This window comes from Heloderma suspectum, chromosome 4, assembly GCF_057233095.1.
Source record: "Heloderma suspectum isolate Gila_16-S chromosome 4, 16-S_ref, whole genome shotgun sequence".
Taxonomy (NCBI): domain Eukaryota; kingdom Metazoa; phylum Chordata; class Lepidosauria; order Squamata; family Helodermatidae; genus Heloderma; species Heloderma suspectum.
In genome coordinates this window covers 169,903,427-170,019,474 of record NC_139461.1, presented here as the reverse complement: position 1 = coordinate 170,019,474, position 116,048 = coordinate 169,903,427, and the positions used below count along the sequence as shown (strand labels likewise).

At 46.8% G+C, this 116,048-nt stretch overlaps 1 protein-coding gene and 2 non-coding genes across 5 annotated transcripts; 2 read left to right on the top strand and 1 right to left on the bottom strand.

The window, feature by feature from the left end:
- The first annotated feature begins 8,987 nt into the window (after window positions 1-8,987).
- SEC16B (SEC16 homolog B, endoplasmic reticulum export factor) lies at window positions 8,988-71,290 on the top strand. Of its 3 annotated transcripts, none has more exons than XR_014790396.1 (27): window positions 8,988-9,121; window positions 16,424-16,783; window positions 18,091-18,182; window positions 24,720-24,847; window positions 25,960-26,110; window positions 26,370-26,517; window positions 26,696-26,856; window positions 28,741-28,802; window positions 30,315-30,450; window positions 32,287-32,517; window positions 33,293-33,390; window positions 33,503-33,584; window positions 35,939-36,056; window positions 37,228-37,339; window positions 45,346-45,451; window positions 46,403-46,543; window positions 53,204-53,317; window positions 55,105-55,171; window positions 56,634-56,891; window positions 61,715-61,782; window positions 64,528-64,674; window positions 66,499-66,609; window positions 68,071-68,191; window positions 68,504-68,568; window positions 68,833-68,913; window positions 69,489-70,043; window positions 70,162-70,634. XR_014790396.1 is itself a non-coding variant. In XM_084851219.1 (26 exons), the coding sequence occupies exons 2-26, from the start codon at window positions 16,488-16,490 to the stop codon at window positions 69,564-69,566; spliced, it is 3,168 nt and encodes a 1,055-aa protein (XP_084707345.1). In that variant the 5' UTR covers window positions 8,988-9,121; window positions 16,424-16,487; the 3' UTR covers window positions 69,567-70,634. The 3 variants fall into 3 exon arrangements, 1 of the variants encoding a protein (XP_084707345.1); XR_014790397.1 differs by lacking the exon at window positions 8,988-9,121 and adding an exon at window positions 14,969-15,078 and having other exon boundaries at window positions 70,162-71,290; XM_084851219.1 differs by having other exon boundaries at window positions 24,727-24,847; window positions 55,102-55,171; window positions 69,489-70,634.
- On the top strand, window positions 58,876-59,196 carry LOC146347734 (Nuclear RNase P). Its single transcript, XR_014790884.1, has one exon.
- A 2,961-nt stretch (window positions 71,291-74,251) lies between the features above and the next one.
- On the bottom strand, window positions 74,252-74,537 carry LOC146347732 (Nuclear RNase P). The gene has a single exon (XR_014790885.1).
- Window positions 74,538-116,048: the final 41,511 nt, after the last annotated feature.

Here is a 116,048-nt window from a genome sequence, read left to right as displayed (position 1 = left end):
TACCTCAGCTGTTGCTCTCTCCACATTCCCATTCCACCCTGGGTGAGGAAATGGGGAGCCAGATGTGGCCTATAAACCTTCTGTTGTTGACTTCTATTGAGGAGCTGGGGGATCACCATGGCTGGTGCTCTTTGTAATAAGCCTCCTTACTTCCTATGCATTATTTCTTATACATTACTTCTTATAAGCCGCCTTACTTCCTCCTTCATGCCCACTGAGAAAACTAATCTTCACATGTGAGCTCTTGAATAACTGAGCTGTGCTGTGATATAAACAGAAGATGGGTCCCTTTGACTGAGGGCCAAACTAGATGTTACATGGAGTTCCATATTCTTTTCCTCCACACTTTTTTTAAGCAAAAAGGAGCCTTGGCCAGCTGCCCGAGTGAGTGGAAGAAAACTAGTTTGGGGAGGCTGCATTCATCCTTTTGCTTCACTTGTTTTTGAGCTCAAAGCTGCTGCCTACTTTTTCACATGCCTTTCCTCTGCTCAGTAACAGCTAAACATGTGTGCTGCCTCAGTGCTTAGATGGTATATTGCACCACAACATTTTTCAGCCAGTACTTTTAATCTCAAATAAAAACTAAGGTTGATTGGTGATGTTTTTATTAGCTTGACATCTGCACGATCTTTTTTAATAGCTACACTTACACGTCTGAGGTCCTCCTTCAGCTCTTTGCATTTTCAGAATTCCTGAAAATTATATTTCTGTGCCACTTGCATAAATAAACGAACAAGAAAAACTCAGGGAGATAGTATTTAAGTAAAGTGTCCTTAACATACTGGTGGAGAGAGTTAATCTTCCATGCTTTTAAATAGCAATTAAAGAAAATAAACATAGACAAAGGATATGAAAAAAATATAGGTGTTTTTTCTGTAAACGAAAAGTGACAAGTCAGCAGGGTAATTAATCCCTTTGGCACTTCCCATATATATCTGTGGTTCCACATCCTCATGGGCTTTGCCACCACGCCAGATGTGTTTATGGCGTTGGTGTTGGCTGCTTTGATGCATCTATTGGGACAGGAAAAGCAAGAGGTAAATTATGCAAATAAATAATCCCTGCCTCCAAATGCTGCAAAATACTCAACTCTTATAGCAGAAATGAATTTCAAAGATTAGCATATTTATGCACAATTTACATGCTTTGTCTCCATTGCAGATCTTGGGCCTTTCTGGTTGTAAAATCCTTAGGTCTCTGCTAATATGAAAATCTAGAGCTATCTGCAAAGATGTTTTCCTTACCATGAACAAGATGTTCACTGAAATTAAAAAAACAAACCAAAATATGTCGAAGCTTCTATAAACAAAAAATGTTGTGCAGGGCTTCCTTCCCACCCAACCACTATCAAATTCATTTCTGTTTTTAAGCCATCTTCTTAAACTACAATCTGAGATCTAGAAACGTGCTGTAATAAAAAGGCAACATTTCTGTATGCCAAATTCTTCAGTTCTGTCAATATATACAGCACTACGTATTTTATAACTGCTACAATGGTGTTTAGTTTGTAAAAGCTAAACTTCTTTCTATCTTCATAAGCTGCCAAGAATCTAAAGTTTGGGCCATTTTTTACCAGCAGCAATGAAGCCACGCATGAACTGTACATGGGGGAGGGGGTTTATTTGTATTTTAAACCAAGCTTAAAGCATAAAGAAATCCTGTAAATAATTCATCCTCTTGAATTATGGATGTTCTAGTGTCATGGTCCTTTGGCTTTACTTTGTAGTCCAAAGGAACCTTTTTATTTACAGAACCCGTGACAGAATGGGTAGAAAATGCTTTGTTTTCTGGTCTGTTCAATTAACTGAAGTGTGCCTTTTCATGAAAGATTCAGAGAAAAGAATGAGAGTTGTCCCTCAGGGTGTTGTGAACTTTTCTGTAGGAGAACTATGAATCATCTACATGAATACAGGCTGGTATGAAGCCATTGGAACTCTACCCCTTGGCACCCACTGAAGGTCTGTCCAGGGCCATCCATGCAGCAGAATGTGGTGGCAGAACCTTGAGATGGTAGGGTGAGCTGTATTTCTTCAGGTGAAATTCCCTCTGTTAAGGAGATTTTTCTCTATAGCTGAACTAGGGATGTCGGAGAAATCTGTTTGAGGGTGGACTTTGATACAAGCATGGCTAAGTATGGATTCAGCCCAGTGCCTGCTGCGATGCATTCATGGATCATCCAGAACCACAGACAGTGTTTTCATAATGTCCATTATTCACATGCCAATTTAAGCAGATTTGATCGATTGGTTGGTAAATATATCTTTAATCAGCCAAGATTTCTTAAAGCAGATGACAGCCCTAGAAACAAGCCATTACTTCCGTAAAGATGTCTGAGGAAGGAGTCCATATTTGTGAAATCATTGCTTGGATCTTTCTCTTCCTTTGTCCTGGACTCACGCCTGGAGTGTAAAAACAGCAGGAATGCTACAAAATGCCTCTCTAAATTGTGATTGCAGAGAAACCACCTCAGTAAGAAGTCCAGTGTACAGTCAGGTAGCATTTGTTGCTGCAGGCTTGACATGGATAGCTAGACTCCCAGAGTGCTTCAGTACTACCAGGAAGCCACACCTGGAAATGGTGCTGTTGCAAAGGCTAAAGGCCGTTTCTCACATAGGAGAACAAGTGCAAATGTATTATGAAGTGAAACAAAAACAACTACCTGGGAGAGAAAGAGCAGTTATTTTTAGAGTCCATGTTCCAGAGGGGTAATCCTATTAGTATCTTGTAGGAAAAACAAAAAAGCCTTCAAGGCACCATAAAGGCTAACAAAGATATTGAGGCATAAACTTCCATGGATCAGAACATCAAATGAAGTGGCATCACACAAATGTTCATACTGGGACTGTGAGGGAGAAGTGTGAAATAAAAATGAAATAAGTACTCATCAGGCCTGAACAGAAAAAGAATCCATCTACCTGGTAAATATCCGTAACCTACTTCTAAATGTGGGAGCCAATAGAAAGCCAATATATGCCTTATATTGAGGCAGAAGATTGGCCCATCTAGCGCAATATTGCCTACATGGACTGATGGTGGCTCTCTAGGGTTTCAGACAGGAATTGTTCCCAGCCCTATCTAGACATGGTGGGGAATGGGGATCGAACCTGGGAACTCTGGCACGTGCTCTACCACTGAGCTATGGAGCTCCCCCAATGGAGATTTCTCCTAAATGTCAGAATTTAATGTGCAGTCAACAGTTACTCAGTCAAGAGTTATAGCAAAAAGGATAATAATTCTAGCAATTATAGGTTTCATTTAAAAGGTACTTTAGAGTTAGCTGAAAACTGAAATCCTAGGGTGATTCCAGGCGGAAGTCGCTGAGTGCTACCAGTCAAATGACATTGTGCAGCTATCCTGTCTTCACCTCCTTAGTGGATTTTTTTGTGGAAATAAAAAAGATGGAAGAAGCAGTGGGAAATCACAGGAGGGTTTCAAGTGGCCCATCGTTGTCTGGATCCCCATAATATGCCATGAATGAGGTAGGGCGATTGCACGATCAACCCCAAGCTGAAAACAGCTGATGAGATTATGGCATTACATTGAGCTACTCCAGCCACTGCTGATCAATCCACAGTTATTCAGTTCAGGTTTCACACTCCTTTTTGCTTTTCTTGATAGCTGTACTGTTACCTGGGGGGGGGGGGGTGTTTCCTCGAATGATTTACTCTGAGCTGCCTCCTGTTGAGGTCATTAGGGATACCTGACGTTGTGGCCATCCAGCAGCTGCCCCGGAGCATATCAGGGAAAAACCGGATTTGCTGAGACTGCTTAAAGTCCGATTCTTTTCCTTAAGTTGGGTTCTTGCCAGTATAGTTTCTGCGTGCCCCAAACCCACATTTAGCTTGGGTATGCAAACCCTGTCAGGTCCTTAAGGTGACCAAGGTGAGCTTTTGTATGGGCAGAAGATGGGGGCTTTCTTTCTCCAGCTACTGCTACTGAGCTGGACTCGTGTGTGTGTGTGTGTGTGTGTGTGTCTGTCTGTCTGTCTGTCTGTCCATCCTGCCTTTCTTGATCAATCTGCAATCACTGTGTAGGCCACACAAATCTTGCTTTGACACAGCAGGTCTCTTGAGGATGTGAAGCTTGCAGTCCTTATTAGGTGGGAGATGAAGGGGGCCAGAAGGCAGGGAATCGCATCCAGCAGGAGGCATTGCTGGATCCAAGTGAGAGGAGAGCCCATGGACAGTGTGTAGTCTGGCTTGTGTGTGTGTTTGGAGGGCCTGATCGTCTCGCTTGTTGCAGAGCAAAACCCTCCGGGTTGGGGGACAAAGGGGAAAGGAGCAGGGCAGCCAGGGCTGCTGCTGAATTTGGTGGGTGGATTGAAGCTCCTTTCACTTGTCGGCTTAATCCTGGTGGGGAGGGGGCAATCCCCAACTTAGGGCACTTCAGTGAGGGAACAAAAGGGGTTGTGCTTGAATTCACCTGCCCACCACCTGAAGCAGAAGGACACCCCTCTGCTGGGGGGTGGGGGAAGATGTGCACAAGTCATGGCTGTGCGGGGGGAGGGGGAAGGAGCCACCACTACCGTGCCAGGCCCTGTGTGTAACAAGAGTGTGAGCTGCTGCACTGGGGTTGGGAAGAGGAGTGCAAGCCGCTGCCACCCTCACCCTCTTCCCAGTTCCCGCGTCCTACCTGCCAGTAGCCTCCACCCAACTTCCCCTCAGAGCGAAGCAGAGACCTTTGCCAGAGTGAGGCATTGGTGAGGAGATGGCTCTGGAGACTGCCTGTGGTGGTCTTCAGGGCTACCTGCCTGCCAATGCCTCAGTCTCATGAAGGACCCCTCTGAGAAAGGGGTGGAGCAGCTGCTGCCGCCCGCCCTAGGCCTCACTCTGAGCAAGGCATCAGGTAGACGGCACTCGGGGAGCCTCTGGGCACTCGCTTGCTGCGGCAGCCCACTTATGCCTTACTCAGAGTGAGGCGGGAGGCGGGGGTGGCAGCCCGACTCCGAGGAACCATAATGGCCTGCTTTCCTGCTGCAGCATTTGCCACAGGAGGAGAGTGGCCAGCAGGACGATCTCGAGCAGCCTCCTGCCCTATGCCTCACCTTGCATGGCATATGGCAGCAGTGGTATCAGGACCCACAGCCCTCCCGGCAGCAGAGCATGTAGGATCCGCCACCCTTCCAGATCTGCTGCCTGAGGCAGGGGATTCACTCTGCCTCATGGGAGGGCCGGCCCTGTTGAATTTAGGTAATGGTTTCTCTTTCTCGTCTTGTTTTTCTCCCTAAAAAGAAGGTGCCATTTGACCACCTGGAATCCTTGCTACTTAACTGTGTGGGGAAAGGCTGCAGTAAGTGGTTGTGGCTTCCATCTGATGGAGGAGAGATTTTTAAGGGCTTGGCTCTGTTACTGTACTAAATAAATATTTTAATCTTCAGAAGTGTGATTAGCCATCAGCTCCCACTGAGTGAAATGGAGACGGCTATTCAAGATGTTCAGGAAATGGCACCCAATTAAAAATCAATGGATTTTTTTTCCTCCAAAAAGGAATATGTATGCTTTAAATGAGGGGCCGCAGTGGCTTGAGGGGCCGCGGTGGCTTAGTGGTTAAGACGCTGAACTGCAGACAGGAAGGTCGGCAGGTCAGCAATTCGAGACCTGAGTGCCGCGTGACGGAGTGAGCTCCCGTCTTCAGTCCCAGCTCCTGCCAACCTAGCAGTTCGCAAGCAAGAAATTGCAAGTAGATAAATAGGTACCGCCTCGGCGGGAAAGGTAACAGTGTTCCGTGCACCTCGCTGTTCAGTCATGCTGGCCACACAACCACGGAAGCGTCTTCGGACAGCGCTGGCTCTTCAGCTTAGAAACGGGATGAGCACCGCACCCTAGAGTCGGACACGACTGGTTGGGGACACCTTTACCTTTATGCTTTAAATATCATTCTGGAATACAAAAATCCAAAGGAAAGAGAGACCTTACAGTAAAGTTTGCACTGGTTCTTTAATTTAAACAGTATTATTCAGAAAGGCCATGATGAAGGGTTTGTGTGTGTGTGTGTGTTTTGCAGTTTAGAGAGTATTGGTATCACCACCTCAGTGAGTGGTAGCTGCGGGAGGAAGCTAGCCTGTGTTGACACAGAACCAGTTACAGTGCATGTAAATGGAACATGTGCACTTGTCCCCATGTACCGAGAACTTTTAATACATTTAGGGCGCAAATTCTCCTTGGTACATGCTGGGAGAAGAAGAGAGTTATCACAGGCTTTTTCATGCCGTCACCATTCATCAGTTCTCTCAGTAAAATGCACATTCTGTACTCCACCCCTATCCTATGGGTTCACAAGGGCTTCAACAGAAAGTGATTGTGGGCAGCATAAACATCAGTGACCTTTGGTTGTTCACACTGCTTTACTTCTGCTTTTCTCACAACATGGCCTGGTTCAGACAACTGTGTGGAGAAGGCACATATTCCAGGGTGCACTGTGGATGTTGCTGCACATGTTTGCAAATGACACACCATTGTGTGTGTTTGCCTGTGGTATGTACAAAAGGCACACACAGGAACATGTAGGAGAGCCACAGAGGTGCGCGCACGCACACACACATGCTACATGTATACAAGTGTTCCCCCCACGTGACCATTTCACCTTCTCTCTCTCTCACTCACACACATACACACACACTAAGCATAACACAAAAGAAGCATCGGGCTGGATGTGATGGCATGCCAGCTTGTGCATACTGGAGCAAGGAGGGTCCATCAGTTACCCTGGTGCTCTGGCAGGTGACATCATTGCTCCTACTCCAAAAAGAATCCTGTTCCCTTGCATCCCTCCTCCACTACACCAGTGGTTTAGAACAAGTGTTTCAAAGCACACATAGAACATTCCATTACGGAGCAATCCTATGGTCCCTGGGCAAGTGTCCCAGGGACCATAGGATTGTTCAGATTCCCCCTTCTGAGATCAGAAACAGCGCTCTGACCTTGGAAGGGGGAGTTGGAGATCCAACCCTCTTCCCCCGCCTTCTCTCAGCTGGCTCAGAAGAAGAAAGGGGATGTTCCCGTAGGGGGGGAGGAGACGAGAGAGGCCAGGATAGACATTCTCCTGAGCCTCTCCCAGCTTCCTTTCCTCCCCCTCTGAAGTGCCCTTGCTAGATGGGCTAAAAAGCCCATCTAGCAAAATCTGCAGGGTGGGAGGACAGGGAAGCAAAGATCGCCTCCACTGCTTTGCCTGCCCTCTGTTCAAGTTCAGGGGCTTCCACTCACTGAGGATGCAATCGATAGGACTACGCCCTTAGCCACCAATAATTCATATCTTACACTGCAATTTTATACATGTCTATTCTGAAGTAAGTCCCACTGAATTTGAATTTGATAGGGATTGCTCCTAGGTAAATTGGTATAAGGCTGAGGCCTTAATGTTAGATCTGTAGGACAATGTCTAAAAACAACATGTATCCACTTTTTGAAGAGATCAAGAGTGAAAACAGTAGGACTGTAGGAAATTCTTATATCATTTTTATTTACACAAAGGATAAACTATACCTTTAACCCTTGCTAATTTTAACAGAATCTCATTCTTTTCTATTGCACAGTCAAATGTGCACATCTGGTTACCTTCTGACAAAATTTCACCTCGAAAGCTTTGTAAAATATTTATTGTCAAACATTTTACATACAGAAATCTTGCCAAGACAAAATGTATGCAGGGTTTGGTTAAAACTGACTACACACAAAACTGTGTGATTGCTGCAGGTCTGCCACCTATTTTTCCAACTCTTGAGGTATAGTCCTTTCCAGAAATCATGCTCAGCATTAATAATCAGATAAGGTAAGAATTCACCCTTTTTGGTGGCATGGCTCAAGGACTAATACAACCCAATTCGGACTGCTCTCTATTGGACTCCCCCCCCCCCCCGCCTCTCAGGCTTTTGACATCCAAGTTGGGAAGCACAAGAAAGCAGAAACTCACCAGGCTCCCAATTAAATAAGCAGGACTCAAAACTGTTTCATCTTTTAGATATTGACAAATACAGTCTCATTATCTCAGCCATTCTTACAACAACCAAGCAATGTAGGCCAGTATTAGAATCAACCCCATATTACAGGTGAAAGGCTGAAGCGAAGGGATAGTGATGGCCAGAAGTCAATCCACCCAATGAATTCATGGTCAAGATGACGTTTAAATGAGGGACATCTCATTTCCCAGCTAACTCTTTTAGCTGCTTCTATGCTAGTTTAATATAAACTGCAAATGTTAGTCAACCTAGTTCAGATTGGGACTGCACAGGCTGTTATGAGAAAATCATCATGCTACACTGCTGTAGTTGAACACAGTGGAACTTGCTTCCGAGTAAACATGCATCGGATTGCACGGCATGACTCCTGTTTTACTGAGAGGAATTAAGAGGCGGAGACAGTGGAGGCTGGTGGCTCTGATTTCGGTGGGGCTGTGCATAAATCTGGGTTTCAGTCAGAAGCAGCCAGAACTCTAAAGGAGCTAAGCAACGTCCTGACCTTATTTTGGGGATAGGGTTCAGCACCTTGGATATCTCCTTTAGAGTTCTGGTTGGTTCTGACTGAAACACAGGATGGATTCCCAGGCCCCCCCCCCCCCATTGGAGCCACCAGCCGCCACTGGGCTGAGAGTACCACCCCACTACATTTCAGGAGATCTGCGACCCTACATATATTTCGGTACAAGAGTGCAAAAGAATGCATAGCTCTTCAAAGGCCCTGAATTATTCTTGCTCTTCTTGTACATATAGGGGAATTCTCTCACGCCAGACAACTCTGCAAAGTGATCTTCCCAACATAACTGCATTTTGCGCAGTTGTTGTATGAAACGCTCTTTAAAGTGACATTTATCTTGCTTCTTTGTTGCCTAAGACAAGACCGGGGGGAGGGAGGGGGTATTAAAATGCACAGGCTCCCAAGAATCATCTTCCTCCCGCACGAAATGACCTTCTTTATATGGCGATGTCAGCCCAAACGTCTCCCCCTTCCCTCACTCTCAGCATGGTTAACAAAGAGTTCCGGCGAGGAACAAGAATGGCAACTCGGAGGTTCCGACTCGCTGACGTGGCAGAGGGTGCCCGTAGAAGCGGCTATGCTAATGAGCAGCGCTTGTTGCCAGGATGGGATGGAGGAGCATCAGCAAAGGCTTTGATTTAGTGATAGGCGGTGTAAGTAACCCTTTAAAAAAGTTTTAATGGAGGAAAGTAGTGCGCATTTAAAAGGTGGAATAAGACAAACGGGATACGTGGCTGGTGGGTCCAAATTAGGAAAGAGGAAAATGCATAAAATAAAACTTTTTATTGCATAAAACTTTAGGAAACTTGACCGTTCTTTTTTTGGGGGGGGGAACCCCTGGTTTTAATAATCCCTATTTAATAATCGGTTCTTCTAGACGGATTTGCATTTTGTTTCAGCTGCATCCGAAGGAATTAACGCTTGGCGAAATTATATAAAACTCCGCTGTACATTTTTCAAGTCAAGTTCGCTTGTGATCGATGGGTGGATTTGTTAAGCCCAGCCGTGGTCTAAAGGGGAGGCTGGTGGGGGGCGTATAAACAAACACCAATCCTTTAAAGGGTTAAATTAAGGTGAACAAAGATGAAAACCGCGAAATGCAATGTAAACGCCTATCGGGGGAAAAACATGCCGGGAGAGGAGATGGGACTTTCAGCCCTGGAGCGCACCCAGGCTGTGATGGTAGTGCCAAGCGCTACGCGTTGCTTTGTCAGAATTTCCAGTTTCATTCAAGGAAGAGGATCCTGTATTACTGCCTCCCCCAACCGGGCGCCCTCCGGATGTGTTGGGACTAGAACTCCCACCACCCCCAGTCAGCAGGGGTGGTTGGGGATGCTGGGACTTGTAGTCCAACGTATCTGGAGGGCGCCAGGTTGGGGGAGGCTGCTGCATTAGAAAGTGGATTGCTTGCGTGCTTAGTCTGAATGTCTTTTTCCGCACTTGTATAACCTACTAATTGGGTATTTGAACATCAAGCGCAAACTGAAATAGAGAAGCCCCCCCGCCCCGCCCCCCCCGCCTGACCCTGCGGCTCTTGGGTCCTGGAAGAGCTGAGCACAACTGCCCTGGCTTGAAAGGAAAGGCTTCTCTCTCTCAGCATCCTACAGTGTCCTTTGAGTATTAGGGAGAAATCCTTTGCATGTTTAGACAGAAAGAAATCCTACATCTCCCAGCATCCCCCAGCCAGCCATGTAGGACTTCTTTCTGTCTAAACATGCATAGGATTGAGCCCTTACTTGACTAGAGAGCTGGACAAGTCCAGGGGCGAAGGAGATGAGTTGGGGAGCCACTATTTCTCTGCCCCAGTGCTTCTCTCCCTTTTCTGGCATCTGCAGTTTGAGGATATTAATACTGGACAACCTTCCAGGGCAGTTGTAAAGATTGCTATGGTAAAGATACAACCTTGCCTGCACATTCTAGTTTTACCTTTAATTTTTTGGGACGGGCAGCGTGTGGCCCGTGGGGCAAATTTGTATAGCTCTTGCTCCAAACTACTCCGCTCTAATTATCAGAACAAACAACAAAAACAAACAAACCAAACGTTTTGGGCCCACAGGGATGTTTGAAGATGTGATGGGGGAGAAAAACATCTGTAATGCAACCCTGAGTGCTGGACAGTTTTCCCAAACCTGTATTGGGACTTTTGAATTCAAGTCTAAAGTGATGCTTGTTGTTGTTCAGTCGTTCAGTCATGTCCGACTCTTTGTGACCCCATGGACCATAGCACGCCAGGCCTCCCTGTCCTGCGCTCTCTCCTGGAGTGTGCTCAAGTTCATATTCATTGCATCGGTGATGCTATCTAGCCATCTCATCCTCTGCTGTCCCCTTCTCCTTTTGCCTTCAGTCTTTCCCAGCATCAGGGTCTTTTCCAGAGAGTTTTCTCTTCGCATTAGGTGGCCAAAATATTTCAGCTTCAGTATCTGTCCTTCCAATGAGCACTCAGGGTTGATTTCCTTTAGGATGGACTGATTGGACCTCCTTGCAGTCCAGGGGACTCGTAAGAGTCTTCTCCAGCACCACAGTTCGAAAGCATCAATTGTTCGGCGCTCAGCCTTCCTTATAGTCCAGCTCTCATAGCCATACATGACTACTGGGAAAACCATAGCTTTGATTAGACGGACCTTTGTCGGCAAGGTGATGTCTCTGCTTCTTACTATGCTGTCTAGGTTGGCCATAGCTTTCCCCTCAAGGAGCAAGCGTCTTTTAATGTCATGGCTACAGTCACTGTCTGCGGTGATCTTGGAGCCCAAGAAAATAAAATCTGTCACTGCTTCCATTTCTTCCCCTTCTATATGCCAGGAAGTGATGGGGCCAGATGCCATGATCTTCGTTTTTTTAATGTTGAGTTTCAAAGCAGCTTTTGCACTCTCCTCTTTCACCCTCAACAAGAGGCTCTTTAGATCCTCTTTGCTTTCTGCCATTAGGGTGGTATCGTCTGCATAGAGGAGGTTGTTGATAATTCTCCCAGCAATCTTAATTCCGACCTGTGATTCATCCAACCCGGCATTTCTCATGATGTACTCTGCATATAAGTTAAATAAGCAGGGTGACAATATGCAGCCTTGTCGTACTCCTTTCCCAATTTTGAACCACTTGGTTGTTCCATGTCTGGTTCTTACTGTTGCTTCTTGACCCTCGTACAGGTTTCTCAGGAGACAGGTAAGGTGGTCTGGTACTCCCATCACTTTCAGAATTTGCCAGAGTTTGTTGTGATCCACACAATCAAAGGCTTTAGCGCAGTCAATGAAGCAGAAATAGACGTTTTTCTGGAATTCTCTTGCTTTCTCCATGATGCAGCGAATGTTGGCGATTTGATCTCTAGTTCCTCTGCCTCTTCGAAACCCAGCTTGTACTTCCGGTAGTTCTCGGTTCGCATACTGCTGAAGTGTAGCTTGTAGGATTTTGAGCATCACCTTGCTGGCATGTGAAATGAGCACAATTGTGCGGTAGTTTGAACACTCTTTGGCGTTGCCCTTCTTTGGAATTGGAATGTAAACTGACCTTTTCCAGTCTTGCGGCCATTGTTGAGTGTTCCAAATTTGTTGGCATATTGAATGCAGCACTTTAACAGCATCATCTTTTAGGATTTTAAATAGCTCAGCTGGAAGACTGTCATCTCCGCTAGCTTTGTTGTTAGTAATGCTTCCTAAGGCCCACTTGACTTCACTCTCTAGGATGACCGGCTCAAGTTCAGCGACCGCACTATCATGGCTATCAGGGACATTCAGGTCTTTCCTGTATAGTTCTTCTGTGTATTCTTTCCACCTCTTCTTAATCTCATCTGCATCTGTTAAGTCCCTGCCTTCTTTGTCCTTTATCATGCCCGTCTTTGCACAAAACGTTCCCTTGAGATCTCCAATTTTCTTGAAGAGATCTCTAGTCTTTCCCATTCTGTTGTTTTCCTCGATTTCTTTGCATTGTTCATTTAAGAAGGCCTTCTTGTCTCTCCTTGCTATTCTCTGGAACTCTGCATTCAGTTGGATATATCTTCCCCTTTCTCCCTTGCTTTTCGCTTCCCTTCTTTCCTCAGCTACTTGTAAAGCCTCATCAGTCAGCCTCTTGGCTTTCTTGCATTTCTTTTTCTTTGGGATGGATTTAGTTGCTGCCTCCTGAACAATGTTACTGACCTCCGTCCATAGTTCCTCAGGCACTCTGTCTATCAGGTCTAATCCCTGAAATCTATTTGTCACCTCCACTGTATATTCATCAGGGATATGATTGAGGTCATACCTGAATGGTTTAGTGGTTTTCCCGACATTCTTCAATTTAAGCCGAAATTTTGCAACAAGAAGCTCATGATCTGAGCCACAGTCAGCTCCAGGTCTTGTTTTTACTGACTGTATAGAGCTTCTCCATCTTTGGCTGCAAAGGACATAATCAATCTGATTTCGATATTGACCATCTGGTGATGTCCATGTGATGTCCTTGTGCTGTTGGAAAAGAGTGTTTGCTATGATCAGCGTGTTCTCTTGGCAAAACTCTATTAGCCTTTGTCCTGCTTCATTTTGTACACCAAGGCCATGCTTGCCTGTTATTCTGGTGATTTCTTGACTTCCTACTTTAGCATTCCAATCCCCTATGATGAAGAGGACATCTTTTTTTGGTGTTAGTTCTAGAAGGTGTTGTAGGTCTTCATAGAACCGATCAACCTCAGCTTCTTTGGCATCAGTGGTTGGGGCATAGACTTGAATGACTGTGATGTTGAATGGTTTGCCTTGGATTCGTACTGAGATCATTCTATCGTTTTTAAGATTGTACCCCAGTACTGCTTTTCCCACCCTTTTGTTGACTATGAGTGCCACTCCATTTCTTCTAAGGGATTCTTGCCCACAGTAGTAGATATGATGGTCACCTGAATTAAATTCGCCCATGCCTGTCCATTTTAGTTCGCTGATTCCCAAGATGTCGATGTTCAATCTTGCCATCTCATGTTTGACCACCTCCAGCTGACCTTGATTCATTGATCTGACATTCCAGGTTCCTAAACAATATTGTTCTTTACAGCATCGGATTTTCTTTTCACCACCAGACACATCCACAGCTGAGTGTCCTTTCGGCTTTGGCCCAGCCGCTTCACTCTTTCTGGCGCTACTTGGAAATACCCTCTGCTCTTCCCCAGTAGTATATTGGACACCTTCCGACCTGAAGGGCTCATCTTCCGGCGTCATATCTTTTAGCCTTGTGATACGTTCCATGGGGTTTTCTTGGCAGGAATACTGGAGTGGGTTGCCATTTCCTTCTCCAGTGGACCACATTTTGTCAGAACTCTCTGCCATGACCTGTCCGTCTTGGGTGGCCCTGCACGGCATAGCTTATGGCTTCACTGAGTTACGCAAGCCCCTTCGCCACAACAAGGCAGTGATCCATGAAGGGGATGGATCAAAGTGATGCACATTGGGGCAAAAAATCCCAACTTCAAGTATAACCTGATGGGATCTTTGCTAGTCATCACCGACCAAGGAAGAGATCTTGCAGTTGTGGTGGACAGCTCGATGAAAATGTCAATGCAGTGTGCGGTCACTGTAAAAAAAAGGCAAACTCCATGTTAGGCATCATTAGAAAAGGGACTGAGAATAAAACTGACAATATCATACTGCCCTTATATAAATCTATGGTGTGACCACACTTGGAATACTGTGTACAGTTGTTGTTTATTTGTTCAGTCGCTTCCGACTAAAAAAAGGTATTGTAGAGCTGGAAAAAGGGCAGAAAAGGGCAACTAAAATGATCAAGGGGCTGGAGCATCTCCCCTGTGAGGGAAGGTTACAACAGCTGCGATTGTTTAGCTTGGAAAAAAGGAGGGTAAGGGGAGACATGATAGAGGTGTACAAAATTATGCATGGTGTGGAGAAAGTGGATAGGGAGGCATTTTTCTCCCTCTCTCAAAATACTAGAACCCAGAGTCATCCTATGAAGCTGATTGGTGGGAGATTCAGAACAGAGAACAGGAAGTACTTCTTCACACAGCACATAGTTAAACTATGGAACTCGCTACCACAGGATATAATGATGGCCACCAATTTGGATGGCTTTAAAAGGGGGTTAGACACATTTTTGGAGGAGAAGGCTATCAATGGCTACTAGTCCTGATGTCTATGTGCTACCTCCAGTATCAGAGGCAGTATGCCTATGTGCACCAGTTGCTGGGGAACATGGGCAGGAGGGCGCTTTTCCACTAGTTTCCTGCTTGTGGTTTCCTGTGGTTGGCCACCGTGTGAACAGAATGCTGGACTAGATGGACCCTTGGTCTGATCCAGCATCAGGGCTCTTCTTATGTTCTTATCCCAGACTGCCTGTGTTTTAACATTCTGGAAAGTCTTTGATTGTTCAGGGTTCCTTGCCACACCCCTATTAAGGATTCACTCCCCTGTTTACAAACAGCCGCAAGCAAGCAGGCAGGCGAGGTGCTCTTTGCCCCTGCTCAGTCAGTGTTCCGGCTTGGGCCAGGACTTTGGCACAGGAAAACGCCGGGAGCGATGACCCAGAGGAGGCTGAGAATCAGTCATGTGTCAACTGATGTGGCAGGTGGACTTTGACAGCTGCCTCTGGGGACGTGTAGAGCGGAGGCCAGGCTGAGACAGCTGAAGCTGGTGGTCTCATTTGTAAACAGGTGTGTGCATGCGCGCGTGTGTGCATGTGTGTGCGTGGACACACATGCTGATGGGAATATTGTTTGTCCTGGATTAATCCTGGAGTATCTGAGGGTGTAATTGAAACCCATTGTATTTGGTCTAAGATTGGGGTGAAATGGATTTAACATATGCACATTGTAAAGTTCTGTACTGGACAGGTTTGGAGGAGACAAATCTAATCAACAGCATTTGTCAGTACCAGATGTTAGGATATCTCACTGCTGGATTGTGAAAGATGGCAGAGGGTATGTGATTAAAAAAAAAATGGGCTAAGAAGGGCAGGAAGACCTCAGATGGTTTTACAACATGGCCTTTGGGTATTTTTGCAGGTGTGTTTTCAGAACAGTGATATAGTAGTAAAAAGATCAAGCTGTGAACCAGAAACTGCTGGACATATAGAGGGCTGTTATAAGCTATTGAGATAATGTATGTGACGTGCTCTGAGCAAGTAGGAAAACTGCTGTATTATTATTATTTACTAATGTTGAGATCAATCATGATGAAAGCTTTCTGTATCTCTGTACCAAAAAAAAAACCTCTGTGCCCAAAACGTTAACAACGTGAAGTGTGTGTGCATGCACACACACATTATGTTGATTTATGCACATTTTAATGCATTTATTCGAAATTTGAGTCTTTGAAGACTTTGGAATGTTGGAACAAAAAGTGAGGCGGTAGGAAGAGAGGTCTGTGGAAAGTGGACAGGAAAAATTGCTTGCAGGCCTGCTCTTCTGTTGGCAAAACGACCCCTGCCCCCACTGATGAGTGATGGTGACTGTGGCCAATGGGCAGCAGGTTCTGGTGGGCAGTGCCACTTCCAAGCTGCTAGAATGTGTTACGCCCACCTTCCTGGTAGGAGGCCCGAAGGAACCATTTGGACAATTTGAAGTTGACCCAAGAAAAGGGAAAGAAGCTCAGTGTTTTTGGAGCTTGGGTCTCCCCCCGCTCCGCTCTTGCTTTTGGGAGGATGCTGCTGTGTTGCGGCTAGTGCTGCCTGCCAATGTGCCAGCTTGCCCTTAGCCTGCTCAATTTGTATATGTGGACAGATATTACCAAACATCTAAGTTTCTAGTCCTCTGTCTTCCAAAGGCAACTGGAGCTACCTTGTCAGGAGTCTCTAAAGAAATGACAAGTAAACAGGCAAGACATAAGAGGGGTGTCCTCCCCTTTATACAGGAGCCCTTTGCAAGGCACTTCCTGCATGCTTGAAAGCACATCTCCACAGCCATAAGGGGTAGAAACCTTAGGATTTTGTGGATCTTATTTTGAAGTTGGCCTACTTTCATTGCAACACCTGCCTTGCGGCTACTCTTACGTTTGCAGGACGCTGAAGCAATTGTGCTACTAAGGAAAACAAAACGAAAACAGGCCCTCCAGCAAGCCCCAGATGGAACCTTGGGTTCCATCACGGCAGCCCCAGCCACGAGGGAGGTATACAGCCTGGGCGGAAGGCTGTGACAGGGGCCCATGGAGGGAAGTCTCCCGTGGCCCTCCACCTCCTCACTCCAGGCACAGCAATGAGCGGATGTACCACCAGGAACCCCGGGCAGGGCCTCAGCCTTGGCCAGAGGCTCGAGCAGAATACTACCATCCCACCTACCACCCCAGTCTCCAGGACTACAGGAGGCCAAGCTCCAGGGCAGGGTATTACGAAAGCGGCTACCCCAACTGGTCATACTCAAGGTAAGGTTGGTATGAAGACAGTAATACTCAGGAGGGCGGGGGAGTTGTTTAGGGAGAGCAGCAGGACACCTTCTTCAATATACCTTCTCAGCTGTTCTCTCTCTCACCCAGAGGGCCCCAAGCATTTGTTTATCACGTTTCACATTTGTATCCCTCCAAGGAGCTCAAGACCGCTTGGCTTGGGTGACTCCATATTGTCCTCACCAGAATGCTATGAGGAAGATTAGGTTGAGAGATAGCGACAGGCCCCAATATCTTTTCTGCTATTGTGAGGAAAGCAGCTTGGGGGGGGATTTTTAATGGGAAAATGGCCCACAGAGAAAAGATCCAACACTCCCTTTCCTGCTCCGTTACTCCAATCAAATTTGGAGTTCCCTAGGCTGCATTAAAGTAAAAACAAGCAATTTCAGGAGACGCACATTGGCCTGATTCAGCCATAATGGGAAAATATTCCTGCCATATGATTGAGCTTTGGGTTCTTCCCCCTACTCTCTTCTCCTCTTTCGAGTCTGTGAGGAGGAAGGAGTGTTCACTTCCAATTTTAAACAAACCACAGTTCTCCTGATGCTTAGGGAACTATAGTTTGCTGAAACTATAGTTTCAGGTAAAGCCAAGATCTGAATCCCAGTTTGATCCTGATTTCCCACTATGGTTAGTGGTTATCACTAACCGTAGGTTAAACAGTTCACTGAGTTTGGATCTCATGGGAAACTGTGGTCAGTTTAAAAACGGAAATGAATGCTTCCAGGCATCTTGTGGACATGAAAGAAGAGGAGCGGAGAGCACGCAAACCTGAGGCTTGCTACAGCTCATTCACGTAGTAGAAACTGCAGTTTCCAGCTGCATCTGTGTCTCCCATATCAACTTTAGTGTTACCGTGACACAGCTTCTTCACTCTGTACCTCGTTTCTGCCCTTCTTTCTCATCCAGTTTGTCCCCCATTCTCACACTAGTGTTGTCACAATTTATCCTGGTTAATTATGGAGTGTCCAGCCCAGCCATTCACGGCATTAGTGAGACAAAACACGTAGGATTTCAAGGGGCATTTGTTATTATAACCACAGTATAGTCATAGCTTTCTATTCATATTTTAAATTATTAAATAGAGAGCTGCAAGAAAAGGTCATTTTAATGACCAAAGGCTCATTAGAACCCATTATTACCCTACATAGCAGTATCTGGAACTATATCTGACACACCTATTTCTTGCTTCTTTATTGTCACAAAACAAGAGTAATTTAGAGAGCTGCCCCAAACAGATATGTCCACCTTCCCTTCTGCTCACTCCTTTTTGGGTTATACTTCAGGCAAGGTTATGAAGATCTGTATCAGAGCTCTGCGGAAGATTATGCATATGGAAGCTACCAGAGATACCCGCAAGTGCAGCAGAGTGAAAGAGGTATTGCATTTTCCATAGGGAAACACCCCCCACCCCCATCAAGATGTTTTTTGTGATTGGCTTGAAGAGTTATCGTGGACCTTGAGTATTTGGTGTGCACTTGAATATGCCTTTCTTTCTGGAGAACCACCCCGAAGTCATTCTTGTTCCTGTTCCTACTTATTCTTCTTAGCTTTATGTAGTAAGGGGACCAAGAATGCTGTGTGGTTTGGTTTACCATTGTCTTGGTTGTTATGTTGAATGGCCCTCCTCAGAAGGAGAGAGCTGGTTCAGGCCTGTGAAACTGCAACATTTACATATTTGTTAACTTTTTGAAATAAAATTCAAGATTTGCGACAACAACAAAAGGCTGTCTCAAATCTGTAATTTTCCTGTCAGGCAGTGTGTCACCAGATTGTTGTTGTTTATTCATTCAGTCGCTTCCAACTCTTCCTGACTTCATGGACCAGCCCACGCCAGAGCTTCCTGTCGGCCGTCGCCACCCCCAGCTCCCCCAAGGTCGAGTCCGTCACCTCCAGAATATCATCCATCCATCTTGCCCTTGGTCGGCCCCTCTTCCTTTTGCCTTCCACTTTCCCTAGCATCAGCATGTTCTCCAGGGTATCCTGTCTTCTCATTATGTGGCCAAAATACTTCAGTTTTGCCTTTAATATCATTCCCTCAAGTGTGCAGTCTGGCTTTACTTCCTGGAGTATGGACTGGTTTGATCTTCTTGCAGTCCAAGGCACTCTCAGAATTTTCCTCCAGCACCACAGTTCAAAAGCATCTATCTTCCTTCGCTCAGCCTTCCTTATGGTCCAGCTCTCGCAGCCATAGGTTACTACGGGGAATACCATTGCTTTCACTATGCGGACCTTTGTTATCAGTGTGATGTCTCTGCTCTAAACTATTTTATCAAGATTTGTCATTGCTATCCTCCCAAGAAGTAAACGACTTCTGATTTCCTGCTGCAGTCAGCGTCTGCAGTAATCTTTGTGCCTAGAAATACAAAGTCTATCACTGCCTCCACGTTTTTTCCCTCTATTTGCCAGTTATCAATCAAGCTGGTTGCCATAATCTTGGTTTTTTTGAGGTTTAACTGCAACCCAGCTTTTGCACTTTCTTCTTTCACTCATCATAAGATTCCTCAGCTCCTCCTTGCTTTCAGCCATCAAAGTGGTATCATCTGCATACCTGAGATTGTTAATATTTCTTCCAGCGATTTTAACTCCAGCCTTGGCTTCATCAAGCCCAGCATGTCGTATGATGTGTTCTGCGTACAGGTTGAATAGGTAGGGTGAGAGTTTCGTGGTCTGTTCTTACTGTTGCTACTTGGTCATTATACAGATTCCTCAGGAGGCAGACAAGATGACTTGGTATCCCCATACCACCAAGAACTTGCCACAATTTGTTATGATCCACACAGTCAAAGGCTTTAGAACAGTCAATAAAACAGAAGTAAATGTTTTTCTGAAACTCCCTGGCTTTCTCCATTATCCAGCGGATATTGACAATTTGGTCTCTAGTTCCTCTGCCTTTCCTAACCCAGCTTGTACATCTGGCAATTCTTGTTCCATGAATTGCTGGAGTCTACCTTGCAAGATCTTGAGCATTACCTTACTGGCATGTGAAATAAGTGCCACTGTTTGATAGTTGGAACATTCTTTGGTGCTTCCCTTTTTTGGAATGGGGATATAAGTTGATTTTTTCCAATCTGTTGGCCATTCTTGTGTTTTCCAAATTTGCTGGCATATGGCATGCATCACCTTGACAGCATCATCTTGCAAGATTTTAAACAGTTCAGCTGGGATACCGTCGTCTTCTGCTGCCTTGTTATTAGCAATGCTTCTTAAGGCCCATTCAACCTCACTCTTCAGGATATCTGGCTGTAACTCACTGACCACATCATCAAATCTATCCCCGATATTATTATCCTTCCTGTACAGATCTTCCGTATATTCTTGCCACCTTTTCTTGATCTCTTCTGCTTCTGTTAGGTCCTTGCCATCTTTGTTTTTGATCATACCCATTTTTGCCTGGAATTTACCTCCGATGTTTCTAATTTTCTGGAAGAGGTCTCTTGTCCTTCCTATTCTATTATCTTCTTCTGCTTCCGCACATTGCTTGTTTAAAAATAATTCCTTATCTCTTCTGGCTAACCTCTGGAATTTTGCATTTAATTGGGCATATCTCCCCCTTTCATTGTTGCCTTTTGCTTTCCTTCTTTCTTGGGCAACTTCTAGTGTCTCAGCAGACAGCCATCTTGCCTTCTTGGTTTTCTTTTTCTTTGGGATGTTTTTTGTTGCCGGCTCCTGAACAATGTTGCGAACTTCTGTCCACAGTTCTTCCGGGACCCTATCTACTAAATCTAGTCCCTTAAATCTATTCTTCACCTCCACTGCATATTCATTAGGAATATTAGTGAGCTCATATCTAACTGCTCTGTGGGTCTTCCCTATTCTCTTTAGTCTGATTCTAAATTGTGCAATAAGAAGTTTCTGATCTGAACTACAATCAGCTCCAGGTCTTGTTTTTACTGACTGCATAGATGTCTGCCACCTTTGGCTACAAAGGATGTAGTCAATCTGATTTCGGTGTTGACCATCTGGTGAAGTCCATGTATAAAGTCATCTTTTAGGTTGTTGGAAGAGAGTGTTTGTTATGCACAGTGAGTTGTCTTGGCAAAATTCTATCAGCCTATGTCCTGCTTCATTTTGTTCTCCCAGATCATGCTTGCCTTTAATTCCAGGTGTCATCTGACTACTCACCTTACCATTTCAGTCTCCTGTAATGAAAATAACATCTCTTTTTGGCATATTATCCAGTAGGTGCTGCAGATGCTCATAGAACTGCTTCTTCAGCATCTGTGGTTGGGGCGTATATTTGGATCACTGTGATGTTAAATGGCTTACCCTGAATTCGAATTGAGATCATTCTCTCATTTTTTGGATTGTATCCAAGCACTGCTTCAGCCACTTTATTATTAATTATGAAGGCGACTCCATTTCTTCTGTGGTCCTCTTGTCCACAGTAGTAGATCTGGTGGCCATCCGATGGGAAGTGGCCCTTTCCAGTACATTTCAGTCCACTGACAACCAAAATGTCTATATTTAATCTTGACATCTCCCCAATAACCACATCCAATTTGCCCTGGCTCATAGATCTTACATTCCAGGTTCCTATGGTGTGTTGATCTTTAGAACATCGGATTCGTCGTTCACCACCAGCACTGTCGGCCACTAGCCGTGCTTTCGGCTTTGAGCTAGCTGCGTCATCACATCTGGGGCTAGTTGAACTTATCCTCTGTTCCTCCCCAGTAGCATTTTGACCATCTTCCAACCTGGGAGTCCCATCTTCCGATGGTATACCGACATATCTCTGGTTGTACCGATCCATTTAGTTTTCACGGCAAGAATACTGGGGTGGGTTGCTCTTACCTTCCCCAGGGATTGTATTTAGTCTGACCTCTCTGCCATGACCTTCCCGTCTTGGGTGTCCCTTCACGGTTTACCTCATGGCGTCATTGAAGTGCTCAAGCTCCAGCACCACGACAAGGTAATGATCTCTTTTGCTGGAGGTCACCAGATTACTGATGTGGTATCCTTGTCTTAGAGCCTCAGAATTCTTAGTTTTTTGTTGAGAGCTGGTATATGGAGTCAGAAATGCTGCCTCACTTAGGTGGCCTCATCTGCAGGCTGTAAAAGTCTCAGATTTCTTTCTCTCCTTTTTTTTTTTTTTACATCTCCTCCACATTCTTTTGGGGTGGCAGGGGGCGGGGTGGGGAGGGCGGGGGGAGAAAGGAACAGAACTTTTGGCTCAGCCCTATTCAGAACTCTTGTATGAAGTTCCAACCTTTATTTCCTTCTGCACCTCTTCCTTTCTCTCATAGCAGCCTCATAAGCCACTTTATCTCAAGAAAGTGTCTAGGAGCAACCTGGCTTCCCACATCAGGCACCTACAGCACCAGGCAGTTCCCCTCACACCTAACCTAGTTTAAAGAGAATTGTGGACCAAACTATGTGTTACGTTAAATGTGTAATCACGTTTAATGCACCTTTAAAAATAAATAGCTGCCACAGGGGGCTTGATCAAGATTGGGGCCATGTTGCACAGAGAGGAGTTTCTTTTCACCCTTTCTGCAGTTCTGACAGAAATCACTCCCTAAGGTTGATACTATTGGCTGAGGGTGGGAAGCTGCTACAATACCAGTTTCCTCCCATGGCAAATTGCTGTTTTGGTGAGGGAGGGGGATTTTCTTCATGACCAGTGTGTGTGAGTGTGTGGGGGAAAGGGTTAAACTCCTTCCATGGTCCCAGTCTTGATCAGGAACCTCTCCTCCCCTGGCTGCTATTTTAAAAAAATAATGGAGATGTTCAGTGCTATCACACATTTCACACAACATGTTGTTTGATTATTTATTTATTTAAAACATTTGTATCCGGCCCTATATCATTAAGATCTCAGGGTAGCGTACAGATAAAATCAATTTAAGCAGTATAAAACAATAAATTATGTAAACAGCTAAAAGCATATTAAACAGGCTAATACCAATTAGAAAATCTAAAACAGTAAGGGCACAAACCTATGGCTGCTGGTCAGTGGCTAGACGGCCATAGGATAGGTTGGTTCCATGCTGTGAGGTTCGTTCCCCGAGAACTGACCTTCCCCGCTCTTGTGCTGCCTCACAGACAGCTTGGAACGTTCCCACGCTCCACGCCCTGAAGAGGAGCGCTGAGCAGTGAAAACGGGGTGGGCCGGGCAGGGAGGGCAGATGTGCTGTTCCGCCGTTTCCTATGCATTGTCCGGCATCTGTCCCCCCCCCGCTCCGACTTCCTGAATGCAGGGTGGCTGAAGCGCAGAGGGGACAATCCCCTCCGTGCTGTTCCTGTCCTGCCTTGGATAGGTGGTCGCCTCTGAGTTTGGAGGCAGCCGCCTATCCTGATAAGATTGTGCCTTAAAACAGTTAAAACAGTGTGCAACTGTAGGGAATTTAATTAACCCTCAAAGGCTTTGTTGAAAAGCCATGTTTTAACTTGGCACCGAAATGAACCCAACGTCTGCACCAATTGGGCTTCCAAGGGGAGGGTGTTCCACAACCGGGGTGCCACTCCAGAGAAGGCCCCCTATGATTTCCCCTTAAACTACTATTCCATGATTCTACTCCCTACTCCCCACCACTTGCTCTCTTGAAACCCCCACCCCCCAAATCAGTGGAGGCTGGTGGCTCTGGAGCCACCAGCCTCCACTGCCCCAAGTCCAGCACTTACTCTTCCATGCCATGCTCCCAGTGGCACTGCCAGAGGAGGGAAGGAGCCCTGAGAAGGAAGGAGTTCCCTCCCTCCACACTTAGCTGCGAAAGGGCGTGGGGCAGGGGATAAGGGAACCCATGACCAGAACTCTCCTTTGCACTTGACAGCAGGAGTGGAACCCACCGACCTCTCGCCAGTCATCTCCAGCACATTCTGCCAATCGCACCTTTGCCTGAAACTTGCTGACCTCACTAAGCTACCGAACTGCACTTAAACTGTGGTATATCTGAATATGAGAGTGCTGAAGTCCTTGTACCTCACACAGGGCACACACACTGGCCCTTGATTTTTAATGCACTTATTTATCTGTTACACTCTTAGACCACTCAGTAACCAAAGTTCTCTGGGTGGTGCACAAGTAAATACTGTAAATTAAAAATGCACACGTAGTATCACCATAAAACAATAATAATTAGCACATCATAAAATAACACAAAGTAAAATCAGCAACAGGGGCTAAAAGCAGTGTAGAACATAATAAACAAAGAAATACCAGCAGCAAAACAATGAAACTGTGCAGAGGTCTAAAAGTGCTACAATCGTTCTTAAAATACATACATGTGGGAGAATTCTCCTACTCAGGGCAACAGTGCTGACAAACCTCAGCTGGCCTTGCCTTGCAACCCTTACGACTCCCTGAGACTCCTCCGTTCCTTGGTTTTAAGGAAAGCCAACCCCGGCCAGCCTGTTTTTCTCAATAATCTGCCTCCATCTGGCTTGCTGGCCCTTATTACATATTTTCCCCAAAGCAGGCCCTCTGAAGCACTGTTTCTGTGCCTTAACAGTTGCCTGATATGAAGGAATTTACCAGGCAAAACGGTTCCCCCCAACTTATCTCCACAGCAGGAAAATCTTCACCTACTATATGCCTGCAGATTACTGCTAAAGTAATAGGAGCAGGATGAGTAAAAATAAATAAATGAATAAAAATAAAAATAAAATAAATGAATAAAACAAACAAATAATATAACATAAAATATAATAAAATTAATGAATAAAAATAAATAAGTATATGCCTGCAGATCGGGCTGCTGCTATAGTAATAGGAGCAGGATGAGTAAAAATGAATGAATGAATGAATGAATGATGGTTTATAGCCTCTTTTACTCAAATATACCTTGTTTCTGAGCATAATCCCATGGAGAACAAAATACAGTTAAATCTGACTGGTGTCTCTGGTGAAGTACTAACATTTTTAAAATGTTATTGATGCCTGGAAATAGAGCTGCTCCTTTCTATTTTCTCTGAGTATGCAGATCCAAGACAGAGGGATACCTGGGGCAAATGTGCAAATTCCTGGGACCAGAGTTACTACAGAGGTGATCATCCTGAGGACAGCAGCGGCTTTGTGGGGCAGAACGATGTGACACCGATTCGGTAAGAAAAGCTTGACGGGAATCCCAAGAGCTGACCCAACCAACAGGGAAACATCTAAGATCTTCTTAATCCGGTGTCTGTGGTGTTCAGTGGGTTTTGGCTCATGACTTACCCCAGCCTTCCCCAACCTGGTGCCCTCCAGATGGTTTAGGCTACAGCTCCCAGCATTCCTGACCATTGGCCATGTTGACTGGGGCTGATTGGAATTGAAGTCCAAAACATCTGGAGGGCACCAGGATGGGAAATACTGACCCACCAATTGCCCCATGGCCTCACTGCTCTTTCAGCGTGCCCCCAGGAAACACATTTCCCCACTGCAGGTCTTTGGGGCTTTTCTGAAGTGAGTACAGTTCCAGGATGCCCTCAGCTGTCCACCTTTCAGGCTTCAATGTAGGCCCTGGAGATCCACCCAGGTTGCCCTGTTGTTTTTAGAAAACCTGAATCCCTCTTTTGGAAAGTTTTAATAAAGACAAGTTACCACTTATTGTTGGAAGGCTGTCTTGAATATATCTGCTTTCATACACTGTTACTGTAATACCCCAGAACTGACACAGCCTCAAAACAAATGTGCCCCTAACACTCAGCCCCACTATTTAAAATCTGCCCTCATCAATTAAGCAACTATATCATGCATGGTTACTCAGAAGTAAATGCCCTGGAGTGACACTGTGTTGGGCACTCTGGGGTATTGTTGGAAATGAAAATGGCAGCTCTCAACCACACTTGGCGTACTGCTGCCAAGGCCAGGTAAGCCTGAGAAGCCCTATCAAGGTACATGGGGGGTGGGTGGGAAGGGGGAACCTGAGGGTACTCTGCCCAGGGGCCCCTCAAACCTAGAGCTGGCCCTGTTCAGTGGGGAGAGAGATCTTGGGGAGGTTTGTTAGTCTTGTCCAATTTACTGTGAATATTTTAGGAGGCAACGGATCCTAGGGACAGAATCCTGAGATGTTGCATTCCAGCAGGGAAAGTAATACATGAGTGAGCATGAATTCATCTTTTCACACTTCTTCTGGTGTACATCCCCCCTGTGAGGAGACACATGAGCTCTCCATGACGGTGTGCCCAACAGACTTTAAACAAAATCTTGTTTTTTGGATACCTTTCTTCCCCAGATCTAAGACACGTGAGTCCTATGAAGACAATTACAGTTCAAATAAAGATGGTTCCTATGATGCCAATTACAACTCCCCTTTGCAACAAGGATGGATTCAGGATGAATTCCAAGGGAACTTTCTGAAGGATGCCAGCGTTCCAGCACGTCAGGTACCAACTTTGGAACTTGATCAGAGTATCCTTTCTTTTACCCTCATCCCAGCTGGTTCTACAGCACCCCTTAATAGACAGGACAGCCATGGGAAAAATGTCCACCATGAGGGAAAGGGCAGGCCCTGGGAATATCCATTTTTGTTCAACTCTAAAGTTCCCTGTGAAAGAAGTTGTGATTCATTTTGGTCTGCTTTTATTGAGTCCAGCACCGTCTCCCCAGTATTCCTCCTGTGCCTGCCTTCTTTTCTCCATGTAGCTTCCACTGCCCGAGGAACCAAGCCTGCTCCAACAGTATAAAGACTCAGGTCTCAGCTCCAGTAGCTATGAGCTTAGCCAATACATGTACAATTCCTCCAACCACTATGAAGTGGCTCCCTCCACGGACTGGAGCCCCATTCAAGCCGGTGAGCCATTCAACTCCATTCATTCTTCCCATCTGCCTTTGGATTTACAGGAATTGGGGACATGATTCACAGGCCAGCTTTGGGGATATTTGTGTTTGTAACCTGTTTTCCAGACCAGGATCATCCCCTGGCTTGGGCCACTGGGAAGTCACCAAAGATCTCTGTGCTTGTCATTTAGCAGAAGATGTCCTAGCTATTTCTCCTCACCCTGTGGCACCCCAGAAGTTTTCCCTCCCCCATGTACCTGTTTGCTTTGGAGCTGGAGGGCAGCTGGTCCGAGGATGTCCTAACTACCCAGCAGAGGGGCAGCCTGCCCTTGTCGAAATACACAGTCTGGAGGTAAACATTAACCTTCCCCTTGGAACTGAGCTGAATTGATGCATATCTGCCCACAAGGAACCAGAACGGTGACATTGCTTGACTGTTGTCTCCTATTCCTTAGCTTCACTCTTTCATTCCTCCTCTTACCTCTCTCTGTGTTTGCTTTTGCTCCCAGTCAGCCAAGGCCCCTTGTTTTACCAGTTCCCTTACCTGTGCATTGGGAATCCCTTGTTTCTGCTGGCATCTTCCATCCCTGGCTTGTCCTCTGATGGCAAGTTGGCTTTGTAGCATCCTCTAGACACCCTCTGGCTTCTGGCTGTTTGGCAGAAACACCCAGCGTGTTTTTCAGCATTCACCACAATCACAAGCGCTAGGAAATTACGCTTAAAAAGAAGAAAGCTGAAATTCTGCAGGCAGATATCTGTATTGCAGAACATATTCTGTGACCCTGTCACAGCGTATGAGTGTAACGTGTATTGTTGATAAGAATTCATTGCATTTCATAGGAGTGCTATTCCCAGTTATCTGTGTACGCTAACTGTAAGTGATTCATAATAGATGTGATTAGTTCTGCCTGTGCTGTGAGATAACTGTGAGTAATGGAAAGCATTCTTGGAAATGGAGCAAAGTTGCCGCAAGTGGGTTGGTCAAGTATTAGAAGCAGAAAGCTGCTTAGCTCAGGAGAGATTCATTCATTCATTCATTCATTTACTTCTATACCGCCCAAAGCCGAAGCTCTCTGGGTGGTTCATTAAGGTGTTACTGGTGTCAGTGGCAAACCTGGCTACATTGGGAGAAATAGGAGTAATGGTGTTTCCAGGACCAAAACCTAGGAGGAAGTCATCAGCATAAGGGTTATAAAAAGCAAAAGTTTGATCTGATGGCCCAGAGAGATCCTGGGAGAACAGAAGCGTATCAAACATGGTTGCCTAAGCTCTGCAAACCATGCTTGCCCAATAGGTAACTATAAGATCTTAATGATGACTGCTTTGTTGGTTCAGAGGAATAGAACTTTAATTTTATTTAAAACTATGGCAGCCACAATTTCTGTTATGCTTCTACTCATCCTAATTGCACAACATCTAGTAATGTGTTTTGCTTGTTTTATCATTACAAAGTTTTGTTATTCTCTGATGCTGTTTGAGCAATAAATATATATTTCGTGATACCATTTTGTGTTCTTTGGCTTGAGGAGTGTTTCAGGGACCACAATCCATACAAATAAATTCTTGAAGCCCCAAACACTCAGCCCAAAACACATACATCTGTTGCTGAGCAAGGTCTGTCCGTATAGCTGCAGTGTTCTCTTCTGTTCAAGTGAATCACAGACACAGTTCAAAGAAGAGAAGCGAGCTAGTCAGATGGAGCAGGAGTGGGTCTCCTCTCTCAAGCCCTTTGGTCATTGATTCCTATGAAATACGTAGCTATTGTAGTGGTTAAGGGAATGAGCTGTGAGCCAGGAAGACAGTGGTTTGAGTCTTGCTGCAGGCAAACCATTATCTTTCAGATCTACTATGTGGGCATCATGATACTGCTAGTCTACCTTGCAGGGCTGATGTGAAGTGCTTTGAGCAATTAGAAAAAGCACCAGTGTTGTGCATGGATTCACCAGTGCAGTTCAGCCTAATAATATGATTCAGTGAAAAAGATCTTTCCACATGAAGGTACCAGGACTATCCGTCTACCACCTCCTCTCCTTCCTGGTCAACTTATATAATCCAGAACACAGCGTGCCACAGGAAAAGAGCATGAGCAATGCAGAAAGGTGTCCGAAGAGTTCACAGCGCCAGATGACGAAAAACAGGCACATCGTAGCACGTTTCCCACAGTCAGCTTGGCTTTACAATGAGTACAGGCAGTTATTATGAGGATCCCACTCTCTGAGTCTGTCCTGTTTTCCAGGTTATCCTACATGACACTGCTGAGCAGGAGGCAATGAGAGTCTTCCCAGGACCTCTGATCAGGTACATGACCTCTGGATGAGCTTAGCTTAAGATTTCACCCTTCAGCACAGCTCCAATGCAGCCCAGTTAGGAAGCAAGCTGAGGCATCTTCTTCAGGCAGCAGATTTTGGATGCTGTTGAGGGTAGCAAAATGGGAGTCGGATGGATTGGACCATGAGGCAAGATCTACCCAGACTGAAACGAACGGGAGCTGCGCAAGGGCTGTGCAAGGGTGTGGTAGTGCTCCTGTGCAGCTCTTGTTCATTTGGATGAGATTTGCACAGAAAAACCTTCTCAATGAGTTGTGCCCCATGCTATGAAATACTGGACAATGCTCCAAATGTGTTGGGTAAGAACAGAAGGGGAGAAGGGGGTGGGGAAACAAAGCCTTTGCTATTTCTTTGCTTTGCTTTCTCGTGGAGAAGGCTCCTGTAAAGTGCTGTGGTTATTTGTTGCGCCTGCTGCAGCACTAGGAAAAGGCCAGAAGGTTTCTTTGGCATGCCAGATCCTAGATAGAGGGCTGGTTTGTCAAGACTTCGACTTATGGCAATTTACAGATGAGCCTTTCTAAGGCTGCTTCCAGACAAGGCTGCTATCTTGCATTGCCCTGCTTCATTCGCAGAATTTTATGGGGGGCCAGATGTCATCATCTTCCGCTCATGGCCCTCCCATGTTTTCTTATTGCTTCCCTCGCCATTTTTCCTACTGTGGAAAACCTGTTAAGGAAAGAAGACTGAATTGCTGCACAGTGCCTTCTGACTGCTGGTGCTAGGGGCCCTCCATGTGGAAGCACCCTAAAGCTGGATGCTGGCTAATAGTCCAGGAGGGTTGGCTGATGTTTCATCAGAGGGGGATAATGACACAAAATGGTCTCCTAATAGCTGGGAATCTAATCTCCAGCTTTTGGAATGAAATACCATCAGAGAAGGTGACAATTGTCCCTCTGGCTTGCCGAGGGAGAGAAATCAGTAAAGACAGTTTGGCATTTGGGTTTGAACATAAGAACTTAAGAAGAACCCTGCTGGATCAGAGCAAGGGTCCATCTAGTCCAGCATTCTGTTCATACAGTGGCCGACCGGGAACCCACAAGCAGGGCATGAGCGCAACAGCACCCTCCCACCCATGTTCCCCAGCAACTGGTGTACATAGGCTCACTGCCTCTTGTATTTGGATAGAATGAGAGAGGGGGTGAGTGGGTGGAGGGCAAAGAGAAAGAGAGAGAGAGGGGAGAACTTCTTAACTGGGGCAAGCGGAAAACAGGCATGTAGCCTGGGGTGGGGTACACAAGCTGCCTTGGGAATCTGAGGCAGGATGGGCTGTCTGCTTACTGGAGGCCGTTTGCCTTTACTGCGCTCTTCTTGTGTACTTGTCAATGAATCACATATTACAAAGACACCTTCGGTCTTGACTGCTCTCTTGTCCGTGAAAAACTAACCCCTGTAAGTCTTGTCCCGGGAGTCGCTCACCCCTCGAGGACGTCGCGAGTGCACACCATGATTCCTCTGGTGATGGTCGACTTTTCTGTCTTTTCAGGGAGGATCTGCACAAAGTGGATGTGATGACATTTTGTCAACGCAGAGCAGCCACGGGCTGTGACCCGGCATCCAGCCGAGGCAGAGATTCTGCCTTGCTGTGGAAACTCCTCCTCCTCCTTTGCCGGCAGAACGGGGTGTGTTTCTCCTGCATGGCCTGACTTTGTAGAGAGCAGGTTGAGAGCTTGGGTTCCCTGGGGGTGTAAAATCTTCCCCTACTTAGACCTCACTGTTATCCCTTTCCAGTCTTCAGTGGAGCTGCTGCCTACTATGTCTACTGCATGTGCCCAGTGCCCTGGGAAAGAAATGCACTTCCATTCATGCAGCTCCCATTCATTTTGGTGGGATTTGTGCAGGAAAATGTCCCAGCGAGGTGGGGCGGGGAGGTGCATGAGGAAATCGCAGTGATCCCGTTGCACGCCTCCTCCCATTTCCCAGCTGATTGGCACTGGAAACATCTGAGGGGTGTGTCAGCCTTTCTAAAACACCAGCTGATTGAATCAGGGGAGACCCTTTCAGGAAGGAATTCCATAAATGGGGAGCCACCACGCCCAAAGCCCCTTTTCTAGTACAGGGCAGTTTTGCCTCATTCTTCAGTCTCAGCTTGGGGCACGGTGGTGGTGATGATGGTGGAACACCTTAAGATATAAGAATATCATAGGAAGAGCCCTGCTGGATCAGACCAAGGGTCCATCCTGTCCAGCATTCTGTTCATCCAAGACCTGGCCCTTTAAATGAATTTTAATGTATCCATGCTTAAAAAAAAAAAAGTTGTTCTATCTGCTGAAGGGCAGTATGGAAAGCTTTCAGATAAAGGGCAGAGCAGTCCTACGTGGGCTGGGTGGGAGGAGAGAAACAAAGGATCTGCCACTTCCAAAGTGGGAAACTTCCACCCTTCCAGGGTGGGCTTTCCCTGCAAACATTCCCAGCAGATCTTGGGAATGTATTTTGAATCTCCCCTCCCCGTTGAAACCAACTGAGGAGGATGAATTACGCCAGCCCCAGGCTGGCATAGTCACTGGGCCGTTTCCTGGGGTCTCTTGCGGGAGAGAGGGGGTGTTGGATCCAAGGTTGTCCCTGATCTGCCCAGACATGACCCTATTTGGCTCCTCCCACCAGTGGAAAGACTGTTGTTACTGGTTCTCCTACACTTGCAGACTTTCTAGGGTGTCTCTACATTAAGTAAAAAACCCCAAACCCACATCTTTTGGGGGGCTTTCTGCTTTCGCTTTCTTTGTGGGATTAGGATGGGCTTCTTTACATAGCAGATACATGGTTTGCATAGAGGAAGCACCTCCCTCTCTCCCTGGCATGTGTGAAAAGGAGCAAGCGGGGGGGGGGAGTCTTGCTTTCCTCACTTAACTTGTGCTGCACTGTTTCCTTGCAGCCCTAGGCACACTGACTTGGGAGTAAGCCCCACTGAAGTCAGTGGGACTTCTGAGTAGACATAAGATCATGCTGCAAGTCTGCAACCCTCAGCAAACTTACTTGGGAGTAAGCCCCACTGAACTTAATGGGGTGCTCTGAATTAACAGAGGGAGGAATTTTACTCTCTTCTCCCTCCGATTGGTGATCAAGAGACATGTGGTTTGAACTGAGGAAAGTCCTTCCTCGGCAAGTTCATGGTGCTAAGCCGGCATTATACACTGCCGATATGGCGCCATTAACTTTTATTACTAGTTTATCTCCTACCTTTTTGAAAGTACAACAAAGGGGAAAATGTGCACGAGGAGTCCTGGAAGGTGACGATGTCATGTAATGGACCTGCAAAATTCTGTGAGTGACCAGTCATGAACATGCAATAAATCACTCATGTAGAGAAACTCATAGAGCTGCAAAATCCGTGACATAACCTGAAATATAGATTTCTGTGTGTGTGTGTGTGTGTGTGGCGGGGGGGATCAGTTTTTGAAAATGCCCACACACTCTGACTCCAAGAATTGGCTGTGCTATTTCCTCACTCCCCTTTGCAGTCCATGGTGGGGTCAGATACCGCTGAGCTGCTGATGCAAGAGCGGAAGCACCGGGAAAGGTACAAGAGACAAGAGCCAAGGGCCAACCTGATCAACCTGACGGATGAGGAGTGGCTGGTGGAGGGCTGCGGAACAACCGACCTTCTCACAGGGGAGATTGTGCCAAGCGCCGGCACACCAGAGCAAAGGGTGGAGAAGTTCACTAGGCTCCTCTCCTATGGCAGAAAGAAAGTAAGCCGGAGGCCTTCTGTGGTGCTTTCTGCTTGGTTTATGTGCAAAAGAAGTCTGGATCACGTATACAATCCCATCACTGCAGCATCAAATGATCACATGTGTGCGCGAGTGCGTGCGTGCATGTGTGTGTGTGAACCACCACAAATTAATATAGAATGATCAGATCACCTGAAGTCAATTCAGACATGATGCATTGTAGTGGAGCCTACCTTAGAGGGTCGCTTGTAAGGATTAGTGAAAAGCAAAGTACTGCATAATTGCTAAGTAAAATGATTATACTAGCTATAGGACTGTCACGTTTGAGAAGCAGAGTGTGTGCGCAGCCCTGATTTGGATTGGGACCACTGCACACCTGGAGAGGAGGATTAAACCTCCCCCCCCCCCACAGCTATTTGCTTCCCCAAACCCTCCTCCTGCATGGGGATTTAAAAAAAGACAAATAAAGCCTCCACTGGCTATTTTTCTTTTGCCTGCTCCCCTGGCCTTTTTAAACTCCTGCATGGGCATGGGGTGGGGGCGAATTTTTGGGAACAAAGGGCTGGGTGGGGGAAGTTTAATCCTCTCCTCCCAGTGTACGGTGGTTCCAGTCCAAATTGGGGACATGGACACTTGCCCCTGAGTAAGAAAAGAAGAGGGATCAGCTACACACTACATAATTAACGTAATGTGTACTTTGGCCCTTAGTCATGCCGGAGTGTGAAGGAAGTGGGGTTGGGGGATGTGGGGTGGAATGCTGGGAAGTGGCTTTTCACTGGTTCTTGCTTTCTTGCAGGAAGCTCTGGATTGGGCCATGAGAAACCAGCTGTGGGGCCACGCCCTTTTCCTATCAAGCAAGATGGACCAGAGGACCTACAGTTGGGTCCTGAGCGGGTGGGTAGGACCCGCTGCCAGAAACGGTCACTCCTTCAGGCCCAGTCCACTGTTCTCAGCATTCCAGTGCTTGCCCTGTCTGCTCAGAATGGTGCCTTGTGTCTTGCTGCAGGTTCACGAGCACGCTGGCCACCAACGACCCCCTGCAGACGCTTTTCCAGCTCATGTCTGGAAGGATACCCCAGGCATCCCTGGTATGGAACGCAGCCACGTCTCCTGCCTCAGTGGCCTCTCTCTGTCTGGGAGAGGCAGGGGGAGCCTGTCAGGGCTGGTGACCTGGAGGCAAGTGGGCTGTTGAGTGGGGGTGGACAACCCAAGTGCCACTTGGACTGAGAGCCAGGCCAGAGCCAGCAGCCTGATAGGGCCAGGTGGAGTCTTATTGGCCCCCTGATCTTTGCTGCACTGGCAACTCTGGCCATCCGCACGGGTGACACTCCCGCACAGCAGAAATCAGGCCAGCGGCTCTGGGAGGCAACCGTGGCGGTGCCTGGGCCCTGCACGGTGCCAGGGTCTTGCCCTGTTCCCAGGCTGAGACCCCTGGCACCCTACGGGACTGGTGAAGGAGACTGCCTCCTTTCCTGAGAGGGTTTATTCTAGGGAAACTGCCTTTTGTTTTTCTCCAGCACGCTTCGTTGCTTTGTCCCCCTTGCTGCCTCTCAGAAGCAAGCAGGCTCCTGCTAGGGATGTACGAAAGTAACTTACCTTTCACGGCTTCTGTTCATGGGGTGGGGAAGCGTTCCGTCCCTCCCCCCGGAATCCTCGATGGGGGGGGAGGCGATCCAGTCCTCCCCCCCAGAATCCTCAACGGGGGAGAGGTGATCTGGTCCTCCTCCCTGGAATCCTTGACGGCTGGCTCTGCTCCGCTGCGGCTCTGCAGAGCAGCCGGTCAGGCCAGGGCCGTCCGCAGCCGGATTACCAGCCGTGGTGGCTGCTGGGTAAAAAACACACAAACGGCGTACGCAAATGGCGGCGGCTACAGCCGCCGCCATTTGCATTCCTTATTTTTCGTCGCCTTAGTCTACGTAAATATTTACGTAGACTATTACGGCAAAAATAAAGGGGAATGCAAATAGTGTAGTGGGCGCTATTTGCGTCCCTTTTTGATTTGCCGTAATAGTCTACATAAATATTTACGTAGACTAAGACGGCGAAAAATAAGGAACACAAATAGCGGCGGCCGTAGCTGCTGCCATTTGCGTACGCCGTTTTGTTTTGTTTTTAAACCGGGATGTGATAGGCTACGTAAGTCTTTACGTAGCCTATCACATCTCTGTAAAAAAACAATACAAAACCCAAACGACCAGACTGCAAACGGTGGTGGCGGTGGCCGGTCGGAAGACCAGCTGCCGAAGCTGCCACTGCCGAAGCCGCTGCCGGAGCCGCTGCCACCCGGAACATCCGCCCCAGGTAAGTCTCGTCCCGGGGGGGGATCCGCGGGGGGGGGCGGGGGGCAGGCCGTTCTGCCACAGATTTCAGGGGGCCAAATGCACTGGCATTCGGCCTCACCGAGATCTGTGGCGGAATTCTCTGACATCCCTAGCTCCTGCCTCTGAGACTAGCAACCAATTCCTTTGCCATGAGAGTGTATTGCTGCCAGGCATGGGAAGCATATGAGCGGGTCTGCTGAGTGTCTAGGAGCTCCTGACAAAGAGGGTCGCTCCGCCAGTTCCAGGTGGCAGCAGTGACAATGGCGTGTGAGCACCAGCCCACCATGATGCGTCTTTAGGATACCCAGACTCAGCTTTTGGATGGATGGAGTCTAGGAATTTAGCTTAGCAGGGGGAGAAGGACAGGAGGGCATGTAAGAGCTTAACTGATGGACAAAGCCAGACCTAAGTAAATGGGTGTGCCAGGGCTAGCCACACCTGAAAACAGGCTAGGGGATTCTTTGCTTTTTTATTTACGTCTTCCACTTACAGACCATCTTCTATAGCCATAAACTATAAAATACGATTACATAAATCAAGCCAGATAACTAAAAACAACAACGACAAGGAAGAGCTACAACCAACGTTTTCCAACTGCTTCTAGCTCAGGTGGGGAGTCAGGATCTGGAAGGTTGGGGGTTTCCAAGCTGGGGTCCCTGCAGTCAGTTATGGGGGCTGGGAGTTCCTTCAAGGCACAAGGTTAGCAACTAGGGGTTGGGTCTAACCCTCACTCGAGCAGAAGTCCGCTTGTGCAATGGGACTTCCCTGGCCTCTTCTCTCTCCTGCAGCTTCCTGCGTGTGCCCCAGATCTGCTCTGGAAGGTCCCCCAACCCTCTGTAGAAGATCTGGGTGGTGCACGGGGGGCTGCAGGGGGAAAGGGGGAATCCGTTCTGCCAGCGGTTCCTTCCTGCTGCCAGAGCGACACAGCTGGATACAGCCCTTGATGCTGGTGCCATTGCATGAGGCTGTTAATCTGTTGGATGGCAGCATGGGGACCATTTGGAGCATTTTTTCTGGGTCCTGTGCCAGTGATCAGAGGTGACGTTTACTGTATTTCTAATGCTTACTGTATTTTGTGTCCTGTGTTTTCCCCTCCTCCCCCATCCCCTCTTCTATTATAGTGCTGCGGGGATGAGAAATGGGGTGACTGGAGGCCGCACCTGGCTGTTATCCTGTCCAATCAGGTTGGAGATACGGGGCTGACTCCCAAAGCCATCGTCACCATGGGAGACACACTGGGTGAGGAGACTGACAGAAGACACGCAGCATGCGCACTGTGAGGGAGCCGCTCACTCAGCAATGCCCTTTGTGCTCGGGGAGCAATATGGCCGTGGTCCTCCTGTGGGCTGCTTCCCACACCACTCCGAAACCATTGGAGTGCAGGAATTGCACAGGAGGGGTGGGACCCCCTGGGAAGAATCGTGGGAATGGCCCCCCCTTGTCCAAACCCACCCCATCTCCCTCCTCCACTCGCTTGTCACTAAAGTGGTGTGGGAAGCAACCCCCCCCTGCTCCCAGAACTTAAGAACCGCCTTCAGCCTGGAGAACTCCAGGCCAAACTAGGCGTGACTTTGTCACATGCTTTCACCTTGCGTGGCTGCCTTTTAAAAGAACAAACAGCCAGTGCGTGCGCATGTGTGCGTGCCAGACTGGAACTGCATCCCGGCTGGGGACATCACTTAGGCTTGAGCGATGTCTCCCCTGGGGTGCATGTCTCTGGTCTCTGGAGCCTTAGAAAGGCAGTCGCATAATGCTGTCTGGGCTTAGCAGGAACTGAGAGCGAGTGGTGGAAATCTGAACTCAGTAGCCAGTGTCCTGCCTCCTGGGCTCCTGCCTGCTTCGGCCAGACCTGGGACTGTCACAGCCCTTCCTTAACCTAACCACCCAACCGCACTGTTTCCTTTCTGCTCCTACACAGGGTGTTCACTTTGGTTGGCAGAAGCTCAGAGAACCTGGGGAACCTAGGCACAGAAGTCAAGATTAGTCTTCAGGCTTCCCTTGCTCTCTTGGCCTCTGCTTCTGGCTCTCATAAGATCGGTCTATGGATTTTCGTGCGTTCAGCTATCCAGAAAAACGGCACAATATATAAAAAGTACAATGTCCACATCTTTAAATCATGGAAGGGGAAGTGGCAAGAGGGTATGGTCCCCCCACCCCACCCTGTGAATGCCCTCCGTCTTTCTTACAATGGCATTTTTCTTCAAAAGAATTATAGTGCATATTCTATTTATTTATATTATTTATATATAAATAAATAAATAAATAAACTTATTAATCACCCATCTGGCTGGTCACCCAGCCACTCTGGGCGATGTGCAACACTAAAAACAGTTTAAAACAATAAAATTCTACATTACAATTCTCTTCTTGTCTTTCCCCAATGCCTCATGTTGCCCTTTTACCTGCTCAGCTGGGAAAGAGTTAATAGAAGCTGCTCACTTCTGCTACCTGATGGCAGATGTCCCTTTTGGCCACTATGGAGCTAAAGCAGACCGCATGGTGCTGCTGGGCAGTAGCCAGAGGTGAGTGAAGCCAGAGAGAGGGAAGGTCCACCTTAATTCAGTGTGCTGTTCCATGCGTGCGCCCACTTTCAAGTGATGAGCAGGCTCAGGGGTTCCGGCACGTACGCAGGGTTCTGTTTCCTTAGAAGGAGGTCACTGGGGGGCTTGCGGCATTCCCGTGCCAGAAGGTTTATTTACACATATACGCAGGCTGAGCATAAGTTGAGGTTCCACCGCATTAAAACGCCAACAGATTGGTGCTTCCGGTCAAATATCTAGGGGGGACCCTTGTGCCAGGGCTGGCGTGAAAGGTAGGCATGGCTGGACACCTGCTGAAGGTCCACTCCCCACTTTGGGCCCACTGACCAGAGCCCCCTGGACCTGCTCCTCCTCCTCACTGCTGCAACTTGCTTGTTCACCTGCTTCTCGCTCTGGCCCAGACAGCAGTGGTGGTGAGGAGGAGGGGCAGTGGCGCCACGGCCTGCTTGCTTGCTGGCTCTCTGCCTGCCAAGCAAGCTAATGGTAGCAGTGCTGAGAACGAGGATGGGGAGCAATAGCAGCTGGTGGCAGTGGCAGTGTGAAGGTGGACTCACTGAGGGAGGGGCCCACTGAGGGTGTCTTTGCCCAAGGATCCTCAGGAACCTGGAGCCGCCACTGCCTGGGGCAGGGGCGCAGAACCTTTTCAGCCAGAGGGCCATTTCCCCTGCTGGAGAAACTCTCCAGGGCCGCCTTCCAGTGGTGGGCGGAGCCAAGGGCAAAAAGGGCAGGGCAAAAATACAAACCCTCCCGGCCATATAGTAGCTGGAAGCTCTTCCTGCACTGCCGGTAATGAAGCTGCAGGGATCCGCGCCAGCCTTTTAGAATGGGAAAAAAACTACACAAGCCAGAAACCACCAAACGACCGGGGATTGGAGGAAAGGGGGCGGGGCATGGGGAAGGGAGTAAGACCATCTGGGGAGCCGTGGATGGCTGGATTGGGTCCCCAGGTGGGCCAGGCTCCCCCCACCCCTGCCCCGAGCCTTAGGCTCTGCACCCTTCCCCAGTGCCACACGATTGCCTGCAGACAGCAACTCAGCAGTCTGCCTCCTTTCCAGATCCGGTTGCATGCAGACCGACTGCTACACGCACAGCTTGCTTCTCTTGTTCTCACAGACGTCTGCATAAACACGTTCCTAGAGAGTAGGGAGGGAAAGGCAAGCGGTCTACCGGTGGCCATCGCTGAGGACAGACAACACTTGGCTGGCTCCATACCAGAAGGGAATATGCCAGGCTAAACTGGTTGACTCATTCTGGCAGTCTCTTTCCACATCCACAGACTCACGGTGTTGGAGGATCCTTGAGAAATCGTTCAGACCCACCCCCCCCCGCCGCCATCTCATTACAGTACGTTATCCCAGTATTGCCATGGCATTGTGGGGCTGGCGGGTTTCACCACCTGTTTCTGTGGTGGGGTTTGAGAATGGGAAGTACAGTTGTGCTGCTGCCTCTAGGGGCTAGGGGTGCCAACTGACCAGAAAAAATACACACCCTTGGCTTGGCCGGCTCTTGCGCCTCCAACAACAGCTTGGAGTGTAGTGTAGAAACCAGCAACTTAACTTATCCACAATCAGGAGAGAAGCACAATTGTCTGCTAGCATCTACAGATCAAGTTGCTTTTGAAGGCATAGCTACATGCGCTGGTTGATGAGTTGGCAACTCTGCTCACACCCTTGGGCCCCTATGCCAGAGCAGCTGCTTGTGGCAGTGCTACTAGCTGTGTGCCTTTGCCATGAAGGACTGGGTATTTTTTCCCCTGCATGCTGATCACTTGTGTGATAGTGGAACTGCCTCTAGCACTACTTTTTTTAGGAACAGAAAAGCAATCTTTCTAATGGGGAGAGGAAGGGAGAGAGTGTATAATTGCACTACTATGTCTGTGGGAACCTATACCCATTCATTATTTTCTAAGCCCTTGTCCTAAGGCCTTTTGCAGTATTTATATCGATAATATATGGGGTTGTCACATGCTGCAGAACTTCCAGCTGTGGTATGTGGGGCCCCCAACATGTAATTGCACAGTCTGGCCACGCGAGGGCGCTGTGGCTCTATGCTAATTTTAATGGATGGCGATACTAAAGCTCACTTTGCTCTCCGTATTTGGGATTCCTGAGCAGGGCCTAGATTTGCAGGAGGCTGAGAGATGGTACCTCCGCTGAATATGAACCCAGCTCTCCACGGCCTACAGTCAGTGCCCTATACATCAGCCCATAGTGATTCTTGGTGGATTGGGAGTAGAGCCAAAATCAAATTTTGCAAAATTTGAAATGCAGATTTTGATGTCACAATTTGAACTCAACATTTGGCATTGCCATTGGATTTAGTAGGGCCTGTTTCTGAGTGATATATATAAGATCAGGCTGTAAATGCATGAAGTTTCTATAAAATGTACCGCATGCCATTGCAAGTTAGCTGTCACTTTGTAAAATGTTTGCCTAGATAGTATCTAATCTTAATTGCTGCATGTATGATATCTATTGCATGTCATCTGTCAAATCTTATCCTTGTTGACTGTTGCATATTATGTAGTCTAATACTAACTGTTGCTGCATGTCAGCTGTCACAGGTTGTCATGTGGTTTGCTACAGTAAAATCTTTGCATGTCAAATGCTGATGTTGAGTATCAGATATTTGTCAATCTAGATAATAGTTGTCATCAAAACTAGCAAAATCTTAGGAGAAGTTTGTGGGCAAATTAGTTTCCCCTCTAACAAAGAGGGCAGTGTTCTGCATTCTGAGCTGGCACATGTACAAGTGATTCCATAAGTGGTGAGACAGAGAGAGATTACGGTGTGCCAAAGTGCCCCCTTGAAGTTGGCTTTCCATAAGGTTAGGCATGCTAGCAAACAATTTAGTCATTCACCTTAAGAGGCACTGCTAAGGTTAAAAATCCAATTTAAGGAGCCAACAGTTCCACTTATGCTAATGCCACTCTGGCTGGATAATAAGGAAAGCATTTTAACGATTCATTTCACCTTTACACCGTTCGCTTCTTATTAGTACTACAGGCCTAAGCGATTCTTGCATCTTCAAGCAGCACACGTAATCAACGCTTTGGTGTTGCTTAAAGTAGCTTCTATGGAATCAGGATGTTTGGGGGCTGTCAGCAGTTTCCCCAAAGGCCATCTAGTCTGACCTGTGGGAAGGATTTTCTGCTTGGAATGCCACCTCATTGCTGACCCTCCAGTCCTGACGCGGAGGCTCATTTAAAGCATCCCTAGGCAATTCCCTTGCAATTTCTTGCTGCTGCTATTTCTCCATTTTAGGAGCCCCCATTAAGTACTTCAGCGTGACTATCCCTTGAAAAGCAACAGCTGCACCTACTAACACAGAAAGAACCTCAGGGTATATTTCAAATGCACATTAGTGGTCCTCAATTAACTCTTGGAGACTCTTGGACAATGGATTCCCAGCTCTGGAGAGGCTCTAAAAGTCCCCAGAATGGGGCCTTAATGACAGGCATTGTGCTGTATGGGAAGTGGTGGTGGGGGACCGATAAGTATCTGTTAATTACAGTGAGTATGTCACTGTGACCACTTCATGGATCACTGCCTTGTTGTGGAGAAGGGGCTTGCGTAACTCAGTGAAGCCATAAGCTATGCCGTGCAGGGCCACCCAAGACGGACAGGTCATGGCCGAGAGTTCTGACAAAATGTGGTCCACTGGAGAAGGAAATGGCAACCCTCTCCAGTATTCCTGCCAAGAAAACCCCATGGAACGTATCACAAGGCTAAAAGAGATGATGCCCGAAGATGAGCCCCTCAGGTCGGAAGGTGTCCAATATACCACTGGGGAAGAGCAGAGGGAATTTCCAAGTAGCGCCAGAAAGAGTGAAGCGGCTGGGCCAAAGCCGAAAGGACACTCAGCTGTGGATGTGTCTGGTGGTGAAAAGAAAATCCGATGCTGTAAAGAACAATATTGTTTAGGAACCTGGGATGTCAGATCAATGAATCAAGGTCAGCTGGAGGTAGTCAAACATGAGATGGCAAGATTGAACATCGACATCTTGGGAATCAGCGAACTAAAACGGACAGGCATGGGCGAATTTAATTCAGGTGACCATTATATCTACTACTGTGGACAAGAATCCCTTAGAAGTAGCACTCATAGTCAATAAAAGGGTGGGAAAAGCAGTACTGGGGTACAATCTCAAAAATGATAGAATGATCTCAGTACGAATTCAAGGCAAACCATTCAACATCACAGTAATTCAAGTCTATGCCCCAACCACTGAGGCCGAAGAAGCTGAGGATGATCAGTTCTATGAAGACCTACAACACCTTCTAGAACTAACACACAAAAAAAGATGTCCTTTTCATCATAGGGGATTGGAATGCTAAAGTAGGAAGTCATGAAATCACCGGGATAACAGGCAAGCATGGCCTTGGTGTACAAAATGAAGCAGGACAAAAGCTAATAGAGTTTTGCCAAGAGAACATGCTGATCATAGCAAACACTCTTTTCCAACAGCACAAGAGGCAACTCTACACATGGACATCACCAGATGATCAATATCAAAATCAGATTGATTATGTCCTTTGCAGCCAAAGATGGAGAAGTAAAAACAGTCAGTAAAAACAAGACCTGGAGCTGACTGGCTCAGATCATGAGCTTCTTATTGCGAAATTTCGGCTTAAATTGAAGAACGTAGGGAAAACCACTAAACCATTCAGCTATGGCCTCAATCATATCCCTTATGAATATACAGTGGAGGTGAGGAATAGATTTCAGGGATTAGACCTGATAGACAGAGTGCCTGAGGAACTATGGACAGAGGTCCGTAACATTGTTCAGGAGGCAGCAACTCAATCCATCCCAAAGAAAAAGAAATGCAAGAAAGCCAAGTGGCTGTCTGATGAGGCTTTACAAGTCGCTGAGGAAAGAAGGGAAGCAAAAAGCAAGGGAGAAAAGGGAAGATATACCCAACCGAATACAGATTTCCAGAGAATAGCAAGGAGAGACAAGAAGGCCTTCTTAAATGAACAATGCAATGAAATCGAGGAAAACAACAGAATGGGAAAGGAGAGATCTCTTCAAGAAAAGAGATCTCTTCGGAGATCTCAAGGGAATGTTTTGTGCAAAGACGGGCATGACAAAGGACAAAGAAGGCAGGGACCTAACAGAAGCAGATGAGATTAAGAAGAGGTTGAAAGAATACACAGAAGAACTATACAGGAAAGATCTGAATGTCCCTGATAGCCATGATAGTGCGATCACTGAACTTGAGCCGGACATCCTAGAGAGTGAAGTCAAGTGGGCCTTAGGAAGCATTAGTAACAACAAAGCTAGCGGAGATGACAGTCTTCCAGCTGAGCTATTTAAAATCCTAAAAGATGATGCTGTTAAAGTGCTGCATTCAATATGCCAACAAATTTGGAACACACAACAGTGGCCACAAGACTGGAAAAGGTCAGTTTACATTCCAATTCCAAAGAAGGGCAACGCCAAAGAGTGTTCAAACTACCGTAGAATTTTGCTCATTTCACATGCCAGCAAGGTTATTTTCAAAATCCTACAAGCTAGGCTTTAGCAGCATGTGAACTGAGAACTACCGGAAGTACAGGCTGGGTTTCGAAGAGGCAGAGGAACTAGAGATCAAATCGCCAACATTCGCTGGATCATGGAGAAAGCAAGAGAATTCCAGAAAAATGTCTATTTCTGCTTCATTGACTATGCTAAAGCCTTTGATTGTGTGGATCACAATAAACTGTGGCAAATTCTTAAAGAGATGGGAATACCAGACCACCTTACCTGTCTCCTGAGAAACCTGTACGAGGGTCAAGAAGCAACAGTAAGAACCAGACATGGAAAAACCGATTGGTTCAAAATTGGGAAAGGAGTACGACAAGGCTTCATATTGTCCCCCTGCTTATTTAACTTATATGCAGAGTACATCATGAGAAATGCTGGGTTGGATGAATCACAGGTTGGAATTAAGATTGCCAGGAGAATTCTCAACAACCTCAGATATGCAGACGATACCACCCTAATGGCAGAAAGCGAAGAGGATCTCAAGAGCCTCTTGTTGAGGGTGAAAGAGGAGAGTGCAAAAGCTGCTTTGAAACCCAACATTAAAAAAATGAAGATCATGGCATCTGGCCCCATCACTTCCTGGCATATAGAAGGGGAAGAAATGGAAGCAGTGACAGATTTTACTTTCTTGGGCTCCAAGATCACTGCAGACGGTGACTGTAGCCATGAAATTAAAAGACGCTTGCTCCTTGGGAGGAAAGCTATGGCCAACCTAGACAGCATAGTCAGAAGCAGAGACATCACCTTGCTGACAAAGGTTCATATAATCAAAGCTATGGTTTTCCCAGTAGTAACGTATGGCTGTGAGAGCTGGACTATAAGGAAGGCTGAGCGCCGAAGAATCGATGCTTTCAAACTGTGGTGCTGGAGAAGACTCTTACGAGTCCCCTGGACTGCAAGGAGGTGAAATCAGTCCATCCTCAAGGAAATCAACCCTGAGTGCTCATTGGAAGGACAGATGCTGAAGCTGAAGCTGAAGCTCCAATATTTTGGCCACCTAATGCGAAGAGAAAACTCCCTGGAAAAGACCCTGATGCTGGGAAAGACTGAAGGCAAAAGGAGAAGGGGACGGCAGAGGATGAGATGGCTAGATAGCATCACCGATGCAATGAATATGAACTTGAGCATGCTCCGGGAGAGAGCGCAGGACAGGAAGGCCTGGCGTGCTATGGTCCATGGGGTCACAAAGAGTCGGACACGACTGAACGACTGAACAACAACAAGAATGTCACTGTGAGCCCTCCTGCTGCAACAATGTGGGAGAGTGTCTTACTATTTCTGTTTCAGCTGCCCTGCTCCCTCAATCTGAATGTTTATTTTATTACTGCAAAGAAGTCATGTTACCGCTTGGTACAGCAGACGTAGGAGGAAGGTAGGCTTTTATCAATATAGCACCAGTGATTTAGTTGATTCATTGGCAACAGGGTTGCTAGGTTGCAATCTGACGAAGGCATGCATATTTTTAAATTCTCTGTGCCACACCTTCTTCCACTCTCTCCTTCTCCTCCTGTTTGCCTGCCTGCCTGCCATGAAGTCCGGGAGGTCAGCTCCCATAATTCACAGCCAGCATAATTCACAGACATTGGCCATGCTGGCTGGGAATTATGGGAGCTGTGCAGTTCAACACATCTGGGGAGCACCAGGTTGGAGAAGGCTGTTCTAGGTGCTCATATTTTTAGAAGCAAACCAAGTTTCTGCCCTAGATTCCTTGCAAGGAAGGGCAGGATAGAAATCTAAATAAAATAAAAAGTGACTTCAGATCTGCAAAAAGCGCTTTAAAAAAGTACTGCATATTTTTTAATTTCCTCCAAAATTTCAATTTTTTCAACTCCCTCCCTCCCCGAAAAAAACCATTCCCTCCTCCGGCTTCAAAACTTTTCAGAAGTTTTACATCTCTTTTTGTGCCACAGATCTGGGGAAGGAATGGCTGGGAGAAAGTATAGCTGCCTTGACTGCTACACCAGGGAATTGAAAGGGGAACGTGCAGAAGGGCTGTTCTGGCAGCCCTAGCTGGCAAAGGCGAATGCTAACTGATGGGGCTGTGCGTCATGGGCACACATTTCTGAAGGCTGCTTTTGGTCCTCGTGTGTTACTTTCACAGGGAATGTCAGGGGGGAAAAAGCCATCAAGAAGGCCTTTCCTTGAGAGCTTGCTTTTGTTTATGACAACGTAGGTCCTCTGTCCTCTTCTTCAATATCTCAAAAAGTCTCCAATATCTGAAGTTTGGGCAATATGCAAATGTATCTGAACTTAATGGATTCATTAACCAGTTAGTGGGTGAATGAGTAGAATTCCATTCCAGGGGCTGTTGTCAGCGTTAGTTTTAACCCCCAGGCTACTGGACAGGCAGAAGAGGTTGGAAGGAGGACTTGGACACTGCCTCTCCTCCTCCACCCACTAGCTTTAGAAGAAGGCATTTGCTTTCTGCCCTTGACTGCCTCTCTGCTTTTCCCTTCCAGCCAGGTATTTGCCCAGTTTGCGAGGACAGAGTGTATCCACAGGACAGAGATCTTTGAGTACTGCCAGTTGCTGGGGTGCCCTCAAGCTTTCATCCCCTCTTTCCAGGTAACAGAAACCCAACGGCTGGGAATTACGGGAGTTCCAGTCCAATCCATCTGGAGGGGGCCAGGTTGGGGAAGGCTGGAGGAATCCATTCCCCTCCAGCCATTTTCCTGCTCCGAATCACCACCCCAAGCTGCCTTTTGCCCTGTGAGCGCCTCCTGGCCTTCTGCTGACTGCGTCTTCCACACTGCTTTTGGAAATAAATAAGGCCCCCAGATAAAATGCCAGCATGGGGGAAAATATACACATGACTGAGCAGCTCATATAGTTTGGGGCATAGGCAATTGGCTATCCTGATGGTCACATGCATCCCATGCTAAGTTAGCATTTGATAAATATCTGCATTGCCTCTGCATTCACCCTCGTTCCTATTGGTCATCCTAAGCCAGTCACCGCCATCTACATGGACAAGTAATTCCAGGGTGTAGCTGCGCACCCTTCCCCACTGCTCTCTCAAGATGTGTTTCCCGAACACGTCCCCTCAATTAACCAGGCATTTTTCCAACTATGATTCATTCTTTGATCTGACATTGAACGTTTAGCAAGGTTGCCGAATAATAGCACTTCTGTATCGCTTCTGAGTACCGAAAGCTCTTTACATACATCAGGAACCTGCATCCCTGCAGGTTTTGTTGGATTACAGCTTCCATCATCCCTGCCCATTGGCCGTGCTGTCTGGGGCTGATGTGGGAGGTTTCCCGCCCCCTGTTGTGCACGAACTCCGTGATCTGCGCAGCAAGGATAGATCAGAGCTTGAAACTTCTTGTCCGACAGCTGTTGCTTTGCCTCTAGATTACAGCAGCTTTTAACCTTAAGACAGCTGATTGGGTAAGAGAACCTTCCATTGAAGGGCTGTTTGGGTACATCATGTGAGATGCTCCAACACACATCTTATTCTGCGTCTCTTCCGCCTGAAATTTGTATGCGTTTTTCTTTTCGATTTGTCTTTTACAGGTATACAAGCTGATTTATGCCTCTCGCCTTCTGGACTATGGTCTCACTGGCCAGGCCTTGCATTACTGTGAAGCGGCTGGAACGGCCCTTCTCACCCAGAACCAGAACACTTACCCTGTGCTCCTGGAGCAAGTGATCAAGGTAGGTCTTTGGTTATGGTTGAGGGGAGCTAGCAAGAACACCACTACATTTCTTAGAGCTGTAACCCTAAGTGTGCTTACATTGCAGGAAATTCAGATGCCCTTTCATAATGGATCTGGGGGTGTAATGGAGCTGTGCCAAGACTTTGTATTAGTGCTTTCTGCCAACCAAGGCAAGAGGTGTGTGTGTATTGGCATATTCACACTGTGGTGCTGGAAATGTGACAGATCTCTAGGGGGAACATTGCTGTCATTGATGCCAACACTATTCTGTCGCTGCTAATAACTGTGGCAGCTACAAGGGCTGGTTCTTACTGAGTTTGGTCCCAATCTCTACTTCATAAACACGGAATCTAATTGGTGCCTTGGAAGACCATTCTTCCTTTCCTGCAGAATACCAGGGCACAAAGATGCAAGCCCAGTTGGGGACTTATTCTGGCTTAAGGTTGAGAGAAATGGCAACAGGGCAAAACCCTGTAAGAAGGTGATGTATGTCCATCAAATTATAGCTCCACTAAATACGTGACTCATCTCTGACACCAGTTGAGTAATTCTGCTCTCGTTGTTCTCTCGCAGCCCAAAGCACCGAACTCCCAGTTTGGGAAGTTCAGTGGTCTCTTATTCAGAATGCAGTCAAAAGAGTAAAACAGCCTTTCCAAATGTGGTGCTCTCCAGTTGTTTTGGACTACCATTCCCATCAGCTGTGGCCCATGGCCAATAGTCAGAGGTGATGGGAGTTGTAGTCCAAAACATCCAGAGGGCACCCAGTTGGAGAAAGCTAGAGTAAAAGATCCAACCAGAGTGGGAGTGACTCAAGGCCAAACAACACATTTAGGGTGCAATCCTATGCATGTTTAGACAGAGAAAAGGCCTACAACTCCCAGCGTTCCCCAGCCAGCCGGCAGCTGCTGGGAGGTCCTGATCAGAATTGGGACTGTGGCACATGGGGAGGGATATTTTAACCCTTTTTTCCCCCATGGTTCTGATGAAATCACCCTGCCCAGTAAGCTCCTCTTTGGCACAGGATGGAAGCCTCCATTGGTGCCAGAAGGGAGCTTGCCTCCTATGCCAAATAGTAGCTTTGGGGGGATGTGGTGTGTGAATTTCCCTTGGATTGGCAGCATGGGAAGAAAGAATTAACCCCCCTCCCTGAGCATTGCAATGTTGATTGGCTGATATTTACATTTAAAAACACCAAGCCATGCATTTAGCCTCACATTTAGTTTGGCCCTCATTCCAAATTGGCCAAGCTAGATGAGTCCTCTGTGTAAGAGCGACAAACAGGGCGCAATCCTGTACATGTTTAGACAGAGAAAAGACCTACAACTCCCAGCATTCCCCAGCCAGCCATGTTCCCTAAGGAATGCTGGGAGTTGTAGGACTTTTTTTCTGTCTAAACATGCATGGGATTGCACCTTTACTGTAGTAAGCTCGCCACTCCCAGATCCTCTTGAGCCCAGGTATGATAGTGTCAGATTTGTAAATGAATTCTAACTTCACACTGGCCTCTCACTTCTGAAGTACTTTCAAGGCTGACGCAGAACTTCCGGAAGACTGAAACGCTCTCCCACTGGCTTCTGAGTGTTACCGTTTTTGATATCCAATTCGTGTCCATTTATTCTCTCCCACTGAGGCAGTTTGTTTTGGCTGCATATACATGGCAGAAGGGCATAGGAGAGGCTGTGTCTCGATTTGCATGCATATCTGAACGAGCATCAAATTTATGCTTGCAGTTTTCAACCCAAAAAATTACATACAGTCAGGGCCAGAAATATTGGAACAAGGATAACTGTTTTGGCAGTTGGCCTCTGTACACCACCACATTGAAGTTGAAAGGAAACACACCCAGATGGGAGCAAAGTCAGGACTTTCAGTTGTAATTCAAGGGGTGTGACAAAGGTGGGGCACTAACCATTCAGGAAGGACAGCCAGTGGCATGCACACACCCCCATCATTGGTGGCTCATAAGTAATGGAACGAATGGCTGACAAGCAGCTGCATGGCCAGGTGTGGCCTGTTTCCTGGGTACCCCGTGACCAATCAAGCAGATAAAAGGCCTGGAGGTGGTTCTGAGTGTTACATTTGCATTTGGTAGCTGTTCACTGCAACTCCCAACATGAGGCCCAAAGAGGTGTCCATGCGAGTGAAGGAGGCCATCAGTAGGCTGAGGAAACAACATAAACCCATCAGAGAGATCACAAAAACATTGGGAGTGGCCAACACAACAGTTTGGAACATCCTGAAAAAGAAGGAATTAACTGGCAAGCTCAGCAACAGTAAAAGGCCTGGAAGACCACGGAAGACAACTAAAGTGGATGACCGCAGAATTCTGCTCATGTTGAAGAGGAACCCTTTCACAACATCTAGCCAGGTCAAGAATGCTCTTGAGGAGATAGGCATGTCATTGTCAACATCTACAGTCAAGAGACAGCTTTATGAATGTAAATACAGAGGCTTCACAACAAGGTGAAAACCACTGGTAACGCTCAAGAACAGGCAGGCCAGATTAGCCTTTGCCAGCAAACACCTAAAAAAGCCTGCCCAGTTCTGGAATAAGATTCTTTGGACTGATGAAACCAAGATTAACTTGTACCAGAATGATGGGAAGAGAAAAGTATGGAGAAGGAAAGGAACAGCTCATGATCCAAAGCATACCACATCATCTGTCAAACATGGTGGAGGCAGTGTTATGGCATGGGCATGTATGGCTGCCAATGGAGCCGGGTCACTGGTGTTTATTGATGACCGGACTGCTGATAAAAGCAGCAAGATGAATTCTGAAGTGTATAGGGCTATACTTTCTGCTCAGATTCAGCTGAATGCTGCCAAACTGATAGGATGCTGCTTCATATTGCAGATGGATAATGACCCAAAACATACAGCAAAAGTTACCCAAGAGTTTCTGAAGGCAAAGAAGTGGGATGTTCTTCAATGGCCAGGTCAGTCACCTGATCTCCACCCAATAGAGCATGCTTTTCACTTACTGAAGACAAGACTGAAGGCAGAAAGACCCACAAACAAGCAGCAGCTGAAGGCAGCTGCAGTAAAGGCCTGGCAAAGCATCTCGAGGGAGGAAACTCAGCATTTGGTCATGTCCATGGGTTCCAGACTTCAGGCAGTCATTGACTGGAAAGGATTTTCATCCAGGTATTAAAGGCAATCCTTAAGTTTGAAATGATGTTAGTTCATTCCATTACTTATGAGCCACCAATGATGGTGTGTGTGTGTGTGTGTGTGTGTGTGTGTGTGTGTATATGCCACTGGCTGTCCTTCCTGAATGGTTAGTGCCCCACTTTTGTCAAACCCCTTGAATTACAGCTGAAAGTCCTGACTTGGCTCCCATCTGGGTATGTTTCCTTTCAACTTCAATGTGGTGGTCTATAGAGGCCAACTGCCAAAACAGTTATCCTTGTTCCAATATTTCTGGCCTTGACTGTATGAACAAAAGTGTATGATGCGGGCGTAAGCCTGTTTATGCATTTCTTTAGCTAGATTGGGGGAGCTTGAGTACAAGTGTAATGTGCTCACAACGACTGGTTCCTATTAGCATCCAAGTTGCGGTATTTTTAACTCGATGAAGTTTCTGGACATTTTTCAAGGGCACCTCCATACTGAATGGATTTCAGTAATCCAATTTAGAGATTACCACGGCATGTGTCAAAATAGCCAAATCTTTATTTCCCAAGATGGGGCACAGCTGGGAAAGCGGCCTAAATACGGGTTTGTTTACCTGTCTGAGAACTCTTGAGATTCTGCCAATCCATAGTCAACAGCCTCTGCCTTCCTTTAACAAGGGATTCAGCTGTATAAAATTCCAAAGAAATGAACAACAACAACAACAACACAGCTATATAGCAAATAACACAAATTACAGAAGTGATGGAGGCTTTAAGTGGCTCAATTTGTTACAAGCCAACTTGCTATTTCCCCTCTAATGTTTCATTTGATGATAATCACATTTGCCTAATTTGTGTTTCATAGATTCACATACACATTAACATGAATGGCTTGCAAGCCCCTCAATTTGTGAAGCAGCCTCGACATGTATCAGGAAACACATCTCTCCCGAGGAATGCTTGACATGAATAATGTGCTAATAGCTGTTGAATGTGGAGAGGGTTGTCACAGGTGTGATAAGTGCTGCAGTTTAGAGAAGCAATTCAGTGAACATGCGGCTCTGTCGATGGAGGGAAGGGGCCATGGAGTGGTGGCATGGTGCCCCCCACTGCTTTTTTCCATTAAGGGAATTGAGGCAGCACACACAACATTCCCAGGTGGTCTCCCATCTATGCATTGACCAGACCCAGAACTGCTTAGCTTCAGTAAGGTGACTGCTTCATGTGCCTTGAAGGTGCAACCTTCTGCCTAAACAATTGCTCATTGCCCTGTAACATTGTATTCCTACAGCAATAGGGTAGGGAGTTCACACCAGCAGAGTTAACCCAATTAATCTTCAGTAGCAATTCTTGTAAAAGGAAAGATCATTATAAGGCTAGTAAAACGACCATCAAGTTTTAGGAATATGAATGGAGTAGCACTGCCTGTTTTTGCTCACTTCTCTATTCCCACAGTCTTTGATGTTCCTTGGGCCTATTAAGCATGACACATTTTGCTCCTTTCCATTGTGTGAGATGTGTCAGTTTCTAGACATGCAAATAGGTTTGAAATGAAGGTTGGGATTGGTTTAATGGTTGTACCCATGACAAAAAATGTGGGCACCTATGTCAGAAAAAAAAAAATCAAACAGCAACAGTAGTATCCTTTATTAGGATTAATTAGAAACTAGAACACAGTGATCTAGCTTTTGCGTTTCACAGGATTCTTCCTCAGGCAAGATATGAAACAAGGTGGGGCAAAGAAGAAAGAGAGTTATTGTTGCTGGTGATAAAGGGCATGGCGGAAACCCCATCTGCAATGTGTGACAGTCTTAAGATGATGATCCAGGAAGTTCTTTGCAGACTACTTAAATCAGTTTGTGGCAAATGCAAAAGGTCTCAGGTTGAATCTGTCTATCCTGCAACAAAGCAACAATGGCCAATCTCTCTTTGAAAATATAAAACTCAGATCTGGCTCTGTCACTAATCGGAATTTATGGCTCCGTGCAAGGCAGGGAACAGAAGTAGAGAAGAACATAGTAGTCCTTATAGTAGCAAAGGTAGATCTTACTTTTAGATGATGGCAGAAGGCAAATTGGCTAGTGTTAGTCTGTGGTTATAGGGCACAATGTTTTATCTTTAGATAAAGTCTAAGGCCATCTAGAAGGTTATCTTCCTCTGGTTCTAGGATTCCCCTCCTGGATCGCTAAATCCACTGTTTTCCAAAGCAGATACCCCACCCCATGCAGGCAGCCCTGGTAGTCCAATAGAAAAAAACCCACATAGCAGACTTACTTTATAAGGTGTCACAGAATGTCTTACTTGGGCTAGATGTGAAACACTGATGGCAACCTAAACCAGGGGCATGCGGAGATATTTCCCAGTTCAATTTGTAGGGGGAAAGGGGGGGGGGGCTCTCTCCAAGGTGAAAGCGTGTGGGTTTTCCAAGCTCTGTTACCTTCCCCTCCTCTGCTTCCCAATGGTGCTTCTCCTGCCCACACTGGCAAAGCGATTCAGGGGAGAAAGCAGACAGAAAGACAAATTCTCAGATCCATAGTATATATTATTATAGAAGATTGGGTACACCTGCAATCCACCAGTCCTAAACATTCCTGTTGTCCCACAGGCATAGGATTCCTTTTTGAGAAACGACCAAACTCATAACTCATTCTTAACCCTGCAATCCCTGTCATAAGTAGTTCAGAGGTTGCCTGTATGTACTCTACTGTCCAGCTTGCCTCTGTCATCTTTGGCAGAGGTGCATGCATACATTATCATGAAAATTAGCCTCTGATTTAAACCTGCTGTTCCTTGAAGCCAGGGCATGGTGCATAATAAGCAGGTGCTGGGTCACTGATTTTTACTGAATGCATGTAGTGATCTTTGGATGCCTAATATTTTCCCTAACCACCTTAGATTCAGAGAGAGCCTGCAGCTTAGTGGTAGAGCACATGCTTTACATTCAGAAGATCCGAGGTTCAGTCCCTGGCATTCTCTGTGAAGAATATATTGTCTAGCCGGGCTGAAAAAGACCTTCCTTTGCTAGAAAGCCACTGCCAGCCAAAGTAAACCATGCTACCCTGGAGGCACCAATGATCTGAGTCAATAGAAGGCAGCTGTATATGTGCTGTTCCCAGTCATCACAACTGGCCTTCTGGAATGGCAGCTCAAAGATCTGGATATTTTTTCCTTGATACTTTCAGAAGAACAGTTCTTGTCCTAGAGCACCCTTCCCCAACTCAGCGCCCTCGAGATGTTCTGGATTACAACTCCCATCAGCCCCAGCCAGCATTGCGAGTGCTTGGAGATGATAGGAGCTGTAGTCCAAAACATCTGGAGGTCACCAGGTTGGGTAAAGCTGTCCCCCTAGAGACATCATGAATGCAGCACTGGATCAGTGGAGGTAATGATTTTTGCTAGAGTCACGTGTGCCCACGGCGTGCTTGTTTGTTTTTAAAACGATGATCTCCCGCTACGAGGCTTAAAGAGCCCTCTGATCACTGTTCCCAGCAGTAATGATTGATACTCTGCTCTTCATCTCTTCTCTCCTTTCCCCCATGAGACAGCTGGCTGAGCGCCTGAAACTCTCTGATCCACGGCTGCTGGAGTGGCCTGAACAAAAGGAGACCTTGGAACCCGATTGGCTCATGGAGCTCCGAGCCCGACATCAGCGGTGGGAGGTGAGAATTCAGGGGTGTAGTGCAGAGGGACTGATTCAGGACTCCACAGATCTGGCCAGCTGGGTTAAGCTGAAGGGGATCAGAGTACGTAGCAGCAGTGCACTGTGGGATTGGATTATGTGTGTGCATCCCATCTGAATAATCAGCGAAAGCTTTCTTCTTCTTCTTCTTCTTCTTCTTCTTCTTCTTCTTCTTCTTCTTCTTCTTCTTCTTCTTCTTCTTCTCCTCCTCCTCCTCCTCCTCCTCCTCCTCCTCCTCCTCCTCCTCCTCCTCCTCCTCCTCCAAGTGTCAAAATCAGGATCAGTCCAGTACAAGGATTAGCCAGACTTGTTTGCTGTATTATTTCACTTTTTACTGCCATGACTGAATACACATAGAGTAGGAGACCATGTCAGCACATGGTAGGGAGTGCCAGGTTCATGGCTCGGGTCTTTTGCTCAGGCCCCCAGCAGACAGAATGGACTAAATGGTATGTGGCTTTCTTTCATTCTCTCCCTCCTGAGCTCAGCTTTTCAGCTCCCAGCTGAGCTCCAAGGGAATCCTCCATGGCCTGGATGCCTCTGGCCCTTAAGAGCTGCCTCCCAGCCAACACCGACTTCTTGCTTCCTCCTCCACCTCCCTCACAGCTGCCATCTTCTGCAAAACCTGGGAATGTGTCTCCCCTGTGTTTCTGTGATACCATCCTCTGGGACAGGCAGGGCCATGCCTCCATTGTCATGCTAATGGGGCAATCTGCACTTGACAACCCAGTTTGCATGACATGGTGGGTCATCATGGGTTAAATAAACACTCTGGGCTGTGGCGCATGCCAGGTGTGTGCAGCCTCCATTTTGAATATGCAACTCCTGATTGGGGCAATCGGAGGTTGTGCCATGTCATGCGAACCCAGTCTCTGTGGGTTATTTGAGGGTTAAACCACCCTCAATTAGTAGTAGGGTCATGCGAGAGCTGTTTAACTCTCGAATTACCCATGGTGGCCAGGTTCACATGACATGGCGCAACTCCCAATTGCCCCAATCGTTTGCATATTCAAAATGGCATCCAGCTGCATCCGGCACATGCCCCAGCTCACCATGGGCTAAAGGTCATCTCTCCTCAGGGTGTTTCCCTCTCCCAGCCTCAGCTGAAGGGCCTTCTTTGTAAAGCCGTCATGGTTATCCACTGCTTTGAGTGCCATCTTGCTGGCAGAGTATGTTGGAGATCCATTTTAAATTAATGAATAAAATAATATCCATGCAGATCTGTGGAACTTGTTTTATCATACTGAAGGAAGGGAACTCGCTGGCTGCAATGTGCCGGCGGAGGCTGGTGGCTCTGATGTCAGCGGGGCTGTGAATCCACTCTGGGTTTCAGTCCGGACCAGTCAGAACTCTACAGGAGCTATCCAAGATGTTGAAACCAATCCCCCAAACAGGTTCAGCACCTCGGATAGTTCCTTTAGGGTTCTGGCTGGTTCTGACTGAAACCCAGAGTGGGTCACCGCCCCATTGACATCGGAGGCCCCAACCTCCACTGCAACATGCCATTTGTTTCTCTAGTTTGCCTTGAAAGGCAGGCAGTGGATGAAATAGTGGGAGTGGAACTAAGTTCAGTGTATGTCGCTGGGCTCTCTGCATGCCGTTCCTTCTCCCAAGGAAGTGTGACAGAGGTTGCTCTACAATGCTTTCTCAGTTTGACTTGTCCCTTCTTGGCACTTCGTATGCTTTCCTGCCTGACTCCATAGCCTACTCTATTTGCCTTCAGGCTTTACATAATATGTTTTTTCCTCTTTCATCTGATTTAAGCAGGAAGGAGGTCTTCTCGGTGCTACATCCATCCAACCAGAGATTCCCAGAGTCAGTGGATCAATGCCAGGTAAAAAAGAAAGAACAAACAGTGGCACGTGAAACAGAAAGGAGCATTTTCTGGTGTGCTGGATTAAATTAAACAGAACCCCTTTAAATTTAATCTGAAACATTTGAGGATTGGGCTGCTTTCTGGTATACATGCCACTGCTAAATGGAGGTTATATTCAAAGACAGTGGTTGCATTCTGTTATTTCCAGATATTCAGTTCCAGTTCCTGTAAGGTTTTTAAGTTAAATAACAACTAAAGGTGCAATCCTAGGCATGTTTAGACAGACAAAATCCTACAACTCCAAGTGTTCCCCAGCCAGCACGGCTGGCTGGGGAATACTGGGAATCGTAGGACTTCTGTCTGTCTAAACATGCCTAGGATTGGACCCTTACACATTTTAATGGAATATAGGTCTTCTAGCAGTTATTAGTGCTGATAGCTAAATAGAACCTCCATGTTAAGAGGTATATATGCCTTTGAATGCCAGATTTTGGGGACAAATAAGAGGAGGAAGCCTTCACCCTCATGCCTTATTTGTGAGCTTCCAAAGACTGGCTTCTGTTGGAAACTGAATGTGGAAATAGGTGGGTCAGTTCCAGTTGTTCTAATACCTTATATTCTAGTACTGACTTGGGTCTTTGAAAGCCCATGGTTATGTATCCCAAATGGCAGCACCCACACCCAAGAGGGAGGTATCGGCAGACGTGTTAGAACCCTACGAATTGAAGAAGTACAATTTTTTAAGGAAAAACAATCCGAGAAGGGGTGTGTGTGTGTGTGAACCCTCAAAACAACCCAAATGAGGACTCAGGGGCCACAGAATTCTGTCTGGCTGAGAGAGCGGGGGAAACTGAAAACCAGGGGGAATTGAATGCCTAGAAAAGGAGGACAGAAGAAGAGACATGTAGATATAAAAAGGGTAGAGAGAACCATTCTATTGTCTCATTAGGTTGGTTCCTAATTCACATTGAGAAAATCATTGCAGGGTGGGTGGGGGGAATGGAATGGAGTAGCTGAAGCCCTGAACAGAAGCCCTCTACAGTGCAACATTTTGTTGCATGGCTTAAAGGATTGGGCTGCATGAGCATTAGTCATATGGCCTTTGGCCTGTGGCCTGGGTTATGTGCCTGGGCCTAAAATCAAATCAAGTCATTCATATAAAGCTGCCTTATATAGTCAGAATGTCAGTCTATCTAATGCAGTATCATCTCTTCTGATTGTAGCAACTCTCTAGGATCTTAGGCAGGTGTCTGCCCCAGCACCTACTATTTCATTGTTATATCTGGAGATCCAGGGACTGAACTTGGGACCTCCTGCATTCAAAGCATGTGCTCTGCCACTGAGCTGGTCCCTCTTCTTAAATTGATCACCTCTGAATTCACCAGTTTACCTTGATTGGGTCATTAGCTCTCTGCCTCAGTTCCTTATCTGTGACTTGGGAATAATCCTGATCTTCTCCATTCAATCTTGTGTCTTCCAGGTTTGGCTCCCCAGTTTGAGTTTGCACAAAGTCCAGGATGCTCTGAAGATCTACAGGAACATCCTTCTAGCCACCTGTTGCCAGTGGACTCAACTCAATACCAGCCAGGTGTGGATCAGAGACTACATTTCCATCCTGGATACGGACATCCAACTGATGCTGGTTTGGAAACTTGCCTACCAGGGAGTGGCCAAGGCTCCATTTCCTCTCTGAGAGGGCTTCCAGATGACCTTTCCTCAAATCTGTACCAGCCACCAGGTAAAGATTGCTGCAATTATCCATTGTGGTGGTGGTGGTGGTGGACAGTGTGTGTGTGTGTGTGTGTGTGTGTCTGGACTGGAACTGGTTCTGGTCTCAATCTGGGAAACATTTATGTAAAATCAGTTCCTTGATTTTAGTGGCAATGAGAGATGAGGCAGCCATGACTTTTCCTGCTTGTCCCCACAAGTCCTGTTGCACCCCCACTCTACCTGCCATGTGACACAGCTTACTGAAGCAGGCAAAGAAGGTAGGTGGACAAAAGGACCAAGGTGACAGAGTGAGGAATGGCTGAAGGAACCAAGTGTGTTTAATTTAGAGAAAGGAAGTGTCTGTGTGTGTTTGGTGGAGGATTGTGCTGACGTTTAAAATAAATAGCTTGTGGGGTCCCTCGGGGTTCTGTTCTGTCCCCCATGCTAGCTAATATCGACATGAAACTGCTGGGAGAAGTTGTCTGGAGTTTTGGAGTTCGGTGCCACCAATATGCTGATGACACCCAGCTCTAATACTCCTTTCCACCAAATTCCAAGGAAGCTGTTTCTGTCCTTAACCAGTGTTTGGCATCGGTAATGGACTGGATGAGGGAGAACAAATTGAAACTTAATCCAGACAAGACAGAAGTGCTCCTGGTCAGTCGAAAGGCAGATCAGGGAATAGGGATTCAGCCTGTGTTGGATGGGGTTGCACTCCCCCTGAAGACTCAGGTTCGCAGTTTGGGGGTGCTCCTGGATTCAGCCCTTAGCCTGGATGCTCAGGTTTCAGTGGTGGCCAGGAGTGCTTTTGCACAGTTAAAACTAGTGTGCCAACTGCACCTGATCCTGGAGATGTCTGATCTGGCCACGGTGACACATGCCTTTGTTACATCCCATTTGGATTACTGCAACGTGCTCAACGTGGGGCTGCCTATGAAGAGTGTTTGGAAACTACAGCTGGTCCAAAGAGCTGCTGCCAGACTGTTGACTGGGGCTGGCTACAGGGAGCGTACAACTCCCTTGTTAAAACAGCTTCACTGGCTTCCAGTCTGTTTCCGGGCACAATTCAAAGTGCTGGCTATGACCTATAAAGCCCTATATGGCTCCAGTCCAGGTTATCTGAAATACCATATCTTCCCTTATGAACATGCCCGTGTCCTGAGATCCTCTGGGGAGGCCCTTCTCTCAGTCCCACCAGTGTCACAGGCACATTTGGTAGGAACCCAGGAGAGAGCCTTCTCAGTGGCTGCCCCATGGCTGTGGAACGCCCTTCCCAGGAAGGCTAGGATGGCTCCTTCCTTGATGTGTTTCTGGAGGCAGGCTAAAACATTCTTATTCCAGCAGGCCTTTGGGACATAGTTGGAACCTGGGGGTAAGCTGCTAAAATGCTGTTTTAAAATGTTGTTTTAATATTTTTAATAATTTTATTTGTATTGTTGTTTAATTCTATTTTAACTTTTGTATATTTTCATATGTTTTAATTGTATATATTTTAATGTTTGTAAGCCGCCTTGTGTCCCAGTACTGGGAAAAAGGCGGGGTATAAATATAATAATAATAATAATAATAATAATAATAATAATAATAATAAATAAATAAAAGGATATCAGAACGGAGCGGGGTGGGGGAGAGAATAACTGTTCACCATGTAGGATAGAACACAAAGGATAGAACAAAACTGCCAAGTAGATTTGGAATTTGCATCAGACTCACATATTTTGAAGAATGCAAGTTGATACATGCCCTATCCCACTTAGCGATACTCCCTGAAATGAATTCAGTACATTATCACATTATATGGGTTGCATGGAGGATGGTACTGCGAGCGTGGTCTAAAAGTAACTTGAATCTGTGGCTTTTTGGAAAGCATGTAAGAACAGAGGTAGTTTTCTAGACAGTGCTCTAATTAGCATAGTCTTGCATTGCATGCTGGGAGAAAATGTGTTGCTCATCCTAATCTAACAAGCAAACTGATATTAGAGACATATAGTAACTCATAACAATAGTCTGGATCAGTTTGAAGCCCTCCATTACTGCCATCTGCTGGGTATTTGTTACCCCTTACAGAGCCACTGGGAAAGTCTGTGGGAAGAGCCCATTACATGCCCTTGCAAGGCATCACCTGCATAAGGTGAATGAATGACCAGTCAGGATTGGGCCCTTGGCTGCTGGAAGCAAGCTATGTAGGGAGAGCTGACGCTTCTGCCCATGGTGATCACTGGTCCAAGAGCCTGTGATATCCTCATGGCCTGTACTGCTGAATTTAGTGGGATGGGAGGAGATGAAGCCAGGCCTGCCAGCCTCCAGACCTAGTTCAGATCATCTCCATCTCACCTCTTTTCATGCCTGTCCTTCCACCCCACTCCTGCAAGCAATACTAATAAGTCAGGCTCATGCTCAAGATTTAAGCAACCTCTTAAAAAAAACAAAAAACACAGGAAATAATCTCTTAAAAAATCAGGCAGGAAGGCAGGAGTTGCATGCTTACCCTGATATTAATTTCCAAAGGACATCAGAAAGAGGGAGGAATCATGTGGATTTTTTGAGAGGAGGCTGGGGTGTTTTGTCGGGGCATTGATGCTTTTGAAGACTATAACGAACAGCAGACAGCAGATGATGTCAAATTCATACAGGGAAGGGGGAATTAGGGACGTTGAAGCTGGGATGTGTGCCAGGCTGTGCAACGGGGAGCTCCATATGCAGCGAAATAAGGCCAACCTGTACACGCAAACCCACTTTGCTCAAGGCCTTTTCCTGCTTCAACGCAAAAGCTCTGTTTTTATAGCAGAGAGGGGACAAAGCATTATGGCACACTAGATAAAGGGCAGCCTCAGTGTTCTGTAATGCTCTAAGCACTGAGCCTGTCTCATAGTCATTTTCATCCACTGAAATAGCACTAGATAAGGGAACACTTGCACCATCCAAAGTAACCGTGTTTTGGCTTCTCTGTCTTCCTCACTGTGCTGTAGGGCTTGCGCAGTGGCCATTTGATCACCCTCAATACTCCATCTGCAGTATTTCTGCCTCTGCAAACATGCAGACCAATCACAGGCTGCTTAATTGGAAGCAATTCCCTTTGAGGGCCAAATGAGATGTTATGTGAGGGATCTGTAATTGGATCTTCCCATGTAATTTCCTTCTTCAAGCAGACAGGGGCTGCTCCCATTTGGTTTGGAGACATGATGGGTGAGTGTGCTGACAGTTCCCTCCTCTGCCATGGCTCCAGTCCAAATTGTCCACTAGAGTTGCTATTAGCCATGCAGGGGGAAGCATGCAGACCTGTACTGTGTTTCTATGTTTTCCCCTTTACTTGTAGCAGCTCTTGGTGGTGGTGGTGAGATTCGGATTAGGACCATGGTGCAGGGAGAAAGGGTTAGACCCCCCTTTCCCCACAACATGGCCCTGATCCAGATTGGACCCCCTGTGACTGCTTTTAGAAGAAGAAAATTACCCAGGGAGTTTTGAGCTCAGATCAGCTGAGTTCAGTGGGAGATACTCTGAAGTAAGCGTGTATAGAATTGCAGCCTTAAAGGGAGCAGCTAAGGAGGATTTTTTTAAAGCCTTGTGAACATTTTTTTAATGTTTGCTACAAATGTATTAGACTTAGGGCTGAACTAGACATGACATTAATTGCATGAATGCAATTTACAGAGGGGCTTGAGCAGCCTAGGGGCCATGGGAGGGAGGGAGCTTTTCTCTCCATGCCATGATCTCAACCAAACTCCCCTCTCTGAAGTTGCTATTTGCATTTCAAGGGAAGCCTTCAATGGGAGTTTCTCATGGCATGCCAATAGCAGCTTCAGAGAGGAGATTTTTATTAGGACCATGGCGGGAAGAGAGAGGGTTAAACTCTACTCAGCCCACTCCTGCTTGGTCCTTGTGGCTCCTATTTACATGCACTGTAACTGCATTCGTATAATTAACCTGACATCTAATTTGGTCCATCATTGGACAGCACCATAAGTGGGTTAAAACAGATTATGTGGTTAATTCCTTTAAGACTGCCAGTGTTTCAAGTGGCTCTGGTTTCTGCACTTTTAATGGCAGTCTGACATAGAAATTAGCTGGCAAAGCTTTTGCAGACATTGACGGTGAAACGACGGGAAGAATTTTTGTGTATCAGCATGCTATCAAAAGTAAGCATAGAAACAGAACAATTTTTTTAAAAAGTGACAACCTAACTTGAAGTGCCAGCAGATGGAGATATTCCTTTACTAAATGCCACTTTAAAGACCTTCGTGGTTAAAGGAATGTCAGTGTCAGAGGCTGCTTTTAATCAGGGAGAGAACTTACATTGTGCCAAGTGGAAAAGGGCTCCTCTTATCTGTGTTTGTGTTTAGTTCCTCCAGCCTTAGTGAAACTGCTTATGCTGATGCACTTATAAAATCAAGGCAATCTCCAAGCGGCTTCTTGGCTCAAATAGATGCTTTGTCTCACCCTCCAGGTTTATACGAGTCTTCTGGGCACAGGGAAACATTAAAATAGCCATACCCACTCATGCTGGCACACAAAGACGAACAAGCATCTCTTAACACTCTTTGGACAATAATTGAGGGGCTGCAATCTTACCTACCTAGAAGTGAGCGCTATTGAGATCTGCAGGACTTGCGTCCCAGTGGACAAGATCAGGATTGGAGTGGAGGAGAAATGGACTTCTTTGCCTTCGTGGAAAGGCACAGGAGCTGGCTTCTGCCCTCGTTGGTCTGTACATGGAAGCACTTCTGGAACCTAGATGCTTTGGTTGCACAGAGGCAATTTCCAGGGCATTAGGAGTGGCCCATGATGGTCCTTGACATGTTGAAGTCCAGATCTTGGATGGTGCCATAAACTTTGCTCTGCTCTCTTCTGTAGGAGATACTGTGGAATCCTGTGGGCTGTACCACATCCCTGGTTATCAGAAGAACATTCTGGAACATCAGGTGAGAGATGGAGGGAGAGGTGGCATCAACTTTAGAAAGGTTGAAGGAATCAGATCTGATTTTAGCAACCATAGAACAGCTCTGTGCTGGTCATTGCTGGGTGTCATGCTGGGGATGTGGGGTGGGAAATTTTCCATTGCTATATTTTTCCATGGAAAAATTTCAATTTCCTAAGTTCATTAGTAACAATGAATGGATGCCAACTGCAAATACAATACTAGGCGAACTTGGCAGTTTCAAAGCTGTAATTAATGTTTTTCAGGTGAGTATCCCTAGCATGTATGTGAGAGAATACATATATGTCACTGAAGTAAATATAAATAAATAAATATAAATAAATAAATAAAATGTCTCAGTATGAAATGGAACTAATAAGTAGTGACAGCAAAACTGAAGGTGCCCCAGCAACCTTAGTGAAAGAGAGCTGAACTCTGTTGAAATAGATGGGTGGTGTCAGCATGTCGTGCCGAATTCTTTGGGCTGCTAGAGAATTAATTAGTGCAGCCTTCCCCAACCTGGTGCCCTCCATGCGGACTGAAGGATGCTGGGAGTTGTAGTCCAACATATCTGGAGGGCACCAGGTTGGGGAAGGCTGAATTAGGGTGTCTACAGTTTTCAGTACCTTTGTTTCTTTCTTACATTCAAATAAGGGAAGAATATGCTATTGTCTTTAATTTTTTTTTTACAAATATTCCAATAAAAATGTCATGTAAATCACATTAAGTTTGCTTTAATCTTTTTCCTCAAATATTTCAGGTCACATACTTGTATACTGAGACAACAAACAAACATGGAGTCCTTTTTTTTCTTTGTTGAATTTAGTAAACATGCTAAATTAGATCACTCACTAATGATTTTCTAATGTACACTGAACATTTTTCAATGCAAATTGAACATTTTCCAATGCAAATTACCCAGTGCAAATTAGCCTAATTTGCATCAGAAAATGTTCCAATTCAAAATTTTCTGGAAAACCCACATCACTAGTGCCATATCAACAACACGGTTGGGCTGGAATTCCCAAAAGCTGTGTGTAGTACTGATGAGTCCAATTTGCCCTGAGCTAGAGTTTATTATTAATGGCCTGAGGAGCTGGCTCTCTTCTCTTCTATATTATCAACGAAGGGAGCTCAAACTGACTGTAACGTCGTGCATTATAAAATGGTGCATGGTGTGGAGAAAGTAGGTAGAGAGATCTTTTCCCTCTCATAACAGTAGAACTTGGAGTCATCCAATGAACTGAATGGTGGGAGATTCAGAAGTGCTACTTCACACAGGATGTGGTGATGGCCATGAATTCAGATGGCTTTAGAAGGGGATTAGAAACATTCATGGAGGAGAAGGCTATCTATGGCTTTTAATCAGGATGGCTATAGATTACTTCCAGGATCACAGGCACTATGCCAATCAGTATCAGTTCATGAGCTGCAGTCGCCATCGCGTCGTGTCCAGATCAAACTCCGCTCTGCCATAATGTAGCCACTGCCACACTGCCAAGCTGTGGTTCGATCAGGTGGTAGAAGGATTAGCCGGTGCAATGCACCGTTACCAGGGTACGCCCGATTGTACAACAATCTTCGAGGAGGCTCCTTCCGTGTACCCCGTGAGCTGCAGCTGGAGAGGGCTATTGCCCCCATGTCCTGCTTGTGGGCTTCCTGTGGGAAACAGAATGCTGGACTAGATAGGCCTTTGGTCTGATCCAGCAGGTGTCTTTGTCAGGGTTCCGCCATTGACCTGGACCCCCTGAGCAACTCCTTAAGGATCTCTTGCTTCCTTAAGAGTCCCACCTTCCTTCTTTTAAACTTCCCCTTCCCAGTAACATGGCGTGGGGTAGGTGTGAGGTAATTGACAGTCTAGACACAGGGTTTAACCACAACAGTTTACCGGTCAATTAGAGTAAGCAAATCACAACTAAAGGTATTTACACAATAGAGCTGAGTGATTAGGCATTAAGAGAAAACAAAAGTTGCAAAAGCCAAGTTCCTTTACCCTAGCTGTGCTTAGACTTCACCAGCCTGCTTCTTCCTGCTCCTCTTCAGGCTCTGGTCACCTCAGCTCTGCTCTTACTGCTCTGGTCTTTCTGACTTTCTCTTTTTATATCCTCCTCCCCCAAAACTGAAAGTAGTGCTTCAAACCTGAAGAAATGAAACTTAACTGGGGAAATGAAACTACTCCTCTCAGAGATACCCCCCCCCAACAAAAAACTCTGGGCCTGACATTTTTTCTTGCCTCTATAGGCCTCAAACCTTCACACTCTTCTTATATTCTTATGGCTATATGATCTTCCTTAAAAACATCTATCTTTTAAAGCTGTGGAGTACCAAATACTCCTGTGGAGTTCTGGGAAAACATACTTATTTATCTATTTTGTTTTATTTTAATTTATATCCCATTTCTTTGACCGGAGCCTCCAAAGTGGGTCACCAACATTCATAAAAGGCAATGATTCTATTATAACATTTGATGTGGAAAATCTGGGTTCAAGTCCCATTTGTGCTGTAGACTTCTTTGGCAGACTGTCTCTCAGCCTCATTCTGTCCACTCGTGAAATGGGAATGATACTGATTTTCCTCACAGGGTTCTTGTGAGGATGAGTGATGTTAAGGAAGATTTTGACCTATCCTGAACCTTATGGATAGGGTGAGAGTACAAACCTTTAGGTTTAGGTTACAAATAAGTTTATCCTGATCAATCATCTTTGTGAGCCTGCCTCTCTAATGTCTGCAATTTTCTCCTTGATGCTAGAACACTTTAAATGCCCGGAACCGGACTGTCTCTGAGAGTTCCACTATATCCATGGTAGAGGATACCCCAGAATCCCCAGATGGTACAGGGGAGGAGGCCACGTTAGAGAAGCCTCCCGCAGAGGCAGCTGAGCGAGAGCAAGCAAAGGTGAGGCATCCTGTTGGGAAGGGCAGCCTTCTGAGAAATACGCTGAAGCTAGGACTTTATTCCTGGTTCATTGCAATTCAGAGGGGTCAGAATCATACCTTACGTTCTCTCAGACTGGGAGTGATAAACAAGGTCTAACTTCTGTTTCACATGGCTGGAAGTACAGCAGGTATATACCTCGACACTGAATTTAACACAACATATTATTATTTATTGACATATATTTAAACGATTTCTATGAGCTCCACTACACCAGGCTAAAATCCTGCATCGTTACCCAGGCTTCTGCTACTGGATTATTTGCAGGTTTAACACTGGGTCCTTCACACGGGTAGACATGTGCTTTTGGGGGGGGGGATCGGGAGGGGTGGCTCAGGGCCTGCTGCACAGCGTGAAGGGTGGGTTGGGGCCCACGCCATAGCCCCACACGAGACGCAGCGCGGCATGGAGGACTCGTGAGAAGGCGGCACCCAGAGGCGGGCGGGGGATGGGGGAGGCATGTTTCCTCTATGTTTATTATACAGCCACTAGTTGGTGCTGCCGATATATCGGATTATCTCCATGCCCTTTCAAAGTGGGATAAATGAGGGAAAGCACGCAAAGCGTCCTGGACGTTGATGTCATCATCTAAAGAACCCGCAAACTTCCGTGAGTGGCCAATCACAAGTGTGCAATAAATTGCTCATGTAAAGATGCTCTATACCTTTCGAAATCATATTAGAGCACATACTCAGAAGTAAGTCCCACTGTGTTCAGTGGGGCTTACTCCCAGATAAGTGTGCATAGGATTGGTCTTCATTATCTCAAAGTATGGTAATGAGAACACCAGGTTGGGTGGTTTTAAAAGATGGATTATTGGGGGAAATCACATTGCCTAGGGGTGCTTCTGGACAAGGCTTTTATTGTGCAACTGCCTTGCCCCATTTACAGAATTTTACAGGGGATCCCAATGACTTCATCTTTCACTTGTAAACCTCTCATTTCTTCTCACTGCTTCTTCCATCCGTTTTTCTTTTTTACGAAAAGTTTGCAAAGGAGGAAAAGATGGAATTGCTGCACAGTTCCAGCAATTGTGGAAGCCCCCATCTAGAAGCACCCTAGGCCTACCAGTGGCCATTAGCCATGTTCAATGGAACCTCCATGTTCAGAGGCAGTATATTGCTGAGTAGTAGATGCTTGGAACAATGAACATAGGAGGCGGCAGCTGTCATGCCCTGATGGTGGGCTTCTAAGAAGCATTTGGCTGGCCTCTTCTGTGGTCTGATCCAGTAAGGTGATGCTTATGTTCCTGTGTGATCAAGAGGTCGGAGCCTAGGGTTGACATTCTCTCACAAAATCTAAGGATATTTCTCAAGCCCTTATAAATTGCTTTGAGCTTATATAACCTGAACATAATACCTATTACTTGAACCTACATTTAGTGACTTCTGTGTTCTGTCCTGCATTAGCAACATTCACACAGTTTTTGCAAGAGAGGCTCGCAGATACTTTTTAGTGTTGTGTGTGAAAGTGACCCCCTTCATGGATCACTGCCTTGTTGTGGCGAAGGGGCTTGCGTAACTCAGTGAAGCCATAAGCTATGTCGTGCAGGGCCACCCAAGACGGACAGGTCATGGCGGAGAGTTCTGACAAAATGTGGTCCACTGGAGAAGGAAACGGCAACCCACTCCAGTAAGAATGCAGGACTTTCTCTAGTCCGCCAGCGTACGAGACAGGAAAGTTTCATGTTGGGTTTTGGTGCCTTCCAATTTCTTCCACAATCTTTCAGGGCTCATTGAAGAAGAGCCCAAGAACCCCCACACCCAGGATTTTGTATTCTTCCAGGCCTCTGGTTTTGGCTGGCTCAGTTGGTTCCGATCCAAGCCAAATAAAGATGCAGAACCCTCCAAGAAGGTACCAGCTGCTCCTTTGGACTTTCCTGCTCCAGTTTCCCAGGTAAGGAAGGGTCTCTTCGAAAGAAAGTTTCTGTCTGTTTGTTGCAGTAACCTGTTAAAGCAGAAGAATCTGCTTTCCCGGTCCCATCATTCTCCAGCACCTGTACATTGTGGGTCTGCCATTACCGATGGGCAGCTTGGTCTGCCCTTCCTGATTTTTTCATTGAGGAATCCCTGATAAGCATTGGGGGAACCCCAGAGCTTCATAGTGGGACACAGTTTTGAAAACGTCTGCCCTAGACCAACCATTTTAGGAGGACTGCATACCATGAGTGTGACCAGTGTTCTCTTTGCAACATTTTCCTACTGCTGTAGGAAGCTAGTGAGGTTCAGACAGTGGGGTGGGATGGGGGCAGTTGGAAAATTGCATTACATTTGTCAGAGGCTGGTGGGGGAACTGAGGGATATGAACTGGGCTGGGAGTGCGCAGGGGTGGGGTAGGGGGATCAAGGTTGGCATTTGGTATTGAATCACCTGAGGCAAGAAGGGTAAGAACTGGTTTATACGTACATTCAACAGGATAAAGTGGTAACGCTTTTCCTGGATTGTACTACTTTGAGCTGCAGTAGGGATTGGAATTTGGAGTCCCCCCCAAAAAAATAATAAGAAAAAAATAACCCCACACCAATCTGCTTACACACAGAGAAACAGTATATTGAAGAGAAAGTTGGGCTGAGCCCTTCTCCCTGTTTTGTTTGTGCAGGAAGGTCTTATGTCTGGGAACATCCCCACTCCTCTCCTGCAGCCTGAAGTGGTGCTGTCCAGGCAAAGATTTACCACTGGATTCTACCGAATGTATAAACTTGCTGCCTCCCCCACTGGCCCCCTTCTCCTCTTTTCGGCCTTCCCTCCACTGTTTGGTTCTTTGCCCTGACTCATTCAACTGTAGATGCATCGTACCCCCTGACCCCACTGTCACTGTTTCTTTAATGTTTGAACTGTTACTATTGAGGATTTATTGCTTGGAATGTTTCTTTTTTTCTTCCGCTTCTCCTGGCTCAATGGTAATGTTTAATTTTTCTCTATCACTAACATTTTCCCTCAGTCTTTCCCTTCCTTCATTTGATTTGTTACTAGATTGTAAGCGCATGGGCAGGCATATTGGTTTATTTTTTTATTGATTGCATAACACCCGGTTGTTTGGGATGATGATGGTAATGATTAAACAGGGCTGTTGTCCTTTTGAAGCACCAGTCATGTATTAGGATCATGACACTGCAAAGAACTTACAGTGTAATAGCAGAAGTGCGTAGGATTGTGCCCTAAGTGACTTCCTGCAGCTCTGTGAGTGTTGTGTGTGATCTCACATCAGTTCATGTTGCCCAGTGTCCTAGGTATGGATTTGTTTTGTGGGGGTGTGGGGGAATCTGTCCAGATCCCATCAACGGGAGGCAGAGGGCAAATTTTGAAAGTAGCTCGCAGTTAGTTTGTTTCATCGGTGTGTACGGTTTCCTGTCTGCAGGAGAAAGCAACTCCACCACCTTTCCTTCCTCCCCATGGTGAGACAAGGCCTTCATCCCTTCCTCCTCCTCTTCCTCATCTACCTCACACAGATGTCAACCCTTTTTCCAAAAGCTCTCTGGGTAAATATATTCCTGTTTATTTCTGAATAAATTGCTGGGTATATTGCTGATATAGATGTAACAAACAAAAGGCACTTTATATGCAAGGGCTTTTGGCAATTTCCCCCTTTTCTGCAGCCCCTACCACCCTCACCATTTCACCCTGGAAGGTCCCCTAATCTTTGGGAGCAGTTTCGGGAGGGTGGGAGGAGGAAAGAGGCTGCTGCTAGGAGGTTGTAGCAGAAAAATAGCCTCAAACAAGCAGTACTCCCATGCTACTTTGCATCCAAGCAATGGATCAGCCTTTAAACACTATATATTTTGTTTCCTCAGGAACCAAGAATCCGCCAGGCCATTGCAGCACGGAAGGGGCCATGTTTCGAGATGTGGGAGACAAGGTGAGAGGAGGAAAACCTTGTTGCACATGAGGGAGGCCTCCACTTTAGAAAGTGCATCACCGGGGGAAGACAGGGCTTTTGGTAATCCATCCTGGCAGAAGTGCAAAACCAGCTGTCTCGAGAGTGTATTTCTCTCCATTTTTCTTGATGCGCTATATCTCTGGTGTATTGTATTTTTTTCAGCCAGGGGATCTTGGCATTTCCTCCGAGTTCCATTGAATGCCAAAGTCAAATCCCCCCTGATTTTTCTGGTTTATATTTCAGGCGAGTTTCTCCAAACATTATAACCCTGATCATGTGCTTCCACCCCCAAGAGGAGGAGTTCCACTTTTCAATCCTGCTCAGGTACAGCGTGTGTGTGTGCATGCCCATGAATTGTATGAGGGCCACTGAACCAAAAATGGTATGCAAATAAACTACAACAAAATAAGAATGATCTCAGTGTCTCAGACCAAGGGTCCCCCTAGTCTTCTTCTGGTGATTGTCCTCAGCTTCTGGTACCTAGAGTTATACTGTCTCTAGGCATGGAGGTCTACTTAGCTGAAATAATCATAGCTTTCTCCATCATGCACCATTTTGGCTAGCTGCACTGACAGGTACCACTTTGCAAGGGTCCCTGGTCAAAGTTCATTAGGCACAATGCCATGCTGATGCCTTACCCCATGGGTTTGGGTGTGGAACAATGCTCAAAATTGGCATCGTAATCCTTTCTACTGCAAAGTGAGAGTTTTGCCATTGGAAGGGGTCTAAAATTCTATTCAGCACCTCCAATTCTGTGATAGAACACATAAAAATTGGTGAAGCATATCTAAACTGACCACATCTGCAATTTTTTTTTTTAAACTTGTGTGCTCTTTTAGGCTGCATACTTTTTTTGAAGAGTGAGGGTTTGAAATTCTACACAGTTCTTTCCTTAACAGGTTGTCACACCAGCTGCCTCTGGTGCTGGCCATCCACAACGGATTTTGCAACGGCACTACCCTCCTCATCCGCAGTGATGAAAGACCTACAAGATAGCTCTGCTCCTCTGGTGGGTCGGAAGCCATCCCCTTGCATGAAGATTACAACAGTCTGGCCTGTGTTAGGCAGCTGAGAGTCCCTTCTTTTTTGCTGGCATTGCACCTCTCTCTCTCCAAAGTCAATGAGCAAAAACCTGAGGAGGTGGACATGCACCTTTTCCACTCTAGTTTGCTCAGTACCTTTAAAAAATATGGTTAAGCAGGTGCTGTGTAATGAAGACAAGATGAAGATGTCTCAGGTTGAGCCTGGGGAGACGAACTGATAATAAAAGGGGAAAAATGAATGCCAGGAAGGCCTCAGATTCTCTTTTACACTGCTCAGGAGAAAGGGCCCAGTTGACTCTCTGCATGGTTGATCAACACAGTTGCTCATGATCTAGCCACTGGGAGGGATAAATGAGTTAGGGATGTGTGCAGGGGCATCAGGAAGAAGCTTAGAGTTCCATTAGCACAGAGGTGGGCAACTTGTGGCTCTCCAGATGTTCTGACCTACAGCTTCCATCAGGCCTAGCCAGCATAGCCAATGATGAGGGATCTTGGGAACTGTAGGCCAAAATATCTGGAGGGCCACAAGTTGCTCACTCCTGCTTTAGCAACTGCCTCTGCTTCCTTAGGAAGGGCCCCCTCATACTTCGAGAGCTGAAATCCACTTGTGAATCATGTGCATTCAATGTGGATGAACTTTACAAGCTATGCAGCCTGATTCTATACACTTTTACTTGGAAGTAAGTTCAGCGAGGCTTATTCCCAAGGAAGTGTGAATAGAATCACACCCTGGGGCTCCAGTCCTACACACACTTACTAGAGAGTAAGTTCAATGGAGCACTGAACACAGTGCGACTTATGTCTGAGTAAATATGCATAGGATCCTATGCACATTTCCTTGGGAGTACATACCATGGAGATCAGTGAGATGTACTTTGAACAAATGTGCATAGGATTTGAGTGCTACATACCTTAGAAGGCTAAGCCCCTAAGCATAATTACCTGGAAACAAAGCCCATTGATTTATCAATAAATTAAACATTTGGAAAATGACCAGACTGCAATACCTGCCTTCAGTTTGATGTATTTCTCTCTCTCCCTCCCTCCCTCCGTCCCTCCCTCCCCCCCCCTCTCTCTTTCTCTCTCTGAATGACTTTGACCCTAATTCAGCATTGTTTGAAGTGTGTATATAGCAGTAAACCTTCTGGAAATGAAAGACATGGGGAGGAGGTGGATTTTGGTGAAAGTCTCTGTGAGCTGTTGCCTAGCAAGATGAGGTGGTGCTGGTCTACTGAAGGAGCAGCTGCCTTTCTGCCTGAACTGAAGTCCATCTGAGATGGTGCCAGCCTGTGAGAACTACTGAGAAGAGAAGCTCTCCTCTCTGTGGAGGAGAAGCTGCTGCCTTCCTTCTGGGGTGGGCCTCTCTTTCTCAGCACCTTGCTGAAACTGGGATTGCTGGGAAGGATAGGTGACTTGAGAAAGAAAGACCTCTGCAGACTAGGCCAGGAGTAACCCTCCTGAGACAACATTTTCTACTCAGGGTGGCCTCAGAAGTAAAGTAGAGGAAAATGCTGACTTTTTGTAGAGTATTTTGTAGAGTTCCAAGACCCCACGTCTAAAGAGACATATTTTTTGCTCATGCCTTGCCTTGGGGAATACTAGCTTTTAATCCTGTGTATCATTGTTTTGTTTTTCCAATACAAATTTGTTGGTGCTCCAAGTTATTATCCCTTTCTACCAATTTAAATTAAAAAAAAACTTTTTGAAATTACTATCCAGGCTTGTGAGTGGGGAAACAATTGCCTTGTGATCACTAGCTGACACCAAGATGCAAAACATCTTGCTGCCAGCAAAGGTTACACAGTAAACAAAAAAGCAAGGTTGCCCCAACTGACTGAGCTCTGTTCATAGAAAAGTCATACATCACACCTTTCATCCAGTTGCTAGCTACACCTTAATACACAAAGTGAATAAGGAAGAGTTTGGTGTGTGGCTTGTCTGTGAGAAATGTGTTAGCTTTACACATTGAAAGATAGGGTTTTCTTAGGCTAATGCTATTTATAAATATGGCTGGCTGCAGAAGACCATTTACTGGGTGATAACTTACCATGGGCTGCATGGCACCTCACTGAGAGCTGTTCATCTGTTGCACCTACCCATGAGTCAAGGGGAATTTTTCACACACCAGCCTCTTTGGATTTCTAGTCAGGAACATAAGAACGTTCACCTGACCCTGCCATCCATTTCCAGAAGTAGGCAGGCAGATGCTTCTGGAAGCTCATAAGCAGGACATGAAACTGAGGGCCTCTCCTTGCTCTTTGTTCCCAACATCTAATGAGGTTGCCAGAGTTCTTATCCATATATCTTTATTTTCATGTTCTACTCCGGATATTATTTATTTATTTATTTATTTCACTTCATTTCTATACCGCCCAATAGCCGAAGCTCTCTGGGCGGTTCACAAAAATTAAAACCAAATGGCACACAATAAAACAATTTAAAATATATAGAACACTAAAACCACAATATAACAATACAACCTATGGAACTCACTGCTGCAGAATGTTGCAATGAACATGGGCATAAATGCCTTCTTTAAAAAGCTCTCAGAGAAAGAGGGTGTATAATAATTTTTTTAAAAAATACTAAACTGAATTTAAAAGGACACAACTAGGCAAACCTTTGAGAGAACTGCAGTGTGGTCTCTACCACATGAAATGAACACTGTCTTCTTATGCTCTAAGGCTTTCACATATGTAGGGGAGTATCTATCTTCTGTGTCTCCGAGGCCCAGCTGTCCAAAAGCATTCTTTCCCCAAGAACAGACAGTCCCAACACAGAGAGGGCCAGGCTGTGAGCTGATCCAGCTGCAATCTTAGCCAAAGGGAGGCCTACAAGTGCCAGCACCAGCTGTGGTTCCTTAAGGGAGCTGACCTTTGTTCCCACTCCAAGTTGGCCATGTTCATTTTGACCCCAGGTGAAGAGCTCTCCTCCTTTTGAGAGTGCCATGGAATGATGGTCGCCACATGCAATTTGAATGATCCATTTCTCTCCCAATTATTTCAGTAGCCTTGGCTCTGATTTAACACCTCCAGATGCAAAACTGTGCTCAGAAAGTTTCCCTTCTGTTGAGAGAATAAGCAGATGAGATGCTTCACAGTCCAGTAAATCCACCTTGGCATTCTTTTTTAATTTGATGTGCTTGGGATGCTTGGGGGGGCTCTGGCCGCGCCCTCCGTCCTCCTCTGCTCTGCCAAAACCCACCACGGTCCTGTTTGTCTTCACTACGGCCAGGCAGCCGTGTTTGCAGCTGATCTGGCAGATGGTGCCGGGGTCCGCCTCCTCGAGGAGTCTGGGGTGGTGGCCCCCCTGGGGGAACAGCAGCAGCGAGGCTCTGGATGGCGATGCTGAAGTGGGTGGCGAGTCCACTTGGAAGTCCAGCGGGGTGCCCACCTCACCCCTGGCGAAAAATTGATACAAATTTCTTTCTTTCCACTTCAGGTTTATGGATGGGAATCCCTTGACCCTGTCACAGAGATATATTGCTTTTGCATAGGGGGATTCCATACAAAGAGTAGAACCAATAGCTTTTGATAGAGCTGCCCACCGTGGAGGAAGAGTGTAGTAAAAGCCTTATCTCATAGGCAAACACTGTTGATAACAGGCTTTCTATGTAGTTACACATACACACTGTTATAAATTATTACTTGATAAATGGTTGCTTGTAGCCATCTTATTACTTATTAGGGCACAATGCTATGCATGTCTAGACAGAAAAACGTCCTACAACTCCTAGCATGCCCCAGTGAACAATGCTGGTTGGGCGATTTTGGGAATTGTAGGACTTTTTTCTGTCTAAACGTGCATAAGACTGCATTCTTAATGTAATATTTTGTGAATTATTGTTATTAGCAAAGGCCTGAAAATATTTTCAGGAGTAAAAAAAAAAAGGACACTAGAAACTCTTCTAATGTACTGGATAAGAATTCTAGTGGAATGGAATATGTGGAAGGGCGCAGGAGTCATTTATACATTACTATATTATTCATGGGAATACTGTTATTCGTGTCCATTGAGGACATGACCATCTCTCTGGGCTTTTATATAGCTTGTTTGCTGGCTTAATGACTTTGGATGGCTTGGTGGCTACTCCAAGCTGCTGAGATTTGCCGGTCAAACCAATCAGCCAGGGTTGGGAAGTAACGCCAGCGTGTTCGGCCTCTGTGTGTTTGGGTGTGAGATGCAATGTAGCCAGAGGAAGAGAAACAAGTCTGAGGTTTTGCGGCTAGCTGGCAAGAAGCAGCCTTGGAGAGTGCAAAACAGCACTTCCCTTTTGCCTTTGTCTTGAATCATACCCTCTGTTGACTCTTGGCAATTGCTGCCCTCAGAAACATCCATTCTCCATTGCCATTTCTTCATTTAACTTGCAGATGGATATCTCTCTCCTACACCACCCTTGCTCTCTGGCTCAATCCATAGCTGTCCCTCCAGGATAGCGATCGCAGTCCATAGGTCCACTGTCCTCATTGCCACTACTAGATCTGATAACTAATTAGAGTGAAGGTGGCATCTCTTGAATCTTGAAGGTGTTCCCTTTTAACCAAATATTTGCTGAAGGCAAAACTGCTCTTCCAACATAGCTTGGAATTTGTCACCCATATTTGTATGAACAAATGTTTGTTGGATGGAGAGCCTGCATTGGGTTGTGAGGCTAGCAGGCACCCTGCCTTGCCTCACCTCATCCCACTGAACGCAGTAATGCTGGCCGTAAGGCTTTCATAAGCCCTTAGACAGGGCACCAGTATCTGCAGGAGGAAGGTTAGCTCTCCCTGCTTCTACCCACAGCCAAGCTCCTATTCTAGCTGGGTGTACGCTCACCTAAGTGAGGTGATGCCTGACAAAGGTAGCAAATGGCTCTTCCCCCATACCTTCCCAGAGGCTCTGTGAGGGGCGACAGGCTTCCACTAGGTGGCTGCTAGAGTTTCCTGTAGGAGACCTATAATACACAAATCTATATATTGTTGAGCCACTTGTAGCCCTTGAGAAGTTTTGGCCTGTGCCAGGGTTTTCCTCATGACCGGAACCCCCTGAGCAACTCCTTGAGGAACTCTCACCTCCTTAAGAGTCCCACGTTCCTTCTTTTAAACTTCCCCTTCCCAACAACATGGGGTTTTGGCTGTAGGCATGGGGTGATTGACACCCTAGACACAGGGTTTGACCAGTGTCTAGAGTGCAGAGCCAGAGCCAGCACCTGTAGGAGAGCCAGCATCCAGGAAGAGGGAGCGCCTGCTGCTTGTTGCTGCTGCGGCCGCCACTGCCACTGCTGCCGCTCTTCCTGTGGGCTTCTGCCTGGTAGACCGCCACTCCCTGCGCGACCAGGCCCCCAGGCACTGAGCCAGCTGCTGCTGCCTGTCGCCACCTGTTCCTCCTGGAGGGACCGTATAGGCTGGCTGGCTGAGACGGCCTGGGAGAGCCAGTTCTGGTGAAGGGGATGTTTTGATTTTTGTTTAACTGTTGGTGGGGGGTGGGTTTGAGGGGGTATTGTGTTTTTAGGGGTGGGTAGCCTGCTTAATAGGCAGAAGCAAGGGGGCATGTGTCCACCTGATGGAGGCAGTGGGGGGAGTGTTGGGGGCAGACTATACTGAGGCTGGGTGGCAGGCGCTGGCGGAGCGCTAGGGGCAGGCCATGCCCGGTGAGGGGAACAAGGGAGAGATGTGTAGTATCTGTCCCCTGTTCCGGGCCTGTCCAGAGCCAAAGGATGGCTGGGGGAGGCATGACCCCATCTTCTGGTCTTTGTCTGCTGCTCTGCAATGCCAGGTCTGTTACCCAGAAAACATCCCTCATCCATGACATGATCCTGGATGAGGATGCAGACTTGGCATGTATTACGGAGGCCTGGCTGGCTGAGGCCGCTGCTCCAACTCTGGCGGCCATGTGCCCAGCCGGGTTTTCGTATGCACAGCAGCCAAGGGCTGGGGATCGGGGAGGGGGAGTGGCTGTTATCTACCGGGAGTCCTTGGTCTTCACCAGACCCCCTCTCCTGGAGACCAAGGTTGCTGAGTGCATGTACTGGAGGTTGGGCCCGAAGGGCAGTCTGGGGATTCTGCTCATGTACCGTCCACCCCTGCTGCACGACTGACTCCCTGGCCGAGGTGCTTGAGGTGGTCTCTGATGTGCATGTGCAGACCTCTAACTTATTGGTGTTGGGGGACTTCAACATACATTCAGAGGCTGTCCTCACAGGGGCACCTCGGGATTTCATGGAGACCATGGCTTCCTGGGAGCTGCACTCTATTCCAACTGGGCCCACCCATGTAGCCGGTCATGCAGTAGACCTTGTATTTGTTTCTGGAGAAGTGGGGGGTGATCTGGAAGTCAGGGGTATATCCACCACCCCCTTGTCACTGTCTGGTGACATTAGACATCTTGGTTCCACAGCCCCTCCGCAGAGGGTGGAGGACCCATTAAAATGGTCCGCCCCAGGTGTCTTATGGATCCAAATGGATTCCTGAACGCTCTTGGGAATTCTCTGGAGCACGCAAATGGCCACTCGGTCAAGGCCCTGGTGGGTGGCTGGGATGCTGCAATCACTGGGGCATTAGATCAGGTGGCTCTGAAATGCCCTCTCCCCCTGAACAGGGTTCGAACTACACCATGGTTCAATCCATGGTTACGAGCCCTAAAACAGGAGGTGAGACGATTAGAGCACCGGTGGCGGAAGTCTTGCTCCGAAGATGACTGGACACGGGCTAGAGCTGTATCTTCAGCCTATCACATGGCAATGAAGGCAGCAAAAAAGGAATACTAACGTGTCTGCAGAGTGCTGTCCCAGGAGGCTGTTCCAAGTGGTCTGGAGCCTAGTCGGTCCAGTTGCTCTGGGACCACTGGAGCATTCTAAGACCTCCTGTGAGGCCTTGGCAAGGCACTTTGCGGATAAAATTGATCTGATCAGGAGTGTTATTCCGTGCGCCATGGATACAGTTAGTGAGCGAGAGGCAGCTGTGGTAAACAGGTTTTGTGGGATTGGTTCCAGCTTCTTCCTTCTGAAGAAGTGGACAAGGTGCTTTCATCTGTAAAGCTGACCACCTGCTTACTTTATCCTTGCCCATCTTGGCTCATTATGAGCTGCAGAGAGAGACTGGGTGAAGGGATCAGGGCGGTGGTGAATGCCTCCCTTGAGGAGGGAGTGATGCCATCAGCCCTCAAGGAGGCAGTGATAAGACCGCTCTTAAAGAAGCCCTCCTTGGATCCCCAAGTTTTGAACAACTTTCGCCCAGTCTCGAAACTGCCATTTTTGGGCAAAATCATTGAGCGGGTGGTGGCGATGCAGTTGAAGGCACACTTGGAAGAAGACGATTATCTAGATCCATTTCAATCAGGCTTCAGGCCTGGGCATGGGACAGAAATGGCCTTGGTCACTTTGGTGGATGATATGAGGAGGGCTTTGGGTAGGGGTGAATGCTCCTTCCTTGTTCTCCTCGAGCTCTCAGCGGCTTTTGTAGGGATGTACGAAAGTCACTTACCTTTAATGAAATTTGATTCGCGGTGGGGGGGAGGCGCTCTGTCCCTCCCACTGAAATTCTGGCCAGGGGAGGAGGCGCTCCGTCCCTCCCCCCCGAAATTCTGGCCGGGGGGGGAGGCGCTCCGTCCCTCCACCCCTGAATCCTGGCTGGCTGGGCCGCAAATGGCGGCGGCCATAGCCGCCGCCGTTTGCGTCCTTGCAGTCAGCTGTGATAGGCTACGTAAATGTTTACATAGCCTATCACGGCTGAGTAAAAAAACAAACAAACCCCGCGCATACGCAAATGGCGGTGCCCATGGGCGCCGCCATTTGCATTCCTTATTTTGGCACGTCTAGTCTATGTAAACATTTACGTAGACTACGGCGAAAATAAGGGGAACGCAAATAGCGTAGACGCTACGCTATTTGCATTCCCCTTATTTTCGCCGTAGTCTACGTAAATGTTTATGTAGACTAGACGTGCCAAAATAAGGAACGCAAATGGTGGCGCCCATGGGCGCTGCCATTTGCGTATGCGCGGTTTTTTTTTTTAACTCAGCCGTGATAGGCTACGTAAACATTTATGTAGCCTATCACGGTATTTTTTAAAAATCTAGCCGTAATAGGTTACGTAAATCTTTATGTAGCCTATCACGTTTTTTTGTTGTTGGTTTTTTTTACTGGAAATGGCGGTGGCAGCTGGTCGGAAGACCGGCTGCTGCCACCGCCGCCACACCACCGCTGAACCGCCACCGGAGCCGCCGCCGCTGCCGCCAGGAGGATTTGCCCAAGTTAAGTCCTGTCCCGGGGGGGTGGCGGGGGGGTGGCGGGGGGGTGGCAGACCATTTCACCACCAATTTCAGGGGGCCGAATGCGTTGGCATTCGGCCTCCCCGAGATTCGTGGTGAAATTCTCTGACATCCCTAGGCTTTTGATACCGTTGACAATGGTATCCTCCTGGACCGCCTGGAGAGGATGGGCATTGGAGACATCGTATTACGGTGGTTCCGGTCCTTCCTCTCTGGCAGGTACCAGAGGGTAGCACTGGGAGAGGTGGTGTCGGACCCGTGGCTGCTCACGTGTGGGGTGCCACAGGGTTCCATCCTTTCCCCGATGCTATTTAACATCTATGTGAAGCCATTGGGGGCTATCATCAGGAGGTTTGGGGTGCGGTGTCATCAATATGCGGATGACATGCAGCTCTCCCTCTCATTCAAATCTTCACCAGGGTTGGCCATGGGATTCCTGTCTAAATGTCTGGAGATGGTGAGTGGCTGGATGGGGAGGAATAAGCTAAAGCTGAACCCTGACAAGACCGAGGTGTTTTTGGTGGGAGACAAGAGGAGGCTGGGGGATGGTGACCTGGTGTTGAATGGGGTACGGCTACCCTTGAAAGATCAGGTCCGCAGCCTGGGGGTCATTTTAGACTCCCAGCTGTCCATGGAGGCTCAGGTGTCAGCCGTGAGCTGGACAGCGTTGTACCAACTCCATCTGATACGGTGGCTGCACCTCTACCTTCCTGACCATCTGCTCCCATCAGTAATACATGCCCTGGTCTCCTCTCATCTAGACTACTGTAATGCGCTGTAGGTGGGATTACCCTTGAAGACGGTTCGGAAGCTACAGCTGGTGCAGAATGCAGTGGGTCACCTGATTAAAGGCAGCCGCTGGCCTGATCACATCACTCTGGTGCTGAAGGAGTTGCACTGGTTACCAGTTGTTTTCTGGGCCAAATTCAAGGTGTTGGTTTTGACCTTTAAAACCCTATATGGTTCTGGCCCAGCCTATCTCAAGAAGCGCCTCCAGCAACACCAGACAGGCTGGTCAACAAGAACGCCTCGGATGGCCTTCTCTCTGCCTCATCAGTCAGGACAGCTAGGCTGATGAGGATGAGGGAGAGGGCCTCCTCTGTGGTGGCCCCCACTCTGTGGAACTTCCTCCCTAGGGAACTGTGCCATGCCCCCTCTTTAATGAGTTTCTGCCACGCGCTGAAAACTTCGTTATTCAGGCAGGCATTTGGGGCGGGTTAGGGTATTTCTAAATAATATTTTAATGTATAATTTCACTGTTTTAAATTGTACCATTGTACATCGCCCCGAGTGGCCAGCTGACCGGCCAGATGGGCGATTAAGACATTAAATAAATAAATAAACAAAGCACAACAATAAATAAACCACAACAGTTTACTGGTAAAGGTAAAACTAGCAAATCACAACTACAGGTATTTATACAATATTGCTGAATGATACAAAGGGCATTAAGAGAAAATAAAAGTGGCAAAAGGCAAGTTCCTTTACCCTAACTGTACTTAGACTTCTCCAGGCTGCTTCTTCCTGCTCCTGTCTTCCCAACTCTGCTCTTACTGCTTTGGTTTTTCTGACTCTCTTTTTATACCCTCCTTTGTCAAAACGAAAAGTACTGTTTCAAACCTGAAGAAATGAAACTTAACTGGGGAAATGAAACTGATAATCTCAGAGATACCCCCTCCTAACAACCCCCCCCCGCCTCTTAAGCCTGACCTTTCTTCCCTTTGCCTCTGTAGGCCTCATATCTTCACAGCTTACAACTCCCATAATCCCTCACCAAGGAAGGCTATGTTGGCTAGGGCTGATGTACACCAAAAGAAGTATGAGCTTGCTTGTTAAGTTAGGGCGAGCAACATACCTTCTCCCAGCATGCAATGCAGGACTATGTTAATTAGGACTCTATCTAGGAAATGCTATTCTAATTGAGCCAAGAGGAGTCCTGTGCAGGCATTTGCCTGCAACATGATTATGGCAAAACTGGGGAAGGGATGTGTGTGAGCATGCAAGCTCTGCTTCCAAACATCCACATGCCCCCGGCTGCTTCATAGGCCTTCGTGTGTTGAGAGTGAAAGTCGCCATAGGAGCCTGCAAGAGCGTTTGGCCTGATTAGGGTTCCTGATCATGGAGGCTCAATAAGCACATTCAGCCAAATGTTCTTACAAGTCTCTTACAAATGTTCTTACAAGTGCAAAGGTCTATGAGGTAGCTGGGGGCATGGGGACTTTTGGGGGCATGGTGTGCCCTTCACATCTCCAGTTTGGTGGACCCGAAGGATCCATCCTAAAGAGCATTGTTACAACATTTCATCTAGATGCTGTTAACTCCTCAGAAAGCCTCTGGAAAGATCTGATGTGACCTTGGAAGGCATCACCTAATGCCGTTTGTAACAACCGCTGAGCTAATGGAACACACTGAAACTGGAAATGTGTGTCCTATAAATGCTGCATATTTGTATTTTCCTTTTCCTGTCTGTCATGTCTGACACACAAAACGAATGCAGTACCACGTTGCTTTGGAAATGAAAAGAAAAGCACAAAGTGAGTAGATTTACCAGAAGCAAGACTCAAAACAAGTGTTTTTAATGAGAAACAAACTAAATTTAGCCAGGGGTGATAGCGGGAAGATCTAAGGCTGAACTGAAGGTTGGTGGCAAACCCAGGCCTATCTGGGTCACTGCTCAACAGCTGTAAAAACTGGCAGGATTTACTATGGAGAAGCATCAGATGGGTGGGAATACTTAACCCCTCCCCTGCCAACTTCCCACTGCCCTGTCTCTTACCCCCAGGATGCTGTAAACATGTGTCCAGAATGTTAGCTAGGGAGAAGGTGTCTGTGGTGGGCGGAGGGTTCCATGGGAAAACAGTGAGCAGAAGAAGAGTTAAACACCCCCTCCTGACAAGGATGGGCAGATGCAAATGAGGACAGCCTTCCGCATCTTTAGTAGTTGTATAAAGGAGGGAATTTCGGCACATGCAGCTGGCATGCCAGGCCCTAAGGATGTAGCAGGGTTATCTACACAGTTATTTCTGAAGTCCCATTTTAGAGTACCCCTTCTGTAGGCCTAGTACAAAGACATCACTTTTATACAGGCAAATTCAAAGTCCAAGTTCTTTGCCCACTTGATGTGAACCCGTCAGATTAGTTAGATCACATTTTCAAGAATTCTGAATAATGTATAGCATCACAAGGAGACAAGCACTACATTAAGAAGCTGCTTATATATGAACTGCTCTCATTATGAACACTTATATCGGATCTGGAGGTGCATATGTTCTGGGCTCGTAAAGAAGCAGCTCAGAAGTACAAAACGTTCAGGGCTGGTATGTGAATAATTGCTGGAATGATCCTATTCCTTGAAAATATGAGGCTGGATGCAGATTTATGCTGGATCAACCGCGCTTATGGAAGTGGACTTTCCACACACCCCTTCCCACAGCAGCCCCTCCAGCCTCTTGAAAATGCTACTGTGAAGGTTAGAGGCCTATAGAGGCAAAGGGAAAAAAAGGTCAGGCTTAGAGGCCTGGAGTTTTCTGTTGGGAGGGTAACCCTGAGAGGAGTAGTTTCATTTCTCATAAGAACATAAGAAGAGCCATGCTGGATCAGACCAAGAGTTCATCTAGTCCAGCATTCTGTTCACATGGGCCAACCAGCTGTCGACCAGGAACCCACAAGCAGGGCATGAGTGCAACAGCACTCTCTCGCCCATGTTCCCCAGCAACTGGTGTACACAGACTCACTGCCTCTGGTATTGGATGTAGCACATAGCCATCAAGACTAGTAGCCACTGATAGCCTTTTCCTCCAGGAATTTGTCCACCCCCCTTTTAAAGCCATCCAAATTGGCGGCCACCACTACGTCCTCTGGTAGCGAATTCCATAGTTTAACTGTGCGCTGTGTGAAGTCCTTCCTTTTATCTCTCCTGAATCTCCAATCCACCAATCAGCTTCATAGAATGATCCCAGGTTCTAGTATTTTGAGAAAGGGAGAAAAATGTCTCCCTATCCACATTCTCTACACCATGCATAATTTTGTAGACCTCTTATAAGGATGTACGGATTCCCCACCGTAGGTTCCGGTAGGGAATCCGTGGTGGGGGGAGGAGGCGATCTGTTCCTCCCCCTGGAATCTTCGCAGAGCAGCTCTGCTCTGCGAGGATTCCGCAGAGCTGAGGGCTGCCCCGTTCCGCCATCCACGTGCCCTGGATTCCCCCGGATTTTTTTGGCTCCCTGAACTTACGTAAATAATTCTGTAAGTATCGCCAAAAATTCTTCTTTAGAAAAATTCTTTAGAATCCGTCCCTCCGGAGTCCGTGGCCACCTTGCGAAATTTCCCCGGGACCAACCCTACCTTTTGTCGGCCGTCCGGTCTGTCCACTGCCCTGGTCTGTGGCTGCGAATGGCTGCCCCAGTCTGCAGCTGCCATTTCTCTCCCTACTTTAGCCGTGATAGGCTACGTAAGTATTTACGTAGCCTATCATGGCAAAGAGCAGGGACGCAATTAGCGTCCGCTACGCCATTTGCGTCCCTGCCTTTTGCCGTGATAGGCTACCTATATATATACCTATATCCTGCATTTGCTGTGATAGGCTACTATCACGGCTAACGCAGGGATGCAAATGGTGGCCGCTATGCGATTTGTGTCCCTGCGCTAGCCGTGAAAGGCTACGTATATATTTACATAGCCTATCACAAAAAGAGCAGGGATGCAAATGGCGTAGCAGGTGCCATTTGCATCCCTGCTCTTTGCTGTGATAGGCTATGTAAATATATACGTAGGCTATCACAGCTAACGCAGGGATGCAAATGGCAGCCACTACGGTGGCCGCCATTTGCGGCTGCAGCCTGGCAGCAGACGGCGGTATGGCTGCAGGCGGCCCCAGCTGGTGACTCCGCGGACTTGTCGTGGAACAGAGCCGGTCGGGGAGGATTCCGGGGGGAGGGACGGATCACCTCCCCACCACCATGGATGCCCCGGACCAGAATGGGGTGAGTAATCCGTACACCCATATCACATACACAAAAATTAAAGATTCTCTCCTCATGAGGAGGAGGAGGGTGGTGGTAGCGTCCTAATAAAGTGGCTGCTTAGGTTTGTTGTTGTTGTTTATTCGTTCAGTCGCTTCCGACTCTTCGTGACTTCATGGACCAGCCCACGCCAGAGCTTCCTGTCGGCCGTCGCCACCCCCAGCTCCCCCAAGGTCATAGTTGCTTTATTCCTTCTGCACACACTCATTCTAAGGTATTAGCTCAAAGAAAATGTTGAGATAATATTGAAGTACTGAAATTCTGGAGCTAGTATCAGTACTTCATGTTGTCAAAATATTTATGAGGAGTGGTGTATTATAATAATCACAAGTGGGGGAAGGGTGAGACCTCACACATATCTTAGGGCACAATCCTATGCATGTTTAGACAAAAAAAGGTCCTACAACCTTTGCACCCTTAAAATCTGGGGCAAAGCATTTCACCTGGTGGCTGAGTGGCATTGAAGTCCAGGTGATAAAAATTATGCTTTGCCAGTGACTTAGCTGCTGTACGTAAGTACCACTCCATTATTGATGCAATACCAATTGAAACAGTGAGTCTTAGGAAACAGAAATGTTACACGATAGCCATTCTGCAGCTACAGAGCCTTTCTACACAAAGCTTTTCATTGTGAGCTCATGATTGTTCACTGATGATAGTTTATGGGTATTTTACATGACGTTGTCATCCTCCAGGGCCTCTGCTGTGCTTTGCAACCATTATCACATTTTTTTTCCTAATTTCCTGGTATTATTTAGAAATGACTGAATGAGAGTCTCATGTAACTGCACAATTCTGCTCTACCACAGTGCCATCTGGTGGTTGTATAATAAAACATATAGAAAGGCTGAGAAAGAAAACCCCTGGAAAAAAGCACATGTAAAGGAGCAGAGCTTAATCCCACAAAGAATCTGGAAGCAGAAGCCTCGGTAAAGGTGTGAGATAAAAGCCTAATGTAGAAATTCTGATAGGGCGTGACGAAGAATGCATTTCAGTAGAGTGGGTCTTCTAATTCACAAAACAGGAGGGCGGGGCGAGGGAAAATTAGAATTAGACTTCTTTTATTTTCTTTTTTTTAAATTCCAAAATAGGGGGTAGTAGTCAGTAACTCAGTGGTAGAGTACATGCTTTTTGTACTTGAACGTCCAGGTTCTGTTCATAGCATCTCTAGTCAAAAACATCTGAGCCTGAGACCCTGGATAGCGCATGCCAGAGTAGACAATTCTGCTTAGACGGGGAGTGTGTGGCCCCGCAGATTCTGTTGGATTGCACCTCCCATCATCTCTCACCATTGGCTATGTTGGCTAGGACTGATGGGAGTTGTAGTCCACCAACACCTGGAGGATCACACATTCCTCACCCCCGGGCTACATGGTATAAGACAGCGTCTTACAGTTGATTACTATTTATTTAAAAGATCTTTAGGGTGCAATCCTATGCATGTTTAGACAGAAAAGAGTCCTACAATGCCCAGCATTCCCCAGCCAGCCATGCTAGCTGGGGAATGCTGGAAGTTGTAGGACTTTTTTGTGCCCTGAACCTTCTTTTCAGGATGCACAAAGTAGCTTACAATATTACAAAAACACGAACATACAAAATACAGTTAAACACACACACAGCACCCAGAGCACCTAATGATTTTTAAGCACCAAATGCAGACTGGAATAAATGTGTCTTCAGTGTACGCCTGCTCCGTGTTGTTTCGGCTCTGGTATCCTATTCTGCTGTCTGGGTTGAAGCCACTTCTGACAAAGCTTCTAGCAGGGAGGTAGGGGAGAGCAGGAGGAAAAGTTCAGTCCTTGATGGTGGTCACACTCCCTTTTCTGGAACCAAAATGTATTATAAATCCATTTGTTCTACAGAGTCTGAGATTATAGAAGCTAATGCTCCCTTGAAAATAATACCAATACTAATAATAAATTAATGGTGTTTTCATACTTATTTAGGAAAGGGATTACCCAAATTTGCAAGATATGCCACCCCGTCCTCTGAATTCAGTGGGACTTACACTCAAGTAAGTGGTTGCGCATAGAATTGCAGGCCGTGTTGTAACGTGTTGCCAAAGCAAGATAGGGCTGATTCTGCAATATTTTTGAAGGCTAAAAAGAAACTTGGAATTGTGAAAAGAAGAAAGCCCCGATATCACTTTCAAGGAACCGTTCAAAGGAAACCCTAGCCTTCTCCTCATCCAACACAAGGTGTCTCCCTTTGCTTTAGAAGGCAGCCCATCTGTCTGGACTGGAAATGCTGATTGGCACACAATCAGATGCATGCGCAACGGGAAAAAGGGAATGAAACCACATCGGCTCCCAGGGGCATTACAGTATATACTCTCCAATGAACAGCACAGATCATTATTTAGAAATAAAAGCCACTTAGATTTTTTTTTGTGGTTTCAAATGTTTCCATTTGACCATCTTGCTGTCAGCCATTGATCTGATGCCTCCCAGCTAAGTTGGAAAGATACCTAAGTAGTGTGTATTTGTGTGTGGAACCCAAAGGCCAAGAACAACGGTAAATGTAATACCTGTTCTGTAAAAATACCTATCAGCTGGAATTCCATGTGGAATACTAATCAGCTGGGATTCCATCACATTTAATCAAGGTCACTGGTAGGTGGGTATATTGTATTAGCTTACCAACATGGGGTACACGCAGGCTTTGGAACCCTAAAGCTTCATGCACTGGAGGTGGTGACATGATTTAAATGCGATGGTACTGCACGGAACCTTGCAGACATGGCATTCCATGTGCATCACTGGGGAGAAGATGGAAAGCAGTCCCGTCCTCATGTTTCAGATCATAGGATTTTTCTTAGGGTTATCTGTATTTCTAGCCAGCTCGCTGAGTGATTACTGGTAAACAATGAAATGGGTCTATGTACTTGGGGTTGGGTGGCTTCTTATGCATTGCCAAAAAAGAGGATACAAATTTACATGTGCTAATTTATATATGTAGGTGCACGTTTAGAAATAATGGCTATACTTTAAACAGAAATACAATACACGTCACCATCATCAAGAAGTCTGTGTGACCAGGTGAGCCGTGAGCCTGCTGTCCAGTCTGCTCTCCAGGTGGTGACGGTTGATGGGCGACTGCCAGGCCCCTCCCTGCTCTCCCTCCTTGGGGTTCTTTCTCTTCAAAGCGGACTTGGGCTGGTCAGCCCTTCAGACAGAGGAGGCCTTCAAAGAGAGGACTGCCTCTGACAGCCTTTCAAACAGCAGGCTGTCCTCTGTAAAGTAAGATGTATGGCCAGCCTAACTTGGAGGTAACCATTATTGTGATCTGTCATCCATCCGTCCATCTGCTCTTGAAACACACTGCTGTTGTGCAATCCCCAGTGGGACCTCGCTGGAAATGGCCTTGCCCCTTGCTAGAATCTTTCATCTTTACTGAAATCCAAACCGGCACCCATGGAACATCAACATTGCGCATGCACTGCAGACCTGGAGGAGGCAGCCTGTAACAGGTGATCTATCTTTCGAACACTTTCATATCTTATCTGCTGCAATGGGCAGTTGGCTTTTAGAGTCCATTTAATCTAAGAGGCTATAAAGGTCTCCTGAAGAGACCATCACTGACAGTTATGATAAGCAAAGGCAGCTTGCAAGAACAGAACTGTTGTATGAAACCAGTGATGTTTGGATGAGCTCATGTATAAACTTAAGACATGCAAGAAAGGACATCCAAGCTTAAATCCTCAAGCAGCCCTGAAGCTCACTGGATGATCTTGGACCAGCCAGAAACTGGGCTGCTTTGCAGGATCACAAGGCAGTTAATAACCACCCTGAGCATGCTGGTCACATGCCAGCCAATTTACTTAATTACCCTCACTGGATGCAGCTTGTTGCGACATCCAAACCCGGTGAGGGTGGCTGGCTGGGGTGGTTAACAAACTACCCAGCAACCTTACAACAGACCATGGTTTCTGGGTGGTTTGTTAACTACCTCAGCCACCCACCCTCACTGTGTTTGGATGTTATGACAAGCCATACCCGTTGAGGGTAATTAGGTAAATTGGCCGGCATGCAACTGACACATGTGGGAGGGTTTAATGAAGCCACCTTGGCTTATTAACCACCCTCATGTCAATGCAAACCCAGTCACTATCTCTTAGCCTGACCTATCTCACAGGGTTGTTCTGAGGATAAAATGGCATGGGGAGAATCATGCATACCACTTTAAGCTCTTTGGAGGAAAGTTGGGATATACATGTAAGAAACAGAATAATTCTTGTCTCCACAATCTTGACTGGTTAGCAACAACACAAGCACAGCTTGGATACATACACATTATATATCAGTTAGAATTTGCTTGCCTAGTGCTGTTGCTATGTTGATTTCTCTCAACATCACTATTTGGAAAAAATAATGGTGAAGATGGGTGGGTGATTTGGAAGATAGAGCAGGAAAAACAACTGGATATTTCAAGCTATTCCTGGCTGGGTAGAAGCACACAGCTCTTTGCCTTCAAGAAGAATTGGATAGCTTCTTTATTAGACTTGCAGGTGGATTTGATGTAAACCTTTAACAGAAATTCCATTATACTGGATCAGATAACATCCCAGATATATTATTATGGTTTACTATTATATCAAAGAAGTTGATATAGTGTATTATATGGCAGAAACCTAATTTGATACCTGGTCAGTCCTCAGTTTTCTGCTTACAGGTATGTTATCTTGGCGCTTTTCTACACAAAACTGTTAATCTGCTGTATCTACTTTTGGTTTCATTGCAGAATTGAGGTCTGAGCACTACATGAAGAGCATTTCCTTTCCTGCTTTTCCACTACATAACCTCTAGGTGGTACTGTGGTATAGTGGAATAGTGCAAATACACAAGTAGAAAAAGCATTTTCCTTCTCTTTCACGAATACCATCACATTTTCCTTGCTCTAAAAAAACTAATGGAAACTGCTGTTTAAAAACAGGAGTGAAACTGGAGGGTCACGTTGTCACCTAAAGAACCCATAAACAACCGTGAATAGGGAATGACAAGTACACAATAATACCTAATATAGAAAATCTCTTGCTCTTCTTCTCTCTTTGTGTATTTATTAATTAAGTCAGTAATTAATTACTTTTCTATATTGCCCAATAGCCGAAGCTCCCTGGGAAGTTCAAAACAAAACCATAAAATACATTCCTGGTTTGACAATTGGTATGAGTTTGGGCTTACTGAAATCCTTTACCCCTTCTCACTGGAACTGCCCACAAACGATAAGATTCCACTCCCTGAGCCACTACTTCCAAGCCACTATGCACTGGATTGTTGCTTTACATTTTAGATCAGAGGGAAAATTGATCAAGGCCTACATTTGTCGGCATGTCTGTTTAGAAGTGCAACCTGGCACATCACACTATGCACTGGGTAACAAGAGACTCCACAAAACCCAAGCTTGGATGGAGAATGGTTTCAATCTCTAGCACAGCCTCTTTAGCCAGCCTGTTCATCGGCGCGGGTGGAAGCATTGTGTTGGCTGCACATCAGAGGTAAAAGAAAGGCCTTTAGCATTCCATGGGTGAAAAGAAAACTTAACTGCAGGTTTTATTTGTGCTTTTAAAAAAATTATTAAAACATTGTGTGCCATATTTAAAAACCAATCATGATGGATTCTGTCTTTTTGCCTTGGTGGTGCTCAGCAAGAAAGTCATGAGCCAGTGTGCACATTTTTTTGGAGATATAGCTGCTTAGTGTTGGTTTGGTTGGCTGCCTGAAATTTGCAGCTGAGTTGTGAGTGATGCACAGCTCTTTTCAAATGAACATGACTGCTGCGTCTGGTCTGGAGAGGTCGGTGTTCATTTTTGCACATGGATAAAATCTGAGTTCTGTATCACTTCTCTGCTCAAACTTGACCAGGACTGTACAGCTTCTTACCCACCAAGAATAATAATTCAGCCATGGACTGTGGCCTGGACAACCCCCGCCCTGTGCTTTTTACAGTCCTATGCAGACAAGGGCAAAATGGTTTATTGAGTCGCTGGTGGTGCATGCCTTTTATCAGGGGTGGGTAAAAGGTAGATCTGGATGTATTGGTAAATCTTTTAGTGGTTTGCAGTAGATGGACAACAATTTCTAACTCCCAGTTTTTTTAACAATAGCAGCAACAACATGATGCCGCCCCCACTCCCCCATCCTAAATTACCCTGCTGGAATTAAGGAAGTTTGGGGTAACCTGGAGTGGCTTTTTGTGTAGAAGGACTGGGAGCTCCATTCGGTTCTGCTACTTGAAACAAGTCTGTGGGCTCAGAATTCTTTCATTCTAAGTACGTGTCTTTTGCACTGGGCTCCACTTTGTGAATCTCAGGGTTCTAGGTAAAAAAAAAGTAGATCCTGCAAGTCTGAAGTCTGCCCGCCCCAGCTATATATGGCTGGTGGGTTTAGGATTGCCAGCTTCCTGTTGCCTCAAGCCCTTAGGCTCAGGTGAGTGCGGAGAGAGAAATCTAGGATATAAGAGACGGTGCCTGGCAGATTGGTGAGAAGAGAGTGGTGGAGTAGGGACGAAGGTGCGTTCATGGCACCTGGAAGGTCAAGGAGTAGGTGGTACAACAACTACACAGGAAATACTATTCTGTACCTGTTTTAAATCTATATTTTAAATCTCTGCATTGCTGCTAGGTTTTATTCTGATTGTACCGTTATATTGTGGTTTTAAGCTTTCATATTTTATATTGTTTTATGCTGAACTCTGTGGTTTTAATTTTTGTGAACCGCCCAGAGGGCTTTGGCTATTGGGCATTAGAGAAATAAATAAATAAAATACTCTGTGGCTAAGGGGTGGAGCCCGTTGATCATGGAATGGAGCTACTACGAGTAGACATTCACGCAGTAGTAAAAGCATAATAGTAAAGGTTCACAGTGCACCCCTATAGCCCCCTGAGGGTGGGCTTTGCTAATCCAATCCCCTATATCTGTGACCCTCAGACTACAAATCTCCTCTTGCTTCTAACTGTATGGACTGCAAAGCTCTGGTTAGGCAAGTCTGCCTAGTGGCTGAAGAGATGTTACTGCAGGCTTCAACCACCCCGACACATTAACAGTAACAGTAACATTAACATTAACATCAACTGATGCATTCTAAAAACAAAATCACCCTCAGGTGCATACTCCCAGGGTCCCCTTAGTATATATGCCTAGTTCCAGGGGTGTAGATTCCACGGTCTTGGCGCTATGGCACCGAAGAAAGAAAGGAAGGACAGACAGACAGACACACATACTCTTTTATTATTATAGATCTATTTATTTATTTGCAGCATTGCCATACCTCACCATAACATACGGTTGTGAGAAAGAGGGAATATCAGCAGGTGTTACTTGTGCTGCAAGCTACACCTGCTGAAATTCTCTCTTCTGCACAATTATTGAAGGTGTAGGAGCCCCGCCCGCTTTTGCATCTGGCCACCCTAGGGGAGATGTAGCCTTTTTAATCCAGGCATGTTCAAATCCAAATGATTTTGGGGAGCGGGGGTTGTGCAGGGGAAGGGATGCTGGGCAAGGACGGGTCCAGTCACTTCTGCAATCCTTAATCAGAACTGGCAGACCAGCCAGCAGGATGCAAAGGAAGTTTGGGAAACCCTCCTTCACTTGGAGAGGGGCTTCTAGCCTGGGTGCAAGGAGCCTCTAGCTCACTGCACCCAGCAGGGGAGCTCAGCCAGCAGGGGCCCACTGGCAAGAGCCCCCTGGACTTGTTCTTCCTCTTGATCAGTGCAACCTGCTTGTTCACCTGCCTCTCCCTCTGGCTTGGATAATGGTGGTGATGAGGAGCAGCAGCAGCAGCAGCAGCAGCAGGAGATGCCATGGCCTAGTTGCTCACCATCAAGCAAGTAAGTGGTAGCAACGATGGGAAAGAGGATGGTGACCAAGAGCAGCTGGTGACAAGGGTGGGGAGGAGGTAGACCCATTGAGGGAGGGGGCCCATTGAGGGAGCCTTGCCCAAGGGCCCCGAAGAACCTGGAGCTGGCACTGGATAGGTTGAAAAAGAGCAGTAGGTGGTGTTAACCTCCCCCCACCCCGAGAAGTTCTATAGGCTGTTTTGGGACTAACTATGAACATGGACAGTCAGCTTTGAAGGATGTTTGTCTTTGATTTCTGGTTTGATGTCATTCATTCTAGACAAGCGTCAGCATCCAGGGCATTACTCATCTTCGGGCCTGCCCTGGGTGGGTTAGAGATCCTGCCAGCTCAGATCAGTGGCCCTTTAAACACCCACGGGCCCTGGGTAGGTGCCTGCATTTATCTGGTGCTGCCGATCTGTGGACTTTGGATCTGTCATTACGCACAGGACTGCCTTCTGGAAGCCTCTTCTCTTCCAGGTGAAATCCCTGAGCTAGACATCGTGACACTTCATTTGTGACTGATGCCGGTGGTATCTGTCTTTTAATGCCCTGGAAGGCACAGGGTGGCTTTGCTAATTTGGAGCTGTTCCTTTGGGGAGGGGGAAAGCCTATGGCTAAATGGCCTCGGTTCTTTTTGCTGCCTTCAAGTTCTCCAGTGTGACTGAATCCCCAGTGGGTCACTCATCTTACCGATCTTAATGATCTGTTGCAGGAAAACAACGGCAAACTTTTATTCCTCACTAAAATGTGTACAGCCCATAAATATTCTCCAGTCCCTTTCGTTTGCTGGTGCCATTCATCATTCCACCTTGGAGGGCTCGTTGGGATCCCTGCTGCTCGGCAGGCAGGAAACTCCTTGATGAAGCAGTAATGAATGAAGCACTGAGGAAGTCCACCCACGGATGCTTTCCCATGCTCTCTGGCTCACACAACCAGTAGCAGAGCAAAAGTCAGTGTCTCCTCTCTCTTTCTCTGAAAGGAATCTGTTTAGATGTGGAGCAATATATAAATGTCATCCATCAGTCAAGTCCCCTGGGGCAGGGCTCCTGTTTGAGTCAGTGAGCACATTTGGAATGTTGCGTGTCATAGGCACTCTCACAAAATGGCTGCCCTGGGGCAGCTTGCCCATTATAAAATGGCTGCTATGGTGAGCATGGCCAGTCACTCATTTCCTAGAATGCAAACTGGTGAGGTTAAAAGAGAAATAATTTGCCCAAGAACCTTGGTAGAAGGCAGAACTGAGGTCTGAGCTCCAAAACACAAACCCACTCTGTTGAACACAGATAAAAAATGTGGGGGGAAGGCAGCACTTTGCTTTGCAGTATGCAAAAAAGAAAGAGTGTAATTTAAAAAAATATTAAGAAATAAAATAAAAATTAGGAGGGACAGGGAGACTGACAGGCACCAAAGAGATGTCTGCAAGCACATTGGTGATGCCAGCTCTGTAGAATGTAAGCCTGAAAAGAATAGGTTGCATCCTGAGGATATATACGTGTTAAACTTTTTGTTGCTTCAAGGCATGATGGCAAGAGGAGAAGGGCAGAAGGGAGAGAAAGAACTCCCCCGCCCCAGAATAAAATCCCTGTGGACTGGAGAAACAGAAAGTTTATCTAGTTCTGCATTATTCTATTTGATACTCTTTCCTCTTATTTCCCCCAACATTTAGCAATCAAATGTATACTGCGTCTGCACACGGAGACTCCATTTTGATGTCACGGCGACTATCCATTAATAGGCCCACCCTCCATTAATTTGTTTGAGCATTTATTAGAATGTAAGGGTTTAAGGGTTTCCTGCACTTTTTAAAAAAAGTAACAGCTGCGCCCCCCTAAAATCGAATCAAAAATCAAATCCCTCACTCAGGGAAGGGAAGTTGAAGCCTTTACTCTGTGCTGTTTTCCTTATCCAGATTACCTTTAGGGGTTAACTCCCTCCCCCAGCACCACAGGTCTGATCTGATGTGCAATCCCCCAATCTTTTAAAGGTGGGAGCTTCTAATCATGGGTGTCCTGCATCATATCTGGTTGCGCCCAAAGCTAAGACAGAGAGAGAGAAAACACCACCAGCTGTTAAGCAAAAGACAATGGGCCTGTTCACATGAGCCCAGGGGGCAGGTGGGTAAGGGAACTGTGCTGTGGGGAGGGGTAAGAGAACCACCATGCGCGCATCCCTCACATGACCGTGGAACCACTCAGAGCAGTGTGGTGCCCTTACCCATCCCCGCGGCAGGGCTCCTGCGTCATCCTCCCGCTGCTGCGGCCACGTGTCCCAGCGACCGCCATGGGGGGAATCATGTTGCGCTGGCTGCTCCAGCCATCGCTATGTAACGGCAACCATAGAGATTATAGCTGTGCATGAACGGCCTCTTGAGATTCTCCACCTTACTTGTGGACAGAGAAATCCGGGAGACAATTTCACTGAATTTCTCCAGGGGGAGGGGAAATTCTCCACAGTTTCTCCCAGCTAAGGCTCCCCATTGGCAGGGCTTGTAGCACAACTTCTTTCCTTTTTGGTAAGGGGTTTGGGGGGTTTTGTGCTGCAACAGCATCCACTGTCTTGGCAGGCTGGTCCCCAGTTTGCATCCACTGCAATGCTGGTGAGGGCACCATTGTGTCCAGCTCCAGGGATGAGGTGGCGTTAGTGCGCTGCCAAAATCTGTCCTCCAATTTCCTGAATTTTTCTCCCCCCAGCAAAGAGGCTTCTGCCTCATGCAGGATGTTTTGTAATTTATTTTTTGTGGGGATTTTGAGCTTGCTTAATCACAGCTACTCTCCCAGGCTGCCAGCACATCCTGATCTGAAAAAGCCTTATGGCAGGAATTACCTCATGGTGCCTTAAACTGGGCTTTAATTGAAATGTAGGGAGCTGAGGCAGCTACAGGCTGCCAGAGAGGTGATTGTACAATGAAAAACAGGACACTTGTGCTCATTCTCGGCCAACTCCTAAGTAAGGTAAGCCCAAGAAACCCAACCCCAACCCATGAGAATTTCTCCGAAATTTCCTCACCATTTAATTTATTTTCGGAAACAATTTACCTTCTATCAAATTGAATGAGAATGGTAAAAAAAAAAGTGGGGGGAATTTTACTAATAGAGATCGTCTGCACTGGCTAGAGCATTGCTGGAAGTTCCAGATGCTCTAGGCAGCCGACTCTATGGTTGCTAGGATTAATCCACGGAGTGGCCGGATTTATCCATGCATCACCTGAGAGCCGACGAAGGGGCCATCTGCGTGGCACTGCTTTTAACATTTGCTCCGTCATAACTGCGCAGCATCGCAGCTGCAAATTAGCTTCTGCTGCGGTACACACGCCATTTACTGTGGACTTCTCCAATGGGAAAATCCGCTGTGACTTAACATGGCTGCTTTAACATGGCCATTAAAGTAAAGTAAACTGCGGCAGTCGTGCTGCTCTTTTTTTCTAACCATAATATTTAAATGCACAGCTGCACAGCCACATGAGGGTAAGGGTGCGACACTTCGGGTTTCAGTGGCTGTTTTGTATTTTAGAGGTTCTTTTGTGTCTGTTCATTCCTCTTTTGTAAGATGTGGGTAGTCTGCTCCTTCGTTACCATGCCAACAGTTTGTACGCAATCACAGCGGCAGTCCTCCACCCCCACGCTCTCGCGATGGTTTGCACATGCGAAGGGGCATGCCCACATGAGAGGTACGTGCCTACCCAGCATTCCAAAATGGATCCCTCTGGGCTTCGGTTGTACCCCTCTGTTACTGCTCAGCTGCAAAGGAACAGGGAGGAACGGGGAGGATTGAAAAGGCATCCCATAGGGACGTAATCACTAAGCACACCTACCCCACACCCACCGCAAACTGCGAAGTCAGTTCAAGGAAGGGACAGACAGCTCAGCATCCGCATTAAACCTGCAGAAAGCTAAACAATCACAGCAAAATGCCTCGGCAGAAATCTGCATTTTTCCTGTGAAAACCATAGTTTGGCTGTGAAGTGGTGACTGCATCGTATCTCCCAAAGTTCCTCAGATTGCAGCTAGCCCAGAGTAAATGGCTCATGTCGCTGGGGCCACAGCAAGCCACCCCGGGGTCCCTTGCCTCCACTGCAGTGGGTGGATAACAGGGATGGGTAATTTACCAATTGTGGGTGGGAAAAACACCCTGCACACGACATGCTAACCCATTGTGGGTCACTCCTGAACATGACCCACGATGGGTTAGCATTGTCTGAACCCAGCCAGTATCCCCATAGATCTATGCCCCCTTTTTAGTGGGTGAAGGTCTGATAAAGTATTTGATCCATTGCTTTTACATCAACCCCACCCTCATGTTTGCAGGTCAGGTAAAAATGAGTGGTCTGGTTTTGGGACCATCTTGGTCATTCTGGTTGATGACTTCCAGCAGGAAAGAGACAAGGGGAGTGTGAACCTGTTAATTCTCTGGGACTTTTCAGCAGCTTTTGATACTATCAGCCATGATATACTCCTGACCTGCCTGCTTGGTTTGGGACTTGGACGTGCCATCTGCATTGTTTCTTTAGCTTCCTGGAGGGCAGGTTCCAGAAGATTGTGCACTGGTGGGTGATGATTAGTTCTCCCTTTGGGAATTGTTTTGAAGGGTCCTAGTTTGTCCCTTACAGTTTTTAACATGTACATGAAGCTACTGGTGGAAGGAACCTGGCTATATTGCATGTGTGTGTGTGTGTGTGTGTGTGTGTGAGAGAGAGAGAGAGAGAGAGAGAGAGAGCAAGAGTGGTGCCCTTAGTAGGCTGTCGATAGACACCCAGCTCTATTTCTCCTGTTCATCAGATCCAGGTGGGGTGGTTGCTTCCCTGAAACATGTGTCTAAAATCAGTGCAGTGGATGAGGGTGACTAAACTTGATCTCACACCAGGCAAGGCAGTGTTGTTGATGTTAGGGAACTCTGTGGACTGGCAAGCTGGGGAGATGGCAATCCTTCATGGGATCCCACTCTTCCTTATGGGGCAGGTTCATAGCTTAGGAGTGCTCCTGAAGCCATCATTCCACCTGGATTCTCACGTGGCAGTTGTGGTCTGGAGTTAGCGATGCTGCCATGGTTGGAAACAGTGGGCCTGGAATATGACAGTCCCTTGTCGGTAATGCCTGGGTGTATTCCTAGGAGAGTCTCCTCACCCTAATGTTCTCACTGTGCTCAGAGTGCACAATGAGTTTATATGCTGAACTTGCACTGCGCCAGCTGCATTCACCAGACAAGGCACTCTAAAGCTGGCATCCACCGTTAGTGTGATCTTAGAGGTTGATTTACCTTTGACTCCTAAGTCTTGATGAAACTGTCACTGACTGGTGCAATTGGCTAGAGCTTTTTAAAAAATGCAAGTGTATTTATAGAACAATACAATGGGCAGTATCTAGCTGTGTCATTCTGCTGGTACAAATGACATCGAGCTAGCAGAAACTGTTCTGAACTATGTGCAAGAGGAGAATCCAACTGAAGTTACATTTGCACAAGCATGGTTGTGCAAGCAGTTTCACATTTAGGTTGCACAACTGGTTGTGCAACCCATTGCACATTATGTTGCACAATGGAAGGATTTGGCAGAACTCTGCTAGCACTATCTGAGTTTGCAGAATGACACCATTGGATACTGCCCCTTGAATCCTGCACAATAATCTGGTCGAGGATTTTCTAGCTTTGGGGTGGGGGGGAATCAGATATTCTTCAAAGGAAGCCTTCCCCAAACTGGTGCCCTCCAGATGTTTTGGACTACAAAGCCCAGGAGTCCTGACTGTTGGCCATGCTGGCTGGGGCTGATGGAAATCCAAAACATCTGGAAGGCACAAGGTTGGAGAAGGTTCTGAACCACCCCAGGGACCCACCTGCCTGTAGCAAGGTTAAGGGCCCCTGGGGTGGCTTACCGTTACGTGTGGCAGGCTCTTCCCCCAACCTTCTGCTTTGCACCATGATTTTTAAATTACTTGCCTCAGTTTGCCTTTTCTATAGAACAGGTTGCTGTTGGAGGCTGGAGCAAAGAATCATGGGTTCAAAGGAGTGCTTTTGTATTGTTGTAGGGGCCAGACAACTCCCACCCTCTGTTTTGCACTCATGATCTTGACGTTACTCTCCCTCATCACGTGTTGTTTTAAGACGCAGAATGCCTGAAGAGGGCTCTAGACTAAACCCAATTTTGGAAAGGGGGCAAAACTAATACATAGTTCTAAACTGACAATGGCTACAGTGCAGATCTAGCTGGATGAAAAGTCAGTTTAGAGACACTGTCTAGATGCTGTCATAGGATTTTTCGGTTTTGGGAAACCGAGGTCATCCGACCTTGGCTTCCAGAAACCATGCTTCCCGCCCCCTTGTAGCCAGCTTGTAAACAGTGTGCGGCAAGGGTGAAAAGGGGGCGGTCCTGGAGGGGAGGAGATTGCGGAAGCTGCTTTAGACAGCTTCCTATCAGGTCTCTGGGCCCCTTCCACCCCTGGAGCCACAGCTAGATGCATGAAAATGCGCATCTAGCCACAAATGCAGGGCGGCTGAAACACAGAGGGGAGGGTCTGCTCCGTGCTCCATCTAGCTTGCACTGGATAGGCGTCAGCCTCCGAGTTGGGAGGCTGACATCTATCTTGATAGGATTGCGCCCTTATAAGCTTAGCCTTTGGTTCCAGCTCAGTGTAGGCCAGGGTGGCCAGGTGCAAAAGACAACGGGGCTCCTGAGAAGCTACCCCAGCTCCCACTCCCTCTTCTATATAACTATTAAAGGCACAGGAGCCCTGCCCTCTTTGGCATTTGGCCACTGTAGGCTCAGTTTAGGCTTTCAGTGTAGTTTCTAAATCAAAGTGCAGGTTTGGATGTCAGTTCAATTTAAAAATTCAGTTTTTAGTTCAGTTTTAAATACTAGAGTGTAAGTCTAGCAAATTGGGGCAAGCTTATGGAGAGTCAGGCCATTGCTTTGGGATGTGTCACCATTCATGGGACAATAACCTTTTGGGCGCTTGCTTGTGCCCTCTGAGGATGCCTAGAAACTGGAACTTCATGTGTTCTGTCACAGTGTAAAAGGCTAACCACAAACAGAAGGAGGGCCATATGACAACGCAGAAGGACGAAGGAAAAGCAAAGTCAGTGGCTGCTAGAAGATTTTTAAAAATTGAATTGTTTATCAGCTCGCTGAACATGTTTTGAACATCTTTGTTCTTGCTCAGGGGAAAGTGCTCAACATCTAAGTAATAAAATTTATAGATTTTAAGAGAATAGCTTCTTTAGGATTATGATCATTGTTTAAAAATGTCAGACAAGGTGATCTCTTTTGACAGCAGCTTTGCTAGAGGCCGGATTATACTGGGATGCTGATTTCAAACTGTTTTGTTACTGATGAGATATGGAGTTGTCTCCTCTGAAGAAAAAACCAGATGCTCAAAACATACCAGGAAATCTGGTAACCACTTTAAGGAGCAATCCTCTGCCCCCTAGACATTGTCTGAGGGGCCATAGAACAGTGGGGATTCCCCTCTCCGAGGTCAGAGACGGTGCTCTAACCTCTGAAGGGGGAGTTGGAGATCCACCCCCCTGGCTCCCTTGCAGGCAGCACAGAAAGAACCATGCCGGCTGGCCTCTGAGGACAGAAAATCAACTTCAGAGAGGGGGAAAAGGGGGCATTCCAGTGGTTGGGGAGGGGAGGGACCAGAGAGGCCAGGGCATGAGCTATTTTGAGCCTCTTGCAGCCTCCTCCCCTCCCACTCTGAAGCATCCTTGCTAGATGGGCTAACAAGCCCATCTAGCGAAAAACCCAATGACTGGAGGATGGGTAGGCGAAGGTCACCTCTGCTGCTCCTCCCACCCTGCCAGCTTCAGGACTGGGTAGCCTGGAGGCTTCCATCTTGTGAGGGCACAACCTGTAGGACTGTGCCCTCAATGAATCTCTGTGCACCTTTTGGTTCTGTGCACCTATTGCTGTAGCATACGTTCATGGAATTGGAGAAATATCCTGCAGATAAAGGCATTTCTGTTTGGGACACACCCATGCTCGCTGTGGGAAGTCAGCCATGCAGACTGCATAATTTGGGCTAGTCTTCCATTGGACTCACATGTACCCAGCATAAGCTGGAACACCCTACTCAAGGCTGGGCTGGAGACAGACAATAGAAGTGGGTGTGGGATGCGAGAGCAATAATTGCTTGGGGCATGTCCTGCACTGCCTCCCCAACCTGGTGCCCTCCAGATGTGTTGGACTGCATCTCCCAGCATTCCTGATCAGGCTGGCTGGGCATGATGGGAGTTGCAGTCCAACACATTTGAAGGGCACCGGGGTTGGGAAGGCTGCACTTCACACACCCTCTTTCCCTAGGCTGTGCTTCTGGCCCAAAGGCTTTTGCAGATTTTTGCAGAGAGCTCAAAAGCTCAAAGCCTGTATGACTAGAGACAATAGTGAGGCCATGCCCCACAGGGAACAATGGCCCTATCACTCCACCGTTCACTCTCTTTTTAAAAAAAAAATAGTTGTCTGTCTCCAGCTAGTGTATTCTGCAAGGATCAGGTCCCATATTAGACAAGTTCATGGAGGATTGGGCTTGCAATAGTTATGGTCAGGAGGTACATTGATGTATAGGGGCAGGAGATACTGGGGAGAACCACTGGAATAAGGCCATCGTTATGTTCAGGTCTTGCTGGGGACTGGGGAGTGCCCACAGGCATGTGGCTGATGGCAGTAGGGAACAGAATGCTGGATGGACCTTGGTCTGATTTAGCATACCCATTCCCACGATGACATGGGAACTGCAGTGCACTCAGTCCCTTTCATTAGAAGTCTATGGACAGTCTCAAGTCAAAACTAAGGAATCCTCCCTGTTTTTTGAGCTTTCTGGTTCATACTCCTAAATGGCTCAGCTTTGATATGTGTGTCATGAATCCAAACCTTTCTGAAGCCATCGAGCATCCATCCTTTGTCAAGAGGCTCCAGTGTTGTCCCCTTGTAGAATAATGCACGACTGGTTTTAGCTGTTTGGTACAATGCGCCCGATATCAGTGGGCCAAGGTCCCCCACGATGCAAAATGATGGGCTTTGTTCAATAAAAAGCACACGCTGCTATTGCTGCACCAGAGCATAATGGGCCTTTGCCATAAAAAGCTTGACACATAAAAGTTTATGCCTGCCGGTTGTCAAGGCCACTGAACTCTGCTCGCCTCTGCTCTGTGCGCCACACTCCAGCTAGATACGTGTGGAGCCATGGGTTAGAAGGGTAAGAGCTTTGAAATGCGTGTGGGCATTGTTCGCGGTGTGGCACACCGAGGCCGTTCGCGACCCTTCTCTGGAGAGCCGACTCTGAGCTAATCACGCTGATTAGAAGCACAACTTTTCAAAAGCTCGGCTCAGATACGTCTAATTCTCCACCAGTGACGGCCCAAGGAAAAAATTATGGTGTATTGTTCAAATTGGATGTCTGAAGCAAGAACACAGAATCCCAGACGATGGAGAGCAAGGGGGCATAGAGACAAAGGCAAGAAAAAAAAGTGTTCATCCAAGCCCTTAAAGTAGCCTTCCCCAAGCTGGCACCCTCCAGATACCTTGGACTATAAATCCCATTATCCCCAGCCAGCAGCAGCATTAGAGAGAAAAGATGGCTGTCCTGGTGCTGGAATTTTGGGATGTGCTGTGTAGGTACCTCCTAGTCGCCTGTGTTGCTCTGTTTCACCACTGCTGCCCTTCAACTGCCATACCCAGGCACATTGGGGAATGGGAAAACTCCAAATTGGGGAACATCTGGGCCCCATCTACATGGCACTGCTTTCACCCCACACCTCATCACAACTGCTCAGCATTGCAGCTTCAAATTAGCTTCTGGTGGTATACACTTGTGATTTACTGCGCGCTCCCCTAACAGACTCCACCGTGCCATTTTTTTTTGCCATTATACCTTAATGCGCAGCTGTGCAGTCCTGTGAGCGTGGAGGTGCAACACTGCAGTGTCTGTTTTGTATTTTAGGGGTTCTGTTGTGTCTTTCCGTCCCTCCTTAGGTAAAAAGTGGGTGTTCTGTGCTCCTTCATTTCCATGCCATCTGTTTGTCAGTTCCCCAGCCTGAGACTCTCACAATGGTTCGTGTGAGTGGTACGTGCCTACCCACTGCTCTGAAATGGTGGCTGGAGTGAAGTTGGTCCTCCCCCAAGACTCCCCCCCCCCGGCCCTTGGGCAGTGAGTCCAAAACAACCATTGTGAAGATACAAAGCTGCAAAAATGTGCGAAAGTGTGATTAAATAAATGAAAATGCCTCTCTGTGCCTCTGTAACTGCGCAGCTGCGAAGGGACGGGGGAGTAAAGGGGCATCACAGAGTGATGCAGGCACTACGCACACCTACAACACACCCACCGCAAAATGTGAAGTCGGTTCAGGGAAGGGACAGATGGCTCGCAACCACGGGAAACCTGCAGCAAATGAAAAACATCGCAGCAAAACGCCTCCTCCGAAGTCTGCATTTTCCGGGAGAAAACCACACATGGCTGCAAAGTGGCGACTGTGTCATCTGTCCTAGACCTGGACCTCGACTCACAGCCGCCCTGGCGTAAAAGGCTCATGTAAATGGGGCCCTGGAAAATGTTTGTCAATGTAATTTGTTTTCCCCCTTTATTTCCAGCATGGACTGGAGGTGTCTGTGTCTGTTATTTCTCCTTCCCCTCCTTCCCTTTCCTTTTTCTACTATTTCTTCTTCTTCTTCTTCCATGTTCTTTTCTCTTACCATGTATCATCTTACAGTTTCCAATGCTTGATCAGTGAGAAACAGAGTGTTTTTTCATTTGACTGACTCTTTTTAATTTGAGTTCTAGTCTGAGCCAGCCCTAGTTGCTTCAAGCCAGTTTTGAATGATTAAAAATATGATTTCTGTAATAATGTGTTGTATCCAAGGTTAGTCTAACTTTGGTCCCATGCATTTCAATGGATCTACTCTAAGCAGGACTAACAGTTCTTTTCCACCAGGGGATTTTTCTTATTCTATATCCCCTTTGTCCCTAAAATCAATACGTGTGTGTGTGTGTGTGTGTGTGTATACACACACACACACACACACACACATATATATATACACACACTCAAACACACACTCTATCACATGCACATGCACACACAGATATATTTAACTGGAGCTGCTCCTGTGTTTGAACAGCAGCCTGATATACAGAAATTCAGTAAGGGCGCAATCCTATCCAGATAGGCGGCCATCTACGAACTCGGAGGCAACCGCATATCCAAAGCAGGGCAGGAGAAGCACGGAGGGGATTGTTCCCACCCTGTTACCGCTGCCCTGCATTTTCAGCTAGACAGCTAATTGTGAGAGCTGGACTATAAGGAAGGCTGAGCGCCGAAGAATTGATGCTTTCGAACTGTGGTGCTGGAGAAGACTCTTACGAGTGCCCTGGACTGCAAGGAGGTCAAATCAGTCCATCCTCAAGGAAATCAACCCTGAGTGCTCATTGGAAGGACAGATACTGAAGCTGAAGCTCCAATATTTTGGCCACCTAATGCGAAGAGAAAACTCCCTGGAAAAGACCCTGATGCTGGGAAAGACTGAAGGCAAAAGGAGAAGGGGACGGCAGAGGATGAGATGGCTAGATAGCATCACGGATGCAATGAATATGAACTTGAGCACGCTCCGGGAGAGAGCGCAGGACAGGAAGGCCTGGCGTGCTATGGTCCATGGGGTCACGAAGAGTCGGACACGACTGAACGACTGAACAACAACAAGCCACGGGAGGGCAGAGCGGGGGAGGAGGCTGCTGTACAACATATTGGATGTGTCGTACAGACATTTAGAATCATAGAAGCATAGAATAGTAGGGTTGGAAGGGGCCTACAAGGCCATCGAGTCCAACCCCCTGCTCAGTGCAGGAATCCAAGTTAGAGCATCCCTGACAGATGGCTGTCCAGCCTCGTCTTGAACACCTCCAGTGTGGGAGAGCCCACCACCTCCCTAGGTAACTGATTCCATTGTCGTATTGCTCTAACAGTCAGGACGTTTCTCCTGATGTTCAGCTGGGATCTGGCTTCCTGTCACTTGAGCCCGTTATTCCATGTCCTGCACTCTGGGATGATGGAGAAGAGATCCTGGCCTTCCTCTCTGTGACAATCTTTCAAGTCCTTGAAGAGCGCTATCCTATCTCCCCTCAGTCTTCTCTTCTCAAGGCTAAACATGCCCAGTTCTTTCAGTCTCTCCTCATAGGGCTTTGTTTCCAGTCCCCTGATCACCTTTGTTGTCCTCCTCTGAACCCTCTCCAGCTTGTCTGCATCCTTCTTCAAGTGTGGTGCCCAGAACTGGACACAGTACTCCAGATGAGGCCTAACCAGTGCTGAGTAGAGGGGAACTAGTACTTCCCGGGATTTGGAAGCTATGCTTCTATTAATGCGGCCCCAAGTAGCATTTCCACCCTCCCCGCCCCAGAATGCCCCCCAGACACGCCCTTTTTTTACTACTCCGCGCTTCTCTTCCAAGCGCGGAGGACGGGGCTGTTCTGCATTGCCTCCGAGGCAGCACGGAAGTGGGGGGAGGTTGTTTCTCTGGGAACTGACCTTGGAGCGCGGGCTGTGAGGTCAGTTCCTGGAAAACAGGATATCCTGTGCCTGTATAGCGGCCATAGGATTGCTTCCTAAAGGAAGTTTTCCTGGCACATGATAAGTTATGGGAAAAACTTCACCTACTGAAAGTCGATGTGCTGGACTGATACTAAAGGAACTGGAGCAAATGTGACAACTCTGATTTCCCCCTGTCCCATACAGCAGATTTTGATACTGTTGGCTGGCTGGCTGTGAAATGGTGGATCTTTTTGTGGGACAAGGCTCCCTCCCAGTCAGCATTTCATTCTTGTGCTATGAGATGCTACCGGACCAGCCAGCTGGCCGGCCGGTAGATAGAATGAGAACCTCTTCCGTTGTCCTGAAGGCAAAAGACTTTTCAGAGAGCAGTGGCAAATGCTGCTAGGTTTGTTCTGCAAAAGGAAAAAGAAACACACTAATTGGGATTAATTGCAAAGAAAAATGAGTGAGTGCGAGGTTTGGATGGCAGGGGGTGCATTGCGTTTGGTATTCCCTGTGCAGGAGTCTTCGTTGCATCTCATTAGTTTAATACTCTGATGGAGATAATTCAATATCGAACGGGTAATTGATATGACATTGAAGCATGCAGAAAGGTTAGGCTCCTGCCCATGAAATGAGTCCAGTGGAGCCTCCCGTGAAAATGCGCAAGCAATGTTGCCTCTGTGAGACAAGATAGGCAGTTAATTAAAGCTCCTGGGAGTGACATGCTTGTCTACCAAGGACACTCGAGTTCCCAGGCCCATCGCCTGATTTAGTTTCATCCTTATGAAGGAAACTGAGCATTTCTTGGGAAATGTTCTTCCAGATATTGTGCCCATGAATGGCCTTCCTGTGCCCTTAGGATTTGAAGGGTAGGCTCAGCTGTGGCACACATCCTTCCTTCCTTTTCTTGACAAGCCCATCGAACTCACAACCTTTGGGTTGTATGTGGCATGCCAGCCATGCACATGGCATAGCCCACCAGGAGCTGGATAAACCCCGTTTTTGCAGAATCATGTAGAGTAGACTCATGTAGACTCATATTTTGCAGACTCATATAGTCTCACATATAGACTCATATAGTCCTGATGGCTCTATGCTACCTCCAGTATCAGAAGCAGTATGTCTGTGTACACCAGTTGCTGCGGAACATGGGTGGGAGGGTGCTGTTGCATTCATGTCCTGCTTGTGGGTTCCTTGTGGGCAGCTGGTTGGCCACTGTGTGAACAGAATGCTGGATTAGATGGATGCTTGGTCTGGTCCAGCAGGGCTCTTCTTATGTTCTTATGTTCCTATGACCAAAGTATCTGTCCAGCTGCATGAAATGATGAGGGTGCTGTGCACAGGTCAGGATGCACAATTGCAACCTTTCCTGACCAGGTGGCCTCCAGATGTGCATGTGGGTGTGGGTGCAGAAAGTAGATCTTCAGAAGTTTTTGACTTCATCTCCCAGCATTCTTGAGCATTGGCCATGCTGGCAGGGGTTTGTGGGAATTGAAGTCCAAAACATCTGGTGACCTACCTTCTGATCACCCCTGCTACAGTAAGGAAGTTTCTTTGTGTACTGCCATTAATCAGCAAAGAATAGCAAAGTGTATGCGACTTTGCTTCTGTCTCAGTCTAAGCGAGTTAGGGTGCAATCCTATGGCTTCCAGACAATGTTTAGACCGCCACAGGATTTTTTGGTTTCTGGGAGCCAGTGCTCCAAGCTCAGTTCTCAGAAAGCCGACTTCCTGCCCACTCCCCCACTGACTTGTAGGCGGCGTAGTCTGTCCCTGGCTCTGCGCTCATAAAAGCGGTGCGGAGCAGCCGAAAAGGGGGTGTTCCTGGGGGCGGGGCAGGGACCATGGAAGCACAGTTATGACACTTCCTATGTGTTGTCCAACCTCCCCTCCCCAAAGTGCCCCAGTTATACAGCTGAAATCGGCTGTCTAGCTGCGAATGCAAGGCGGCCACACCATCCATCACACCATCCCCGCCGTGCTCCGCCCGCCCTGCATTGGATAGTTGCCCGCCTCCAAGTTTGGAGGTGGCCGACTATCCCCATAGGATTGCACCTTCCCCCCCCATGCCTTTCCCCCCATGCTCCCTGGAGCAATTGTTTGTATGAACTCAGAGCGTGTAAGGAACAGACCATTCCTTTGACCATTACACTCCTGGGCTTGTGTACGACCAAAGACCACTAGAAGGAAGGGGACAGCATTAATCCATTGATAGCAGTCCGCAGTAGGGCTGCAGTGTTTAATCTCAACATGCATTCACTTATGCCTCATTGATTAGCCGTTGGGGGGCAGTTTTAATTGGTGGGGCAGATGTGTTTAACATTTGAGGCTATTTTGGTTTTCTGTAATAAGGAATACAATATGAACAATGGCCTTTCCTTCTGAAACGAGTGGAACTTTTATTCAACTGAAAGTTACCTTCCCCTCTCAAAGGCATCTGTCTTGGAGTTTTGATGAAATGCAAAAATGTATTTACATGTATTGATTGGTTAAAAGGCAGATGATTAATCAATTACAATGTTTGAAATGGTGGACAGTTTTATCCTAAAGGGACCCATAGAAGAGTTATTCATCCTATACATTTCATGGCAATTAAGAGAGCAGGGACGTTTATGAGTGAAGGGCGTGGTGGAATGGGCCTGGCTCTCTTGTCCTTGGCTGCCGTTTGAGCTATGGCCACTTTTCCCCCTCACCTGGAGAGGTCCCCGCCAGATGGCTCGAAGGCAGTGTTCTGCTTCTTGGACTTGGCAGGAGGAGAACTCTGTGTGATCATGACCCTAGCCTGAGCTGGACTCCATGCCTCCCAAAGGTGAGAGGCCTGGGCAAGGACCCCATAACCTCAGCATTAATAATCTTAATTATATTATACTTGGCTTGCAAAGGCGCCAGATGAAAGAGAGCCAAATAGAATTAACCGAGGCTCCCCCGCCCTTCTTCTCCACGTCAGCTCTTTGCCAAGGGCTTGGATGCCATCTCCATGACTCCATTTGGTGTCCCTTCCTGAAGCCAGGGTTCACATTTTTCATATGTCCTCCATCTTTCTCTCTTCGAATCATTCTTAGGCTCCAATCCTCTCTCCCTGGGCTGACTCTGAACACCAAGCATCCTTTCCTTGGGTAGCTTCCTTTCTAGAGCAGCATTTTGTAGGGGTAATGGTACCAAGGGAATGCTAGGAAGAATTATTTTCTTCCCAGGCAGAACAGCAGTGCTAGTAAAAGTCAGAGGAATTCAAACAAGTGAGAAGCAGAAGCCCACTGCGAGTCAAGTCATGACAGGCGTACTTGATGTGCCCAGCAAGGAATGGAGTGGAGGGAGGGAAGCCTTCCTCTGAGTTTGTCATTATCCCTTAGTCCCAAGTTGGAACCTTCTGTGGTACAGCTTAGTGTATCACCTAGAGTAGCCTTCCCCAAACCAGAGTCCTCCAGATGTTTTGGACTTCAGAACCAAAATCCAGCAGATTCTCTATGCCTGTCTTGCTGTAGGGAATGCAGGACCAGGCAACTGCAAAGACGCCTCCTTCATATAGTCACATTGCACATTCATATCATGCTTTGCCTAAGTGCACAAAACCCTTCACATGCATTTTTTTCGGCAGCCCAGTAAAAAGGGTCTGCATATTACAAATGGGGTTGGTGACTGGGAGTGGGCTGATGAAGAGAGATGACGACTCGGGTCACCCCATGAATTCATCTTATTTCCGATTTTTCCTTTCATGTTTTTATTCCACTTTATAGCCCTGGCTCTCAAAGTGGTTTACAATGAAAATCCAATATACAAGTAAAATGAATTCCAACTTAAAATCACAGCAATAGCTATACAATCCTAGTGAATCTTCAGAATGCTAGCTAGAAGGAACATCCAAGGATTTCCCCCCTTTTATATTCAGTATATTCCTTTTCATGGCTGAATGGAGATTTAAATGGGGCCCTTTTGTCTCATACTCCATCCTCACCACTATGATACATTGAATTGTATAAAACATGAAGTCTCCCTCACCCCAGGCAGGGATGGCTGAATCTGTCAATGTCTGCTTCTCTCAGTTTCCCATTTTTCCATTCTTCAGTTGAGTTCATCCTAAATTTTGAGAACCTTCTAAAAATTTAATATGAAAGCTTGTATGCGGCCACCTAATGCGAAGAGAACACTCACTGGAAAAGACCCTGATGCTGGGAAAGATTGAAGGCAAAGGGAGAAGGGGACAGCAGAGGATGAGATGGCTAGATAGCATCACCAATGCAATGAATATGGACTTGAGCACGCTCCGGGAGAGAGTGCAGGACAGGAAGGCCTGGCGTGCTATGGTCCATGGGGTCACGAAGAGTCGGACACGACTGAACGACTGAGCAACAACAAATGCATCTTTGTATGCATCATTCCAAACACATTCATTTTTGTATGCAATTTTGCCCATTTGCACACGATTGGTTTTGCACACGATTTTGCTAATATAATGAATTTTTAAAGTTATTTTCACTGATTCACACATGTTGGGTGTGCACTTTCCCTGAAGGTATGCATTTTTGGATGGGAGAACTCCATTGCAAAATTTGGAGAAGGGTATGTCTGTTTTTCTGAGCAGCACCAGTATGGTCCATGAAAACTGATAAATGTGTTAGGAACAACACACAGCAACATAAGAAGCTGCCTTATATTGAGTGAAACCATTGGTCCGTCTAGTGCAGAACTGTCAACTCTGTCTAGCAGCGGCTCTCTGGAGATTGAGTTTTTATCTGCCCCAGCTGAAGAGGCCGGGCTTGGGCTCTAACACTGAGCCATCTTGGAGGTGCCACGAGACTCTTTGATGTTCCCGTACACATGGGTGCAAAGAAATAACATTAAGGGCACAAACCTATGGGGACAGGCAGGCAGCCGCCTCTGAACTCGGAGGCGACCACCTATCCAATGCAGGGCAGGAGAAGCACGGAGGGGATCATCCCTTCCGTGCTTCTTCTGCCCTGCATTTGTGGCTAGACAGCCGATTTCGGCTGTCTAGCCGTGGGAAGATGGAGCAGGGGAGGAGGCTGTTGGACGACACATGGGATGTGTTGTACTGGCATTTCCACCTTCCCTGCCCCAGAATGCCCAGTTTTGGCTGCCCTGTGTTCCTCTTCAAAGCATGGGGCTGTTAGGCAGCACAGAAGGGCGGGGGAAGGTTGGTTCTCTGGGGAAAGACCTTGGAGCACAGGCTCCAAGGTCGGTTCCTGGAAACCCACATATCCTATGGCCGTCTAGCCGCTGACTAGCAGCCATAGGATTGCTCCCTAAAAGGCATTTACAAAAGATTTACAAAAGGGACAGTGACTTAGTAGGAGCAGAGACCAGCAAATAGGGACCGACTGTCCCTAGTGAGGGGGAAGGAGGCTCTAGAAGAGACAGGGGAAAGTGGCCATGGAGAAATGGAGGGGTTTGTGGGGTGGTGGTGGTGGTTCTGCTCTTTTAACAGTTTGTCCAGTTTAATCATTTGCCCAAGCCTGTGTTGCCCTCTCCTTTCTGCCTCATGTAGCAACTCCTTTCTTTTCCATGCAGTTTTCTGCTTCTGAGGAAAAGGCTGTCCCCTGCTTTGCAAGATAACAAATCAAATTGTCATCTGTCTCGACACTGCAGCCCGAGAAGATGAATATTCCACCAGCACGGGGAGCAACCCCTTGTGCCCCAGCAGGAGCTGACCTGATGACAGATGGGCTCTCAAGCAGCACTGACATAATTGGGGCAGCAGGCACGTTCAAAGGGCAAATATGAGGTCTCCCCGCACCTTTGCCTTGCCAGCTCTACTTTCATCATTCAGCAGAACCTCACATGGTAAAGGTTTTCCTGGACTGGACTGATTCAAGCGATAGGTGAAATCTTGCATGTTGCCATGCTGTGCGGCCCCCGAAATCCCTGCTTGTAGAAAACTAGCACATCAGGAGCAAGGTTCAACCCAGTCATCTCCCTGATGCGCTATTTTTCAATACACAGAGAGAGTTTTCCCCACAATTTCCCTATCTGCAGCTCAAAGTGGGACAGTCCAGGAAAGCATTTTTGAACTGATTCTATGGAATAGATAAATTAGCAGAAATGGCTCCTTCCCAGTTCTATCAGTGGAACCATTTTTAGAAAAACCTGTGTGTGTGTGTGTGTGTGTGTGTGTGTATGTGTGTTTGTGTATGGGGTGGGAATTACATGCTGCCTGTTGGGAGCATGTATGTCTAACAGGAGAAATCTCCTAGGAGATAAGTGGTGGGGGTGGGGAGATCCTGTGGTTTATATACATTGTTATGCGACTAGAATTTGTATGATTTTATGAAAATGAACTAGGGGTGAGGGTGAAACAACTGAATTGCCTAGGCACCCCAGAGGATTTGGGAAGGCGGAGGAGAGCCAACACTTCTTTCCTTGTGGTTTTTGGTGTGTTTGCTTCAACTGCGCTGTCGCAGGCATCATCGTGATGATAACCACGCCCCCAAAGCCCGCCCACACAACAGTGGCTCATTGCGCCATGGCAGAAATACCTGGGCAGGAGTGGCAGTTTGATGGCCTGAGAAACATGGGGAAATGTGTGTGTGGGGGGAGGCGTCTTCAACACAGAGTATATCTGCAGCATCTTTCCTCTTTTTTTTTTGGTAAGTAAACAGGCAACTCACGAAAGAGTCAACACAACAGCAACAGTTCTATTGCACTTTACTATGCAGAGTGGTTTTCAATTTGCTTCTTTATGTTATATCATATCGTCCCTTGCAATCACCTTACGATAGGTAGATTGTTGCATCTAGTTCCAGATAGGCAGCTAAGGCTGAGAAGTCGTTGTGACTTGGCCTGGAAGCAGGCGATGGTTTGCTTGATGTGGTAAAACAGAGGCAACATTTCCTGTTGGTAATATTGTTTTGTCCCATTGTGGTCTCTGGGCAAACAAGTTTGGAAGGTTTTTAAAATGCTACAGAAACTGGAAAACCTGTTTTCCCAAAGCATCCAGACAAGGTGCTTCTAGGCGAACCTTTTACTGCGCAATTCCCCTGCCTCATTCACATTTTATGCTGGGGGAGGGGTTCCAGACGATGTCATCTTCCGTTTCTAACCCTCCTATGTTTCCCCTTTGCTTCTTCTGCCTTTTTTTCTTATCAGAAAAAAAAAAACATGTCAAGGAAAAAACGACAGACTTGCTGCATAATGCCTTTTGACTGCTAGTGCTAAGAGCCCTCCATCTGGGAGCCACCTAGGATGGATGTGTGCATCACCACAGACAATGCCTCTATTATGCCACTGTTAAATACTCTGAAAAATGCAGTCGTCTGGCTCTAGCTTTCCCAGAAACCACGGACTAAGTCCATGGTTGGGATTTGAATTAGGTCCAGCGAATTCTCCATGATCCACTGTGGCTGCAAACCTTCCACAACCAGGTTTGGCCTCAGCCATAATGGACAATCTACTCAGGCATCAGCAACATTTCTTCTGGACTGAGCTTGCTTCCTTTCAAGCATTTCCAGACCCTTCTTTCCTACACATCTCTTTCCCATATCCTCTCTTTCTCTCTCTCTCTCCCTCCTCCTCCAAAGAGAACAGCAGCAAGATCCATTAGTGGATGCAGGGAAAAGGAAGCAGCAGCAAGCAAGGGCTGGTCTCCTGGTGGGGGAACATGCCCCCCTCAGCTTTCCCCCACAAGAGGACACTCCCCCCGCCCGCAATAGCTGTGCAGCCCTATAGTAATAGTCCTGGTAGCCAATTAAACATACGATGCGTGCGTGCTTAGGGGGGAGGGTGAAACAAATCAGGTCTGTGGTGCTGGAAGCTGGAGGCATGGAGGAACCCCTGTGATTTTTCTGGATCTGTGTTGTCTTTCAAAGCTGCTGTTTCCACTAGAGCGGTGCACAAATGACCTCTTGAAATTCTCCACTCTACTTCTGGGCAGAGAAATTGGGAGGAGAATTGCACCGAATTTCTCCAGTGGGAGGAGAAATTCTCCAACAATTTCTCACAGGTAGGGCTCACCACTGGCAAGGGTAGCACTTCTTTTCCCTAACAGGTTTGGGGTTTTTTGCACTGCCACTGTAAGTGGCAACAGCAGCAAGTGTGTTGGTAGCCTGGCCCCCATTTTGCATTCTTGGCAATATCCCATATCTGGCATCGTTCCAGGGAGAGGGAAGGTAAAACCCACCAAAATATGTGGAAGAAAATTTGGGGGAATTCTGCAAAGTGGCCTTTTGTTTTTTTTGGGGGGGGGGAGAGAAAAAAGGAAAACATCTCAGGGCCTTTCTGAGAAAAATGGCCTCTGAGAAATGTTGGCTCAGCTCTAGTTGTTATTCTTTAGGGTTCAGCGCTTTCCCCAGGACTTTCCCAATGTAAAATTTCTCTGGGGTGATTGTGGATACATCTTGCCTCTAATGCAGGTGCATAGAGATGATTGTACACTGAAAGACAGGACACTCCTACGCACTCCTCAGCCACCTCCTAAGTAAAGGAAGCACAAGAACCCTCAACACAACCCGTGAAAATTTCTCTGAAATTTCTTCTCCTTTAATGTTGTTTTTGAAAGCAATTTCTTTTCTAACAAGTTGAATGAGAATGGTCAAAAATAATGGAGGATAAATTTTCTGCTCGGCACTAGTTTCTACCTTTCCCAAGCTCAAATGGCCTTTGCTTTCCACAGATGATCTCTGTATATCTCCCAACATTTAGCTCCCAGAAAGGAAACAGCCACCATTCTGGTCCATTAATATGCCATCTCCTTAACAAGGAAGGCTGGGCAGTCCCTATAACATGACTGGACACACATGATGAAGCTGTGCAAAAATTAAATGAAGAAAATTAAATTCTGCTAATTTTTTGTTACAGGTTTTATCATTAGTTTTTATTATACTTGGGCAGCATCCAATGGTGTCATTTTGCAAACTCAAATAGTGCTTGTGGAGCACCGCATAATCTTTCCATTGCGCAAGCAGTTGAGCATTATGCTTGCATAAGTGGTTGCACAACCAGTTGCACAAACAGCTGTGCAAGTGTAATATGCAAGTAGTTTCACAACCGCTTGCACAACTGTGACTTTAGTTGGATTCTCCTCTTGTGTATAGTTCAGAACCTAGTTTCCACTAGTGCAAAGTCACTTGTGCTAGCAGAATGACGCAGTTGGAGACTGCCCTAAGTTTTTACTATGTATGTCACCTTGAGAGCTTCAGCTTTTGGGCAGGTAATGCATAAGCTGAATAAAATTGTTGTTGTTGTTGTTGTTGTTGTTGTTCTGAGTCCATCTAACCCAGCATAAAGTTTTCTGGCAGCAACTCTCCAATGATAAACAGTAATTCCTACCAGTTGTACAGCACTTTTCAGAGTGTTCAAAAAGCCCTCTGTATCTCAGTAATCTGCAAAGGCCCTTCTCCAGGTTACTCTGGCATCTGAGGTGCAATGGGTGGCAACCAGGGAGAGGGCCTTTTCAGTGGTGGCTCCTTGGCTTTGGAATGGCTCTCTCCTCAGAGAGGCCCACCTGGCAACTGCTCCTATGTCTTTCTAGCACCTGGCAAATTAATTTTATATTTTCATAGCCTTTTTCACTTATGCTGAACTGTTTTACTTGGATTACTTTATTGCTGTGTTTATAGATTTTCTCCTTTTACCATATTTTAATGTACTAGTTATTTTATGATATTTAAAAAATGTTTTAGTGTAAGCTGCTGAGTAATGGATTTGAAAGGCCAGTATCATCCCCCCCGTCTACTGCAGAGGAGAGGCAAAGTCTGAGAAATATTGGTTTGCCTAAGGGTGGATCTGAACCAGGAGCTGCCTGGCTGTCTGAACTACTCCATGACACCTGCTCTCCTTTTTCATCACCACCTGCTCATTGGTCATTGGCCAAGGTACCAGAAGGACACACCACACTGTCCTGGGAGAGTGGTTGCTAAGAAGGCATGCTTAAGGGCTTGAATGGCCAGGACACTTTAACAAGATCAATACCACCTCTAGAAAAGATTACATGCTATGCCAGGCAGCAAATAGACCATTGCTGCTGGATTTGGAAACCGTTTATAAAACCTATTAGGCACAGTAAAGCAGACCAGCAAAGAAAGAGAGAGAGAGAGAGAGAGAGAGAGAGAAACTATCTATTCACAGCAGGCCTCTGGTTTTTGGATTCCCTCCCTGCTCCATTTGTATGAAATTATTGAATTAAACCCCAGACACATCAGAAGATAATCAGCTTTGCTGTGGTCGCTGGTGGCAGCAGCAGCAGCAATGTGGAAGTGGGGTTGTAGAGACACTTGCAACAATATTGATTTATCCCGGCTTCAACTCTCTAACCAACTGCTCCCACTCCCACTCCAGGAAAACACTGGGCCATGATTCAAAATGCACGGCCTCTTGTTGACTTGGAAATCATCCAGAGAACATAATGCACTGGAAGGGTTATGGAAGAACATAATGCACAGAATTATGGAAGAACATAATGCACAGAAGAGTTTCCTCTGCAAACTCTGTTGAAATGAACTGGAGCAGCACAAGAACACAGCAGAAGCCTTGTGACACTTCTGTTCATTTCAATGAGGCTGGCACGGGAGGCGTTCCTGTGGATTAGGCTCCAGATCACCAGTGGCTAGTAGGAGCTAATGGAATGATGTGGCAGCAAGCATCGGATCAATGGCTCCCCATTTCATTTAGCTTAAGGAGCCATGTTGCAACCTGAGTCATTTGGATTCATTATAAACCCACTAGAGGGAGGCTAACTGGCTAAGCTTGTTTCTGGGATAAAGGATAATAGATCCTCTTTTTCATCGATGGGGGTGTGTCCCTTTATCCAGCCAAGCATTGTCCACAATACTTGAGCTTTTGGTCTGACTTTGTAAACAAAACAAAAGAAAAATGGGCAGAGGGAAGGCCCTTCTCTCTGGACCCGCAGTGTACATACACCTCTCCTCCTAAGAGAACATCTGGTGCATCTGATGAAATGAGCTCCAAAGCATGGGTAGGCAATGTGGTGCCCTCCAGACTATAATTCCCATCATGCCCAGGCAGCAAGGATTCTAGGCCAAAATATCTGGAGGACATCACGTTGCCTATCGCTGCCCTAAAGCATATGCCACAAACTTTGCTTTAGTTTTTAAGTAAAACAAAGTAAGGTGTGCTGGCCCATAAAAAAACTCCAGATTCCTTGGTCAGGCAGTACCTTGGAATCATAGAGTAGCAGGGCTGGAAGGGGCCTATAAGACCATCGAGTCCAACTTTGATTAGACCCAACCTGTTTTGCTGCAATGGTGTCAGACTAACATAGCAACCTCTCCTGAGTATCAGGGCTGGATCAAGGTTGTGATAAGTCCCAGGGTGAGCTGTCTGTAGTGGGCCTCCTACTCTGCCCCCAATACTGGACTCACACATGGCAGCTGTGCATATACACAGATACACACAGTCAACAATGCATGATAATAATGCAAAAACAGTTTCCACAACATATTTTAGTGGAAATAATCTTCCCTACTTTCCTGGAAGCAAAAGATGTATATTTCCATAGTAGAAAACTCATAACAAGCTTCCCCTTTGACAGCATAGAGTGCACAGACCCAGAAAACATGAACACACATCGAAATGCTCTCTCTCTCGCACGCACACATGCACATGCAGTAGAAATTCACCATTTCTCACGAAGGTAGCCAGATGCAAAAGTGGACAGGGCTCCTGCACCTTTAATAGATGTGTTTTAGGTAGAAGAGGGAATCCCAGCAGGTGTAAGCTTGACCTGCTGAAATTCTCTCTTCTACACTACTGTTGAAGGTCCAGTGGCCCAGCCCTCTTTGGCCTTTAGCCACTCTAGTCTCCGATCTGGTACCAAAAAGAAATGCCCACGCTCAGCAGCAATACATTCTTAGGATCGCAGCCTGGTATGAGTCTCCTGCAGCAGGCCCTTGGGGTTACTTACAGTAAAAAAGGAAAATGCACCCCCCCCAGGCCTCGATGATGCCTTAGATCAGCCTTCCTCATCCCCAGCCTGGCAGCCTCCATGCTGGCTGGGAATGGTGGGAATTGTAGTCCAACATATCTGGAGGCTGCCCAGTTCAGAAAGGCTGCCTTGGACAGATGTCCACCCTGCCTGGTGAAAGAGCTGGCCCCAAGGGGAAGGCAGGTGCTTTAACTAGCCTCATGCAGCTGACTCGGAATGCAAATTATCTGTGGGGCCAAAGGGGTTGCATTCAGGGGACGGTGAGCGGGTAATGTTAGGCTCCTTCACTTTGCAACACTGTGAAGTTGCATTTCTTACCTTGTACTTTTAAAACTTAAAAAAAACCCAGATTTAAGCTGATATATTAGCTTCTTAAATTTCCTGGATAGATTCAGTTGGCCTGTGATACTATTTTGCACATTGCCTCTGAGCGCTCTTACTCATCCTCAAAGACATTTAAAAATTAGACTGGACACAACGCAGGAGGATATACTGCGGGAAAATGTCCTGCATTGTTCCCTAGGGGTCTGGACTGGGCAATTGAATGCGCTGAAGCCCATCGCTAATTTATTATCAACATTTAGTATTCCTAGATGACTGCAGGTAGAGAGTGGGCGTGCGGGGGGGGGGGCACTTTCCCAACTGTTGCCTGTGGTTCAAGAATCAGGAAGCCAAAGGACACAATGTGCCGGGAAGTTCTCATGCACAAGCCCCATTGAAATGAACAGGAATGGCAAAAGAGCATTCTTGGTGAGCACAAACAGCTGGGAGGTTCTCCTGCACAGAACCCAGGAGTGCTCTTGCACAGCTCCCATTCATTTCAGGGGGCTTGTACTAAAGAATGTCCCAGAAAGTTGTGTCTCAAATTAGGCTTGAGGGGAAAATATCTGTCGCTCTGACACATCTAGA

What these genes read in the sequence shown, in the direction of transcription:
- SEC16B (XM_084851219.1), top strand. Translation starts at nt 16,488, where the DNA reads ATGGAACCTTGGGTTCCATCACGGCAGCCCCAGCCACGAGGGAGGTAT. An exon ending in AACGATGTGACACCGATTCG is followed by an intron (nt 24,848 to 25,959) that starts GTAAGAAAAGCT and finishes TTTCTTCCCCAG; the next exon opens with ATCTAAGACACGTGAGTCCT. An exon ending in TCCTTTGCCGGCAGAACGGG is followed by an intron (nt 30,451 to 32,286) that starts GTGTGTTTCTCC and finishes TCCCCTTTGCAG; the next exon opens with TCCATGGTGGGGTCAGATAC.